The sequence below is a fragment of the Diabrotica virgifera genome, chromosome 7 (genome assembly GCF_917563875.1).
Source record: "Diabrotica virgifera virgifera chromosome 7, PGI_DIABVI_V3a".
Lineage (NCBI taxonomy): Eukaryota > Metazoa > Arthropoda > Insecta > Coleoptera > Chrysomelidae > Diabrotica > Diabrotica virgifera.
In genome coordinates, this window is record NC_065449.1 from 222,798,346 (window position 1) to 222,942,524 (window position 144,179).

Consider the following 144,179-nt stretch of genomic DNA (forward strand, 5'->3'; position numbering starts at 1 on the left):
AGTTGGAAAATGCTATTCAAGTAGACAGAGAAGAAGTGGAAAAAAGAATCACGTCTAAGAGAAAGAAAATCAAGAAGGTCGCGAGAAGATTACAGGCCCCGAGAAACACAAGATTACAGAGATAGAAATCAAAATAGGAGAGACTATACAAGACGAGATTTTAATACCAGAAGGGAAAACGAAAATAGAGACAACGGAAGAGGAAATTATGAACAAAGAAATAGGCAAAGGGATGAGGACACGGGAAAAAAGGAAACAATTACTCTACAGGTGGGACTAAATAGATTAATACAAGAAGAAGGGATATATTCGTTAAATGAGATAAGGATAAACCAAGAAGACCTAGAGGAAAGAGAGAAAAGAAGAGCGGAAGTAGAAAATGACATATATTTTAAGAGAATAGACGGAAAGGAACTATATTTAGTGACACAGACATTGGCCGAAAAGATAATAAAGAAATTACATGAGGACAATGGGCATATCGGTAGCAGAAAAGTTTGGCTCGTTTTTAGGGAAAATTACATCAGCCGACAGGATTACCGCATTGCAAAGGAAATTACCCAGAAGTGCGATGTATGTCAAAAATATAAAAGTCGGAATTTCAAAAACGAAAATGTTGCCAAAAATATTGAAGCCCGAAACAAACTAGACATTGTAGCAATAGATATGTTAAGCGATCTAATTATGACCACTAAAAGGAACAAACATATTCTGGTAATGGTGGATGTGTTTTCAAAATACGTAAAATTATATAGTTGCCGCACCACAAAGGGGGAGGAAATATTAAGAAAAATCGACAATTTTATAGCCATAGTAGGAACACCAAAAAAGATTCTACTGGACAATGCAACGTATTTCCGAAATGATCGTTTCAAGGGACAACTTCGAGAACGAGGAATAGAGACAAATTTTGTCAGCATCAGGCATCCACAGAGTAATCCTTCGGAACGATTCATACAGGAAGTGACGAAATTTCTTCGCATTGCAACAGATGGTCAACATCGCCACTGGGACAGGAAAATGACGGAAATAGAAAGGTATCTAAATACAATTCCGAGCACAGTAACAAAAGAGACCCCAGAATACATCATGAAGGGTGTACTGCCGATAAGGCCATGGGAAGACCAAGAGCCAAAAGAATATCAACAGGTGATTGAAACCGTACAGAGAAGATTACGGCGAAGCAACGAAAAATATATCCAAAGACAGGAACAAAATAGAAAAAGAAGACCAGTGACTTTCCAAAAGGGTGAAAAAGTACTCGTGAGGGCATTACGAGTATCAAATCTTCCTGGTGGCATTTGCGCAAAGTTGATGCCTGTTTTCGAAGGCCCGTACATCGTGAATAATGAAAATGGGATAAATAGTTATGAGTTGAGGCACAGGAACTCGGAAAAGATCCGAGGAATTTATAATATTCACGATGTATACAAATATCACGAATAAAAGACAGAATTACATGAAGTAGATAGTAAGTTAGGGTATAAGACATAGATTAAAGTAATGAAATATACAGGGAGTTGGTTTTGCCTCGAGAAAATTTATTTAAAAATGCAGATAAATTTTATCGAATACAAGGCGGGGATTTGTTATATTTCTATTTGATATAAAAATTAAAATTTGATAATTATAAACAAAATTTACTGTAATATAAAATATTTTTAATTTTCTCAACCTCGGGCATATAAATTTAGAACAACCTGTATACAACAAATTGTTATATTTAATTTTAAGAAGTGATTAGAATAAGCGTACGAAACTCGGAACAATGTGCTTAGATAAACAAAGTGAATGACGCGTACCATTATCGTTCTTCTCGGAAGGTCGATCATTAGCCTATGCTAAATAAAACTCAGTGAAATAGATGATAGTTCATTATCGTTTTTCGCGGAAGGTTTCGATCATTAGCCTATGCTAAATAAGACTCATTTGAAAGAGAGAATAGGTCATTAAAATTTGTAAATAGTTAGAAAGTATTTTAGAATGGGAATTAAATATTTTCTTTTGAAATCCATTAAGCATATTTAGAAAGATTAAAAATTGGTTTTGAGGAATATTACGAATGAGAGTTGGTGGTGGAAGATTGATTTGTGAATCTGGAAGGGATATTTAGAAAGTAGGGGAATGGATGACAAAGTGAGATCAGAATGTTTTGAGCTGTCGAGAAGTGAAGTCGAGTAGTAGACGGTAGTGTACGGAGAGTGAGAAAGCCGGTATAGTTCCGTGAGTGTGGAGTATCTATCGTGGAACGAGAAGTAGGCCAGGTCGAGAGTAAAAGAACCTCCTTGAGCCAAGAGTGTCCCGGTAGCTGATAGCAGTTCCGAGAAAGGTAGAACACAGCATCACGACAGACGCAGGAACGAGAGCTATTCGAGCTAGTTTTTCAAAGGAGAACATTACTGGAAGCCAGGACGAGGTTTGATCGCAGCCAAGGATAGCAGGAAACGGGTCTTGTGTGAGGACATTTTCAGTTCACCAGGAAAAGGTCAGTCTCATTTGTTTGGACATGAATGTATGGGTTTTTCGTATTAAATTCCACATAAAAAATTGAATAACATAATCAATAATATCAGAAAAGCTTCATCAAACTTAAATATAGTTGTTCCTAATAACTCCTAATAGTTAAATGTTAATAAAAACTTTCAATTGAAAACCAAAAGGAAATAAGATTCCCATTTGTAAATGTTATGTTTAAGAATAATAAGAAATAGCAAATATTAAGCATTGATTGCGTTTTAAATAAAATAAAAAAATATTTTGATTATAATTGTAACCCATATGTGTATTTTTTTTACTCTTTTCTTTTCTATCCCGATTAGGAACCATTAAGAAATATTTAGAAGCCACGAAAGTAAGTAATTAATTTATAATTCGCCCTGAGATTAAAAACATATTGATATGTGATCTGGTTAATTAATTGGATTAATATTAATACATTGATTAAATTAAGTGACATATAAGAATATTATCTCATATCAATAATCAAGATCACATCAATACTTACTATTATTATAAAACATTTTATTCCCGAGGAAGGCAAATCCAAAGACACAAAAATTATAATAAATAATACATTTACTAAAAACACTAATATATTCTTTTAATGACTTATTTGCGCTGATACATACATAATTTGAAATATTAACAACGAACTACATACTGTCTGTCTGCGCATGCGCCAGGCAAGTATAAAATTTCACCCTCGATCGTAAAGAAGTATAACTTCAAAAAATTCCACCATGTGGTAGGTATGAAAAATAAAAGTATAAAGTGAGGTGAGATAGGAAGAAATAAATATAACAAATTAATATAGGCTTAGAAAAAATTGTAGAGTGATGTTTAAACACTTATCCCAATTTAAGAACGTCTGTTTGAAAATGTGACTATGAGGTCAGACATTACCTTAAGCAGTTTTCAAAATTAGAAGAAACATTTTGACAAGAGAAAGGGTTTCACTTGACAGAGTTCGTGAGTGGGGGCTTGAAACTTGAAATGAGAAACGACAGTGGGATGTCATTGTCATGAACCATAGAACGATGGAATAAGAATGTTCTATGCTGAATATAACAAGAATGTTGAGATATGCCTATAAATAACGAAAGTGGGCGCCAAACAATTTTTTAACGGGAAAAGAAGTTAAAACAAACAAAAGATTATTATTAAGGAATTAATAAAGAAAATACAATAAAATAATTATTTAAAAATATAATAGCAAAGATATGACGTTTGTAAGGTTCCAAGATATAAAGGCGGGTTCTCATTTGTTAGTTTCGCTGAGGCAGTCTGACTGATTCATTAATAATGAAAAATAAAAAGCGACGTTTACATTCACACGTTTCATGTTTTGTTACATTCAGTACACAGTTAATCTAAACATTTTATATCATGGTAACAAAAATTGTTAAAAAAATTGAGACCAGCTGTTCGCGAAGTTTGATTACAATAATTAGTAAATGGACTACAGAATATTCTCGTAAACGTCGTAGATGGTGGGTAGGTCCTGGATATTTTGAAGAAATATATAGAGTGCTAGTGAAGCTATATTGAAAGGATTAGCTTTGGAAGATTCTGATTCATATATAAACTACTTAAGAACGAAGACAAATTTCAAGAGATTCTGCTGTACAGTAAGGGATATTGCTCCAAAATTGCTCTCACAACTTGCCACACTGAACAAATCACGAAAATTTATGTTCTCGCCCTTCAGTTTCTATTCATTATGAGATCACGATCAGTCAAAAATGATAAAAAGTAGAACTGGTTTTCACTTTAACTGAAAGTAACAATATACTGATCATTTAAAATGAAAATGTGTTCTCATGTTCCTGATTTGTTCACTATCACAGAATCATCCTTTTTGGCGAGATGTCAATTTTCAGCGAGAATCCTTTTTGGCGACCGTATGTTTTGAACATTTGTGTCCGACCTATTTCTTTGCCGCTTTTTATATAATTTTTTCTTCTCTTTTATTTGTTCTTGTACTTCGTTTGACCACCACTAAGTTTCTTTATCCTCAAAATTCTTTCGTGTTGTTTTCCCAAGTAGATCAATAGCAGTATCTCTAATAATGCTGACCATCTTCCTATCAAATTTGTACAGGATTTATATTAGCATCAAAAGAAATAAGAGTAATATTTAATTTTTAAAGGTCTTACACAAACATTATCTACAAGTATTGTTTATAGTAAATAAATGGGTGACATTGATTTCGCAATGTAGGCCACTCGTTTCGAGAACACCCACGTCAGCGATTTGATATTATGAGTATTTCATGGCCACAACGGTGTCGTCAATCATAACAAAACAATTACGAGTTTATTTATAGATACGGAGAAAGTAAAGCAGATTATTCATTATTCATCATTCATTAATTAGACATCAATGTAGTTAGAATATAGACTTTGTCCACCAACTCGTTACTAGCGTATATAGTGATTAAATAAACATAGTATGAGTATTTAGTGTATTCCTGATATCCAACCCCTAGCGGAGGGACGTTCATCCCTTACTATAACCTATTTTATTTTAAATTGTATTATGGCTTCCTCTCATGTTCCAACACATTCTTTCTACTATTCTTGTCTTGAATAAACCTTCTTTCTCGTCTTTTAACATCCACCACTTGAGTTTTTGTTGTTCTTTCTATTTTAGTTTAGTTTCGCTTTCTACTTCAACATCCAGCACAAGCAACTTATGTTGTTGGCTTACCTTGCAGCAGTGGCGACGCGTGACTTTTTCTATAGTGTTACCAAAACCAGATGCAAAAAATATTATTTAAAAAAATGAAGATATTATTGCTAAATGTATATCGCACACCTAGTTCAATTGTGCCACAACTGCAAAAAATTCGAATTTGGGTTAAGGCTGTAAAATATTGCCTATATAATGGCCCATCTAATGCAATACAGCCTGAACTAAAATATTTTTTTGGATAAGTATAAAGTAAGTTACTTCGGTATTTCACTGTAGGGTTTTTGGAGGTTTTGAAAATGCAATACGGCCATAACTGGGAGATGTGGCGATAATATACACTGCCACAATACAACCGATGTAATTCAATACGTTCAATACGGCCACAACTGCAAAAATCAAGAGAGATGTGGCGATAATATACACTGACACAATACAACCGGTATAATTCAATACGGCCACAACTGCAAAAATCAATTGATTTTTTCATTATATTGCCGCCGTATCTCCTAAGTATTGTTTTATAAATGACTTTCTTCACAATGCAATATCGCCATAACTATCAAAACAATAATAACGTTTTATTTTTAATAAATTGTAATAAGATCCAGCCAATAAGTGTATAATTTACTACCTAAATTGTAATTTTGAAGCCAAACACTCTCAAAATAAATTATTTACAGGGCATAACGCATTTACTACAGAACGTTTTGCTTATTTCTCGAGAATATTGTGTTCTGCACTTGTGGCACTATTGAACTAGGTGTGCGATATATAGCTTCAATACTATCATTTTGTATATCGTTTGAAACTCTCGAAAAAACAGTTGATGTTTCTAGATGTTGGCAAAATTTTTGATCTTTTTTGGCAACTAATGTTAACAATTCCCTGTAATTGCCTCGATTGTCAGAGTCGTCGCCCTCAAAATGACCACAAAACGCTAATTCTTGTTTGGCCAAAAAACATACGGTATCTATTATAAATGTGCTAAGGATATACCTATCTATTTTTTTAACAGACTCATTATGTTTAGCAATATTTGCTTTAAAAGCTTGGTTAAGAGAACTTTCGATTCTTGTTTTGCCAAACTGAATCAAATTGGGTATACATCTTACATGTAGGTAACTGTGAAATTTCATGTCTCCTTTTTAAAACTCTGAAACTATTTACATCGTGAACCTGGTCCACCAATTTTTCTGTAGAAACCAGAAGACATGCCCAACAATACAGTCTATTTTTCTTGCAACAACATGACCAAGGATTTTCACTGTACCAACTAAATTTAAAATATCGAACTACTCTTTTTGATTACTTTTTTAAATTGTTTAAAATAGGTCTTTCATTTTCAATAATTTCATTTTTTTCTTCAAAATTATACAGGGAGAATTACTTTCCAAGTAGTTGATCGATTACGCAGCGACACTCATCCATCATGGTTAACTGCACGCATACTTTTTATAGGTACTGTAACCAAATTTAAATCTGGTAAAAGGACTACTGATATACACAGTGCGCTTTCGCCGTCGCTCCTTTAAAATTTTCAGATAGTAGCCGGTCCCGAGCGACAGCGCGGATATAACCATTAACCATTGTAACGACAAATGAGACTGGTAACAGAGTATAAGAAAGTGCAACTGAGTCACATAAACTCGCCAATATTTTCGTGTGTCTACGAGTAGTTGGCTATTTACTGAATTAGGTACTATTAACAAATAATATAATAATATATTTCTATTGGTAAAAATATTGGATCATGGATAATGTTGTAGAAGCATGTAACAAATACGGCCTAAAACTAAACTGTAAGAAGACAAAAATAATGATCATTAGTAAAAACACCAACATAAACGCCCAAATTATCGTAAACAATACACCCCTAGAGAGAGTACAGAAAATATGCTATCTCGGCTGCAACATTAAGGATACTTGGGATCACAGCTACGAAATAAATACTCGTATTGAAAAAGCCAGAAACTCTTTTAACAGTCTTAGGAAAATTCTGTGCAACTTGTCTTTAAGTATCAATATACGCATAAGAATTCTTAGATGTTACGTCTTTAGTGTCCTCCTCTACGGAGTTGAAAGCTGGAGCCTGACAGAAGATGCCATAAAACGGTTAGAGGCGTTTGAAATGTGGTGCTACCGACGTATGTTGAGGGTCTCATATATACACCACACAACTAATATAACTATTCTCCAGAGGCTCAGAAAAGACAAAGAAATAATTAACACCGTAACGAACAGAAAATTGACTTACTTCGGCCACATTATGCGTAATGAAAAATACCGACTTCTACAGTTGATTCTACAAGGCAAGATTGAGGACAGGAGAGGCCCTGGACGTAGACGTATATCCTGGCTAGCCAATCTTAGAAACTGGACTGGTCTAACGTCAACTGATCTATTTCGAGCTGCCGTAAATAGAATAAGATGGGTCAATGTGGTCGCCAACATCTCCAGAAGATAGGCACTTTAGAAGAAGAAAAATATTGGTAAATAGAATTATTCATCGTCATAAAATACTTATTTGTAAGATTTTTAACGGTTACCAATGATGGTAACAGTGGATACAGAGACGCTTCGCCAGTGCCTTGCAGTTCTTACATTCATGCACATCTTCTTTTCTTGTCATGAAATAATCTATTTGGGAGTGATTTTGTCCAATTTTGTAAGTAATAAGTTGAGTTTCACTGGTTTGAAAGAATGTGTTAACAATCGGCATATTCCTGAATGTAACATAATATCTACTTGGAAAATTGTACTGATCCGTCGCTGATAAACATTAGGTGGATGCAACTTTGTCTTTAACCCATTAGTGCATATAGTCCGTTTAAAAGGATCAGCATTTTAACCCCCACTATAATAAAACTGTGGGTCTAAGAGACCCTGCGGACATCTACAAATGCTTTGGGCAGTGCGTCTCAAGCGTTGGAGGCGTTAAAGTGTTCGTTTATTCGCTATTCTGAAAACTATCAACGATTTTGGATGCTGCTTTGTACTCCATGAGAAATGGTGGCTAAATATGCAATTTTGATAGACAGGCTATATTATTATTTGGTGTTTTTTGATAATTTTTGTTACTTCAGAGTGTCATTGACACAATTCATGCATTATTGTTTTTTTTATGAATAATTACCTTTTTTGTGACAAAGCGTTTTTGAAAAAATCCTATGCACATAAGTCAACGATCGCATTATTTTTAGATATCAGTTGTTGGAGTTGATCAGTGGCGACGCGTGACTTTTTCTAAAGTGTTACCAAAACCAGATGTAAAAAAATCCTATTTAAAAAAATATTTTGAACCTCCCAAGTATAAGTTTTTGTTTTCAATCCTGTGGGATAAAATTAAACAAATCACTATTCCCAAATTATATGTATGTAATTATGTATATGTAACAGGTATAACAATAAATAATAAACAAACTAAACATATTATTCTACCATAAAATTAACATAAAAAAATGAACAAGTAGGAAAAAGAACATATGTTGAAAACTATTGTTTATATTTTAATTCTTCCATTTTCAATAATATCATTTTTTTCTTTAAAATAATATATAAAAAAATATACAAGTAGAATGACTTTTCAAGTAGTTGATCAATTACGCAATACGTAGCAACACTCTTCCATGTTTAAATGCACGCACACTGTAATCTGTAATAGGTACTAAACATACTAAACCAACGTTTTACCAATCTTCGAAATGGTAACAATACTGATATGCACCGCGTGCCCGCGCGCCGTCTCTAGACCCGTCGGTCCTTCAAAATTTTCAGAGCTAGTCCCGAGCGATGGCGAGGTTTCTCCTGCGTTACAGTTACCAGTGCCAGTATTGGTAACGGCATATGATAACGTGTCATGGATTCACATATCTCGCCAATATTTTCGTGCGTCTAGTTGGGTATTTACTGAATTAGGTACTATAACAAGTGTTTCTGTTGATCTGTTGGTAAAAAATATAAATGGAATTATTTCATAGTAGTCATAAAATATTTATTTGCAAGATTTGTAACTGTTACCAATGGTAACAGTGGTTACATGGACGCTTCGCCACTGGAGTTGATAGAAGTTTACCATACTGATAAGGATGGTATAGAAAATATCTATATTAAGCCTCCTGCGGTAAATTTGCTAAAATCTGAGGAATACAGCGATGGGTACAACCAAGAATCTGGTGACATAATTCGTTTGACAAGAGGTATTTTGAACCAGCCTTACGAAATTCCATTTAAAAATGACTTTGATGACAATGTGGAAAATAATGCACACTTTCTGTTTCTCCGCATAATTTACCAAGACGAAATCTATACAGTGAGCACGTAAAGGTTGGAATAAATTCATTTTCTCGAGAATGGAGAATTTTGGAAAAAAGTTCCGAAAGAGGTTAACTTTTATTTTTAAATTATGACTTTTTGGCATATATATTGTACTAGTGACGTCACCCATTTGGGCGTGATGACGTCATCGATAATTTTTTTAAATGAGAATAGGGGTCGTGTGATAGCTCATTTCAAAGGTAATTCAATTCTCTATTCAGTAATATAAACATTAACATATTTATTTATACAGAGTGCGCAAAAAAAATTTTTTTAATTAAATTTATTGACATAAAAAGAAGAATATGCGTAATTTATTTAATTCAAAATACATTTTGCTGCTCTCAGAAAACAGAAAAATGTTTATTTGAAAAAAAAAACTCATTGCTTTTCGTTTAAATTAAATGCTCAAATTGTCAAGAGGCAGATGGGTGGCTGCTTTAATATTGAATTTGCAAAAAACAATATTTATTTTTCAAATAAACATTTTTTCCTGTTTTCTGATAGCCGGAAAATGTATTTTAAATTAAATAAATTACACAGATTCTTCTTTTATGACAATAAATTTAATTTAAAAAATTCTTTTTGGACACCCTGTATAAATAATTATGTTATTGTTTATATTATTGAATAGAGAATAGAATTACCTTTCAAATGAGCTATGACAGGACCCATATTCTCATTTAAAAAAATCATCGATGACGTCAACACGCCCAAATGGGTGACGTCACTAGTATAACATATATGCCAAAAAGTCGTAATTTAAAAATAAAAATCGACCAGTTTCGGGATTTTTTTCCAAAATTGTCCATTCTCGAGAAAATGAATTTATTCCAACCTTTACATGCTCACTGTATATACTGTGGCCTCTATACTCTATATACTGGAACCTCTATATACTGTGACGAAATTCTTTGAGCGAGTCTATAAGAATTTCTTTGCCTATAAGATTACAAAGAAAAAAATCCAATGCACCATCCAAAGCTAAAGGTAAGAAAGCACATAATTGGACAAACTTAAATTTGAATAACAATATAGATGTTGATTTCCAAACCATACCACCTTCCTATGAACCTCAGAATGCAGAGTATTCAGTGATTTTTCCTGCTTATCTTGTTACAAACAATCTTGGATAATATAGTTTCCCAAACAAATATTAATTTATGGCTTGCAAAAAAACCAAAATCTACATTTTTCTCTGGACGAGTTTTATCTTATCTTTGGTGCTATATTACTTAACGGATATGCAAAATATCCCAATAAACGTATGTTTTGTAATTCTTCTGATGATATTCCTATCATGCTAAAGAATTTTATGAGGCTAAATCGATTTGAACAACTCATAAGACATCAACATTTCAATGATAACCGTAACATTAAACAAACCGATAAGTTGTTCGAACTCAGGTCAATTATCGACACTTTGAATAAACACTTTTTAACGTATGGGCTCTTACATGAACATTTGTCCACATCCATATTCTTTTGTTCATATAGTCCTTTTAAACGGATTTGCTTTTTTTCAAAACTCTGAAAAAACTCACCCTTGGTAATATTTTTGTTTAATTATTTATAATGATGTGCTTATGGACTTTTTCGCAATTGAAACTTATTTTTCATTTTCTTCTCTCTATGCACTAATGGGTTAATTGTTAATTAAAAAAAAATACAGTCCCAATATTTCAAATGTTTACAAAGGCTTAATTTTAAATAAAAAAAGTCCGAATCTCAAGCACGATTGAGATGTTATCGATCCTCTTGGTATAAGCCCAATATATACATAGGGATGTATCTAAAATATATCGGCGACGGTGGTACGTGTTCAAGTTTCACTTCACTACTATCAAATGATGTGTTTGTTCAACGACAATCGGCATCCGTGTATCTCCTTCAGAAATGATAGCCCAACCTTTTGTTATCTCACCTGAGTAATGTTGATTTAAAACGTTCTTTGTTATTTTAGGATTAGGCCAGACGGTCCATGTTTAGAGATATCGATGAGAATAATATTTGAAAAAGGCAGTTTCATTTTTACTCCTTAAAATATGTTTAGAATTCTTGGCATATTTTGAAACGGTCGATGGGTCTTGATCCGTGTGGGTTGTTAGTATGAATGGTTGTAAGTTTACTTTTTCGGTACACTTGAAAACCAATCTCCTACAAAACAAACTAAACTTTTACAAATATGTGATATTTAGTTTTACTTTTGGAAGTGGTTTTCCGTTGGCATATGGCAACCAACGAGAAGAAACATTATTATTTTCATTAGAAAATAATTATTTTCAATAATTTTATGATTAACATGATACAGTGTGATGCTAAAGTATAGAATAATTTCAGTATTTCAGAAACAGATGACTTTCTAGAAAAATCTGAAAACACGTCAATTTTAAATTTTTAAGTGGCCATCAATATAGGTACACGATATTAGAGGAGAAATTAGCAATACTTAATTCGGATTTGGAAGTGGCTTGGGTACGAGAGAAGCCTTGTTCAGTAACTAAGTACTAATACAAAGATGCAGAGCTATTAAACAAAATATGTACGTATCTGCAATCGATTTTGAAAACCCTTTTTACAATAGAGAGTTTTTAGACCCTCTACTTTTTGACGTACGTTAACCGTAAAACGTTATACTTGCCATGCGCAGTGAGTAGTAAATAGGGGATAAGGTGTTTACTTAAAATAGTTTTTGAAACCTTTCCAAAACTTCGCACACAGATTAACGTTAATTGACATTTGGCAAACGTAACCTATAAAACGGCAGTTGTGAGCTATAACTTATTTTATCACCAACCGTCACTAAAGTCATTTATTATTGTACTCATTTGCCCTCATTTGCGGCAGTAAAGTAACACTTTATTGTACTGAAAGAAGAATTTTACTTTACCTGCCGCGATTATTAATCAAATTAATCGAGATTGAATGTAAAGTGGTCGATTGCAGTAATCGATTATTTATTTGAATGAACTTTTATTTACTTTATTTATTAAAAATATTGTACAAAATTTGCGATATTATTAATTAAATTTTTGTCACAAAGTGAAATTCTGTAGCATTTTGTAATTATATTCATATAAAAAATATTATCCGTAGAAAAAATATTTTTAGATATTCGAAAAGCTGGTATTTTACTTTACCGATTTATTAATTAGTCAATATTTCTAACTATCGATTAAAAATCGAAAGCGGCCATCTTCAAAAAGTTATCTGTCATCACTGTCATGAAATTATTATCACGTCTAAAATTTAAAAAGTTCTTTAATTGTAAATTGCAAATAAGTGTTAAAACCAATATCAAATTATGTTGGCGATAAAATTTTGTTTGCACCACGTCAGTAAATACTCTTTATCGAACTCGTCTGTTACTCGCCTCGCTAGCTACGCTCGCTCTTCTCGTAATATCAGACTCGTTCGATAAAGAGTCACTTTACTAATTTGCTACATAAGTAACTATTATTGAATTATTTGCCATAATGGAAGAAAATATTGAAAATGTATTAAGACGTTCACCAATAGATATAATATGGCATTTGGCAACCTTAGAAATACGTAATCCTTTAATAACGTGAACCTCATTTCTACCTAAATAAGGGGAAACCTTATCCGCTAATGAAGTAATACGTTATTTTTCTGTTAGTGCGCATGCGCAGAATAACGTATAACGTTTAACGTTGCTGAAATAAGAAGCTTAAAATCTCTCTAATGTCCAACACAGTGTTGCCAATCGCATTTCACTAGATTATCCGATGATTGCTCGAAAAATATCCGCTTTGTCACGAAAAGGTACGCTAGGTCAAAAATTATTCTGTTATTAAAATCAATGTTGCCAATGTTATTCTTTTAGTCTCCTTAACAACCATCAAATAACAAAATCCGTTGTTCGTACGCCAATCAGTTGATTGTAATCAATTATCATTATGATAATTAACATAACTGATTGATTAATTATTAATTATCAATTAACGTAACAATTATTAACATATTTGATTAATTAATCAATTAATCTCATAATTGTAATAAATTATGTTTTCAGCAACCCAATCAAAGTTGATACAGTAATTAAATATTTGATAATGATCAGTTGATTCCATTTCTGATTAGCGTTCGAACAACCGGCCCTTTAATCTACTGGATTCTCTATTTCACAGTAAAAAATTTTCGTTTATAGATGAAAATCTCGTATCCTAGCTGATTATTACCTAATTCATGTATGTAAACACTATTATACTTATTATTACATATTATATTATTCGTATTTTGTATTATCGTAAGTGTTAAATTCTAAATAAATAAATAAATCTAAATATTTCATTATTTGGATCGTTATATTAATTTATTATAATTATTTAAGTAAAAAAAAACACTTTTAAATATTATTTTATTAAAACGTAATAACTACCTAAAACTAGGTACTGGGAAAAATAAATAATAAATAAATCAATACAAAATAAACTACAGCTGCATTAATAGCATAGGCGCAAAATTTCTGGTCAATGCTTTTAAAATGCATTATTTTTTTCGAGTCCTGAGAAAGCTAATAAGTATTATTTAAAAATTTAAACGCAGAATGAAAGATTACATTATTACCGAGGGCCAATAGTCCCTGAAGATTTCTATAATTTTTATTCTAATATGTTACAGGGGTAAAAGGAAAAGAGAATATTAAGTGTGATCTTTAATTTCAAATATCTCATTCAAAAGACATTTTGTTTATTCTAAGGGACTTTCAGCCCTCGGTAATAATGTAATCTTTTATTCTGCGTTCAAATTTTTCAAAAATATTTATTAGTTTTCTCAGGATTCGAAAAAAATAAATACGTTTAAAGATTATTGGTCCGAAATTTTGCGCCTACGCTCTTTTAACAACTAAAGATTTATTACAACTAAAAAAATAGAGATGTATTTGATAAAAAAATAGAGATGTATTTGACAGTCTTGTAGTTATTAAGGTATCAAAGTTATTATCCATAATACCCGTGGTGCGTTCAACGTTAATGCCCGACTAACTAATTTTTATAGGCAAAAAATTTGAAGGATGTTTGAGTTAATTAGTAGATATCTAGATATTACTAGTTTCAAATAAGTAGATTTTTCTACAACCACTATTCCAAATGCATTTTTCTACACAATTTTATGTTAACAAACTTAATATTTTCTCACAGCATAACTGACAGTAGTGTGCAGAAAAGTGACGTTTCTATGCCGGAAAGGTCTTTTCTGCATAGTAGGTACCATTACATTCCTCAAAAAAATCATAAATATAATTAGGTAAGTATAACATGTTTTGATGAAATGGTTTTGTTTAAGATATTAGATTTGATAGAACTTTACAAAAAAGAACTAGATTTAACTACATCTCATGTCCGAGAAATCTGGAAACGTTTACTTAAGCACTGCACTACATAAAATGAAAATAAAACTAAATCGTGCGTGAATTAGCTTTCCTAAGTTTAAAGACTAAAAACTAAAAACTCATAAATAACATCGGAGGGCAGACGGTTTTTGAAATTTGAATTGGATTAGTATGCCTTAAGTGGATGCACTTGTGCATTTAAATTCTAAACAAAAGAATCGGCACATGTCCCTTTTGTCAAAAGATGAAAAGTATCGGATGTCACTAACATTCATCCAGTATAGGCTATTTATAAAAATTTGGGTGGAATCAAACAAAATTAATGTGTTGTTGGTGTTGGGAATATATGGATGAGAAAGTTTTAGTCGATGGTAGATACACTGAAAAATATCCGCAAATATCCGATTTGTTTAAAGATACGAAGAAGATACGACAACTCTCAAAAAGGTACGCAAATCGGATAATTATCAGCCGATTGGCAACACTGGTCCAACATAACGTAACGCTAGAGATATTGAGAATAATATAAAAAGGAAAAAATCCCTCTCATTGGCTGTAGACCATAATAAAAATTACTAAAGAAGTAAAAATCTTCCTTTGTCGATGGTACATAATTTATTTAAAATTTTTCTAAAATAGATCCAAGTTGGACTTAAAGTGGGTACAGCACTAGTATAATACAAATAAACGTTTTCGGACTAATCAGTCCATCATCAGGTTAAAGGTCCAGATCCAAAGTAGTTGAAACTAGCTACTGTGGTAGGTCGAATGACCTTACCAGTATAAAAAATTAGCCATTTCGGCTACATCGAGAGTGACAATAAGTCGATAGTACAAAAATAAAGTGTAATTAAACCATAATGGAGTCTTCATCTTGGCTTCAAAATAAATGGTTATGTATAAGACAGTAGGAAACGGACTGATTGAAATTTGACATTGAAAGACTATTAGCCGAAATAGCTAATTTTTTATAGTGGTAAGGTCATTCGACCTACCACAGTAGCTATTTCAACTACTTTGGATCTGGAGCTTTAACCTAATGATGGACTGATTAGCCCGAAAACGTTTGTTTGTATTGTACTAGTGATGTACCCACTTTAAGTCAATCTTGGATCTATTTTAGAAAATTTTTAAATAAATTATATACCATCTACAAAGGAAGATTTTTACTTCTTTAGTAATATTGCAAATAGCTGGACAGGACGATAAAGATTTACGAATAATTACAAATTTATACTGGCATCAAGTGGCAAGAATAAAAGTTAAACAAGCAAAGCCAGATGAAATAAATATATAAAAAAGAATGTGTGTGTACTTTGTACGCACGTAAGAAGATATTCTTCTATTATATAATAGGTAATTTAAACGAAGTAAATATACTTAAATTGTACTTATTTTATTTAAAAATCAAACTAACTTTCTTATCTACCACTTTCAAAAAAGAAGAATATCTTCAAAAATTATATAATAATATACTTACAATCATAAAATCTATAAAAAAAATAAAAAAATAATAACTTGCTTGGGGCTTGAACCCACTTCACGTCTACCGCGCCGTACGAAAGTTGACGCCCCTTCAAACTGCACCAAACTCTCGTATACGTAATGTGGGAATATACACAAACTAAACGTTTACACCATAAATTTATATGAATTTAATAAAATTATTAGTTTGATTTTTGTCGAAATAAAATATAAAAATATATAGTAAGAAAACGATATATGAGATGAAGATTTGTAGAAAGTTTGTTCGTAATAAGATTATGTAAATTAAAGCATTGCCTACTAATAGTTAACTACATTATTTTTTTTACATTTTCCAAATAGATAGGTATTGAAACTATTAGGTATTTCCAACTGAAACATTTAGAATTACGTACCTGCGGCTTTTCAAAACTATTTAAAACGTCACTATAATTATAAATTTGATTTTATTTCTGTCCACACATCAATAAAAACTAATATTATACAATATTTTTGTTTACCGATAACCTCCATATTGAACAATTATTGACAGATCATTTCAAAATTTCAACACCCAATTAGAGCCCGTATAACAACTAATACCATACTGTCGGTGTGCGCATGCGCGCGGATCAGTCAAATTTTACCCTCAATCGATTCACCGCTAAAGAAGAATATCTTCAAAAGAGAAGTGAGACAAGGATGTATACCTTCGACTTAACCTTTAACTTGTATTCCGAGGAAATATTTGAGGAAGCCTTAATGGATAGATCAGAAGGCATTATTTTAAAATGAAGTAACCGTGTAATTTAGATATGCCGACTATACCTTCATCATCAACATCCATTATTCTTCTGCGTCCAAAGTTGAATACATATAGTCCTCCCCTAATTTCTTGCAGTTTCTTGAGCTTCCTGCAGATAATTCACAGCGACTTGTCTGACGTCGTCTGCCCATCGTCTACGTCAGTGGTGCTCAGACTTATACTGCGTGGGATCTACCACATAAACTTCAAGCTTCCAACGATCGACTGATAGTAAAAAAAAACAATTTTGAAAATGAAACACTTTATTCCATATTTTTATTTGATAAAAAGTTGTAACTACAGAGAGTCAGTGGCGGCTGGTCCTAAGGGGCCACCGAGCCATGGCACTGGCTCTGAAAAATATACTTACAGGAAAACAGATTGAACAATAAAAATAATATTATTTTTACTATGCTTTTTTTAATATCAATGCATTATGTACATACATTATTTATCATTATGTAATTTAATATCAACGAAAAAACAAATAATTCCTGTGAGTTACTCTGCCCGAGCACCATTCCGTATGGCTCGAGATTTGACTTCAAAAGCATAGGAAAAGGTAGACGCGGTCAGCTTACAACGGACGCCGGGGCTTATGAGATTCCGAGCCAGACAAACTTTGGCTCGAGTGTGTTTTAGAATGTGACTTTTCTAGTGTTAGAATGGTTTTTGCTTATCTATTATAACGTTTTAGCGTTGATTTGAAATTTCTTCTAGCTCTTCAAATTTTGAAGGCTGTGCAAAGATTTTAAATAAATATATATTCAAAAAATTGCCGGATTTGTGGATGTGATAAAAAAAATGCATTTTTCTGTTTCGTGTGTGTTTTGTTTGGGAGCGATTCTACATGGGCAAGACATGGTATCATTGATTTAGTGCATATTTACGATAAAATAAATATTATGCCTTGCCTTATTTTCATAATTCTTTATCCATGCGATCATCTAATTACATATACATAAATATCAATTTTCAAGATACTGTGTCAAAAAACGAAAAAAAAAATCCTTTTTCATCCAGTACCCGGTAAATTTACGTATTAAGTTGTGTTAAGGGTAAATTTACCTATGGTAAATTTATCTATTTGTGCACCGCCTCTTTTAGTAATCACGAGCCGCCACTGCAGAGAGTCGTAATAAAAATCATGTTTTTCATCTTAATTTTATTTGGATGTTGATGCATGGCACTTCGTATCATCCACAAGTTTTTCATATGGGGAAATATTTATTTTTACTACCTTAATTTGGGGAAATGCAGACTGACACAAGTATGTTGATCCAAAAATGCTCTGAACTGCAGAGCTACTTGCCTCAAAGACGGATATTTGTCTGGCGATATAAAAGGCAAAAAGATTTCGTATTGGTCGCTCTGGATTGAAGATATATTATTATCAGTACCTCATTTTGGACGGAAATTAGCTGATTGAATCTAATTGAAAGTAATGGAGATTTCAGTGGCAATTTTTTTCATCTGTTCACAAGAAAATTGATTAGACATAAATATTACAATATATGTGTTCTTTAAAATCAGCGAAGCGTCTATCAAGCTCACTACTTACTGCTTGTAGCTCAGTCTCCTAATAATAAACATAATTCAAATGAGGGTTACTCTTTTTTTCAACTATGGAAAGTTGTTTAAATCCTTTCTGTTCATTTGATTAATCAATAATTTCAATTTGTCGATAAAAGAATATAGGTACTGTGCTCATCACATCGATAATAATTGTTTTATTTTTATCCTGTAGTTCCAAATTAAAGAGGTTCAAATGATTTGCTAAATCTGATACGAAAGCCAGATCACTGAGCCATTTTTTGGTTTTGAAGTAGATGAGTGTCGTTCCCTAGTTCTTCTAGAAAACAAATTATTTCGAAAAGTAACTCCTGGAACCCATCTAAAAATTTTCCACGGCTCAACCACCTCACATCTGTATACAAAAGTAAATCAGTGTGTTCCGCAGAGTTGCTAGCTTTCAATTGCGCTTTAAAAAAACGTCGTTGCAAACTTCGCGCCCTGATTGAATTCACAATTTTTGTTGTCATTTTCATGACGTCTTCCATATTTAAAATTTTGGAACACAAAACTTGCTGGTGAATGATGCAATGAAATGAAAAAACGATGGAAAGTCATCGTTAGCTCGACACAGTGCAACACATCCATTGTTAACGCCAGTCATGGATGGTGCACCATCTGTTGTAATACACACTAGTTTGTAAATCGGTAGCTCCTATTATTTTACAAAATTAAAAAACAAAACGTTGTATATATCTTCTCCGCAATTTTTCTCTTTCAGAGGCGTTGTTAACAATTCTTCTTTAGCAAACATATCAGAAAATACCATCCGAATAAAAATACACAACTAGGCGGTATCATTAATATCGGTTGAGTCGTCAAATTGCAAAGAAAAGTTCAATTCATAGTATCACTTTTAACTTTGCTTTCCAAATCTTTCCCATGATTTAGATACGTCTATAGAGCGTTTCACGTTAAGTATTGAACATTGCTGAGATAGCCGCATGATAGTAACCGTTGGACGTTACAACGGGACTTATTTGATAGCAGACATAATATCTTTTCCATTTGCATTTTTCCGTGAATCGCGATCGACTTCAAAAACTTTGGCGATCGACCGGTCGATCGCGATCGACTCTTTGAGCACCACTGGTCTGCGTGATCTACCTCTACTTCTTCTATTTGCTCGTGGTACGACACTTTTTTGGGTCATTGCCTGTCGTTCATTCCGGCCACAATTCCGGCTCGCCCAATTCCATTTCAACCATGCTACTCATTTTATGACATCTTTGACGCCTGTCCTCTTCTGATTCCCTCGTTTCTAACCCTGTATAATAATATGAGTCAGTCCAAGAAGTGACCAATTCATTCTTCTTTTACTCTGAGTTCGGTTGCTGTACTTACGTATGTATTATGATACATTATATTTTATAATTAGTGTGATAATAATATAACTGTACATATTTTCATACATTTTCATACATATAATCCGCCCTTTAATTATGATACGTTATATTTTATGATTAGCAGTGTGATTCGTATTTACAGATCTATTCTAATGAGAAAGTAAGAGTTACAATTTTTTTTTTTATTTAAATTAACGTGCATGTGACATCTATGGCCATTAGCACGAGTTACAGTTTACATGGTAATATTATAAATTACAAATTATAAATATGTAGTTAACATTAGTAGTAGTTAACATAAGTAAAAAAAGATCAGTTAACAATAATTATATTTTGTTTAACAGTTGATTCTTCTCGAGGAATTTGATAACCTTGTTGATTTGGTCTGTACTGTTGAGGACATCTTTGAAGTTAGGACTAATACCAAGCTGTTGGCGTTACGGGTATGTCCTATACGCAGTCTTCGTAAGATTGCCATGTTTTTCCGAGATAAACTAGGGCAGGTAAATAGGTTCACTGAGGGCTTAATTTTATGCAGCACTGAAGTAATTTTATTCCAGTGAATTTGCCAGGTGGATAGAGTGTGCTTCTTCAGTCTGGCTTGATCATTACAGATTTGTACATTAAGTATGGTATCCATCGATGATGCAGCTTTTTTGGCAAGGCAATCGGCTTTTTCGTTACCACTAATGCCAACATGGGATGGTACCCATAATAAAGTGACTTTTGTATTATTTTTAGAAAAGATCGGTATCATTGGTGTTGGAGGTACATGAATTATTGGATGAAAGGCTTGCAACTTCGTCAGCGTCTACGGGATTTAATGTGATCTTAAGCTTTTTAGATAATCTTGTAATTCGATTTTTAAGCGATCTATCAGATACAGCTTGATATATTTGCGTAAGGTCTTCTAAAAGAGACTTAATGTTGGTGGTAAAGTTATGAGCTTCTTTGAGAGGATCACTGCTACCAAAGGAATTTTCCAGGAAGGCAATAAGCTGTAATGCTGTCAAAGAAAATCTCTCTGGGTTAGCACTAATTAATTGTTCAATAGTTGATTGAGCAGAGCGAGTAATTTTACCAAGTTCTTTGTCATCAGTTTTTAATTTCTTTTTAGGAGCTATTTTAGGAGTTGCAAAGGCTGTGGGAGATTTATCATTTATAGGGTTTAAGTCTGGGGGGTTATCAGTAACCGATAAAGTGGGTGATTCGAGACTTGTGTCGGTAGAATAAGTTCTTTTGATGCAAGGATTTTAAGGTAAGGACACTGACATTAGAGACTGTTCATTTGGAATTATTAAGTCGTTATTAGTTGGATTGATTTCTTCTTTTGAGGAGGAGGAAGGACGAGACATAGTAGAAGGAGTTTCAAATGGGATTACGCTAGAAGTTGTATTTTGAGAAAGATTGGTAGATATTTCTTGAGGGTTAGAACAGGAGTCTGCAGTGTGTCCAGATTGTTTACATAAGAAACATTCAGGTTTATCCGAAGTGATAAAGATTCTATTATTGTTATTTTCATGCGATATTAAAATTGAGGTATTTAATTCAAAGTTTTCTTTATCCGGTATAATATAGATAGAGCGTCGAAACCTGAAAATGTGAGCGTATTCGTCCTCAGGTGAGCCGCATCGGATAAAAGAGATAGGAGAAGCAAGTTGTAATCGAAGTTCTTCTTTAAGTGCTTGCTCTATGAGTGAATTCGAGATCGAAGGGCTCACGTTGGACAGTAGTAGCCTCTTTGCAGGTGTAATAAGTCTGCGAATAGATACTGTTTGATTTCTAACAGTAATGGTCGGATAATTTTGCAGAAGATTATCCACTACGGATAAGGAAGAGAGATATATGCATATACGCTGGTTAGAAATTCGTGAAGCAAAGGTTATTTCTTTAGGGGTAACAATTTCGCCGATTGCCTTGATGTATTCAAATAGCACGACGTCAGGAAGAGCGTTCATAACGATGGCGAAACTTCTACTGGGACATGATATTGCTGTTGTAGGTTTTTTTGGTGTGATTTTTGTTACTGCGGCGAAGCTGGGTTGTACTGTTTGTGATGATGTTTGAGATGATGTTGATGCCATAATTTGATTTTAATATTCTGGATGCCAAAATATTAAATATGTATGGCCAGTAAGAACTGGCCTAATTTTTTGGTTGTCGATATTTGCTGTTAATTAAAAATCGCCTTACCAGTATTTTTGTTGGTAAACACAGCACATTAACTAACTAGTTTTTATATGATCGAGTTACAAATTAATCAATGGGTTATTAAATTAAGTTTTATTAAAACTTGATGTCATAAAACAAGACATTCGGGAACCATAAAGTATGTTCTCATAACCTTAGCTTCTCGATTCGATGATTTCGTTTATTATCAGTTTATATATCCTGCAAATCGTGAGACAGTCGATGATTTACTGAAATCAGGAAAATAACTTTACTCAACTGGCTGTAGAAATCGACCGATAAACAATTTAATGGTCCAGAAACTAATCTATGACCGATTACAAATCATTTGTTAATTAAACTAACCACTGGTAATTAATTGATTAGCTAGCCGAAATTGTTTCGCTTGCCATTGGTATTCAATCAGCAATTGTTAGAGAAGGGGATTACGGATTTTAATTAGGTACATTATTGAGGTCAATTACAAGAAATTGTCGAGTGGTTGATTGTATTAAGGACAAAACCTTGTTTTGTCCTTAATACAATTCCTTAGTAATTTAAAGCTGCTGGGCGTTAAAAATAGATTAGGAATCAAAAAAATCTATACAATATTGTAATCTGTTGAACAAAAATCAGTTTAAAGTTTCAAAAAAGTGTTTGTTGAATATAACATACCAATTTACAACTTACCTATATATCGATTTCAAACCGGCTTTTGATGGAGGAGATCGACAAAAGATGTTAAAGCAACTACCTATGTTAGGGACACCGGACACCTAATAAGTTATTTAAACTTATACGAATAATTTTGGAGGGTTCCAAAGCCATGGTAAGACAAGATTGAGATATGATAGAGGTATTTGATATTGAAAATGAAGTTAGACAAGGTGATGAACTTATCAAGAACACTTTTTGATCTAACTTTAAAAGCTGTTATTAGAAAATTGGATGTGAACGGGTGCATTAATACAAGATCCATATGCGCATCTAATATGCGCATATACGGATGATGTTGCCGTAATAAACGGCAGCAAAAGGGTATTAAGCCAAAAAGCTATAGAGCTGAAACGGGAAGCTGCTACGTTTGATCTATATACCATCATCATTCAATCTTCGCTTGTCCACTGCTGGACCATCTCCATCATAATTTTCCATCTATTTCAAACGCGTGACTCTTGCATCTAATTTCTATGACAACGTTTTAGATCATCATCTCAACGTGTTGGTGGACAACCTCTGCTTCAGTCGGCATCATCTCTTGGTTTTCATTCCAGTATCTACTTTGCCCATCTATTATCTGTCATTAGAGCCACGTGACCTGCCCAGTTCCATTTTATTGTTGCTACTCTCTATCTACTGCATCAGCCACTCCTGTTATTTATCGTAGCTGGCGCATGGCGGTTTGGCATCTTGTCTCGTAGTGAAACACCCAACATAGCACGCTTCATCGTCCTTTGAACCATACAGATCTTTTACACTGTTCTCCTTATCATTGTTAACGTTTCCGCACCGTAAGGCGACACTGGCAAAACACACTGATTAAATGCTTTTCTTTTAAGACATATTGGTATGTCAGACGATTTGAAGATATGCTTTAGCTTGCCGAAGGCTGTCCAAGTCAGTCTTATACGACGGAGTAGCTCTAAGGTTTGGTTATCTTTTCCTTTTCCTTTTGGTCTAGATATAAATGAAAGTAAAACAAATTATATGGAAACCCATAAGGAAAAATTTCCTGTAGCTGGCTGTATACCATTAATTACAAAAATTGAAGAAAAAATCTTCTGTGTAAAAGGTATATTTATTTAAAACCCCAAGTAAGGGCTACACTAAAAAACAGAACGTTTTCGATCTAAAGAGAGCATCATCAGTGTTCTAAGCAAGCTCTACATGCTAAGACACCAAAAATACATGGGTTAAAACCCTTAAAATGCCGACCAAAAGTCTTACATTGGCGTGTTATATATTAAACCCTGGCTATGAGTGAAATTTAAACAAGATATACCTCAAAGCATTATATGACTATATCACGAGCATATGTGTGGTTGAGTTGATTTCTCTGTCTTCTCTTGTTGAAGACAACCATACCTGCGAAAATGCCTCACTTTTCCCTACCCAGGCTCAATAATAAATGACAACAACAACACCAGTCAAGAAATACAAGCACGGATTCTTAGCGGTAATAAGTGCTTTTCTGCATACAAGGACTTAATGAAAAGTAAGTTACTGGATCGTGAGCTTAAGCTTCTTCTTCTTCTACGGCACTACAGCCCAAATTGAGCCTTGGCCTCCTTTATTTTTTGCATCCACCCTTGCCTGTCTGTGGCTGCTCTTCTCCATACACGGACTCCTAAAAGGGCTTGTGCGTCGCTGTTTACTGTGTCTTCCCAGCGCTTTCGTGGCTTCCCAACCGGTCTCTTTCCTTGCATTCTAGCATTCAGTGCTCGTTTTGGTAGCCTATCCTCTCCCATTCTTATCACATGTCCGGGCCATTGTAATCTTTGTATTCTAATAAAGTCTGACAGGGCCGTTTCCTTATAAAGTTGATAAAGCTCGTTGTTGTATCGACTTCTAAAGATTCCGTTTTCCCTCACAGGTCCTAGTATTCTCCTAAGTACTTTCCTTTCGAATGTGTCGAGTTTGTTTTTGGATGTTTCTTTCAGGACCCAGGCTTCACTGCCATAGCATGTTATTATGGGAGAGGGCAAAATAAGCTCTGTTTGCCTGCGTTTTTCTCTTCCGTATTTCTCCATCTTCTGATCCGTCGGCATATATTTCTACTCCCAGGTATGTAAACTTTTCATCCGTTTCAATGTCATCTTCTTGTGTAATGTTTTCTGGGACCATATTTCTTCTCGTCTGAGTCATTATTTTTGTTTTTTCTGTGTTAATTTCCAGACCTAGCCTTTTTGTTTGTGTTTTTAACTCTGCATATGTTTCCTGTGCTCCTGTTGATAATCTACTCATGATATTAATATTATCAGCATAAGCGGCCAGTTGAACCGTTCGGTTGGTCAGTAGATTTCCTCGACCAGTTTGCATTTGCCTAACCTCATACTCCAGTGCCAGGTTAAACAATGTTGGGGCCAGCCCATCTCCCTGCTTTAGTCCCTGCGAAATGTTGAAAAAGTCTGTCTGGTGGTTTTGTATTCGTACACATGCCTGAGTTTCATCAATTGTGGCTTTAATGAGTCTTATTCATTGTGACTCTTCGTCACTGGAATTCATTTCTATTCTACAATATTTAGAATTTTGACATTTAAAAATTCTAACTTCTTTCAAACCACAAAAACTGTCAAAACTTTTGTTGTAATTTATTGCTCACATGTCATCACCATGACAACGTGAAAGTTAAGGATATTTGATTATAATATGAAAGTTTGCCAAAATACAGTGCGAAAAAGTAAATCCCATTTATATACATTGTTACTTCACGCACACTTTAAACCCTTCACGCACTGCTATCTATAATGACAGTTTTCACAAACTAAAAACTTATACATAATATCAGATAAAGTAGATAAAAAATAACTATTTTGTTTTATTATTTCAGGCTGTAATAATTTTTTAAAGCAATTTTTGGTATATCAGTCACAAAAATCGACCAAAAACTTTTGTGACTTTTATCAACGCTCTGCTTAAAAAAGAAACTTCCCTAAATAATGCAGTTCCTAAATCCGACATTCCACTCCCATGAATATACCACACTAAATAAATAAATCATACATCGCATAATCCATAGAAAATGTGTCGCAGCAGTGAAATCATGGCTCGCCGCAGATAAATCTCTGTTCTTACTTAAGAGACCTTTCGCTTTTTCTGTTATCGATCTCCAAATGATAGGGCTAAGCACGTATAGAGGCCCCTCTTAATCTCTCATAGCCCAGATGTAGCAAGTCACTAGAACTTGAAAGAAACAGAAATGTATTATATTATTTTAATGGGTTTTGGTTTTGGTTGAGACGGCCCATATTGTCAGTTTACCAGAATTAACAGATTCTTGGCAATAAATAATGGTCCTGGTAATCCATACGAGTGATTTAAAATAAGTTGGAAACCATTTCGTTTCGGTTAATATAAATGATTTTGAAGATAAACTAATGTGTCTATTTTTCAAAAATAAGTACTATTAAACATTTTAAGAAAAGAAAGATACATAATATATCGTAGTTTGCCGTTTTTATTGTGAAATTGATTATAATAATGAATTTTTCACTACTATTTTGTTTAACTAGTACATTTTAAGACAAATCGTTATCATAAAAGTAAAAGTTGGTAGAATAAAAATAATTATCATCGTTAAAGATATAATGATTTCTAAAACCTAAAGGAGAGACTAAACATGACATATAGTCACAAATACTTAAAGCATCTATTATGGTCTACCACGACCACGCACAGTTAGGGGTCGACAAGACAAGAATTCTTGTCTTGACAACTTCTTGTCTTGTCTTGACAAAAAATCAAGAAATTTAAAAAACTCTTGTTTTGACGTTTCCTTGATATCCTATATCTTGTCTTGACTCAAGAAATTTCAAGATCTTGAATTTTCTTGATTACCCGGTCCGGTGATTCCCCGGCGACCTTTTTTATTGCGTTGCGTGCTTACACGGAATCCACTGCCACTTGGGGGAGTCCCCGATCTGCATTTGTTTCCTGACGATCGCAAAATTAATGTGTAGTTGCATGCTTAAAATAAGCATTTTGTATGTCTAGCACATATTCTAAACTTAGCTGTTCAGGATTTGATAAAAATTTTTGAACCAAATCGAAATAGTTTAGACATCGAAAGGGATTTTGATTATTTGGAGGATGAGATCGAAGTAGAAAATCATATAAGTGATACTGCTTTAGATTTAAACTCTGCTGTAGGTAAAATTAAATACCTTGTCAAAAAAGATCAAAAACTCAGGGCAAATGCAACTTAAACTTAAGAGTGTAAAAAATGCTTTAACTATATTTTGCGACAACATCGAAAATCTAAATAATTGCAAAATATTAGGATAAAGAATGGGTTCTGATCAGTAAATTTTGTCAGTATCTGAGAAGCTTTAAAACACTTTCTTCAATACTCGAAAGGGAAATATATCGCACACTCCCATTGGTGGTAATTGGAGTAAACTTACTGTTAGACAAAGTAGAAATATTGGGCTCATGAACTTGATGATAAAATTAATAGAGACGCTACCGATGAGCAATAATTTACCGCATTCAAGCTACGAGAGATAAAATACTGAAACACTATAGTTTTTATTTTGGATCCTTGGCATAAAGTAGAGGCATTTTCCATCTTATCTAGGGAAAGCTTCTACAATCAGAGGCACTACAAAAATTTGAAGAAATATTTAAAGCCAACTACTTTAGATTCCAAATTAGAGATGCATCAAGTCAAACTAGTTTGATTTTACTCAATAAACTTGACTTGACTTGAAAATCAAACTTTTTGTATAAAAAAGTTTGACTTGACTTGATTTCGATATCTTTAGGTTTGACTTGAATTCAAACATCTTCAAACAGTTTGAATATTACGAAACGTGTTTATTTGTTCAGTGGCGGATCAACGGGGGGGGAGTAATGGGTGGGGGAGGGGTAGGGGAAATCCCCCAATCCCAACAAGGTCCAAAAAATTTTTTTTGACAAATTTCAATAAACAGAAATGTATTGGCTGATATGATATTTAAACCGCAGACAGACAAATAAAACCCAATAAGCGCGCCAGTTAGGATAATAATTATTAAGAAAGCTTTTTATAGTATGATACAATTGATCCAAATAATGGCATAAACCAGACATCCAAAGTGAAAGTTATCATCCAACACCAAATTGTTCTATATGGTCCACATAATGTTCAGAAAAAAGTCACACCATTTTGAGCATAGGGTTTGAAGGGAAGAGGGGGGAGAAATCGGTAAATTCGTAGTTTTTTACGTTTTTCGTCAATATTTTTAAAACTATGCGATTTAGCATGAGCAACCTTTTATACAAAAATGTTCTACATTCAATTTGAAATAAAAAAGGCCCATTGCATAATCCTTCTAAAATGAACGGTTCCAAAGTTACGGAGGTAGTATAGTATAACTGGTCAAAAAAAGGCCTAACCCAAACATCCAAAGAAAGAGTCTTCCTCCAACACCAAATTGTTCTATATGGTCCACATATTGTGCAGTAAAAAGTTACACCATTTTGAGCGTCCGGGTTGGAGGGGAGATTGGGGAGAAATTGGTAAATTAGTATTTTTTTTACGTTTTTCGTCAATATTTCTAAAACTATACTTTAGCGTAAACAATGTTCTATACAAAATTGTTCTACATAAAATTTAAAACAAAAAAGGTCCTATATATAATTGTTATATAATCAACACTTCCAATTTGGGCAATTGATGATGATTTTGGGTGGTGAGGTTGACGTTTCTTCGAGGGCTTATCACTAACATGCCACTGAAATAGCAAATTTTATTTACAAAACACAATCCTGTTAAAGAAAATTTCTTTCATCAGTAATAATATTATAAATTTCCCAAAAAATATAAAAAGTATCGAAAACTTCCACTTTTCACCCTCCGTAACTCTGGAACCGTTGATTTTATAACAAAAATATGTATAGGACCTTTTTGTTTTAAATTTTATGTGGAATCCTTTAGAAACCGCATAGTTTTAGAAATATTGACGAAAAACGTAAAAATCTCCGAATTTACCGATTTCTTCCCCCTCTCCCCCTCAAACCCGACGCTGAAAATGGTGTGTGTGACTTTTTTCTTAACATTATGTGGACTGTTCCACAATTAAAATTTCCATCGTTCCAGTGTTCCCGTACATCTAAGTTTGTCCAACTAGGCACCGTTAAGCTATTAACAAATTTTCGGCTTGCTATTAATCAACTTTTTTTGGTACGCAGGATCCAGGTCTAATAACCCAATGGTTAGTTTTGAATTTTAGAAATTCCAACAAATATACAGCAATACGTTTGTATTGTATTTTCGAGTGAACTAGCAGATTGGTATGTACCAGATGTTTTTCTAACTGGCCCTTAAATGCCTTTTTTAATAAAAGAAAGTCATAAAAATTCCAAATCATTTTATTTTGAGCTGTCCATTGAGACACATGTTACTGTGCTTGACTGCTAAATACAAATTTTAAGATTTTTTTACTTGAATACTATTTTGTCCTATTGTAACATGAGCGGAGGTGAGGGGGCAATATAATACAATCCAAGGGTTCTATGTAAAATATAAACGAAAGTTGAAAAGGTGGAAGATTGTGATTCGGTAGTTTTTTTTATTTAAGTTAAAAAACAATGTTACGTAATAGTGATGTAACGAATATTCGTATTCGCATTCGGGAATATCCGCATCTTTTTGCATATTCGCATTCGCAAAATTTGTGCCAATGTTTTGCGAATATGAATATCAGAGAAGAGAAATAATAATTTGAAAATAAAGTTAGATTAATAAAATTAAAATCTATTCTCTTTCTCATCTTTTTTATTAAAAAAAGGTAACTTAACCTTGTATAATCAGATTATCAGCCTTCACGTTGTTTTATTATTTGGCATAATGTAATAAAGCTTAAGGTTCAGATTGATTTACACTAAATATCAATTAACTTCTCATTACAAATTTAGAAAACATTTCAAAAATAAAAACAAATTAAAAAAACTGAGCATTCGCATCCGCATTCGCGAATGTCGTTATTAGATATTCGCATTCGCATTCGTATTCGCGAATGTTCAAAAAATGACATTTGTTACATCACTATTACGTAATGCGCTGTTCGAACCATCCTACCCCCTCCCCGTGTAACGCGCCGTAACGTTTTACATGAGCCCCCCCCCCCAACTTGCGTTACGTAATACTTGAACCTGAACGCTCCCAAAGTAGATTAAATTACACTTTGTATGATAAAAAACTATCCAACGAATTCTTTGTTTTAATCTAGTAACACTCAGATATAAAAAAGTTATATGGATAAAACGAAACTTGCCAGCAAGCAGTTTAAGCATTCAGGAATCATTTTCAAGAAATTTAAATTTACGACCCTATTTTGATTATAATCGCTTCCTGTATTAAGGGGAGGGTATGGTTTGAAATCAACATATCAAGCACATTTTTGTGAATTTTTTTCGAAGCTATGGTAGAATTATTTTATTTTTAAATTAAATAAACATATTAAGTACAATTCAAAGAATATTTAAGAAAAAATTCAATCCAAAATATTGAAAAATAAGCCATTGGCGACAAATTTTGGCAGGCAGCTCAAAAAAATGGATTTTGCGGTGGACATCAGAACTCATCACTGGATCATACGAAACAAAAAGTTCAAAAAGATTTAATTAGCTTATGAGTTTCGCGAGGTAACAACGTCGAGTTTTTTTATTTTTAATGATTTTTGAATTTTTGGTATCACTCAGAAATCAAAAATACGAAATTTTTGATAAAAATTTTGTGAAAACCAACAGCTTTAATATTGTTGAACAAAAAATAAGCACAAAGCGAAAAATATCTCGACGTTGTTACCTCACGAAATGTCTAAAGAAAATCTGTGCAAAATTTCAGGTAGATCGGTCGAGTAGTTTTTCAGTTAAAATGTCCACCGCATTTGAAAAAGCAGTTTTGAGAAAAATACGTTTAAAGTTTTGACAACTGCATCTTCATCTTCTTATTTGCCTGCCAAATCGTAAAGTGATGAACACTGAAATATGTTTTTTGAATTGCGGAGTAATCTACAAAAGAGAAAGCGAACAGTTGTTTAACGTTTCTCACTACGCTCAAGCGTGCTGGCGCAAAGCCGCGGCAACGCGAGTCGAAGGTAGCGATATTCAACACCCTGTATCTCTGGTAATTTTACTCCGATTATTTTGAACTTTTCAGAGAGTATTCTTGAAAGTCTGCACTTTTATTTGAAATAAAAAAAATAAATATTTCAAACCATACCCCCCCCCCCCTTAAGTTACTTTTATGTGGCACTCATTGTATTATTAATTTTCTTATCTTAACTGGCAACTAACATGTCAATCTCGACAAAAAAGTATATCTACTAAATAAATTATTTTTCAAACTCTTTCAAACTAGTTTGACAAACAGTTTGAATTTTCAAACCTGTACGATTGACCAGTTTGACTTGACTTGAAATATTTGTTAGACGGATTGACTTGAGTTTGACTTGAAATTAAGTCAAACTCAAGTCAAGTTCAAACATCCAAGTCAAACTTGTGCAACTCTATTCCAAATAAATCCCAGAATGATCTACAGAATCCAATACCAGAGTCAGCACTTAGTCTGAAAAAAAGAAGATAACGAATTTGATGTAGATATTACTAACCTATTTAAGAAAGCTGATCACTTATAATCTTGGAAGTATGAAATTGAAAAATACATAAATGAGCCTAGGTCAGAAGATTCTGAGAATATACTTGATTGGTGGAGAAGACACGAAAATATCTACCCATCATTATCGAAAATGGCCAAGGATTTTCTCGTAACCTGCCTTAATTCATGGCTTAATATCAATTCCGATTTAAAAATGTGCTAAATTTAATATTTAAAATAAAATAGAGTTTGTAATTTTATTTTCAATAGGATTAGGTAATTCATGTCATTTATTATTATTTTTAATTTACATTTTTGTAAATCTTTTTAGCAAAAAAAGTGTTCAATAAATTAAAATATGTTATGTTGTGTTAAAATAATGTTATCTTTTTCACAAATAAATACGTTTTAGAGTTTTCATTATTAGTCAACATATTTCAAGATTTCTTGTTTTCTTGACAAGAAATCTTGGTATTGACAAACAATTTCTTGTCTTGTCTTGAAATCTAAAATTACTTCTTTTCTTGATCTTGTCTTGAAATCAAGACAAGATCAAGACAAGATCTTGAAATTTTCAAGAAGTTGGCGACCCCTACGCACAGTTTCAAAATCGAAGGCAAAAGCGAGATGCAGTTTTAAAAAAATATGAGATATTGCCACATAAGTGCAATAGTTTATCTAACAGCTCCCAAAGACTGCACTGAAATTAACTCGACATAAGACGCTGGCCTATGTTTTGTCCACCGACTTCGAATATGAATCAGCTACGCAGGCCTCTGACGGGCAAAGTAAAGTTTGGACTGTAAAAGAGGAATAAGATGAAGACCCATTGGACCAGTTTGTAAATCCGATGAAAAATATTGAATACAAGAAACTGGGACACGTAAAAAGTTCATGTAAGTACTCCAAGCTCTAAGGGACCGTTCAAGTATTACGTAACGCAGGTAGGGGGGGGTTAAAAATCTTCAAAAATTGCGTTACGCAATAGTTAAACTCCCATAAGAGTGCGTTACGTAGTGGGGGGGGGGGGTTAAAAATCTTCAAAAATCGCGTTACGTAATACTTGAACGTTCCCTAAGTACAACACAAATCGAGAAACTCACCACTAGTTCTCCCTGGGATGAACCGTACCTTTTGTGGAGAAGATTGCCGATCTACAGAGGAAATTACGATGATAGTACACCATAACCTGCTGTCGTCATTTGAAGAAGACCACGACGTAGATGCAGAAGTGAAAGTCCAAATCCAATAAGTACTCGACCTCACATTTGAGGAATTCATTAGGGTAAATAGAGGTACCAGTAAAGGAAGATATAAGGTTTGTTCTAGCATCAGTTTCAAACGGTTTGAAACCATCAGCGAATAGTGGACCAGCGCGAGTAGAGGGGATAGCATTGGTGACTGTATTATGTTCTCTCACTGACCAACTGTTTGCTGGCGGTTTCTGACTAGTTTGACTGTTTGCTAGAACAAACCTATTGTGATAGCCCTGAAAGAAAAGAAGAGTTACTCACTTCCAGATGACTACTCGCTGGCGCATACCATCCCGGCCAGTATTAAGGACGCACAATGATTAACATCCATCTTTTGAAGGAAATTTGGTTGAGTTGTAGAACTTCAGTGCCAACTACTAAATTCTGGAAAAGCGTTGAAACTCCAAAATGTATTATGATTTTTCTATCTGATAATAAAAGACACTGTCCATGACCAACTCACCTACCAAGGTACCAAGGTAGATAGATCAAAGGCAAAATGAAAATTAAATTAAATTTTTTTTAAATAACGCGGGCACATAAATTTGATACACCTTGTATATGGATCTGTAAATATTTATTAGAATTTAGTTTGGATGTAAGTGGATTTCTTTTTTAATGAGCTTTCCGATGAACCATTAAAGACTTTTGTGAATAATTAAAGTGAAAAGGACGATGTATTTAGGTTTAAAATGGAAAAAGATTGTTTACTACGGGAACTATAGAATCCACAGGTAGATGTAATTATCATTTTCTAGAAAAGTGGTTTAAAAGAAAGTTTGGAATTTTAATATCTTTGTTTCACCCCGAGTAAATGTTGTAGAGTTCCCCGAAAGTAATTAAGATGGTCGGAATAATTTTGAAAATGACTGTTTTGTTTGTCTAATGGAAAAGAGAAATGTTTCTGATTCTTGGCAATTTAGAAGGGGAAAAGTGGTTTGAATGTTGAGTGAATTTGAAAAAGAAGGCAGTATGTTATTGGCATCGCTGAGGAGCAGTTGGACGTTTTCGTGGATAAGTAGTTAGCAAGTACCAGTGGTTGTTGATAGTGGAGAATAGTGCTGAAAAGTGGAACGAGAGACAGATCAAATTGAGACGAAATACCTCTTTGGTTCTGTATTATTGTGAGAAGGAGAGCAGAGAATTTTTGGAGTTTGTGTGAATCGAGTACTGGTCAAAAGAGGCTTTGGTTCGTTGGAGAATTGGTGCTGGTATGCTGATAGTTTTGAAGCTGCAGAACGGAGAGGGCTTTGATGAGTAGCCTTTAACATAGTCAACGAGGGAGAGCTGTTTTGGGTCACGAGAAGACATCAGAGTGAGTGAAGCAAAAGGTCAGTCAACTTATGTGAAAGATATTTTTATGTTCGGAAACTAAAATTTGAGTAAAAAGCATATGAATTAAAATTCCAATATTTCAAAAAGTAAATAGGAAGTATAGCTAATCTTGCAAATACATAAATTGGTTTTGTTTATGTTGTTTTACCAAAGTCATCGGGAACAAACCGATAAATTGTTTTTTTTTAACTAGAATAAATTTAAGTGGTAAAAATTTCATTCGGACATCTGTGTCCACAGGTTTTAGATTTGATAGATTTTTAGAGTATTGATTTTGATAAATAAAAGACAATTCTGTATGTTTATTTTATATTTTTGCTTTATTTCTTTTTCCTATTTTACCCCGATTAGGATCAACTAAGAGATACTGAAACCACGAGAGAAGATAAGTATAACGTAAGATAATTTAGACATTTTTTAATATTATAAAAAGGCGCCCTGAGATTTTTTATTCATTTTTTATGTATGATTTGCGACAATTAAATAATTAATCAAATAAATAATAATTAATATAAAATTAATAAGAAGCAGATCATAACACTATATATAAACATTACCTCAATTGAAAGAACACGCTGAAGTCCAACGTGTAAAAATTAGCTACGCCAAAGGTAGAAGGCCGCCAATTGAATTGGAGGGTTTTCAGAAATATGGTGTATGGAATCTTTAGAGACTACAAGATTATTAAGTCAAGGTACTAGTCTGTTGCAATCCGCATGGTTACCGCTGCGGATCAGTAACCGTTCCTGGCCACGTTTGTACAACTGGGAGTTGTAAAAGAGGGTCCAATTGCCGAGGCCAGCATCCAGATTCAGTCTCGCAAGGTTACAGGAAGAAGCATATCTTAAGAAGGGGACCATGTTAAGCCAGCTCTTGATATGACTTTAACCGAATTTATTAGGCGATTCTAATAAATAAATACAATAAAATTGTACAGTTAAATCAATAAACGTTATAAATCGTAGTGTTAGTGATAAAAGACTTTAAATAAATTAGAATAATCTTACAATAATTCAGGCATCTTTCTCCAAATTGTATAAATTATATTAGGATAGTACTACTTTCATTTATGTACTAGCTAATTTTTTCTATTTCCTGTCATCACTTTCATAAGGTTTTTAAGTAGGGATTTTTTGTCGTGTGGCTAACGACTCTTCCTTTAACTATCATTATATTTTAGAGTTATATTCATCATCATCAACATCATCCAGCCTTCTGCATCCAAAGTTGAACATAGGCCTCCTTTAATTTCTTCCAGTTCTGTCGGTCTTGGGGTTCCTGCAACCAATTCCCAGCAACTCTATTGACGTCCACTGTCCATCGTGTAGGTTGTCTGCCTCTACTTTTTCTGTCTGTTCCAATTGTTTGAAAGCATGTTTAAGAACTGTTGTTGTCTCCCTTTCCTGTCTAATTCCTCTTTTGATTTTTATAGATTTGGTATATTTGTATAGTCGGACGGTCATGGTTGCATTATTTTATATGTTTGCTATTAGTTTGGAGTTGGTACCGATAATTTATATGAATTTCGTCAAACGCTCTAATTATGTAGTTGGTTTACCTTATTTCCGTATATATATCAGGCATCAATTCCAATCTTTAGTTGACTAATTTTTGCCTGAATCTTCTAGTGGTTTTTTTCTGGGAAGTGGTTGTGGGAAGTCTTCTACTACCCATAATATTTCATCTCTGTTGGTGATGGTATTTCCATCTCTATCCATTAATTTCGTCATTTTTTGCCATTTGGTAATTTTCTCCTTAGAAGTTTCGTAATCTTCAATTTTTTGTTGAATTTGTTCATTTTTATATTTTCTGTTGTCCGTCCTATGATTCAGTGAATTTCTACTCTACGAGCTCCCTAGTGGGAAAGCTTTGGGGTAGTTCTGATTTCATTCATTATATATGGATTTTGGGCTGCTGAATCCGAATATGAGGTTTTCGGACAAAATTTTTTGTCGGAACACTGAAAAAATCGCGAAAAGAGCGAAAAATTTCAGCTTTTTTTTTCGCTTTTTTGCTCAAATCTCGAAAACTCGAAAACTTGTAACTTTTAGTAAATGGTCTGTTAACAGAAATTAAAGTACTTAAAATTATCTACAAATATCACTATTTACTTTTTTTTCAGACGAACCGTTCGGTCTAAAGTGCTAGTTGAGAATTGTCAATTTTTAACGGTTTTGGCAAAACCCACTTTTTACATTCCAAAACTTTTGTTTTTATTAGAATGCTGTCGTTTGATAAATTTCTCCTAGTTATCTGTACAAATAATAAATGTTAGGTCATAATATGAATATGGTATGTCTCCTCTCACAGCTTTCATGAATATATTCCATCCTAAAATACCGAGAATGTCTCTGCTTTTCCCTTAGAGCCACAGAAGATCAGGCACAGATGGAGTCACAGTTTCAGTTGGTGTGAACATTCCCTTCGGATCTTGATTTCTGATAAACCTTGAGGTTTTATCCTTTCAAAATGTGTTAGTTGAACAGCTCTCTGATTTCCATAAACCTCAGGTGCGTGTTTATTTTTTAGCCGAGGAATGAATTTGTTAGGAGCTATTGCATGTTTTGGTGCAATACAAGAAATGCCACCCATGACGTAAAAAGTGTGGTATCCGTCGATTTTATGTACATTAGCCCTTTCTGTCTCAACGCAGCATATATATGTCATAAAGTGGGTCTGTATTCCCAGCCGCGGTATATATACGTCCAAGGTGTTATGGTCTCAATTTACCAAAGCCGAAAATATGCGTTGCTTATAAAATTTTAGACTCGTTTGTGTCCCAATGCCGTAAAAATATGTCCGAAAATGTTAGATTATTCTTCCCAAAGCCTTAAAATGTTGGCACCTAAGACAGGTCATGCGGATCCATTGCCGTATATATTGGTGCACATATTTTAGATATAATATGCTATATTGTAGCACTGGTGGCAACGCTTATAGGTAGCTGCTAGAAGGTGAAGCGTTTGTAGCCACAGAAAAGACCAGAAAAAAAGAAGCGAATCGAGATACATGTGTGTATAGCACACAAAAGAAAACTTTCAATGTCAATTTACATTACATTATTTTTTTTAAGTTAGTTACATTTTTTCAAGTTGATTTTGCTCTCTGATGATTATTTTTGAAAAGAAAACTTTTAAGTTGGTTAAGAAAACCAACATTAAAACCATCATTAAAAACATGTTTTGGTCATTTATTTGTTTATTTATATGCGACGTATATATTTAAGGCAATTAGACTCTAAGCATGAAAAAAGCTTTGGGATTGAGGCCTGGCATAGAACGGGTTAAAATCAGCGTTTTCGTACACCTGTTGTGTAAAGCACGGCTTATCAATTTTCTGCGGATCGCCTGCGATGGCTGACACTTCCAGATAAGCAACGCGCTTGCTCAAAGTCTTGTAGCGGCAGTAAGGCCCAGATAGTTGGTCTCACCATTCCTTGCAGGGTTGGCAGTTTTCTCTACAAAAAGTACGGCTCAAGAAAATAGGTTGATGTAGTTTCCTCTTTGGGGATTTGTTCATCTTATACAGAAGCTGTTCGTCTGGAAGTGTCAACATTCGCAGGCGATCCGCAGAAAAGTGACCTGCCGTGCTTTACAAAGCAGGTGTACGATAACGCTGATTTTAACGTACATACAATCGACGAATATCACACTTTTCACGTCGTATGTGGCATTTCTTGTATTACACCAAAACATGCAGTAGCTCCTAAGCAATCCATTCCTCGGATAAAAAAAAAAACCCGCGCCTGAGGTTTATGGAAGTCAGGGAGCTGTTCAAATAATTCATTTTGAAAGGAAAAAACCTCAAGGTTTATCAGAAATCAAAATAACAAATCCAAAGGAAATGTTCACACCAACTGAAACTGTGCCTGATCTTCTGTGGCTCTAAGGAAAAAGCAGAGACATTCCCGGCCTCTTAGGACGGAATGGATTCATGGGAGCTGTCACAAGAGACATACCATACCTATGAACTAACATTTATTATTTGTACAGAAAACTAGGAAAAATTTATCAAAAAAATGACAGCATTCTAATAAAAAATAAAGTTTGGGAATGTAAAAAGTGGGTTTTGCCGAGACCGCTTGCAAAATGCAAATGCAAATGCGAAAAGTTTATTTTGTCAAAAACAGAATATTACAAACAACAGAAAATAAATAACAGTTTTAGACTAGAAAGGATCTTCTCAACTTGTGCTTTAGACCGAACGGTTCGTCTGAAAAAAAAAGTAAATAGTAAAAAGTAAAAGTAAATTTTAAGTACTTTAATTTTTGTTAACAGGCCATTTACTAAAAGTTAATAGTTTTCTAGATTTGAGTAAAAAAGCGGAAAAAAGCTGAAATTTTCGCTTTTTTCTCAATGTTCCGGCAAAAAATTTTGTCCGCAAACCTCATATTCGGATTCAGCAGCCCAAAATCCATATATAATAAAAGAAATCAGAACTACCCCAAAACTTTCCTAGTCAAAACACAATTTTATTGAATCACTAATAGATTTTTTTTATTTTATTTATCTCTCTAAGTTGATGGTGTTCTTTACTTCTTAAAAATTATACTATTGGTAAAATATTTTATTACACACGTAACTTCATTTCATCTTCATCGTCCATACCTGACACTTTATTATTCAATCACTTGGAAATAAATACCATCATAAAAACGTTCGAGATGAATATTTTCAAAGAACAATAATCAATTATTTCTACCACTATGCCCATTTCCAACAGCAACAAATAGTAGATTCCTGAAGTGCGTGTGGCTAGGAAAAACTTGCCTAATCCTTATTCAACCTCGCGGAATGTTAGCAATAGTCGCCTTAATGGTAATGGGGGATTCATTTTCAAGACGTTCAAAAGTGTATTTAGCGCTGTATATAGGCGATTCAATGTTAATTTCGTGATATTGTTTTATATGAACCTAAAAATGAATGAATGGTGTGGTATTCCTGCGTTTCTATACTTATTATGTACAATCTATTGAACGGCGGTGCTTTCAATAGCGTACTTTATATCAGTATGCCTATTATTTCTATTGGAATGCATATTGTTGTAAGCAAAAATATTCATTATTCCTGTATGTAGACGGTATTTATGGCTCTGTGTTGTTTACTTTAGATTTTAATACACATTGGAGGACGAACAAAAAAAGCTCACATCGCGATGAAAAGTGTTAATGCATGTTCTATAAACGACCAGGGAAGTCACAATTTTTCCAAGACACTCTTTAGTACAGAACATTAATTAAAATATATGAACATTTTCAATTTCTTTGCAACACGAAAATGCAGCAGATGCATAATCTTATTCTTCACGTGCCATATCAGAATTATACGACGTTGGCGATCACCATTGCGAAGGCTTCTCGATCTTCTGCAATATGAAATAATTGTCCAGCATTTGGTATCTGAGTCCATCCTCAAATGTTTTTTAACCAAGAAACTTGTTTTCTTCCTACACCTCTACGGCCCTCTATTTTGCCTTTAAGGATCAGTTGTAATATTTTATATCGACTTCCCCTCACTATATGTCCCAGATAAGACATTTTTCGATGTTTAACAGTCTTTAGTAGTTCTCTATCTTTGTTGACCCTCCTTAGTACTTCTTCATTAGTTTTCCTTGCTGTCCAAGGTATCTTCAGCATTCGTCTATGAATACACATTTCTAATGCGTCAATTCTGTTCATGATCGATACTTTTAGCGTCCATACTTCTGCACTATACAAAAGTACGGACCAAACGTAGTACTTGACCATTATTTGTCTTAGTTCTAAACTGAAATGATTATTGCAAAGAAATGATTTCATTTTCATAAAAGTAGTTTTAGTCATTGCTATTCTACGTTTTATTTCTATGTCTGGATCTAGTTGGTCTGTTATCATAGTTCCCAAATATGTCATTTTGTGTACTTTCTCAACTTGGCCTCCGTTTAATTGAAGCTTTGCATCGGGATGTGGGTCACGACTAAACACTAAAAATTTGGTTTTGTTTGAGTTTATTTTAATGCCCATTTCCTCTCCTACCTCGTGACTACGATCAAGCAGAATTTGGAGACCTTCAATATTATCTGACAGAATTACTGTATCGTCTGCATATCTTATCACATTAAGTAGTTCTCCGTTGATTTTTATTCCATATAGCTGTCTCTCAAGTGCCTTTTTAAATAACTGGTCCGAGTAAACATTAAACAATGTTGGTGACAAAATGCAGCCTTGTCTGACTCCTCGTTGTATGGAGATTTCATCGGTGTAGTTATCTCCAATTTTGACCGTAGCAGTTTGATTTCAGTACAAATTTTTAATGACACGAATATCTTTGTCATCTATTCCGATATTTTTTAGTATTTGCATTAATTTTACATGCTGTACTTTATCGAATGCCTTTTCAAAGTCCACGAAACATGCAAATACATCTTTTCTTTGATCACGGCATTTTTGTAATAGGATGTTAAGCGCAAAAAGTGCCTCCCTGGTACCCATAGCATTTCTAAAGCCCAATTGGGCATCTTCGAGATTTTCTTCGCATTTGCATCTAATTCTGTTGTGAAGTATTCTTAGGAAAATCTTAAGAGTGTGGCTCATTAGGCTAATTAATCGATATTCTGAGCATTTTCCCGCATTGTGTTTTTTAGGTATTGCGACAAAGAAGGATTTGAGCCAATCTGTGGGAATCACTCAGGTGTTATATATTGAGTTAAAAAGTCTTACTACTACTTTTATGTTATCATCCTCTATTAGTTTCAGCAACTCGGTTGGTGTATCATCTGGACCACAAGCTTTTCTAATTTTAGCACTATTTATAGCGTGTTCTACTTCGCATTTCATAATTTCTGGGCCGTCAGTACAGTTTTGGTAGAATTCGGCAATATTATTCCTGTCATCTTCAAACAACTCTAATATATACAGTTGCCATTCTTTTCTTATTTCGTGCTCATTTACAATAATTTTGTTATTATTGCCAACGAGCACAGAGATAACTCGATTTTTAAATATGTTACTTATTTCTTTTAGTTTTTTGTGCAGATTAAATAAGTCGTGTCTAGATATCACATCCTCCATTTCGTCGCACCTTTCTCTCAGCCATTTTTCTTTGGCTAATTTGATCTCCATTTTTATTCTTCTCTGCAGGTGTCTATATTCTGTTTCATTAGATTTGATCAGTCGTCGTTGTTCCATCAATTTCAAGATGTCGTCTGTCATCCATTTATTTTTCTTGATTAAGTTTTTTCTATGATCATTGTTTGTGGAGATTTCGTTAACTTGATTTTTAAATTCACTCCATAGTTCTTCTGGATCTTCTAGTTGTTCTCCGATGTTTTTTATTCTATTGTTAAATTCTTTTTTAATGTTAAGTTTTATGTTTATACCGTCAAAGTTAAGTACATTGGTTTTTGGTTTTTGTCGCTGAATTTGTTTTAACCTTAGTTTAATATCTGCTACAAGTAGTTGATGATCAGATCCAATATCTGCCCCAGGAAATGTAGTGATTTTTTTTGACGGCATTTTGGAAACGCTCATTTACAAGTATATAGTCTATTTGATTTCTTGAAGACTCAGGGTTACTGCCAACATCAAATGGGACTTTCCAAGTGTATAGTCGTCGCTTGGGTAGTTTCTACCAGGTGTTTGTAATGATCATATCGTTTTCTTTACAAAATTAATACAATCTCTGTCCTCGATCGTTAGGTTGTCCAAGACCATAAGGACCTACAGTCTGACCTCGTCGACCTTCATGATGCATCAGATGCATAATGCTCTGGTAAATCGGAGAGTGCAGGAAAAGTCTATACCGGTTTCGGAGGTCTTTTCCCCCTCATCAGTAGTCACATATCCTTTTGTCTCCGATTTCCCCAGGCATCACATTTTGGGCCTTTCCGTATTGCAAAGAAAGAAATGTCACGGATGAACTAGAGCCATCTACCGAAAAACAAAGTAGGTTATCAATCGAAGTAGCACAGAAATCGACAATAAATATCGTTCCCATACCACCAGATTGACAACAGGTGGAATATTTTCTTTGAGATTTTTCTTTTGAGATTTTCAAAATTTATAAATCATACAGGATGCCGAGGAAATTAAGATGAGAGAATTTTAAATAATTCAGAAATCATCTGCTCAGCGTGGTAAAAGTTCCAAAAAGAAAGATTTCTTAATACTCCTACAAAAGAGTAAATGAATTATAAAATGTATGAACATTTTCAATTTCTTTGCAACACGAAAATGCAGCAGCTGCATAATGCTCTGGTTAAATCGGAGAGTGCAGGAAGAGGCTATACCGGTTTCGGAGGTCTTTTCCCCCTCATAAGTAGTCCCATATCCTCTTCTCTCCGATTTCCCCAGGCATCACACTTTGGGCCTTTCCGTATTGCAAAGGCTCTAGTTCATCCGTGACATTTTTTTCTTTCAAAAATATACGTCAAATAGTTTTAAAATGCTGGGCAAAAAGAGTTTTTAAATTTAACTGTAACTCAGTAAGGAACCACATTTTATTTAAGTGTTTTAGGTTAAATCTTTGTATTTTGTGCTAAGGTTTCTCCAATTACTATATGGACAAATATTAATGAAACACCCTGTATAGGCACCTTTCAGTGTGTCACAGTTTTTCGAGTGACCGAAAAATAGGTACGTCCGTGATTAAAATCATTTATAACATTTATTCTAGTTGTTGATAGATGGGGCTATAATCGAACAAAAAATTATGTATGTATTTTCTATACGACTATAATCTGTACTCTTTACAATTTATAAAACTATATAAATCAAAGAACATATATATAATATCGGTTTACAACGTTCTTCGACGTCTTCCGATTTCCAATCTCCATCTCGTTCTGTCATTCCATAGATCGTCCTCGAGTTCTCTGTCCCTGATTTCTCTATCAACTCCTTCTCTCCAACTTCTTCTAGGTCTTCCTGGTCTGCGCCTTCCTCTTGGTTGCCATTCGAGGATTTGTCTTGGTATTCTATTCTCCGGCATTATCCTTACGTGTCCGTACCAGCTGAGTTGTTTCGTCCTGATGTCGTCAACAATAGTATGTGTAACCCCCATGATTTCTCGGACTCTCTCGTTTGTTATTCTGTCGCGTCTAGATATTCCCGCTGAACGGCGCCAGAAGTCCATTTCTGTTGCTCTAAGAATTTTCTCTGTTCTGTCTTTTAGGGGCCAAACTTCGCATCCATATGTTGTGATGCTTTTTATTATAGTGTTATATATTCTTTTTTTATTCTCCTTAGAAATATTTTTATCCCACAGTACGCTGTTTAGTAAGGATATGCCTTTCCTTCCCTGTATATTTCGTTCCTTAATAGCTGCATCTAATTTTCCGTCTTGAGTTATCTTTACTCCCAGGTATTTGTAGTCTTCACATAATTTTATTTCTTGATTTTCCTCTACTCGGAAGCTATGTTGGTCTCCTCCGATACTCATGTATTCAGTTTTTTCCATATTCACTTCTAGGCCCCACTCTGTAAACTCTTCTAATAGTTTTCGCATCATGTAACTAAGATCTTCAGAGTCCTGTGCGATGATCATCTGGTCATCCGCAAAGCACAGCGTGTACAAAGTTGAGTCCGTTAGTGGTATGCCCATATTCGTACATTTTTTCTTCCATTTGTTGAGTGCTGCTTCGAGGTATATTTTGAATAGTGTTGGTGAGATACAGCATCCTTGCCTTAGTCCTTTAGTTACTGTGAATCCAGGTGTTATGAGATTTCCCGTTTTAATTCTTGTTGTTTGTTGGTAGTACAACGTTTTTACGGCTTCAACCAATTCTATATTTACATTTGTTTTCTCCAGTGCCTCCCATAATTTAACCAGCGGGACACTATCATACGCTTTTCTAAGGTCTACAAACATCAGATGGACTTCTTGGCCACGAGCAACTTTCTTTTCAATTATCTGAGTAATGAAGAAAACATGATCTATTGTAGATCGACCTGCGCGAAAATCAGCCTGTTCTTCGGCTTCCATATTTTGGTATTCTTCTTCTATTCGATTTTTAATAAGTTTTCCATATATTCTGCTGATACTACTAGTGACTGCAATTCCTCTATAGTTTTCAGGTTTTGATTTATCTCCCTTTTTGTGGATAGTGCTCAGATGTGACTCTTTCCATTCTTTAGGTATTTCATGGTTATTCAAGCATTCCTGGAAAAGTTGTCTTAGCCGCTTAATTTAAACTATAGGTCCATATTTGATGAGTTCCGGAGCTATATTTCCTGGGCCCGGTGATTTGCCATTCTTCATCTGTTTACATATGGTTTCAACTTCTTTCTCATTTACTCTGATTGGTGATCCTATCAACCTGACGCTTTGTATACCGTTGGATTGTATCTGTTTGAAGGGCTCTCTTGTCTCTGTTAGTAAATCTTCAAAGTATCTTTCCCAAGTTTGTGGTGATATGGACTGAATAATGTCTTTCTTTCTGTCGTTTCTTAAATTTTTTAATAGTTTCCAACTTTCTGAACTTTGGCTTCCACCTATGTATGTATTTAGCATGGTACACTTTTTTGTCCAGAGTTCGTTTTTGACATATTTTTCTCCTGACCCTCGCTTGCATTCTTTTATAATGTATTCTGTCTTCCACGTTTTTTGTGTTCAGATATTTCAGATATCAAAGAACATACCTTTTTAAAAATGAAATAAACACAATTGATTTGTTTTTATACCAAATTACGATTACGATTCTGACATCTGTCATAAAGATCTGATGAACGTCCTGATTATATTCCCAATCCTTTTCAAGCATTGTACATGGAACTGCAGTATCATTATTTCTTGTATAAAAGACTTGAGTTTGGTTTTAGCCGGACGAGGTGAAAGGAAGCGGTTCATCATTGACTACAATAGGTAAATGATAAGTTGCGTCTAAAAAGTAATTATCCGTGAATTTATCCTTTTGAAAAGTCCAGATGCCAGATACCTGAAAGACTGGTTCTGCTTTGTGCATTGTAGCAGTATGCACGTATGCTTTATTAAATATCTGGGCTATATCGTATTGAGTTACTGTCTCTGCTGTTATCTGGTTTCTGATAAAACCACGAAATAATTTCACCTTCAAGAACGTGCAATATTCAAATTGAAACGTAGACTAATGCCTTTAGATACCTTGTCGGCTAATGATGCGCAACGCGCACCATTAGACGACCTTTCACTTCACCACATAACACGAAATTGGATAAAAACAGACAAGAATCGGGCAAAACTAACTATCATCATCATCATCAACCCGTACGCGTCCACTGCTGGACATAGGTCTCCCTCAGCTCTTTCCATTCATCTCTATTTTGTGCGGCTTGCATCCAGTTACCGACAACATGTTTCAAATTATCGGCCCATCTGGTTAGTGGGCGTCCTCTGCTCCGTAGTGCTTCTTTTCGCGGCCTCCACTCGACAATACGTTTTGTCCACCGGTTGACTGGCAATCTGGCGACGTGTCCTGCTCAATTCCACTTAAGCGATGCGATTTTTTCGACAGCGTCTGTTGTTTTTGTTCTACGGCGTATTTCTTCGTTTGGGATTCGGTCTCTCAGGGAGACACCCAACATCTGGCGCTCCATAACCCTCTGAGTTACGCGAATCTTGTTCACTACCTTTTTTGTTAGTGTTAATGTTTCGGCTCCATAAGTGAGTACAGGCAACACACATTGGTCAAAGATTTTCCTTTTGAGGCATATGGGCAAGTCCGATTTAAATACAAAGTTAAGTTTACCAAACGCTGCCCAGGCTAATCCTATGCGACGTGGGAGTTCGCACGTCTGGTTATCTCGTCCCAACCGAATTTCATGTCCCAAGTACTTATAAGATGCAGTCTGCTCAATATCCATTCCATCAACAACAATATTACGATTTAGCACCAGATTAGTCATTATTTGCGTCTTGTTGATGTTAATCTTTAGTCCGACCTCTAAGGAAGCGTAATATAATTTGTTCAACATTATTATTGCATCATCCATACGATCGGCTATAAGGACGATGTCATCTGCGAATCTCAAATGACTGAGCTTCTCTCCATTTATGTTGATACCATATTCGTTTAGATCTGCCTTCTTAAATGTGTGTTCTAAAAGGGTTGTGAACAGCTTTGGTGAGATGGTGTCTCCCTGCCGTACTCCTCGCTGTATACAGAATGTATTTGTTTGTTGTTCAGACAGTCTTACGCTAGCCGTTGCCGTTTGGTAGATATATTTGATCATGTTAATGTAGCGATGGTCTATTCGGCATTCTGTTAATGCTTTTAACATTTTCTGCTGGCTTATGGTATCGAATGCTTTCTCGTAGTCCACGAATATCAGTGCCAATGGTTTGTTGTATTCCGCAGACTTCTCTATTAGGTTTTTTATTACCAGTAAGTGGTCGTTAGTGCTATATCCAGATCTAAATCCAGCTTGTTCTCTAGGTTGATAGAAGTCTAATTTAGCCTCCAGTCTTTTGTAAAAATTTTGTTTCTCAAACTAACTATGTATAAGTACCAGTATCTAAAATGATAAATATATAACGTGTATATGTACTTTTTAAAATATATTTCTATCAAGAAAAAAACTTAGCGCTTATTTTCTCAGACATATAAACAATAGCTAACCACGCGAAAGCATGTAAACCAGCGTTTCCCAATCGGTGGGTCGTGACCCACTAGTGGGTCGCGGACAGATTTCAGGTGGTTCGCGGCGTGGCTCTTACAGTAGCTGAGTGGCTTATAGAGAACAGAATGGCGTATCATCATAGGTGAGGGATGGGTCGCGAATATGAAAAAACATCAGAAAGTGGGTCGCCAGACATAAAAGGTTGGGAACCACTGATGTAAACGTTAACTGCCGACCGGTAAAGTATCTTCCGGCGTTCGTTTGTGTGAGATATATCTGGAAGTTGCTAATAGATGGTTCGACGATATAGTTTTTGCCATTTGCGCACGATGCGCACCATTAGAGGACTCACCCTTACTCGCTTAACCAGGTTTTTAGAGGCTGTAAGCAGAATACAAATAGCCATGATGATCGCCAACCTTCGAAAGAAGACGGCACCCTACTAAGAAGAAGATGCCTTCTTTAAAATAGAAGGATCAATAATTTACCACACTTGATAAAAAAGGTTTATTTTACCATAAATATAGCAGAGTTAACTGATAAAAAATTCACTACACACAAACGAGAAATTACTAAATAAATATCATTGTTATAGTTATTATTGATTGCCAATTATGACATTGTATGGATCGCCCCAATTCGTATAATCTGACCAATTGCATAACATTTTAATTTTAAAAATTAATTTCGATATGTTTTATATCTGACATTTATAATGTGTACGGTTTGTGTATACAAAGGTTTTGTTAGATTTTATTTTAAATATGCATTTAACCGAAAAGTTTTCCGTGTCAAAATTCTAACAAACATTTTTACTGGATTCATGTCATATTACAAATCCAGCAGGCCTTGGAAATGCACGAGATTAATTAAAAAGAGTTTATATAATAATTTTTGTTTCCATTCAATTATAAACCTGTATTAAAATATGCCGTGGGTTGCATTTATATCGGAAATTACAATATTACAAAAATACTTTTGTTCGGTTTTAATTATATTTTATAAATAAAAGATATTTATTTTGAAATATTTCAAATACAGGTAAAATGTTGTTTTTTTGCGTAAATATTCAACAATGGTCGACCAATTGATTCCATAACGCAAATCTCTTTATCTCTTTCTCTCTCTATCTCTAATCTCTGTGAATATAAAACTTCTTGTAGAATATTTGGGTGAAGTCGAGTTCGCTAGAAGGGTACGAATTGGCTCCCGCATGAATGCGGGTAGGCTCTCATATAATCGCGGAAACATTAGACATTGTTGCAAAATCGTGTAATATTTATACTGCTTAGGAAATTTACATAGTGATATAGACTTTTTATAGGAAAATTATACTTCTAGACAAATACTTTTAGAGTTTGTTTTAGTTCAACATTGGCATATGTGGCAATTTTAACACAAATTATCGGTGTCGGCCGGTATGCGCTCGACCGTTTTGCGCTCTTACCTGAAATCGGCCGGTTTGCGCTCTACGCTCTAATAGCCGAAAGTTAAGTTAGGACCGAAGGGTTAGGTCTTCCTCCTTTCCCATAGATATTTCTAGGAAGGTACCTGTTTCTAACATAAAGAGAAAATTTGAAAGAAGTGACAACGCTGGGTGATATTTTCGACATGTTTAGGTAAAATAAATTTTGTCTATGGGAGCCAATTCGGACTCTACCTTTTTTAGTTCAGGTAAAATTCTTACCATTGGGAGTGAACTCGACCCCGTCCGAATATTCGCCTTTACTTTTTCAGGCTAGTAATGTGGCTCTATACTCTACAGCCGTTGTGGGTATCTGAAGTATCATAATCTTCTATAGCTACACAACAACTCAGAAATATTACAACACATAATCGTAAAGGACCCCACAGAAACCTTATGGGAAATGACTGTCTGTCAAATGCTTTAAAACTTTGGGTTCTGACAGTCCTTGATGTATAGAACAAAAGATTCAATGGGGGTGTAGCTCCAGAAAATCATGTTTTTAAGATATAAGCCACTGAAGTTATAGGTACAGTGTAGTGATGTTGAAAAAGTAACTATTCGTTACAAAGTACTCGTTACTTGCGAATACCGAAAGTAACGATTACTATTCAGAGAAACAAATCGTTACTTTGATTACTCTGATTACTTCGTACCAATCGTTGATTACTTTGATTACTCTGATTACTTTGATTACTCTGATTACTTTGATTACTCTGATTACTTTGATTACTTTGATTACTCTGATTACTTTGATTACTCTGATTATTTCGATTACCCTGATTACTTTGATTACTCTGATTACTCTTATTACTTTGATTACTCTAATTACTTTGATTACTCTGATTACTTTGATTACTCTGATTACTCTGATTACTTTGATTACTCTGATTACTTTGATTACTCTGATTACTTCGTTACTTCGTACCAATCGTTGAATACTTTGAATACTGTGATTACTCTGATTACTCCGTTTACTTTGATTACTCTGATTACTTCGTTACTTCATACCAATCGTATCAGATCGAGTATCGACAGAGCGAGTATCTACTTTGATTACTCTGATTACTTCGTTACTTCGTACCAATCGTATCAGAAGAGTGAGTAACGATTATTGTATCTACAACCATTACACTTGATTACTTTCATACTTTCTAGACTGACCGTAAAAATGTGGAAATGATAATGTTTTTACAGTATGTTCAATGATCAACAACTTTAATTTTGTATGCGTTGCATTGGTTTTATTAGAATTAGACCAGGGCATTTATCACTAAAAGCACCAGAATAAATTGATTTTTAAATAGAGCACCTAGAGACTTGCGACTTTTTGCGTTGTGTTCAGCATGAACTCAAGAAAAAGGTTACAATAGGAAAATGGGTAGGAATTAGAAATGCATAAGTGCATTTGAAAATGTATAAAATGCATCCAAAAGTGCATAAACATGTCAAAATCAGTATACGGTCAGATTTTGTTATTCGGGGGGTTTTTGGGGTCACTGAACATGGAATATGCAATCAGAACTGACCTCCGAAGTACCTCTGGTATCCAGGGTTATTCAAAGGTACGTCATCTAGAGTTTAGAGGGTTTTTGTCACTTAATTGATGCAAACAGATTACTCGAGGGTTTTTACGATCTTCTTTAAATGCCACCATCTCCGCTGCGGAGGTCGGCAATCATCATAGCTATTCGTATTTTAGAGACGGTTGCTCTGAAAAGTTCATTTGATGTACATCCTTACCACTTTCTCAGGTTGCGCAGCCATGATATTCTGCGTCTCCCTATGCTTCTCTTTCCTTGAATATTTCCCTCCATAAACAATTTAAGCAAGCTGTATCTCTCTCCACGTGACATATGTCCGAGATATTCCAATTTTCTTATTTTGATGGTATTTAGGATTTCCATCCCTTTATTCATCTTTCTCAGAACCTCTTTGTTTGTGACGTGTTCTGTCCACGATATTTTCAGAATTCTTCTGTACACCAACAGCTCGAATGATTCTAGTTTCTTCATTGATGCAGCATTCAAGGTCCAAGCTTCCATTCCATAAAGCAAAGTCGAGAAAACGTAGCACCTAGCCAAAGTAACTCTTAGCTCCAACTTCAAATCTCTTGTGCAGAGCACTTTTCGCATTTTGTTAAAATTTGCTCTAGCCTTTTCTATTCTGATTTTGATTTCCTGTAAGTAATCTCCTGTGGAGTTGATCATTGTTCCAAGGTATGCATATTGGTCGACTCGTTCGATATTGGATCCGTTTATGAAGAGATTTTCGTTATTTCTTTGAGTTTTCGATATTCTCATAAACTTTATCTTCTTGACATTTATTGTTAACCCGTATTCTTGTCCAAACTCCGATATTCTGGTCACTAGCCTCTGAAAATCCCCAATATTTTCAGCTAAGATGACAGTGTCATTCGCATATCTAATGTTGTTAATGGGAACACCGTTTACCTTTATTCCAGCTGTTGCACCCTCAAGAGCTTACTTCAAGATCTCTTCCGAGTAGGTATTAAAAAGAATTGGCGACAACATGCATCCCTGTCTCACTCCACGTCTGATTTCAATTTCCTCTGACAGCTGATCGTTAACACGTACTTTTGCTCAATGCTTATAGTATAAATTCGATATAATCCTGAGGTCATTTGTGGTCTATGTTCTTTGATTCCAGGACATGCATTAATTGTTAATGTCGTACTTTGTCAAATAATTTATTATAGTCAATAAAACACGCATATATATCTTGATTGACGTCCAGGCACCTTTGTATAAGTATGTTAAGTGAAAAAAGAGCTTCACGAGTTCCCAGGCCTTTGCGAAACCCAAATTGCGTATCATTAATGTATGTATATGTCCAGTTTATGATATATTTATAAACAGAAACATATATTCATAAACATATAAACAAGTGTACATGTACAACTATACGCTTTCAGTCGAAAGTACTACGGACCATAACAAATGCATCTTCTTGGTTTATATCAAACAGGGAAGTCCGAGACGATCCCAAGTAGGCACAGTTAAGGAAATAGTAAGTGAATACAGCAGCCGCTATTTGGTGAAATTGAAAAACCACCCAAACAATCTTGCACTAATCCTGATAGATAATAGTGAGCACTGAATAGAATAGAATATGATAGAATAGAAATATGCTTTATTGTCTTGAAAAAATTTAACAATTTTATAGACAAAGCTTACAAGAATCATAAATAAAAACAATAACAAATACAATAACAAATACAATTTACTAAAATTATACAAATCGTCAATATAAATACAACATAATAAAGTCAAATAAAAATCAGTAACAATCTATTGCAAAATTAAAAAAAAATTGCAAATTGCGTAATCTACCTTAAGAAATTTAATAAGTTATTTAATAAGTTATGCTGCTGCATATGACACTCAAATATAGATTAAGATTCTACTTATACATAACAATACTGTAATTTCTTAGTTATTGGTTAAGAAACTCTGCTATTGAATAATATGGTCTTTCAGATAAATAGGCTTTAGTCATTTTACGGAACTTGGGGAAAGATGTTGCAGATTTAAGTTGTAGAGGGAGATGCTTGTATAGTTTTTTTGCAGAATATAATATAGATTTCTTTATTAACTCACTGGACGGGATCGGTAAATAGATGTCAAAAGTAGAATTTCTGGTGGAATAGTCATGTCTAGGTCTTTCTGGAAAAACATGTAGATGTTTACGAATTAAGCAAACAGTTTCTAAAATATATAAAGAAGGTAATGTTAGAATTCTGTGATCTTTGAAGTAGCTTCTGCAATGTGTTGTTCTTCTGAGGCCAAACAGATATCTGATTGCTCTTTTTTGCAATTTAAAAATAACATCGGATTGGGCAGCTGTACCAAAACCCCAAAAAGGCAGACCATATCGAAGATGGGACTCGAACAATGAAAAGTATGTTATTTTGGAAGAGGCTAAATCCATTTCCTTAGAGACAGATCTTATTGCAAAGCAAGCTGAGGATAGTTTCTTGCTTAACACATCGATATGAAGGGACCATTTAAGGTTGCTATCTAAAAAAATACCAAGAAACTTTACAGAATCAACGATACTGATCTGGCTGTTATGAAGAGGTAAGGGTTGAAGAGTTCCTTTATAGGGTAATGCTACTGTTTTATCTACGTTAAAAGAGAGTAAATTAGAATCTGACCAGGATTTTATTGTGAGTAGATCAGAAGTTATAGTAGCATGAAGAGTTGCGATATTTGAGTTGCTCCAAGTGATACTGGTATCGTCAGCAAAAAGAAAAACTTTTCCATCGATTTTTAAACTAGTGATGTCATTAATAAAGATAAGGAAAAGTAGAGGACCCAATACTGAACCTTGCGGTACCCCACATACAACATTTTTGAGACTAGAGTCTGTATCATTTGCTCTAACCAGTTGTTTCCTATTTTCCAAGTAAGATTGAAACCAGTTCAAAGAAATACCTCGAATTCCATAGAAATCTAGTTTTTTTATCAAAATGTCGTGATTTACACAATCAAAAGCTTTGGCATAATCACAAAAAACAGTGGCAGTGTGGAGATTATTGTTTAATGCTTGATAAACCTCATGTGGTACAGAAAACATGGCATCGGTGGCAACAGACTCGGAAACTGAAGAGCCACAAACCATTGGAGCTACCATATAGGTTCTTAGGTTCTAAGCGAAGTACTTAGTGTTAAAGGCACATTTCAATAATCTAAGAGACTATTGGAGTTATTGTTATCACTGGATAACAAATCCAAATTTATAGATAGATACATCCTTTTGTACAAACAAAAAAACATGTTTATAATTTTTATGTATGGATTCACTCACCATAGATAAAACCCTTATTCACCACCAACCCTTCTTCTATACCTCTATGTACGTTTAATTTAAAAATATTTACCTTATTCTGACTTCTCCAAAAATTAATAAATAAACGTCTATGAGGCAGTTAACGTGTTAAAATAGTTTAGTACCGAGAAATTGCGAGTCGTAAAGTTCCACGAACTTCCTTGACACGTTCTTGTGTTGAGTTAAATATCTACTTTTATTTATGGTTACGCATTAACAAAAGTGGTTTTTGAAAATTCAAAAGCCCCTCATAAATTTCTATTACAACATATGGACTTACAACTGAGCGACAGGTCTAGTTGTGCCCGTTACAAAGGAAGTTGAAGTACTTTTTTGAATTAGTGTAGTGTGTGTGATAAAGTTATTTGTCTTGTCTTGTCAATTGTGTATTATTCCGAATTTCGAGAAAAGTTGTAACGAATGAGCCATATGTCCCGTATTATGGGAACCATATGTGTGCTTTTTGACCATCGAAATACAATGGACAAACGGATAAAGGATTATTTTTTAATTTTCCACACTTGAGATAGTAGATTGAAAAAATCTACTAATTTAATAGTTGTAAAAATATATTTTTACTTCTTGTATTTCGATGGAGACTTTCTAATGTAACAAGTTCTTCTGTTACACAATTTTTTTAATTCAAAAACAATCAACAATTGAGCAGTGTTAGTTATATTGTTACTTTAATTAAGTAAGTGCCAATGAAAAGTACTTAAATTGTGAACAATTTTCTTTTAATTTAAGAAACATTGTTGTTGTAATAAACATTGATATAATTTCAATACATTGAACTGCTCTGCGTACAGACAATTTAAAATCTTCAAATTTTTAAAATTGTTTTGGTCAAATTGCGTTAAGGGGATGGGTACGAACTTTCGGTTTCAATGCTATTTAAATGGGATTCATTTTTTTCGAATCCTGAGAAAACTAATAAGTATTTTTGAAAAATTAAAACGCAGAATGAAATATTACGTTATTACCGAAGGCGAAGGTCCCTGTAAACTTCTATAATGTTTATTTTAATAAGTTACAGGGGCGAAAAAAAAAGGAGAAAATTTGGTGTGATTTTTAATTTCAAATATCTCACCCAAAAGAAACTTTATATTCATTCTAAGGGACTTTCGGCTCTCGGCAATAAAGTAATCTTTCATTCTGCGTTTAAATTTTTCAAAAATAGGTACTTATTAGTTTTCTCAAGATTCGAAAAAAATTATTATATTTAAAATACATTGAAAATTTTGGCAGGCGTCAAAATTTTGCATTTTGTTCCTTTCCCCTTGATAGATTTTTTAATGAACTACCCTTCCGTAAATGGTTTGTTATGTTAAGCAATCTATTTTGAAATATTAAGGACTTTTTGATTACTTAATGCTGAATTGTGTTCTTTACATTTTTTAAAAGCGCTTTGTTGTCCGTCTAATGAGTTTTGTAAAGAGCCAATTTTATTTTGTCTGAATTGAGATTCAAATTTATCACATTCAATTTTGTGTTTCATGTAGTGGTGAGGCAAACGTAATTTCTTTGAATAGGTACTCTTATAGATTCTTTGCAAATTAAGCATAGTGCTTTAATAAAATTATATAAAGAAATATTTTTTTAAAAATGAATAACCATTTTCAATTAAATATTTTTTTCTTTATTAATTAACTTTTCATTAAATTCACACTTTTTCTCATTAATTTTTTTTTCTGTGGCATTTTATTTATTTTTTCTATGATAAGACCTGAATTATTTTACCAAATTAAAAATAACTTGTATTACGTATCTACTCATTAAGTATCTACTGTCGTTGTAGTGAAATACACCTTCCCATTATTCTGTTAGCCCGCATTGTTGCCATCGGCCACATTTCGGCATGACACTAAGTTTTTTGATTTTTTCTAAAATTATATTGGTGCTTTGGCGGGCCTTCAAAAAGGCGCAAAGGGCCGCATGCGGCCCGCGGGCCAAAGTTGCCGACCCCTGCATACTGTATCGTATTGTATTATTCTTATTATTGTATGTTATTGTATTATATTGAATTGTATTATTGTATTTTATTGTATTGTATTATATGTATTATTTTATTTTATTGTTTTTATTTTTGTATTATAAATAGCTTAAATAAAAATAAAAAACTTAAAATATGTTTACATTTGTTAGAAAACCTAATTTAATTTAAAACTTGTTTATCTACAATTATTTGATATAGAATTTATTCTGTTAAAAATTATAAAAAGCAAAATGTGCCCGATATAATTTTGTACAGACATTAATTAATTAAAAATCAAAAATGACGTTTTTTAATAAATTCTACTAAAATTTTTTCGGCCCGGTAAGATATTATTGTATATTTTCTGGATAATTTGAAACAAAAAAGGTATTTTGTAATTTTTCTTTTAAATTGATCGTTTTCGAGCTATAAACAATTTAAAACTGAAAAAAAACCACAAATGACGATTTTCAAGACCCAAAAACACAAGTAAAATATATTATTGTTGTAATCATCAAGTATCTAAATTCAAATTACTTAAACTTTTTTCTATCGGGTCTCAATTTTTGGCAAGATTTATTCTAAAATATTTTTTTAATTGTTACGAACCTGCAAAACTGCATTAATAACTAAAAAACAAAGTTTTTAAATGAAATAAGCCCAAAATCCTTTCGAGAACTGATAGAAGAAGGTTTGAATTCAATTTAGGTACTTCGTAATTTCAAAAATGTTATTTTTTAACTATGTTTTTAGCCTTAAAAATTGCCATTTTCCTTTTTTTTGGTTTTAATTTGTGTTTAACTCGAAAATTATCAACAAGAGAAAAATTACAAAACACCTTTTTTGTTTCGAATGATTCAAAAATTCTAAAAATTCTAAAATTCTAATAAATACCTACACGGGCCGAAAAAATTTAATAAGAATTTATAAACAAAGTCATTTTTTAATTATTAGATAACTAAGTAGTCTGGTCAAAATTATATCAGGCGCCCCTATTGTTATTTGTAATTTTTAAAATCATAAATTACATATCAAATTTATGAAAATAAAAGGCAAATATCGAGCAACTAGGTGATATCTGCCTTTTATTTCCATAAATTTCATTTATTCGAGCATTCAATCATCTCCTATTTTACATATAATCATTTTATCCATTAAACAGATCGGTGAAGGTCATTGTTATATCTGAATACCTATACAAAATACCTACCTACTGAGAAATACGATTCTCGATATGATTACCGGTACTCAAATACAAAAGTAACAAAAGTAATCATAGTAATCAAATCATTTTTATCCCTTAAACAGATCGGTGAAGGTCGTTGTTATATCGGAATACCTATAAAACATACCTACCTACCGAGAAATACGATTCTCGATATGATTACCGGTACTCAAATACAAAAGTAATCAAAGTAACGAATAGTGTAAATGATTACTTGTTATATGGGAATACCTATACAAAATACCTACCTACTGAGAAATACGATTCTCGATATGATTACCGGTACTCAAATACAAAAGTAACGAAAGTAATCATAGTAATCAAAGTAACGAATACTGTAAATGATTACTTGTTATATCCGAATACCTGTACAAAATACCTACCTACCTACCTACCTCCTGAGAAATACGATTCTCGATATGATTACCGGTACTCAAATACAAAAGTAATCATAGTAATCAAAGTAACGAATACTGTAAATGATTACTTATTACATCCGAATACCTATAAAAAATACCTATCTACCGAGAAATACGCTTCTCGGTACGATTACCGGTACTCAAATACAAAAGTAACGAAAGTAATCATAGTAATCAAAGTAACGAATACTGTAAATGATTACTTGTTATATCCGAATATCTACACAAAATATCTATCTACCGAAAAATACTCAATACAAAAGTAATCAAAGTAATCAAAGTAACGAATACTTGAAATGATTACTTTATTCAAAAGTAACGATTTGTATTGATTACTCGAAAGTAACTATAATCAACATCACTTACAGTGAGGACGTTTGAGTTGGAATAAATTCATTTTCTCCAGAATGGGCGACTCTGGAGATAAATTACGGATCAGGTCGATTTTTATTATTAAATTATAATTTTTGGCATATTTATATATGTTACTAATGACGTTATCTATCTGGGCGTGATGACGCAATCGATGATTTTTTTAAATAAGAATAGAGGTCGTGTGATAGGTCGCTTGAAAAGTTATTCATTTATCTAGTCATTAATATAAACATTCTTCTTCTTTGGGTGCCTCTCCTATCGGAGATTGGATATCAATATGGCGATTCTAATTTTATTTACTGCTGTTTTGAACAATTCTTTAGTGCTACAGCCAAACCACTCTCTCAAATTTCTCATCCAGGACATTCTTCTACGGCCTGGATTTCTTCGTCCTTGGATTTTTCCTTGCATTATATTTTGTAGGAATGTGTACTTTTGTCCCCTCATCAGGTGGCCTAAGTATTCAAATTTTCTCTTTTTTATATTCAGTAGAACTTCTGGCTTGTTATTTATTCTGCGTATTACTTCTTTATTTGTAATTTTGTCCACCCAACTTATTCTTAGTATACGGCGGTAGCACCAAATCTCAAAGCTTTCAAGATTTTTAATATTCCTCTGTATAAGAGTCCATGACTCAACACCGTAGAGCAAAGTACTGAATACATAGCATTTTAACATTCTAGTTCGTAGATGAATACTAATATCACGATTACAAAATAATTTTTTCATTTTTATAAAAGTAGACCTGGCAATTTCAATACGTCTTTTTATCTCGTGATTTTGGTCACCTGTTTCATTGATAAGGGTTCCCAAGTACAGTTGAACCCGCTTATTAGAATACCTCCTAAAGGAATATCCCGGTTTAAGGAATAGAAATTTGAGGTCCCAAAACGTTTATAGTAGCAACCAATGATCGGTTATTAGAATATTCCGGTTATAGGAATACTTTTACTTGGCACAAATGTTATTCGTTTACTTTTTCAAGTTGGGTACCGTTTATTGTGATAATAGTGTCATTTATTGGATTCTTACTGAAGGTCATATATTTGGTTTTTTTGACGTTCATCCTTATCCCGTAGTTATTACATATCTCATTCATACTTTCAACTAAATGTTGTAGATCTTCCGCTGTTCTTGCCATTATCACAGTATCGTCAGCATATCGAATGTTATTGATAACTTCTCCATTGACTATTATCCCTTCGTTTGCATATGAGAGAGCTTCTTGGCATATTTGTTCGCTGTAGATATTAAACAAGAGCGGTGACAATATACAACCCTGTCGTACCCCTCTACGTATTTCTATTTCGTCCGATGTTTGGTCTTCTATTTTTATATTAGCTCGCTGATTCCAGTACAGATTTAATATTATTTGTATGTCTCTGGTGTCAATGTTCTTACTCTCCAGGATTTGATATAAACATTAACATAATTCAAAAATAAATAACCATTTTCAATTTCGTTGCAAAACGGAAATACAGCCGCATCATATTCTAGTCTAATCAGAAAGTGCAGCAAGCACCTCTACCGGTTTCGAAACTTATTAGTCTCTCATCAGGAGGCACATAAGCTGCTCTCTCTGATCCAACCAAAACAAATCCCGGCGTGCAGTCACGGATTGCAACGAATGAAATGGCATAGATGCCCTAGCGGCAACTGCTGGCAAAAGACTAAGTTTTCAATCCAATGGCATATAAAACAACATAATGTTATTCTACATTCCACCAGACTGAAAACAATTGGAACCTTCTCTGGTTACACCTCCGAGGCTTCTACAATTTGCAAGCCATAAGCTAGGGCATCTATGCCATTTCATTCGTTGCAATCCGTGACTGCACGCCGGGGTTTGTTTTGGTTGGATCAGAGAGAGCAGCATATGTGCCTCCTGATAAGAGTTACTCTGATTGGAGTACGAAGGGAACCATTCTCGTTGGAACTTTACCGCGCTGAGCAGATGGGCCGTGAATTAAAAATTGTAAAATTCCCTAATCTTCCTTAGTCTCAGCATCCGTTATGGCTTGCAAATTGTAGAAGCCTCGGAGGTGTAACCAGAGAAGGTTCCTATTGTTTTCAGTCTGGTGGGATGTAGAATAACATTATGTTGTTTTATAAATGCCATTCGATTGAAATCTAAGTCTTTTTTATTAACATAATTATTTATACAGGGTGCCCAAAAATTTTTTTTTAATTAAATTAATTGAGACAAAAAGAAGAATGTATATAATTTATTTAATTCGAAATATATTTTACTCTTTTCCAAAAAGAGGAAAAAATGTTTATTTGATAAATATATATTGTTTTTCGCTTAAATTCAATACTAAAGCTGCCATCCACCTGCCTTAGCAGTTTGAATATTTAATTTAAGCGAAAAGCAATGTTTATTTTTCAAATTAACGTTTTTTCTATTTTCTGACAGCAGTAAAATGTATTTCGAATTAAATAAATTATATACATTCTTCTTTTTGTCTCAATTAATTTAATTCAAAAACATTTTTGGGCACTCTGTATAAATAATTATGTTAATGTTTATACTAGTTGATAGAGAATTTAATAATCTTTCAAATGGGCTATCACACGACAACTTTTCTTATTTAAAAAAATCATCGAATCCGTCATCACGCCCATATGGATGACGTCACTAGTACGACATAATGCCAAAAAATTATAATTTAGAAATAAAAATCGACCTAATTCATAATTAATCTCCCTTGTCGCCCATTCTCGAGAAAATGAATTTATTCCAACTCAAACGTGCCCACTGTACCTATAACTTCAGAGGCTTATATCTTAAAACCATGATTTTTTGAGCTACGTGCCCATTGAGCCTTTTGGTCTATACATCAAGGACTATCAGAATCCAAAGTTTCAAAGTATTTGACAGAGAGCCATTTCCCATAAGGTTTCTGCTGGGTCCTTTGAAATTGTATCCACCTTTAGCTACTTGGGAGTAACAATAGGGAAAACAGGAAATAAGAGAACAGAAGAAAGAATTCTGAAAGGCAAAAAAACATATGAAATAATAGAAATCTGCTAAGAAGCAGCAAGAGAACAAAGAAGAATCTATATGAGACTTTAATAAGACCTGTTGTTATATATGGGATGGAAACAACGACGATTAACAAGAAAAAAGAGGATAGTCTTCTGAAATTTAAAAGAAAATGTAACAAGAGACGGAGAAATAAGAATGAACACAAATGCCGAAATTGAAGAAGAATTATTAAAGAGAGAAACTATAGTCAGATAAATCAAATCTCTTAGCTTAGAATATAATATTTAGGACGTACACAGAGACGCCCGCAGTCAGACGTGTTGAGCAGAATAAATCAGGGGTGTAAAATCAAAGTCGGAAATCTCCAATTTTCATAATTTTGGGAAACCGCGAAAATCTGTAGAAAATAACAAAATGAAATTAAAACAATAAAACTGATAAATTTGGCTTGTGATCGGATGTCCAGAAAGAGGGGCTTAAGAAATTATTTCTTTTCCTTTTTTTTTAATATTTTGGTTTGGAGATTGCCGTTTTTGTTTGCAATGCTTGGAGGTTGACAGATATGAAAATGATCTATAAGGATATTGCCACTTTTAAAACTAATAAAACATCAGTGTGCCTTCTACTTATCGAAGAAAAATATATTTTGATGTTGAACAATATTATAAGTTAGGGGTTTGGTTCACTGATACTAATGTAGTCTAGTAAAATAAAATTACACTACATGTAAATCAAAATGTAAATTCGTACAGGTTGAAACAAATTTTATATCAAAGTTTAGGTGGGTACAAAAGATATTTTCAAGAAAGTATCCAAATCATACAAGGGGAACATTGTTTAAATAATTAAAAAGGGGTCATTTTTGCAAAAAACTTACTTTTTTAACTGCTGAGGTCATTCAATTACTAATGAAGGTGTCTAGGATTATTTTCTGCAAAGTTGAAGGGAAATTTTTCATATAAGACTTACAAAATTAAATTTGACCCCCTATTTATTTAAATAATTATACATAAATCTTTAAAAACAAATTTGCAAAAAAATATTTTTAGCGTTTTAAATAAGCACTATAAAATATCTTATTTTACAGAAAAAGTTGTGCTATGTTATCAGTATTAAACAAAAAAAAATGGTCCGAAAATATTTAATATTTTTTGAGATATTAAATTTGTTTATTAAATGTTACTCTATTCTCAATTGCAAAAACGCGGTTGTTGCCAAAGAATTATTCACCTGTATTAAATCTTATTATTTTTGTTTTTTTGTATATTTTCGATAAACGTATTGATAAATTCAAATTTCAATTAAACTTCCCCCTAAAATGGCATTTGAAAATTATTCAAATTTGTTTATAATTTGTTTTTTTAATAACGTCGCGGGGATTAAACATTTTGAAACACCGTTTCGATAATTGGATTCCTGGGAAATTTTCACTAATTAACAAATTTTATTGTCTTTTTTTCCTCTTCTTTTTTTTCTTGGAGTTCTATTACAACGGGCCCTTTTAGGGTTAAGTTTTATTAAGAATATCGTATCTCTAAGTTGTAGATTCTAGACCTAAAAATATTAAGATTGGTCTAAAATCACTTAAATAAAATGTGGCTACTTACTGAGTTACAGGGTGTTTTATTTAAGAATTTAAAAATTATTTTTACCAATTACTTTCAAACTATTTGACGTATCCTTAACATACTTGGCAGAAAGAAGTGTAGGTACTATACAGTCTACTAAATTGTGATAAACAAAAGTTTCTAGCTACTACCAGAGGCATACGACAGGGGATAGTTAATCGTTGACCCTTCCCAAATTCTACGCCACTGAGGGAATTACTATTTTAGCGAAATTTTTCGATTCTCTAATACTTTCTATGTAAATAATATACTCTTTACAGGTAACGATTAAGTCATTAGTTTTCGAGATATTGGATGTTAAAAATGAAATGGCATAGTTATTTTGATTCATTCATTCATTCATTTTAAACTTCCAATATCTCTCAAACTGATGACTTTATCGATACCAATAAAGTTATTTACATACAAAGTATTGGAGAATCGAAAAATTTCGCTAAAATAGTAATTCACTCAGTGGCGTAGAACTTGGGAAGAGTCAATCATTCACTATCCCCTGTCGTACACCTCTGGCACTAGCTAGAAACGTTTATTAATCACAATTTAGTAGGGTGTATAATAGCTACACTTTCTGCCAAGTATGATAAGGATACGTCAAATAGTTTTAAAGTACTTGGTAAAAATAATTTTTAAATATTTAAATAAAACACCCTGTAACTCAGTAAGTAGCCACATTTTATTTAAGAGATTTTAGTTAAATCTTAATATTTTTAGGTCTAGAATCTACAACTCAGAGATTTGACATTGCTAATAAAATTTAACCCTAAAAGGGCCCGTAGTAATATAACTCCAAGAAAAAAAAAGAAGAAGGAAAAACGACAAAAAAATTTTGATAATTAGTAGAAAATTCCCAGGAACCCAATTATCGAAACGGTATTTCAAAATACTTAATCCCCGCGACGTTACTAAAAAACAATTTATAAACAAATTTGAATAATTTTCAAATGCCATTTTTGGGGGGAGTTTAATTGAAATTTGAATTTATCAATACATTTATCGAAAATATACATAAAAATAAAAATAATGAGATGTTAAGCAGGTGAATATTTCTTTGGAAACAACCGCGTTCTTGCAATTGAAAATATAGTAACATTTAATAAACAAATTCAATATCTCAAAAAATATTAAATATTTTTTGACCAATTTTTTTTTGCTTAATACTGGTAACATAGTGCAGCTTAGTCTGTAAAAAAGGATATTTTATAGTGCTTATTTAAAACGCTAAAAATATTTTTTTGCAAATTTGTTTTTAAAGTTTTATATACAATTATTTAAATAAATAGGAGGTCAAATTTAATTTAGTAAGCCTTATGTAAAACATTTTCTCTTCAAATTCGTAGAAAAAAATCCCATAGACCTTCATCGATAAGTAGATTACCTCAGCAGTTAAAAAAGTATTTTTTTTGCAGAAATGACCCCTTTTTAATTATTTAAACAATGATCCCCTTGTATGATTTGGATACTTTCTTGAAAATGTCTTTTGTACCCACCTAAACTTTGATATAAAATTTGTTTTAACCTGTACGAATTTACATTTTGACTTTTTTTTGTTTTATTAGGCTAATGACCAGACCAGTGAAATTAAGAGGCGAATAGAAATAGCGAGACAATATTATCAAAATTAAAAAGTTCCTATGCTGCCGGGACATAAATTTGAAATTAAGAACGAGAATGTTAAGGTGCTATATTTTGTCCGAACTGTTGTACGGCATGGAAGCTTGGACATTGAAATAGATGAATAACAAAAACATTGAGTCATTCGAGATGGGCACCACTTTGGCCCAGTTGTAGAGAAAGACCTAGAAGACGATGGCTGGATGATGTAGAAGAATAGATTCAGGACAGCAGCAAAGATACACAGCAAGATATAGATGATAGAGGACTAATCCACCTTGCACAAGAATAGAATTTTGAACGCTATGGCGTTAGCTAAAATCCCTACTGATTGCAATGCTTAATCAATGAATGAATTCGCGGTGTGCAAGTACTTGGAAAGGGAAACGAGAAACGACCGTGCGCGAGTCGCGGAGAAATATTGCATCTATCTTAAATAATTCATATTGTCAATTGAAATTGTCAAATTGACGTATATTTCATACCTTCTGTCATTGACGCAGAAAAATTATATATTGCTCCACAATATTGATATGATATGCAATTATTATATAAAGGTAAATTTAATTTATTGTATTTTGCTTGCAGTACTGCATTTTAATAACTGATTTTATTTACTACATACAATTGTTTACGTTTGCTAAACATAACCTGCAACTTATTTTTTCTTCTTGTTATTTTTTTGGACTATGGTCTTGACAATTATCCAGCAACCAGGACTAATATAATTGGCCAATATAATTAAAAGTGCGAATAAAAGTACAGAGCGTAGAAATAGAGGTCGCTTTGCCGAACTTGCACGGTCCCAATAGCTAAAATTTTCTAATTGAAGAGTGAAAATTCGAACGGCTAAAGTGCCATTTCTGAGCTATTGACACAGAAATGTTTCAAGGTCACCGCTTGTCGTTCTAAAAAAGAAATCCGACGGAACGTAGCACGGCAGGCTTTGTGGAAAAGAAAAATTTAACCGAAAAAGATAAAAACTAAAGGCGGGATTTAATGCAACGGTAAATAGCGAAGTTTTTCTCAAAATCTGTTATTGATGATTATTAAGCTAATACCTAAATATCTAAACCTAATTTATGGCATCTGTACCCTATTTTTATTTTCCTAAGGAGCGTCGCGCTTTTTCCTGTGAATTGTCGGTTCATGATAGTATTAACTTCTGGATGACGACAATGTCTCACAACTAACAAACATTTATAACTATATATACGAGACTGGCATGATGCCACAGATATGGTTAGAGTCTACATTTATTCCACTCCCAAAAAAGCCTAATACATCATCATGTAAAGACTTTAGACTAATTAGTCTCATGAGCCACTCTCTCAAGCTACTTCTTAAGATAATTCTTAATAGAATCAAGCAGAAATGTAAAGAGACAATGGGAAACAAACAATTCGGTTTCAGAGAAGGATTGGGAACAAGGGAAGCTTTGTTCTCAATGTTAACATTACTTCAAAGATCATGGGAAGTACAGAAACCAATTTACGTCTGCTTTATAGATTTTGAGAAGGCGTTTGATAGAGTTCAACATAATAGGTTGTTTGAATATCTAGAAATGATTGGAATAGACGATAAAGATCTGAGACTTTTACAACATCTATATTGGAATCAAGAAGCTTCTATTCTGGTAGACGGCAAAGAAACAGACAAAATTTGCATTCAAGCAAGATCATTCAAGATCGCAGACGACACCGCGATCATGGCTGAAAATATCGAAGATCTTCAATTCCTTATAGATCGAGTCACTAGAGAATGCTCCAATAACGGACTTAACATAAATGCAACAAAGACAAAGTTACTTGTGGTTAGTAAACAACACGTCGGCCCTATGCAACTAATTGTCAATGATGAATCAAAAACAAAAGTTAACCATTTTAAATACCTAGGATGTTGGATAAACGAGATACTAAATCCGGATGAAGAAATTAAAACTCGTATAGAAATTGCAAGAGGAGCATTTATGAAACTTAGATCTATTCTGAGCAACTCTCAGCTGAACTTACAACTAAGAATCAAGTTCCTAAAATGTTATGTGTATCCTGTATTACTATATGGATGTGAAACCTGGATCATGAAGGTTAACATGATGAACAAATTAGAAGCCTTTGAGATGTGGTCGTATCGTAGAATGCTCAGAATATCTTGGGTTCAACGCATTTCAAACAGAGAAGTCTTAAACAGAGTAGGTCAAGGCGAAGGTGACTTAATGAAGATGATAAAAAAGAGAAAACATGAATATCTGGGGCATATAATGAGAGGTAGCAGATACAGGATGCTGCAGTTAATACTCAATGGAAAGATCGACGGAAAAAGAGGAATTGGTCGAAAGAAATATTCATGGCTCCGAAACCTTCCTCAATGGACTGGCTTATCAGCAGATCAATTGTTACATGCCGCACAAGATCGAGAACGATATCGGCAAATTGTTATGGAAGCTACCTACGCCTAAAAATTTGGGCACGGTACTTAAAGAAGAAGAAGATAGTATTAAAAGAAAAACCGATAACCTTATGCAATAACAAAACTGATTGGGATCTATTCCGGGATAAAATTGAAAAAAAAGCTAAACCTAGCTATATCCTTAAAGAATACAAAAGAACTCGAAGATGCGGTGGAGTACTTCACAACACTGGTCCAAGGGGCTGCATGGGAATCAACTCCTACCACAACACCAAAGCAAAAACAAGTAAACTGCCCCTTAAATGTCAGAGATATGATTAACAAAAAGAGAAGACTAAGAAACACCTGGCAAAGAACAAGGCACCCAGATGATAGACGAAGATACAATCGAGCTGCAAGGCAACTAAAAGAAACACTTAGAAGACTTAAAAATAAATCATTCACAGAATATCTACAAAACCTATCACCCTCAGCCGATACCAACTATAGTCTCTGGAAAGCCACAAAACACCTAAAACAGCCACGAGATCAAATCCCACAATTAGAAAATTTGATGATACCTGGGCCAAAACAGATGGAGAAAAGGTAGAAGTTTTCGGTAGATATTTGGAGGAAGTATTTCAACCGTTACCACCTGCAAACGGAATTAATGACGATGAAATATATGCATTCCTTGAGGAAAACGAGCAACAAATGGAGCCTATTAAAAACTTCACATTACAAGAAATTTACGACGTTATAAAAAATCACCTAGACCCCAAGAAGGCACCTGGCTATGACCTGGTTACCGGCCAAATATTAAAAGAACTTCCTAGAAAAGCGGTCGTTATGTTGACGCAACTCTTCAACGCAGTTCTAAGACTGAAGTACTTCCCTGCACAATGGAAGGTAGCAGAAATCATATTAATTCATAAATAGGGAAAACAGCCAAATGAACCTAGCTCCTATCGACCAATCAGTTTACTACCAGTCTTGTCAAAAATAATGTAAAAGTTACTGATGAAGACTCTGATGGAAACTGTCGCAGCAAAAAGCTTAATCCCAGACTATCAATTTGGGTTTCGTCAGAAACACTCGACAGTAGAACAAGTGCATCGTGTTGTTAACACAATCATCAAAGCATTCGAAGATAAAAGTTACTGTGAATCAGCTTTTTTGGATGTGAGCAAAGCCTTTGACAAGGTGTGGCATGAGGGACTCCTTTACAAATTAAAAAAGCAGCTACCAACAACAATATATTTGATTCTAAAATCCTACTTAGAAGAACGATACTTCAGAGTCAGATACGAAAATGAAGTAACTAAACTACGTATCATCAAATCAGGAGTCCCACAAGGGAGTGTCATACGCCCAGTCTTATACCTACTCTTCACGGCTGATCTGCCATGTACTGATGACACAGTTACCTCTACGTTTGCTGATGACACAGCCATATTAGCAGTAAACAGAAATCCTGAAGTAGCAGCGACAACACTACAAACCAGTCCCAACAATATAGCAGCGTGGGCAAGGAAATGGCGAATTACAATAAATGAAAGTAAATCTGCACACATAACATTCACAAAATGCCATGGTGAAACGCCAAGCATCACATTCAACAATGAACGAATACCTAAAACAGACAGCGTAAAATATTTGAGGATACACCTGGACAAACATCTAACCTGGCGTACCCACATATGGAAAAAAAGAAAGCAGCTGGATACTAAATGGAAAAAGCTGTACTGGCTCCTTGGCAGAAAATCACAATTATCATTGCGGAACAAATTACTAGCTTACAATACCGTTCTCAAACCAGTATGGACCTATGGAATCCAGTTATGGGGAACAGCATCTAAATCGAACATTGCTATCATCGAGAGATTCCAGTCAAAAGCCCTGCGCAGTATAGTAGATGCTCCTTGGTTCTTAACAAACCGAGACATTTATAATGATCTAGAGATGCCAACGGTTACTGCAGTGACTAAACAGCTTAGCACAAACTACCTAAGACGTTTAGAGCAACATCCAAACACACTGGCAATTAATCTGCTTGACAACTGTGAAGAAACCCGAAGGCTGAAAATAAGAACACCCTTGGATCTACCATTCCAACAGCAATAATTGTACATATGAAATTAATTTTAAATTGTGATAGTTTTATTTTATTTTTTAATAGCAATGTAATAATGTAAAGTTACAAATTTTTATTGTTTTTAACATAAATGTAAGAATGTAAAAGTGCATACAGAGAGTGGATCATTGGACAAACTCTCTCTCACGACATTGTACCAATCAACATGTATGCTTATTGTTATTGTATGATGTAACAGATTGCAAAATAAGCATTAAACAAAAAAAAAATGATACGGTTCAAAGGAATTTCAACATACAGGTACTAAAGCGTACCCCTTTCGATGGAGCTAATGTTCCGTGGTAATTTTACTATCTAGTGATCTTTTAGATTTTTTATGTGAACAAGTCAAATTCGAGCTCAATGGTAGCTGAGCATGAAACATTGGATATTTTAAACATCTATGTTTAAATTCACATCTTATTTCTATGTTCCTATGACGGATTAATTGTAAATTGTTTTTACCCAAATATTTTTTACTTTGGTGGTTAGCATGTTAGATTCAAGTGAGTATAATCTAAACCTTTTAAAATCGTAGTCAAAATTTTAAATACTTTGCACTATTTTATCAGGTTATACATATTTTAGGCAAACACTGATGATGATCGGTCAACCGATTGAAAACTAGTTCTGTTCTGTGATGTAAAAATGTAATTTTCATGACACCATTACAATAATTGTCTTATTACATGTAACCATATTATTTATATTCTTAAACTTTTTTCTTATTTTACTCTCCTAAGTATATTTAAAGTAGACGTATTGTTTTACTTAAGGATCTATAAATAATTTATGAACATCTGCTGATGTCGCCACATTTAATGTTTTACAATTTAGCTCTAAAAGTCAGACTTCCATCTCGAGTCATTTGAAATTTTTCCACAGTGTTAGAACGATAACAATTCATCTAAGTACATTCCAGAAAATTGTTATTGTTATAGTCAACCGGAGTTTTATTCGATTCCCAATTGCAGGATCAAAATTCAATTGGTGCTAGGAAGAAACTTTAGTGGGCAATAAGATTATAGAGTAATTTTAGAGACATACTGTGATGGTTTCAATATGGTAGCGATAGTTTTAGAGTTTAGATTATATCTAAACGGTCGCAGGTTTTTACACATATTCTTTTTATTTTATTGTTGAATAAAGTAGTTGATTATAAACACTGTTAAATTAAAATATGGTAAGTATATTAATGTCCACGAGCAGTGCCGGATTAAGAATCCTGAGGCCCCTAGAAGAAACCCAAGCTATGAGGCCACTTAAGAAACCTAGGTTTCTCCGTTTGTAATAATTTTATTTTAGAAAATGTCCGTTCGCCTGTTGCGAAATAACCCAAAATGACTGTGAAGCAGGAATAAATTGTTTTCCCTGCAAGTTTGAAGCTTGACTGTAAAATATTTGAACTGTTCTAGTTCATTTTCAAGTTCACATTCAATATTATCAGGATAGTTTTCATGTAGTTTTGAAGCACACTCCTTTATTTGAGTATCACTCAATTTTGGAAAAACACAAAAGACCAAATACTGAGTTCATTGACCCGTACACTGTCAACCGACGACTCAGCTCAGTAATTAGGGTATAGTAGAGAATATTCAGAATATTGTAGGTCGCAGGCCCTCTGCTCGTAATAAGCAAAATGATCTTTTTGGAATTTTAAGAACTCCAAAAGTGAATTTAGCAGTTGAACTGCAGTTTAGTTTGAAGTTCAATCTCTTCTCTCTTGAATGATTTACTGACAGCGTTGATGCGTTCTAAAATTGTTACCCAAAACTCATTCATTATGAATGTTTCTTTTTTTGACATTTCTTTCAACAATACTTAGCCTCTTAAACTAAACTTAGCCTCTTGAACTGTTTCAGCTTGCTGATTAATGTCTTCAGCAAAAGTATGAAGAGCAGATTTGAAAGCGTAGATTGTATAAAAATCTTGTAATGCCTTCAAAATTTCTTTTTGACGCTGAAACACTTCCATCAAGGTTTTTACATTCTGAAGACCTTTCCCAATCCAAAATGTCCTTACTTCTTTAGTTACTGTATTCCGTAATCCTATGCCGTTTTCCGAATTTAGGACCCAATTTATCTTTAACTTCAATTTCTAACTTAGTTTCGGTTTCTGGTTCTTTAACTTCTTGAACTGGAATAGAACTGTCGTTACATGTTTTTTCATCTTCTTCAGTTAGGGAAGCTATGTTTCCCTCAGTTATTTCTATTCCATCACGTGCATTTTCATTGGTTGCTGCTTCACTAGCTATGGATTTCCGTGTGAAACTGAGTTTTGCTTCTGTTTTGGATTTTGATTAGGTATCTTTTCTTTCTCCTGATTTTTCTTGTTTCCATTATTAGCGATGATCATCAAAGGGCATTCATTAGCGATGTATTCCCACAGCATATCCTTTCTATGTAAACAAAAGTATGCATTGTAATGTAGTCTTTATACGTCCACCATAACTTTTATGGTATTGCGCGATATTTGAATCTTTCAACATTTTTTCGTTTTGGTCCCCGCGAGACCCCCTTTGGAGCCGAGGCCTATAGGCAATTGCCTACTTTGCCTAATGGTTAATCCGGCACTGTCCACGAGGAAATAGTTTTCCTGTAGTTGGCTGTATACCATATATTACAAAAACGATAAAATCCTTTATAAAAGGTACAAATATATTTGTTAAAATCCCTAAAAAGGGCTACATCACAGAACATAACTAGTTTTCGATCGGATGACTGATCATCATCAGTGTTTACGTGAATCTAACATGCTGACTACCAAAATAAAAAATATGTGGGTAAAAACCCTTTACAATTGATCCGTCATAGGAACATGGATGAGAGATGTGAAATTAAACATGGAGGTTTAAAATATCCAATGTTGGAAAAGTTACAATATATGTAAAATTTTATATACTGCAATTCATTGGGTACAACAAACTGTTCCCAAAATTAATTAATTTGAGGCAAATTCTGCCTCAAATGGACGGGATATCTGTTGTCTCAAAAGAGTCGAAACGTAGTTTTGAAACACCATGAAACAAGAGAGAATGTCAAACTTCAAATGTCAATAGAAAAAAACTTTTAAAATCTCCCTAAAGCAATAATAAATTTTACAATGACGTTATAACCCATTTTGCTACTTAGAAACAACATAGACTAAATAGACCTAATTTATAAACAGGTTTGGGTTCTAAATTTATAGGGAAAAACAAAAAAAAATAAAAAAATAAAAAAAAACAAAAACCAAAAATCTCCTATGAAATTGAAGCCTTTTAATTAGATGGCATACCTATCTGAGGAGACAAAACCTTGCCGACCATGTCCCTAAAGCCACGAACCGCCACTGTTATACAGAGCTTCTACTATTCCAAACCCATTACGAAAGCCAAACTCTCTATCAATTTGTATTGGTTGTGTTCTTGTATACATGAAAAGATCTTCAATGTTTATAGTTCACACTTGTTTTATTTTAATTAGCTTACTAATGCCTGGTTGCACAAACAGATCTTAAGCTTAAGACGTGGCTTATTCCCAGCTTACTAAACATATACATTGCACAATTGAGTCTTGGTTCAATTTTCAGCTTGCCAAAATGGATTCCCACGTGGATTGCATCTTAAACTTCGTCTGAATTAAGACGTGCTTAGATAAGAATGAACAATTATGAGGCAACGTAAGTGAGACTTAAAGCAGCTCAATCTATGAGCTGAGCTAGGCTAAGCTGGGGCTTAAGATTTGTTGGTGCAACCAGGCATAATAGGTTTATTGCTTTTATCAATTAATCGGTTGGGTATATTTGTTAGTGATTTTCCAGATAATCCTTTACCTTTTTTATGTAAATTATAATAATCATCGAAGAGTCTGAGATGCAGAATCCACCAAAAATGGTAAATAGTTATTTAAATCTGAGACTATTCGTGTTGAAAGTTCTTTCTGGTACATCCTTAATCTGCGACTTTTTCAATTAATAAGACCACAGACGACGAATATAGAAAACGAAAAGGAAACGATCACATTCCGCTTTCATTCGTCTAGGAAAAAAGGAGAGAAGAGGAACTTTCAGTACTCAAATCCGAGTAAAGATAGAAAAATAATAAATGATAGTTTTGCTTGTTTTCGATTCAGAGGGATGCACACCCGCTGGACAGGCTGTTTCTACCATTGCAGGCGTCATCAGCAGCGTTCGTTAGCATGCACTCATCTGAATCGAAAAATAGCCGGACCATCTATTTAAAGGGAATCTGAAAGATAATTCAAAATCCCCATTAGGACGCGATACAGCGACATCTCTTAACAAATTGAAGAGTCTCAGATGCAGAATCCACCATGTTTTTTCAATCATGTTTTTTCTGCGATTATTCCTCCACTTCGATCCAAGTATGCGTCATCCACTTTTCTTTAGCCTTTTTTATTTTGTTCTTTTTTTTTTTATTTTTTTCAGTATTTAACGATATGTAATAACAGTTTAATTAGAATTCCATACATTCCGGCTCTGTGCTTCTGTGCTTCTGTTAAAAATCCGATATCAAGAATAACATGGAAGAGAACGGACGTATTCAATGGCATTGTCCCAAATGGGTCTAAAGTGCCGACTTAGATTAAAATGTCAATTGAAACAAACGGTTGCTTTACCGGTTGCGTCGTCTTTTTATATTCGGTCTGTTCCAGACATATACATTGTTACATGAAAGTTAAAGGATAAAGGTAGAAAGGATAAAGGTTGCTCTCGTACCTATGCGAATTCCAATTGGAGAAATTCGAACAATTTCGGATCTACTTCAGTCTCATCTTAGGAAAAGGGTATCAATGATTGATGCTAATGATGACAGTTTACGATGAGGGTTTGAGAGACACGAGTTACTGTTGGAGGTTTTATTAGAATGAAATGTTTTTTTATCTCCTTTTAATACATGTAGAATTTATTGGTGGCTTCTAATGATACTTATTATTTACGGTGAAATACACTGCGCTACAAAAATAATTCTAAAATTAAATTTTTTTCATGGGGTCTTATTTTTAATTATATTTAACTAAGCAAATTAATAGATAATTCATAATGTTTCAGAAAAAAACCTTATTGGTTTCAACTACATCCGTAGGGCAACGGTTTATGCCCTTGATGGTAAATAACCCTCAACTTCTAAATGATGATATGCATTTGTAATGAGCTGCCAGTTGTTAACAAACAGACTTTAGTATACATTTTTTTTCTTCATGTACCATGTCCAAATTTCACAACTTTGGTTACCATCAAAGCTACAGTGGCACCTCGATAAGTCGGCCCCTGATAACCCGGAAGTACGGCTAACCCGGACCGATTTTCATCAGACAATCATTTCAACAATAAAAATGTATGTAATATATTATTTGAGTGACAATGTGTATTTGTGTAATTTGAACTGTACGATAGTAAAAATGACTCATGGCACATGGAACGACGTTCATTCTCTCGGATTATGAAACAACAGGCACCTGTATTACTTTATTTATTTCAAACTGTCTTAGCATTGTTTAAAAAAAACTTAGAGACTATTAAAAAAAAATTAAGCAATGTCTCAACTGTTCTTAAATAACATAACATCGTTCCGATTGTGACCGTATTGTGTGTAGTACAGTTGTATTGTTCGCTTCCGTTCTGTAATCATGCTTCAGATATATTTGTGTTTGCGTGTTTTTTGTCTACGTAATGGCAACAAAACGTAAAAATGTTGTAGTGACAATGGAAAAGAGACAAGAGGCATTAGGTAGGATTTATAAAGGCGAATTTTTAAAAACAATTGCAGCATCATATGGTGTCGGTCAGTGGCGGCTACTCAGGGCCGGCAGGGTCGGCAGTGGCGACCCACACATTTATGGACACATTATAGATTTTTTTAAATATATAAGTTAATCAGACTTGATGATATTCGTTTCTGTGAAATAAAAAAAATATCTGTGAGATAATACAGACTAAATTTTATTCATTGTTTTTAAAAGAATTCTAACGATCTGATACGTTAAGTGATCCCTGTGCACTGTGCGTAAGAGACTTTTCAAATTAAGGATCCTAGCCAGCCATACACCCGACTGCGATTGTGCCGCAAACGATCTGCAAACGGCAACAAAACACGTACTTGGACGTTGAGATTTAATTTGGACGTTGAGAGGTGACTCATATTTGTTTGCAGAAATTGCTTGAAAATAACTCATATAATAATATTTGAGTTATCCTCCCACTAAAAAGGTCCGGAACATTGTTTAAATAATCAAAATGTCAAAAAATAAAGGAAAAATTCGAGTTTCTTCTTCATTTTTTGATTATAACTTTAAAAGTATTCATTTTCGAGAAAAGTTGCACTGACATAAAAGTTGCGTAATTAAATTTTCTACAATCAAGGATTAGCTAAAAATTTTAAAAATTGTCACCCTTTTTGCAAAATAGCAATAAATGCGAAAAAATCATAAAAAACAAGTATTCGTATTTTACGTTTTTCAACCGTTTATGCTACACCTAAGACCTTCATAATTTTACCCAGAAAAACTATATCATATAGTAAAAAAATACTGTGAAGTTCATTAAGATCGGTTCAACATATTTTGCAATATAAAGTTTGCAATCCAGCTTTCGCAAAAAAATTAATTTTTTCAAAATGTTGCAGAACTGAAAATAAAGCAGACAGCAAGTTGAATTTATTTTTACGTATAGAAGAATACTGTACCTTTCTTCTATATGTAAAAAAATTCAACTTGCTATCTGCTTTATTGTCAGTACTGCAACATTTTGAAAAAATTAATTTTTTTTGCAAAAGCTAGATTGCAAAATTTATTTTGCAAAATGTTTTGAATCGATCTTAATGAAATTTACAGTATTGTTTTATTATATTATAAAGGTTTTCTGGTTAAAATATAAAGGACATAAGTGTTAGCATAAATGGTTGAAAAACGTAAAATGCGAATACTTATTTTTTATGTTTTTTTCGCAATTATTGCTGTATTGCAACAAGAATGACACTTTTTAAAATTTTTAACAAATCCTATATTGTAGGAAATTTAGTTACCCAACTTTTCTCAGAAGTGAATACTTTGAAAGTTAAAATCAAAAAACGAAGAAAAAAATCGAAGTTTTTCTTAATTTTTTGACATTTTGATTATTTAAACAATGTTCCGGACCTTTTTGAGCGGAAGGATAACTCAATTATTATTTACAAGGAATTTTCAAAATATCTATTAGACAAGTTCATTAAAAATTATATCCATCATTTTTTATTCAAATAAAATAAGAAAATGGATTAACAGTTTTATATGCTGATCTAAATATTTTCGGAAGGTTAGACTAGAGTTAATTTATAAACAGGTTTACAAAAAAAAACAAAAAAAAAATAAAAAAAAAATAAAAAAAAAACAAAAACCAAAAATCTTTTATGAAATTGAAGCCTTTTAATTAGATGGCATACCTATCTGAGGAGAAAAAACCTTGCCGACCCTGTCCCTAAAGCCACGAGCCGCCACTGGTGTCGGTACATCTACAGTATCGGATTGGAAGAAAAATAGAACTAAACTCAAAGAATTTTGTTTTAAAATGATAACAAAACACAGTTTGGACAATCGGTGCAAAGATAAGAAAGCTAAAAATGAGACTCTCGACGACGCTTTGTATGTGTGGTTTTGTGAGGAACGGGAACGTGGTTTATCAGTGTGTTGACCAATTATTCAAGAAACAGCACTCAAGCTGAATAAAATGTTGCCTCATTGTGAACCAAATTTCACTGCGAGTCAAGATTGGCTGCATAGATGGATAAAACGTCATGGAATACGCCAACTGTCTATCGCTGCTAAGTGTATTTTATTAATTTTTACCATATTCTCCGGCTAACCCGGATTTTTGATAACCCTCATCGGTCGCGGTCCCGATTAATCCGACTTATCGAGGTTCCACTGTATCTTAATTTTATTCACTGCCACTCGTTCTTCAACCATGAAGTTCTTCTACGTCCTGGACTGCGTTTTCCTGCTGTTTTCCCCTGCATAATATTTTGTAGCAACCTATATTTGGAACCTCTAATTACATGCCCGAAATACTTCAGCTTTCTCTTCTTGGTGACTTTTAGAATCTCAATAATCTTGCTGAGACGTTCTAGTATTGTGGAGTTTTGAATCTTCTCCACCCAAGAAACTTTAAAATTCTTCTATAGCACCATATTTTGAAATCTTCAGGCGGTTTAGATTGGTTTTATTCACAATCTTATACTCGATACCATAAAGTAAGACCAAGAACACGTAGCAGCGAAGTAGGCGGATTTTCAATGCCAATTTTAGGTATTTATTACATAATACCTTGGACATAATGGACATTCTTCTAAAAACGGCTCTGGCCTGCTCTATTCTGGATCTAGTTTCACCGTGACTCTCCGCATTACAATTTAACTGATACCCAAGGTAGAAAATTTGATCAACTTGCTTAAGTAATAATTACGTATAGACGGTTTTATATTCTGTTGTTTACTTATTACGAGTATTTTGGTTTTCCGTATGTTCAGATCCAGACCTGCTTCCTTACATCTCTCTTATGGCCTTGACGGCAACCCTTATCTTCTATTTGATGATTTGAATTTGTACTTATGTTTCGTGAACCTTAAGAAGGCGTTCGACAGGGTCAAATTAAAGGACGTTATCCATTTATTGTACGCAAGAGAAGGTAACTCTAGGAATAATTAAAACGATCGAAAATATCTACCAGAACAACACAATAAAAGTAAAAGTAGATGAATAACTAACTGACCCAATTGAAGCTGGCAATGGGATAAAACAGGGAGATTCCCTGAGTCCTCTGTTGTTTTACCTGATCATGGACGAAATAATAAAAAAAGTAAGAACAAAAAAGGATACCAAATGGGAGAAAAACAACTTAAAATAATCTGCTATGCAGACGACGCAATACTAATCTCTCAAAGTGAAGATGATTTACAACGTATGCTGTACGAATTTAGTATAACCGCTAGAAAATTTAACATGTTAATTTCCCCAAAAAAGACTATAAATGCATGGTTATAACAGCAGATCTGATAAGGTGTAAATTAGAGCTGGAGGGTCAAATAGTAGAACAAGTCATGGAGTTTAAATATCTAGGCATCACACTATGCAGCTACGGAAAGCTCGAAACAGAAGTGGAAGATCAGGTGAATAAAGCAAACAGAGCCGCAGGTTGCCTGAATGAAACAATATGGAGAAATAAAAACATCGGAAAAGAAGTGAAAGGCAGAATTAATTAATAAAACAGTCATCAGACCAATAACGACATACGCGACAGAAACACGACCAGATACAGAGAGGACAAAAAGAATGCTAGAAACAGCAGAGATAAAAACATAGCAAAAAAATCGATGGTAAGACGCTGTGGGATAGAGCTAGAAGTGCAAATATACGAAGGAGATGCAAGGTGGACAACATTAATAACTGGGTGAAAAGCAGACGAGTAGAATGGAACGACCACATAAGTCGAATAACAACAAATAGAGTAGTAAGAACGGCAAGAGACGGTTCCCCAATAGGAAGACGATCAGTGGGAAGACCACGAAAAAGATGGAATGACAACTTACTGGAGGCACACTGAAAAACAGACAGAGTAATGTCTATATAAAAAGAAGAAGAAGAAGCATTTGTAGTGCGCTGCCAGTTGTAAACACATAGACTTTTAGTAGTATGTACAATAAATAAATAATTTTTCCACCTACCTCTACCGAAAGTATACTTTTCCTGACCTGATTGTAGGAAGCAAAGTCGTACTTTTCCTTCCTAGGGAGGAAAAGTAAAAGTGGCGTCATGGTATGTCATTGATGAAATAACTTATTGACACCCTATACCAGGGGTCACCAATTAGTTTCCCTGAGGGTCCGTTTCGAAAACCTACGACACTTCCGGGGTCCGGATTTATGCTGCCTCTGTCTGACTGTTCTAATTCGGTTTCTTTGTGGATTATTGTTAAAAAATATCCACTATACACAAGTCAGAAGGGTGCCGGGCGAAATTTTTGGGCAGAAATTGTTTAATATTTTTTTAACAAATTCAAAACATCACCTTTTTTGCCCGCGAAAATATGTTTTTAGCTTTTTTGGGTCATCTTAAATAAAAAAGATCTGTCATTTGATTAAAACTTAAGAGTTTTCAAGAATCGCAAATGCATATTATTTTCGCATTTTTCAGATTTTAAATCGCTTATAACTCGAAAACTACCAACTTTTCAGAAATATTACAAGAGACCTTTATTGTTTATAATTACCCAAGAAACCTAAAAAGACATTTTTCGAGGCAAAAAAGTAATTTTGAATTTCCTTAAAAAATTGTTTCATCCGGCACCCTTCTGATTTGTTTAAACAGAACTGATTTTTGAACAGGAATCCGCAAAGAAATCGAGTCAGAAACATTTTTCATACGAATGTGGCCTCACACATGGACTAACATGGAAAGGAAAACTAATAATATCTGATTGTTTTTTGGTTACTGTATACTTTTCTGTTAGTTTTCCTGGTATAATAAATAAAATATAAATTCATTGTGTATTGTTTTGATGTTATTATCAGTATATTTTAAAAACAGCAGTATTGTAAATTATTGTTACTGAGAATATTTTAAAAATTAAAAATTTATATTTTGAACGCTAATGAAGTTTTTATTTTGTAGAAAGGAAACTGAGGACTTTAAAAGATATAATCATAGTACAAAATGCTAATTAACATGTTATCTTTTCTAGATGTTTGTTGCGAACTTATTAAATCTGAAAATTATTTTAATTAAATGCACATCTGAAAAGTACTCATACTTAACATATTATAGTAGACAGGAAATGAATATAAAAAAATGCACATGAAAATTTTATATTACAGCTTACTTAATTTCAAAATTAATTATTAGTAAGTATAACAATAAGAGGGAAAACTCTTTACAAAATTAAAATATCAGAGAGAAAAATGACATTTTTTTATGTACGACCTCTCTGAAGTTCGGAGTGAGTTTAGTGCAACCATTGATTATAGACACGGATTATAGATCCGTGTCTATAATCAATGGTGCAACTGAGTCTCATTAGGGAGTTGAGATATTCATCTGTTAAGTGAGATCTCTACCGATTTTTAACAAAGTTCATTCTTGATAAAGCGACTTCGCACACATAAGTTGAGCCAATCGTAGTACACAATTTCATGGCCAAATATTTTCAAAATTGCCAAAGTCAAACTCGCTTATTGGAATAACCTTGGTGCCAAGCAAAAGTATTCCTATAACCGGGATATTCTAATAACCGATCATTAGTTGCTAGTAAAAACGTTTCGGGACATCAAATTGCTATTCCTTAAACCGGGATATTTCTTTAACAGGTATTCTAATAAGCGGGTTCTACTCTACTAGGTATATTCTGAATTTATTGACTATCCGCACAAAACTAGCTCACGGTCCGGATGCAAACCGCGGTCCGCTAATTGGTGACCCCTGCCCTATACAATATTCTATTATCTATTAGGAAAAGTAGCACTTTCTTCCCTTGTTATACAAATAGCTATTTCATCTCATGACTATCAAACACATTGTAGCAATTACCAAAAACAACTACAGGAAATATTTTATAAAAAACAAAATAAATGGCAGCCTTTTAACCTATCACCGAATAAATATGTAACAATTTCCATTCCAAACAGTAAAAATAAAACAATAATAAAACCTCCCGTCCTTTATATCTTCCCACGCGGCAAATGTGTACTGTTAAATCTAATTCGTTTCACAAAATTGCACACAAAAAGTACTGCAAGGGATTTAAAAACTATAATCTCAAGTTCTAACAAGCACGATTTAATCCAGGGCTTTGCAATATTGTCCGCTGGGGCCTCGGAATATTTTTATAAGAAGGCCTCATTCGAAACGGGGCTCAGCATATTGTACAGGGCTTATCCCTTGCAATATTGTGTATTCGGTTTTTTTGGGCTCGGTTTCGGCGAAATGAGCATCAACCAGGTAAGTTGACATTCTAAAATCGACATTCTTTGTTGCATACAGGATTGTGTTACAATGTAAATATTTGGATGATTGTATGCAGTGATATGAGTAAGTGAGAACTGTCACCTGGCAATTGTGTCCGGGGGTACTTGCGTGAATTTAAAGTGTAGACACGTGGTTCGGGTCCTCTAAAAGTTTTTTTATGTAGTAGGAAATATTATACTTTTGGATGTACTGTAGAAATTGTATTGGAACGCAATGTTGAAAGAACTGTATTGGAAAAATTAGAAAGTATGAAAACTTAAAGAGTAGGGATGGGAAAAACCTACCGGTTTAAACCTAAAACCGGTTTTTTTATTTCGCAATAACCGGTTTTACCGGTTGTTTTTTTGTCCCTGTTATAACCGGTTTTTTCTTTTTAAAGTAAAAACCGGTTATTAGGTTTTTACGGTGATTAGGATTAGGTTAGGTATTATTTTGGATCCCAATCATAATTATTATTCTCAAGTAATTATTCCAAACAAAACCATAATTTAAATTTTATTTTATTTTATAAAATATAGAAGCAAACTGAAGTGCAATATCACATCAGCCAGAAACAATTATTAAGTTTTATTATATTTCCTTGAAAAGGTATTTGTAATCATAATATTTACATAAGAAGTGATCTGGTTGAATTAGACGCAATCATCATCTATTTTTCACACTTAGGTAACTCTTGACATTGAAAGTGGGTGAATGACTTTTCTGATTACCAAAAATAATCCTCTGACTATGAATATCGAATTACTGATTAAGAATACGAATCTCCAAGAATTTCGCTACGTTTTCAAAACGATACACTCATACAGGAAGTATTAAATGAGTTAAAATGTACCTATTCTACAAATATACAAACGTGTTAAAAGTAACACATGTTCTTTCGATAGTACTAATTTTGATCATATTGATATCAAGTCGAATGGAGTATCGCAAACTAAAGTGTATTGTAAATGTAACTTTGTAACCTATTTTATTAACCCTAGAATACGGGACCGTTTTTGACAAACGTAAATAGGTGACTATCGTAAATTTTAGTACTGCTACTATATTTTCTACTTTGAATTTTTTATTCAGTGTATAGAAAACAATTAAGATTCTTAGAATAAAAATAAAAACATAAAATTATGAAACAAACATAATTTGGGTATTTTTAGGAACATAGGGTACAAATATCTCCTCGGTGTTCTCCGCAAATTGGCTTCTTGCACTCGTTTCAATAGTTGGTGGTCATGCGCCTTTTTTTGCCTGGACAGTAGAAACAAGTCTTCCTCATCTTTTTCTGGGCCATATTCGCATTATCTCCTTTAGTTATGTTGAGGATTTCAGCTATATCTTGGCGAATATTTCGACGTAAACTTGCGGGGTTGTATCTGTTTATCGCCATGACTATGACTGCTATCGGAGCCATAGGATTCAGTTTCTAAATTGTCCTCTTCCCAGTCACTATCACTATCTTCAAACGGATCTGGATCACTCTCTTCCCCGTTCATAATATGTGCCGTTTCCTCCTCCAGTTGTTTTGCGGACAAAAACTTTGTGTTTGACATTCTAATAAAAAAAGCTCAAATATTAGATAGTATATTATGTAATAAGAATGAAAAAACAATTTACCTTAATTTTTTGTTAATAAAACACTTAAAATCAAAATACAAACAATAATAGCCAGCTGATTTATTATATGACATAAACACCGGACTTTCGTAAAATTTACGAAACAAGCGACGAAAAATGGTCGTAGAATTGGAAATTATAACAACCGTCTGCTAAATTAGCAAGCTCCATACTAATGCGGAAGGTACTCAATTGGGGAAATCCTCAAAATAAACGAGAGTGGACAAAAATGCCCAATGTATTATGAGCGTCGTAAATTTTACGAATGACCCGTATTCTAGGGTTAAAAAAACCGAAAACCGGTTTTTCCAAAAACAGGTTATTTTGGCCGGTTATAACCGCCAGGTTAAACCGTAAGCAAATAAAACCCGTATAACCGAAAACCGGTGTTTTGTCAAAGACCGCCATCCCTATTAAAGAGGCTACAATACGCGGTACTATTACTTACCTGTTTTTAAATAATCTGCTACGATTATTTAACGATGTTATCGTTCCTGTGGACGCTCAGCAGCACTTTATGCTGCAAGTAAAAAAGCTTAGAAAGAACCATACTTATCCTTAATGATCTTCTTCTTTAAGTACCATCTCCGCGACGAAGGTCGGCAATTATCACAGTTATTTGGATTTTAGAGACGGCTGCTCTGAAAAGTTCATTTGATGTACATCTGTACCATTCTTTGAGGCTGCGCAGCTACGATATTCTCTTGTGTCTCCCTATGCTTCGTTTTGGAGCAAGTTGTATCTCTCTCCTGTGTAAAGAGAAATGAGAGGCCTACATGAAGTATAAAACATCAAACACTCTAGAATTCAGAGACACCTATAGAAGAATACGAAATGAAACAAAGCAATTGGTAAGAAGAACAAAACTGAACACTGGGAACAGTTTATAAAAAGGATGGAAAGCGACTTCTACGGAATACAAAAGCAAATATGGAAATTTATAAGAAACCAACGGAAAAAATGGCAGAATTAAAGGAATACAATAACATACCAGCAAACGAATGGGAAAGATACTTGGCGGAACTGTTTAAAGGAAAGGAAAATAATAATCAAAACAATAACCTACCTGAACTAAGACACGAAATAAAAATCAGTTTTCAGGAAGTAGTGATAGCCATAAATTTAGTCAAAAATAGAAAGTTACCAGGACCAGACGGAATAACCAACGAGCTTCTAAAATACGGAGGAGAAAGTATAACCCTAGAGATGACAAAACCTATACAAAAACTAATATTGCACTGCAAGATACCAGACGCATGGAAAAAAAAGTATGATGATACCAATGTTCAAGAAAGGAGACAAAGAAGACCCCAAAAATTATAGAGGTATAAATCTACTTAACACTGCACTTAAGCCAACCAAAGAAGTCCTAACCAACAAAATTAATAAACTAACAACTTTATCATATGAACAACAAGGATTTAGATCCGGAAGATCCCGCATAGACGCCGTATTTGTACTGAGACAAATCACAGAAAAGACCATTGAGAACAATAAACCAGCATATCTTTGTTTTATGGACCTGACAAAGGCTTTCGATCGCATCCAAGTCGAAAACGTCTTATATTTACTGTATGGAAGAAACATACCAATTAATATTATACATACCATCGAAAACATCTACTTTCATAATCGAATACAGGCAAAGATAAATGGAAAACTAATACAGTTTATACTAGTACAAAGCGTAGTCAGACACGGTAACTCATTAAGCCCACTGCCCTTTAATATAATAATGGACGAAATAATAGAAGCAGTACGTAAAGGTCATTGTTACAGAATGGGGAAAAAAGAAATCCAAATATTATGTTATGCAGACGAGGCCGCATTAATCGCCGATACAGAAGGCGATCTCCAAAGATTAACAGACATCTTCAATACAACGGCCAAGAAATACAATATGATAATATCAGCAGAAAAAGCAAAAGGTATGACAACATCTAAATACCCACTACGATGTAAAATCGAAATTGATGAGAAAATAATAAAGCAAGAAGCCAGGTTTAGATATCTGGGAATAGATATAACCAGTTACGAAGATGTTGAAGAGAAAGTACGACAACAAAGCTTAAAAGCAAGTAAAGCGGCGGGATCTCTTAATGACACAATCTGGAAGAACAAACACCTAAGACAAGACACGAAAGCAAGAATCTATAAAGCAGAAATTAGATCTATATTAACACACACGGCGGAGACAAGACCTGACACATCTAAAATACTCCGACGAATATCAGGGAAAAGTCTGTTGGATAGGGAGAGAAGCGAAAACATAAGAAGTTCATGCAATATAGAAGACATAAATGGATGGGTGACAAAACAGAAACAGGAGTTGAATGAACACATTAGTAGAATGGCAGAGCTTAGGATAGTACGAATAGCACGAGATAAGTCACCAAATGGACGAAGAAGTATTGGCAGACCAAGAAAAAGATGGTGCGATAACTTAAACAATTTAGGAGGCTAATATTGAAGAAGAAACCTTTAAAGCCTACATTCAAGAAGGAAGCAGAAGAGGAAGACCCACAACTCGAATGATTCTAGTTTTTTCATTAATACGGCATTCCATAAATCAAAGTCGAGAAAACGTAGCATCTAGCCAACTTAACTCTTAGCTCCAACTACAAATCTCTTGTACAGAGCACTTTTCTCATTTTTAAAAAATTTACTCTAGCCTTTTCTATTCTGATTTTGATTTCCTGGAAGTAAGCACCTGTGGAGTTGATCATTCTTCCAATATATGCTTATTGGTCGACTTGTCCGACATTGGATCCGTTTATGAAAAGATTCTCGTTATTTCGTTGAGTTTTCGATATTTTCATAAACTTTCTCTCCTTGTCGTTCATAGTTAGACCAAATTCTTGCCAAACTCCGCTATTCTGGTCACCAGAATAGCAGATATATCGATCTTATCCTCAATAGAAAGTTCTAAATAATCGCAAACCTGTAATAGTTAAACTTCATAAACCCCTGGTTAAAAACTTACATTAATTATCGAATGGGATGAATGTAACAGTTTTGGCCACACGGGCGATTTTTTACGACGGGATAATTTACGACGCCCATTGGTTTGACTACCTCCTCCACCAATTTTGGATGAAATGATTTCATCTAAAATTGGTGAAGGAGGTAGTCAAACCAATGGGCGCCGTAAAAAATCGCCCGTGTGGCCAAATCGGCTTGTTTTTTTGGTGCCACCATAGTATTCATTCTACCGTCGCGTTTCTGCTATAGGTTGCGGTCTACCTGTGCGTCTAAACAACACTATTTAATTTTTCAGATGGATTTGCGCACATTAATGAAAGCCAACAAACCGTTTACAGGCTTAATAGTAATATAGATTGGGTATTTTTTAAAATTCGTTATCATCATTTAATCTTCGTTTGTCCACAGCTGGACATAGATCTCCCCCATAATTTTCCATCTGTTTCGATCTTGTGCCTCTTGCATCCAATTCCTATGAAAACGTTTTATATCATCAATCCAACTTGTTGGTGGACGACTTCTGCTACGGTAGACATCATCTTTTGGTCTCAATTCCAGTAACCGCTTTGTCCATCTGTTATCTGTCATTCGAGTCACGTGACCTGCCCAGTTCCATTTCAGTGTTGCTATTCACTGTACTGCATCAGCCACTCATGAGATTTGACGGTTTGGGATCTTGCCTCGTAGTGAAATGCCCAACATATCACGCTCCATCGACCTTTGAGACACGGACCTTTTTAACTGTTCTCCTTGTCATGGTCAACGTTTCCGCTCCGTAAGTTAACACTGGCAAGACACACTGATCAGGGGCGTGCGGTCCATGGAAGCAAGGAAAGCATTGCTTCCCTTGGTTTCCGTAGGTAATACCGTACCAACTGAGTAACTGAGTTTATTTAAAAAAAATTGAACAAATACATAAACAGGATTTTAAGTTGCATACGAGAATATTTTTTAATTATGTAATACAAGCAGTAAGTAATAAGAAAAACAAACGTATTTTACTCTATTTTTGTCATACAGTAAATAACAAAGCAATGAAATACTCGTAAGCAGCGCTGCATGCTGCATAATATGCATATCTAGCTTTCGTTCCGTACGCGGATCCATATGCCATGATCGTATTTCTACGTTGGTATTCGGAGTCATGTGTCATGTCGGCAGATAATCTGATTTCAAATTTGCTTCTCCTCAGCCTATGTAAAAATCACCGGGGTATCACACAGAGTGGCGAGTTCAAATTTCGGGCATATCTATATGGCTTATAAGCAATTTTGTCAACTGCATACAAGGAGCTGTTTTCGTAAATTTAAATGGGATTCACCAGCATTTGACAATGACAGGCTTCGTTGACTGATTTTGTGGAATTATGAAGATTGATTTTATTTAATTATTTAAAATATATATAGAATTATTTAAACAAATATATTATAAATATATTATTGTGCTTTCAATTTATCAATCAAAAGCAAAATGAAAATTGAATTAAATTTTTTTTTAAATAACGCGGGCACATAAATTTGATACACCCTGTATATTGAGCTGTAGATATTTCTTAGAATGTAGTTTGGATGTAAGTAGATTTCTCTTTTAATGAGCTTTCCGATGAACCATTAAAGACTTTTGTGAATAATTAAAGTGAAAATAACGATGTATTTAGATTTAAAATGGAAAAAGATTGTTTAGGGTATAAGTAATTATAAATTTCTCGAAATTGATAATTGAAAAGAAAGTTTGAATTTTAATATCTTTATTTCAACACGAGTATAATGTTGGAGAGTTTCTCCGAAAGTAATTAGGATTGTCGGAATAATTTTGAAAATGACTGTTTTGTTTGTCGAATGGAAAAGTCGAGGTTTCTGATGCTTGGCAATGTGGAAGGGGAAAAGTAGTTAGAATGATTGAGGAGTTTGAAAAAGAAGTCATTATGTTTTTGGCATCGCTAAGGAGAGGTTCGACGTTTTCGTGGATAGATAGTTAGCAGATACCAGTGGCTGTTTGATAGTGGAGAATAGTGTTGAAAAGTGGAACGAGAGACAGATCAAATTGAGACGAAATACCTCTTTGATTCTGTATTATTGTGAGAAGGAGAGCAGATAATTTTTGGAGTTTTGTTTGAATCGAGTACGTATCAAAAGAGACCCGGCTTGTTGGAGAATTGGTGCTGGTATGCTGATAGTTTTGAAGCTGGAGAACGGAGAGGGCTTTGATGAGGGCTTTGAACATAGTCAACGAGGGAGAGCTGTTTTGGGTCACGAGAAGACATCAGAGTGAGTGAAGCAAAAGGTCAGTCAATTTATGTGAAAGAGATTTTTATGTTCGGAAACTAAATTTTTGAGTAAAAAGCATATGAATTAAAATTCCAATATTTCAAAAAGTAAATAGTAAATATAGGTAATCTTGCGAATACATAAATTTGTTTTTGTTTAGGTTGTTTACCAAAGTCATCGGGAACAAACCGATAAATTGTTTTTTTTTTAACTATAATAAATTTAAGTGGTAAAAATTTCATTCGGACATCTGTGTCCACAGGTTTTTAGATTCGATAGATTTCAGAGTATTGATTTTGATAAATAAAAGACAATTCCGTATTTTTATTTTAATATTTTGCTTTATTTCTTTTCCCTATTTTATCCCGATTAGGATCAACTCAGAGATACTGAACCCACGTGAGAAGATAAGTATAACGTGAGATAATTTGGATTTTTTTTAATAGTATAAAAAGGCACCCTGAGATTTTTTATTCAATTTTTATGTATGATTTGCGACAATTAAATAATTAATCAAATAAATAATAATTAATATAAAATTAATAAGAAGCAGATCTTAACAATATATATGTATTAGGGTTTTGGAGAATGACGAAAATGTAAACAGTGGGATACAGAAACCATAAATAGCTCGACAGGATTTTTGGAGTTTTTTTAACTTTGGTTTTTCAGAAATATTTACATTCTCAGATAATTTATTTAACAAGATTGGTTTCTGTGTAAGAAAATTAGCGAATTTAAAGATGTTATGAACAAAAAGAGAGAGATGACTTTGAAAAATGCTGGAATAATATGATGGCAAGACGTTTTGAGCCTAAAAAGAAACGCATACGCACTGATAATGTTGGAGATGTCCAATCGTGCTACCGCCGACTATACTAACAGATTTTAGATCAAATATGCCAACGAATGGAAAATAGGTTTAAGAATTTTGATGACCGGGACTTTCGTTTAGGTAGAAGAATTGATTTATGTACATTATAAATAGTTGTTTTTACAATTTTTTTATAAATTGCTTCCCCTGTTTCAAATTTCATCGCACGCCCCTGACACTGATTAAATGTTTTTCTTTTAAGAAATATTGGTATGTCAGACAAATTGAAAATATGGTTTAGCTTGCCGAAGGTTGCCTAAGTCAGTGTGATACGACAGAGAAGCTCAACGGTTTGGTTATCTTTTCCAGAGCGAATCTCATGATTTAAGTATTTATAGGCCACTACCTGTTTTATCATGAATATCTCTTCTCCGACTACTAGTGATGAGCAAAACAAGAACAAGACCAAGGCCAGGCTAGTCTTGGGCTTGGTCTTGTTCTTGCAAGCTTGGTCTTGGTCTTGGTCTTGCAGCTAAAAGGCAGTCATGGTCTTGTCTTGGTCTTGCACTAGCCGGTCTTGTTCTTGGTCTTGGTCTTGCTGCAAGTGTCTTGCTGGTCTTGCTTTTTTGGTAGTAATAATTTGAACCAAACAATTTCGAATAAAATGTACATTGAAATAAATAAAGATGTGAAGTATGAAACTATATTTTTTGCTTTAAAATTTTAACAGAATGTAGAATGTAGTTTCAAACGGATACCAATTTTAACATTATACATTCACCTAATGACCTAATTATTTCTCTCTATATAAAGAGATTAGAGTATATTTTTATAATGGCAATGTTTATCAGTAGGAAAAACCTGCATTTACAACCCTTGTTGCAATTGCCGGCCCTCGGTTGTGTCACGTTGTGTTTTGCATGCTGTCGATACCTGCTGCCTGCCTTCAGACCACGTCTTGAGTCTGGATTATTGTTTATTGTATTTTAATAAAACGTTAAAGAAAAAGAGCTTCTTAAAGGTGCCACAAATGGTCGGGGACCTTCAATTCACGGATTTTACGAAAACGGATAAACGGTTTATAGTTGTTAACAGATAATGATCTGCTCCTTTCACTCGAACACTGTAGTATTTATCCTACGGGGGTCAAATTTAAGAACATAAATTAAATTTTTTTAAGAGAACACAAAAATCAAATATTTTTTACTCTATTTAATCATTATTTAATATAATTAACTTTTTTATAAACTAACTAAAATATACTTTTTAGTAAATACGTACATATTTACCATACCTATTTATAGACCTAATACTATAACATAATAACTAAACCTAATGGGGAGTTATAAACGCTTAATTCTGTAATTTGTTATCTTGCAGTTCTTTAATTTTATTTAAACTACATTGCTCACGTAACACGAGTTATTCGCATCTTTTATTTTCACATATTTTTGGATTGAATACCCATTATGACATTTAAAAAGTTGAAAATATTCGGATGTGGGTAGTAAAAACTAGAATTTAAAACACACTGAAATGATGCGCATGCATTTCAAGTGCGGCAAATACTATTTGTAGTACTGGCCCTTTCTGAGGAAAACCTAGATTCTTCCAAATAGTTTTCAACTATGAAATCAGTAAAATTCTTTACGCGTTTGTCATCCGGGATTTTCACAAATAATTCAACTTCCAACTTTCGTTGATTGTAAAAAATTAATCCAAAAAATAATTTTAAAAATTTCCCAGTATCGTAATTTTTGTCATTATATTCAGAAACTGAACCTAAGCTTTGGATTTTGCGATACCAAGCTTGACACATTACAATCGACAACCAGTTATTTTTTATTCAGGCCACAATGCTTTCACAGCATTGTGAATCCCTTTTCAAAATCTATTATGATATTTTTTGTATTAATTTTAAATTTACCGACCTACATTTTTCCTCGATTATGCGAAAAGAATTGAAATAAGTGTCAGTATTTTTATTAGACAAAAAAGCGAAAACTTCTGGTACATAAAAACCGTTTTTAATTGCATTTTTTTTAATGGATTACCCTATCTATAATTACATTTTTTTGTCTTACAAGTAATTCCAATTGTCCTTGAACTGTTGCCGTTTGAAAACTTGCCTTCTGGACACTTTGAAGGTTGAGAAAATGCAAACCGTTTGACTTAATCAAAACGACTTAAAAATATAACCAAAATATTATGTATTTTAAAAATTCGATATAATGTCAGTATATATTACTGAACTAAAAAAATAAAGTTAAATACATAATAAAAACCAATTTTTCTCGAAAAAGTGCAAGAGTCTTGCAGGTTGGTCTTGGTCTTGCGTGGTCTTGCAAGGTTCGGTCTTGGTCTTGGTCTTGTTCTTTCAAGCTTGGTCTTGGTCTTGGTCTTGTAACCAAAAGGCGGTCTTGGTCTTGGTCTTGGTCAGACCAAGACCAAGACCGCAAGACCAAGACCAGTCTCGCTCATCACTACCGACTACAAGATTTGTCATCATCTGTGTTTTATATATATTTATTTTCAATCCCCCTTCTAGCGAGGAAAGGTAGAGCTGATTTAAAAGTTCTTTGGTCTCAACTATCCTATCCGCTATAAGAACAATATCATCTACAAACCTTCTGGCGTTTGAAAAAACTCCAACATTAATTTTATATCCTATCCCCAAAAAGATACCTAAATTTCTGATATATTTTGTGAAGATTATTTATCTTTAAAAATATATCCTAAGCCGCTCCTGTTTGAAATCTTTTAAATTGTTACGCAACATTGAGAAAGTACCTATTTCCCCTTAGAATAACGTATTAGACTGGTCCCAAATTTGCTGATGTTGCGACGATAGGGACGAATTTTGCTTACAAGTACGCAGCAGGTTCGCAGCGGTGAAGGATTTTGCCGCGCGGAGAAGCAGTTCCATGTTACCCTTTTAGCTGGTAACAGGTCAGCCAGCAGTGGAGCTCCGGAGACCGCTACCTACCGGCTTAAAATTGTCTTGTGTCGCTATGTTGGATCCAGTGGATGGTTATCCTTTGTTCTATAACCATTGAAGAACACCCGTGCAAAGTTTCACCCAATAATGTTGGATTTGAAAGGTGAAAATCGCAGTGCAAATAGCGTGCCGCTGTTGTACCTAGCCGGTATGGTAGTGTGTGGTCTGTTTTTTGTCTGAAGTCCCGATGAGATGTTTGGTCTCAATAGTCCCGTTCCTGTTTTGTCCTGTCCCATTTTAGAAGCCTGTTTTCGTCATAAGAAGCTTGCTGCCCCCCCCCCCCGTGTTGGATGGAAAGTTTGGTTAAGTAGTGCTGTGGCGTATGTGACAATGAAAAGGTACTGTATTTTTCTTGTTTTTAAATAAAAAAGGTCAATAAGTTCCAAGTAAATATTAAAGTTTGTATTGGTAGAATTTTAAATATTCTATACAAATATTTTGCTTTCAAAACGGATTAGTTTTGTAATGTTTTCTCAAAAGCATAAAAATAAAGTTTGAGGTTAAAAATAAATATTTTGAAAATGTACCTATTTTTATTTTCTATAACCCTTTGGAAAATTATTAACTAGATTTCTAATGCAACTGAAATTGAGTTTTAGAGTAAAGGAAAAAGAATATGGCAAATAAGCCAAGAAAGATGATAAAGGTAGCTCAGTTTGACCCAAAAGAGAAATCTCAGATGATGTCCCCCCATTTGGTATCCGTAAGTACCGTAATGTGTGCAGTAAGTACCCATTATATGAATTTGAGAATTTGTTCCAAACGGCGTCATATTTTAAATAGTAGGAAAGTCCTAGACTCAGCTCTCCGAACAACTAACTGATGCGCCGTTCGCAATGAAGTTTTGAGTGTCTGCTTCTTCCTCTTAAGCCATATTTTGACCCCCAGTATCTTTGTAGTTAGTATTGTCCCTGTCCCCATCTGAGCAGACATGAAAACGCTTCAACCTCAGGTGGCTAAGATTTTCTTAGCTTTTCTAGAGAAATTCGTTATGTTCGGCGATAAAAGAATAGGTAACTGCAGCATTTTTCTTTGGGACGTAAGAAACTAAGGTTTTAGTTTCCATAAAAACAAATATGGTTGGAAAGTTTTTCTGATATTTTGCTGGAAGTAGCTGAAATGCTCTTGAAATATAAGGTTTAGTTTCTGCAGTTATAACGAGTTAAACGCAGAAAAATGTCATTTAATTTTTTTTTATTTTTAGGGTAAAATTGCGATTTTAACAATGTTTCCCAGATAAAATTCAAAATAAACCTCATTCTCGTTTTCAACACAATCAGAAACATAAAGTATGACCAACATTAGCCATTCACCACACCGTGGTCAGTACCTGGTCATTTTAGTGGTGCGTGCCGCTTGTCTATGTACGGTAACTAAAATAATGAATTTATTCTATTTGGCTTTTACACATTCTATATTTTGCTGCTATTATAATTACAAAAACTACATAAACACTCTGCCTCAGAACATATACTTCAACTTACTACAGAAAGAAAAAACGTTCATTGTTATTTATCGTGAAAATGTCAAAAAGATAAACTTGGAAGATTGGCGCAATTAATGTCTCATCGGGAAAGCTTCACAACCAGTCAACTTTCATCAATCTAGAGGGTTAAATTCCACTTTCCCTTTTGACTACCTGTCATATCAATTCAACCCTTAGAAAAGTAACAATAGATAGAAAAGTATCTGTCTTTAAAGTCGATGTCTCTTCCTTTTTGTTTTCGATATACTTTTCAGAAAAGGATTTTATATGGACAGCATCGTTAAACCAATTTATTTTCATTCAGGCGATATTGTTTCAGAATGTGACAAGCAAGTCATATGTTATAACAAAATATTACATACAGTATGGTGCAAATGAAAGGAATAAATTCGTCATTTCGTACGCCGGCGACTATAAGGAAAAATACTCAAACAGGTCGATTTTTCATTTTAAATTATGATTTTTTCACATATATACCATACTAAACTATTATAAATGAGCAGTGGAGCAACGTACAGGAAATAAAGTGTCGCATAGGAAAGGCAAGAACGGTTTTTAATAAAATGAGCGCCATCTTCAAAAGCCACAACATATCCCTAAATACGAAAATGAGACATTGGAGATGTTATGTTTTCTCTATATTGTTGTACGGAGCGGAGGCATGGACGCTTACAGAGGCCACTATTAAAAAATTTTAAGCGTTTGACATGTGACTCTATAGAAGAATGCTGAGAATATCCTGGACAACAAGGATCACGAACAAGCAAGTTCTAGAAAGAATGAAGAAGGAATCGGAGATTGTGTTTACCATCAAACGCATAAAACTGCAGTATCTGGGACAGGTTATGAGAAATTAGCACCGTTACTCCCTGCTGCAGTCCATATTGCAAGGTAAAGTCAAAGGTAAGCGAGGACCCGGTAGAAGGAGAATATCATGGCTGCGGAATTTGAGAACATGGTTTAAGAAAACTTTAACGGAACTGTTTCGAGCCGCAGCGAGCAAGGTTATGGTTGCCAATATGATTTCCAAAATCCGAAACGGATAGGAACCAGAAGAAAAAGAAATATCATACCAGTGACGTCATCCATCTAGGCGTGAAGACCTAATCGACAATTTTTATAAATGAGAATAGCGGTCGTGTGCTAGCTCATTTGAAATTACGTTCAATTCTCTATTAAGTAAAATTAACATAATTATTTATATACGGTGCCCAGAAAAAATTTTTAATAAATTAATTGACACGAAAAGAAGAAGAGAATTACCGAAAGCTTCAAAGCCAGTCAAGTTTCATCAATCTAGATGGTTAAATTCCACTTTTCCTTTTGACTACCTGTCATATCAATTCAACCCTTAGAAAAGTAACAATAGATAGAAAAGTACAGTCGGAAAAATTAAAGAATACCCATGAACGATCACATCAATCACTTATTTTGTATTTGCTGTCTTTTTCTATAAATAACAAACGTTTGTTATAAACAAAGACAGCAAATACAAAATAAGTGATTGATGTGATCGTTCATGGGTATTCTTTCATTTTTCCTACTGTATCTGTCTTTAAAATCGATGTCTCTTCCTTTTTGTTTTCGATATACTTTTTAGAAAAGGATTTTATATTGACAGCATCGTTAAACCAATTTATATTCAGGCGATAATGTTTCAGAATGTGACAATATGTGATTTTAGGTATTACATACAGTTTGATCCAAACGAAAGGAATAAATTAGTTAGTTCGTAAGGCGTTAACTACAACTATTTTTAAATTATGATTTTTTGGCATATACGTCATACTAGTGACTCGTCCATCAGGTTGTGATGACATAATCGGTGATATTTTAATATAAAATAATAAAAAAATGTCAGGGGGGCAACTCCCTTATAACTTATGGGTATGAAAAATAGATTCCAACCTATTCTCAGTCCTACAGGAGATATGTGTAAAATTTTATAAAAATCTGTCAATCGTTTCGGAGGAGTATGACAACTAACACTGCTAAAGGAGAATTTTATATTTATAGAAGTAGCTGTGAATCAAATAAAAAAAGTGGCTAACTTTGACCGCAATTAACCTAGGCGAAAATTTTGTTTTCGAAAATTCTTGTAAAAATACCAGAATTTCAAATACCAAAGTAGATTTCGTCTACAGTCAATATTAATAAAGGTTTTATCTAAAATCATTTATAAGCCAAAAATGACTCTACATTAGTAAAATGTTTTCGGAATGGTAAAACTGACTTTTTACTGATTTTTTTAAACACGTTGAAAATATAAGTATTATTCTTTCATGTGGATTCCACATAATTGCTATATCGATATTATTTTCTGAGCAATAATATTGCAATAAAACTCTGTGGGATAAACAAATTGAATAAAACGTAAACTAATTGACGAATCGTCTTGAAATTTTTTGTATATTATATGGACTGTTCGACTCTACTTTTCATGCAATATATCAAATTCTTAAGTTCATTTTAGCAAAAGTGTGATTTTCAAAATTTTAGTCTTAATTTGCAATTCCCGACGAAACAAGTTATGATAGGACCAAAATTCAAAAACCGCCACTTTAAACCTTTGCTCACCTACTAAGAGATAAATACTCTATATAAAATATTCAATTGCCCTTTTTTTACCTGTAGCGACTTAGACGAAAAAACTGCAACTTTTGACCCTTATTTTTTAATAACTAAAATTCTTGTCCGAACTGTGACGGGCATTTTTGTATTTATAATATATTAGGTATGTAATGTATATACAGTCCCTGGCCATATTATTATGAACACCTATGAACTTTTATAAAAATCAACTATTCCACTAAGGACATTTTGTTTAATAAAAATCATTTCTAAATTTAATTTTGTTATGTACTGTTAATGTTATTCATTAACTATAATATATTTATTAATAAACAGCAATAAAATATTTCAAAATATTCCATATTTTTATATTTTTTGATATTTTGTTGAATTCCTGACCTTAATCCCATAGAAAAAATTTGGGAGCTTTTAAAACGAGAAATTTCCAGTGAAAAGGTCACCAAAATAGTTATTTATGAAAGAGTTCGTGAAGTATGCTTTTTGAGAAAGCACGCGAACTTTAGAGCACGAGCGACAACGGAGCGAGTGCTATAGTTCGCGTAAGTTCGCAAAAAGTACTTCACGCACAGTTTCATACAATATTTTATCTACGATAAACAAATGAAAAACTGTAACTCTTCGTCACTAGAATTCATTTCTATTCTACAATTTTTAGAACTTTTTAAAATTCTGACTATGTACTTTCAAACCACAAAACTGTCGAAACTTTTGTGGTAATTCATTGATCATATTGTCATCACCATTACAACGCGAAAGTTAAGGATTGTCACCATGACAACGCCAAAAGTAAAAACAGTGCGAAAAAGTAAGTCTCATTTAAAATACATTGTTACTTCACGCACGCTTTAATTCCTTCACGCACTGCTATCTATGACAGTTTTTACAAACTAAAAACTTATACATAATATGACATAGAGTAGATAAATCTTATTTTAATTGAAGAACAACTAATATATCATTGGAATCACAATGACAAATTGAAGCAAAGTAAAAACTGCATTTAAAGTATTTCAAGACGGATACTAGCAGTAATCAAAGTTAAAGGAGGTTCAACAAAATTTTAAAAAATAAATAAATATGTGATATTTTCAATTGTTTTATTGCTGTTTATTATTATATATAGCAATAATACAATTGAAAATATCCCATATTTTTATATTTTTAAGATTTTGTTGAGCCCCCTTTAACTTTGTTTACCACTAGTACTCGTCTACTTGGCATACTTTGACTGCAGTTAAATTAACTTCGGACTGGGACGTTTCGCCGTCGAGCCACTTCGCCGTCGGCCGTTTCGCCGTCGCCATCCCGGCATTGGTTAAGTTTAGAAGAACGTGATAACTAGACTTAGGCAAATATGCAAATTGCATATAATGCATAAAAAATGCAAAAATGTCAAAGCTTTGCATATTTTTATAAAAGTGAGCATAAACTGCATATAATTTGAAAATTTGGTGTTAACCATATATTTTTATATTCAAACTTACAGATAGCATGAAAATGCCAATATTTAATTTTGTTTTATAATCACTTGGTATTCAAATTCTTGGCATAGTAACTAATAAAAGACAGCGACTTATAGTTTTATTCTGGAATTAAGGGTTTGTGTTTGCCAGTTTATGTCTCTAGGTAAAAATTTTTATTTTGACGGTCAGTTTCACTTGGTTTCATTTTTGTTGTAAAATTGGGGCGTAAACAACGTGTATTTCTAATTATGAATAATTATTGTCCTTTGAAAATGCCGAAAATAAACAATGTTTTAACTTGGATAAAACCTTACAAAGAGCTATCTACGGATATGGATAAAGTTTATTGCTCACGTTGTGGCAAAACCTTAAGTACATACTTATTATTTTTTATTTTATTTTAAAAATTTACACGGTGGTACAAACAAAGATTTTAAAATTGGAGATTATGTTTAAGAAAAGCACCGACACAAGGCTAGTTCGCAATAAATCGATGTATTTTTTTTTCAAGAATTTTTTAAACTTCTTGCGATAAAAAATAGGATACCTATTTAAAATTCAAATCATTCAGTAGTCTACTGAAAGGTCGCTAACATTTTTTTTCTAACAACAGCATAGTTTGCTTTAATTTTGCCAAAAACAAAAACATATCATATATTGGACTTAATTAATTAAGTGCTTTTAATTTATGCTCAAAGTATTTTTTCTTTAAAAGTAAACAGAAAAGACCAAGAGCCTCTTGTAAATATTTGGGGGTTCTTCCTTCTTGCACAGTCATTTCTTGACATTTTCAAGATTACTACACCGATTTTTATTTGATTTAATTTAAATATTTTAATTTTTATGCAAAAACGGTTCATTTTTAGATTATTTCTGCAATCTTAGATTTTAAAAATGGGTACAACTATAGAATATTTATATTCTTTTTTAGATTTTATCTGAAAAAAAATTTCAAATAGATCAGCATGCCAGAACCGCGAAACATTTAGCTAAAAAAGTAAAAACCACATCCGGTGAAAAATATCAACCTTCAGTGTCCAAGTGCTTTCAGTCAAGTTCCAAAAAACAAACCGAACAAGAAACTTTTAACGAAGACTTGTGTCGTGCATTAGTATCTTCTAATATACCTCTTTCAAAATTATCTAATGAAAACTTTAGTTCTTTTTTAAAAAAATATTGCAAACAAAACATTCCCAGTGAACGAACTCTAAAGAGAAATAATGTCAATTTGTTATACTCCTCAGTTATCCACAACATAAAAGCCTAAATAGGTAATAATTACTTTTACATATGTGTGGACGAGACCACTGACTCGTCAGGAAGATACATTGTGCACTTAGTGATTGGTGTACTTAGCAATGAAACCTTTCCAAAATCGTATTTAATTTCCTGTAAGCAAGTGGAAAAAACCAACGCTTTAACAATATCACGGTTTCTACAAGAAGCATTAGCAAACTTTTTTCTTCCTGCTGCTGTGCCTAATGATAAATTATTGCTTATTTTATCTGATGCCGCACCATACGTGGTGAAAGCAGGACAAAATTTAAAAATATTTTATCCAAACTTAATATATGTCACTTGTTTCGCGCATGGAATAAACAGAGTTGCGGAGGAAGTAAGAAAAAAATTTCCACTAGTTAACAGTTTAGTAGCGAGCGTCAAAAAGGTATTCCTGAAATCACCTGTAAGAATACAATGTTACAGAGATATGCTTCCTGCTGTTCCACTGCAACCGTAACCCATTTTAACACGTTGGGGAACATGGTTGGAAGCAGCTAATTTCTATGCTGATCATTTTGTTGATTAAAAAAAAAATAATTAACCTTTTAACCGATGATCGGGATGGTAGTTGCCAGTCTTTACTGGAAGCTAAGCATGCCTTCCAAAATAACATCCTCCAACAGCAACTGTCATTCATAAAATCAAATTATAGTTTTGTCCAGATAACTATAACTCAATTAGAATCCTCCAAATTATCATTGTTAGAGAGTACAGTTTTAATAAAAGAGTTTGAGTCATTGTGTCAAAACGTTAAAGGTACTATTGGAAAGGAAATTTTTCAAAAATTTAAAGTAACCATGGAAAAATAGTGGTTACCAGGTTCTTTCTGTAGTGGTTCAAGTACTAGCTGGGACATTTTCCGAACCACTTAATTTAGAACCCTCTATTATAGTAAATTTGAAAAATGCCGCAGTGGCATCAGTTGATGTCGAAAGAAGTTTTTCTATTTACAAATATATGTATTCAGATAGAAGCCATAAGTTTTTATTAGAAAATTTTGAACATCATTTGCTAATCTATTGTTACCACAATTATTCAAAATAATATTTATATGTTAAAATAATTGTATATGTTATGTATTTATAATATTGTAAGTATTTTTGTAAATAAAAAAATATTGTAAATATTTTTTATTACATGCATATTTTCTAGATAAATATGCATATTTTGCATAAAATGCTGCATATTTTTGCATAAAATACTGCATATTTATGCGCATATTTCATACTTCTTTATTTGCATATTTGCCTAAGTCTAGTGATAACATTCTAACTTTTTTTATACTAAATGTCGCAAGAACGTGATAACATACTAACTTTTTTTATACGAAATGTCAGTGTAAATAAAATGCTGATGTTGCTAGTACAACCAAGTTATATTTTCGTATTCAACTATACATTGTTTTCGTTTGAAAAATAAAATATTTACAGTATTAAAAATATTTACCAAGTTACATTTCATAATTATGGGCAAGTCCTCTAAGATATTCTAAAATATCTCCATCGGCATCGAAATGGCGACGGCGAAATGGCTCGATGGCGAAACGGCGACGGCGAAATGGCTCGACGGCGAAACTGCGACGGCGAAATGGCGACGGCGAAACGGCGACGGCGAAATGTCCTAGACCCAATTAACTTTGCTTCAATTTGTCATTGTGGTTCCAATGATATATTAGTTCTTCAATCAAAACAATTTTGTTTGTGAACTTTTCATTGAAAATTTACCGTTTAAAAAGCTCCCAAATATTTTTCATGTGATTAAGATCAGGAATTACAAAAAATATTAAAAAATATATAAATATGTAATATTTTCAAATATTTTATTGCTGTTTATTATTAAATTATAGTTCATGTATATCATTAACAGTACATATCAAAATTAAATTTAAAAATAGTTTTTAAACACAATGTACTTAGTGGAATATTTGATTTTTATAAATATTCATAGGTAGTCACAATAATATGGCCAGGGTCTGTATGTACTACCCAAAAACCCAATTTCAACCTGGCTGGTCAAGTGTCCCGAAAAAAACCTTATTTCTCTGGACTATAAGTTTCTGCTGATGACCTGAATTCGTGCCTTCTAAAATTTGCAAGGCAAACGAACGATGAATGAAACAGACTAGGGGGAATCTAAGATTGCATTCCACAACTCTTCAATTCAGCTAGGTAAAATTCCTTTGAATTTAGGGTCCTTGTACTTAGATAGGAGTAAAACTAAAGTAAAATGAAAGACCGGCAATACGTCATTCCGTATTAGAGGCAACCACCATCACCTTATGTTCTTTTCACCAAATACATTAGACGATAATACATACAACTCTTGACATTTCCCATTAATTTTGTGGAAGCAAACAAAATAACGCCATCTAGTGGTATGGGTTTTATCCACAAACTATGCATTTAAAAGAAAGGTATTTTATAGGATTAAATCAAAAACCCAATTTAGTTGTGAGCTATTTTCTTTAATTTTATATTCTTACTTTTTAATTTACATAATTTTTCCTTTTTACTATCGTTAATTTTATTTTATTAAAAGATCAGAATATTTATCTATAAAAGATTTGACAATTTGCAGGAAGGTACATACATTTTGGAGAGTTTCTTGTAAGTAACAATTTAATTTTAAATTATATTTAACCTTTTCAACACTCTCTTGTATATAATTTTAAAAATACCTTTTAAATATATCATTAATTTTATCTGAAGCTCCCTTTATAAGTTACACCTAAATTTCACACTATCAGGTGTATCCTTAGCCCTAATAATAGAAAATAAATTTCCTATACAGTCTGGGGTTAGCCTTCTTGTAAAAAGAAATTGCAGCTAAACGCCCTCTCATCGGAGTGAATGGAGGCAAAGTAATAATATACTTTTTACTCAATTTTGTTGCCATCCTACGTATTTGCTGAGAATCCATTTTACCGAACCTATTTTATAAGACATTTTGTGTAAAAATACAAACACAATTTACCATGATTAGCTAATTAATTATTCAAAAATTACCAAAATTAGATTTGTATGTTTACATTGAGAAAACGTAGTTCAACTCTTGCCGACAGAGGCGCTAGTGGCAACGTGCTTCCAGTTTTCTGTGGGAGTTGGATGTATTATCATCTAATGTATTTGGTTCCACTCATTTTATTAATAAAGTATACTAATAGCAATTTTTTCTAAGATATTCAGTTTTCATCAAAAGATACGCCGCACCATATTTATTATCCGTTTTATTATTTGTACATTAAAATAGTGCTCATAGTTACTCGCTCGAAAGAATTCTCTGTCCAGAGAATTCCTCACATATTCCTTTTATTTTCGTCCCATTAAATCTTTAGCTATGAGTAAAAAAATATGTCAACAAGAATATAATTGAAGGGCAGGATTCACGGTTATAAAAAAGATAAAAAGAGAAACGGGAGAGACACAGTCGTGGATGATGGATACGTCTCGTTTGTCTTGAATATTTCTGGTATAATTTCTAAAACTATTATCTTCATAGGCGTTCCACCTGTTCGTAGGTACGTTTTTCGTAAAGAAAATTTAAGTAGACAGTATAATCTAACTAAGTACAATTTTCGCGAGTTTTTCAAGTCAGTATTTGGTGTTCTACTATCGAATCGTCAATTTTATTTTTTATTTTTTTTTATACCGAAACGTTTAGTTGGTAAATTAGCGCCTTTGAAAAACTTTATAGCTAATGGAACTGCATTAAAAACAATCGAAAAAAAATATTGAATGTAAGTAGCATTAAAACTTTTAATAATCAATGCTTTGGTTACATTTACAAGAATAAAAAACCGCTAAACGCCGTAGAATGAGTGGCGCATACAATATTCCAGCTACAAAAGAGCTGATATGGAAATTACGTGGCGTGAAAATGTATTTTCATTTTGATGGAAAATTAAATTCTAGTTTTATTTTGAAAGATCTTTTCCAGCTCAACAGTTTGGTTATCTTTTCCTATGCGAATCGCATGACCTAGGTATTTATAGGCCTGGTCTATGGATCTTTTTCCTATGCATATAATATGTCATATTCGATGACTACAAGATTTGTCATCATCTGGGTTTTAGATAAAATTATTTTTAATCCCCCTTCTAGCGAGTAAAGGTAGAGCTGATTTAAAAGTTTTTTGGCCTCTTCTATCCTATCAGCTATTACTACAATATCATCTGCAAACCTCAGATGGCCAAGCTTTTCTCCGTTTACGTTTATGCCCTTCTCGGTCAGTTTTGCTCTTTTTTTCATATATCATCAAGCGTAGTGAACTGTTTCGGTGATATGGCGTCCCTCTGACGTATTCCACGTTGTATAGGGAATTTCTGGGTTTCCAGTCCACTTTAACACTAGCTGTTGCATTTTGGTATACTTATATTTATATATCGATAGTCAATTCGGCAGTCTGTCAAGGCATCCAACATTTTTTGTTGATTTATGATATCCAAGGCCTTTTCATATTCCATAAATATTAAAGCTAGTGGTTTATTATATTCAGTGCATTTTTCTATAAGATATTGTATTACCGGTAGGTGATCGTTTGTTCCATAGCCTTTTCTAAAACCCGCCTGTTCAATGGGCTGATAAAATTCCAATTTAAGTCGTTTCGTAATTTTTTTTAAATAGTTTATAAAAATGGGAAGTAGATTTATGGGCCTGTAATTTCTGAGGTCGGTAGCATCACCTATTTTATGAAGTATGATATTTTCTGCGTTCTGCCGCTGAGTTGGTATTATTGCTTCTTGCAGACATCTAGTGAATAGTTTGGCAAGGACCCGCCATAATATTTTTTCAGCCACTTTCAAGGCATCTGCCACTACTTCATCGCCTCCGGGGCTATTTCATGAAAACAACATGAATTAAATCTGGGAACTTAGGAGTATATTCCTATAAAAATATTTTGGTTACTCCACTGTCTTCTATAATTCGTCTGAGCCATGGCATTATCTGTTTTCCGAACCGCAACATCGGATTTTTTTCGCGACTTGTTTCTCAAGATCCGTTGAAATTGCCGAGATGTCAGGCTAAATGTTTAGTAAATTAAACGTTTTTTGCTCAAACATAACCATTTTTGTCGGTGGATTTTAGTAATTTTTATTGGCTATTATGCTGAGATGCCCCAATGATCATAAATATTTCGCTTTGATTTTATTAATTGATTTACTTCTGTGAACCGAAATCGAGAGGACAATGGGATGGAGATCTGACGGTCGCTGCTAAGATTGACAGGATATATTAAAAGTTGATTAAAATATGATCTCAGCTGGTTGCCTGTCTATTATACTCTTATTATATTTTAATGAACTGTGGTAGCTGGAATAGTTGATAATTTACAACTTTGTTTTTTAATCATTCGTTGAAAACTTCTGTCCCAATTTTGATTTTAATTTATGCCAACTTTATGGTAGGGGAGCAAAGTATGTTAAATTTGCAGTCACTCGAGAGTTATGGGGACCTATTAGTTTGTGATTATTAGGTCCTAAAACCAAAAAAAGTTAAGTAAAATTTTCCATTTTAGTGGGGACTTTTCATTTTTTAATTTAATTTTCCATTTCCAAAAATCGTTTTTTCCGATTATAACGCCATCTATCCATAATTCGAAAAAATGTCTCGACTAAAAGTTGTTTATTTTTACGTAAAGAATCCAAATCTGCAATAAAAATTTGGGGGCTCCATTTAAGATTTTAAAGTAACCCCTTACACCTCTTCGTGGGGGTCATGTTTGTAGGGTCGGAAAACTAAAGCACATAAGTCAAAAACCATAGATTTTTAGAAATCGAATAAAACTGTATAAAAAAATAATTCAATATTTCTTAAAAACATTTATTGCATTTTATGAGAGTGTGTATAACATCCATACTTGTAGCTAAGTATGACTCTATAAAAAAGTAGGGAAAATTGTTTTTCCTGACTTATGTTAAAAAGAACACAAGTATATATGACTTATGTCTAACAGCACAACTAAGAATTTCAGTTTGTTACAACACAATATTTTCTTCCATCAATCCATATTAGCTACATTTTCCATACTAGGCAAATCTATATAAACTTTATGGAAAACATGAATTTGGTATTATTGTTAGTAGAGAAACTAAGTCATCTATTTGTCTTTTGATATAGTTAAAGGCAATAGTGATATAACTGGAATGTTATTAGGTATAAAGGATGGGTGCGGCCCAAAAGATTAACTGTCATCAACACGCTTAACTTCACGCGCAACTTTGATATATCCAAAAAGCATAGGCCCCAAGTTGGATACGACCTATCATATTCACAGCAACTCGGATACATAATATTAAGAAAAATAAATATTTAGAATATTATAGAAATTGAATCAATGATGTATCAAAGTTGCGCGTGAAGTTAGGCTTGTTGATGATAGTTGAGATTTTGGGGGCGACCCATAAAGGAAGCCCTCCGTCTTAAATGTATCTTGTGAAAATTTGATTCCATTTGTAAGGTGTCTTTGTAAGATACCATTCCAAATTCCGTATCATAGCGGAGCCACCTTTTGTTCAACCATTTAAACTGCTTTCCATCTACATCTTTATTTCTTAATACCAAGGTAAAAGTCCAAAAATCCAAAAAGTCAGTATTTCCACAACTTGAAATTTGTTACTGCTGGCCTAATAAGTTGACTCCAGTCATGAGGAAGATATATTTGGATTTCTGTTTTCTTTTTTCTTTCTATTATTCCATGAACTGTTTAACTTCTAAATGGATATGTTCGGGAACCATAAATTGATGGTTGATTCTCTCTACTGTAAGTTATGTACAGCCCACGTAAACATAGAACCCACGTGGGAATTTCTATTCTGACCTCCACAGGTATCAGAGTAAAATATTACACTTCTTGTGTTATTAGGTAAGTTTGTTTGAAGATGATTAAAGAGAAAAGATGCAATCTGATTCGCTCCTCGAGCAGTAGTAGATTTATACCAAACATATCATAAAGCTCCTCTAGTCTTATTGTCATGTACGGTCAAATCGAACGTCCACAATTGACGTTTATAAAAAGCTACATAAGAAGTCAATGATGGAGTCGGTAAAAACTGTTATAAATCACATGTATTGTATGCACTTGTACGGTACTATCATTTTGATACATCTGTGTGTCGTTTTTTTTTTAGATTCGTAAGCTTGATCTGGTTTGATCTGGTCTGAAGGAGGTTTGATAGACAAATAGTTGATATATTTTGGTGATGGTTAGGAGGGAAGACAAATACTTCTTTGATGTACTCTTTTGGTGTTGTGACTTTCTTACGACGGAAGAGACAAGATATGTTTTTTATTTTCTTCCTTTTGTCCTCGGATATTTTATGTTAGGTACAGTTGTTCCACGCATATCATTAATTTTTGTACCATCTACTGAAGACCGTTTCTTCATTGCCACCCCCTACAAATAGAAATAAATCTATTACAACAAAATATTTATACGTCTTTATATACCCATTACCCAATACTCATTGAATATCGCTTCTCTCTTAGACATGTTTTAAATAGGTACCTAAAGTTAAATATCTGTATATTCTTAAACAAGAAGGACGATAACGTCAAGTACTTGATGTACCTAACAAATTAAGTCATGCTTATAAATCAGCAAAACTGAATATATCAGTTGTACTTTTTCACATAAGTCAACTTATGTTCTTTATAACGTCTATAGATTTATAGTAATTGAAAGGTTGAAAATGTACGCTACTTAAAATCAATGTGAAATAAACATGTATGACGTATGTGCTTGAGTCAGTCGGTGGAGAAAAAATATATGGACATGTGCATGTACAAAAAGAAAAATCGGTTTTTTTGACTTATGTGCTTTAGTCTGCCGGCCCTAGGTTTAGTACCTTTCGATAGATTTTTGAAAAATATTGAAGACGTATTTTTTAGTTTTTCGATCTGACGTTCACTTCGCGTTCACTTCTGACGAAATATTCGATATTTTTTTGTGAAAATTTTTGACTCACCCATTTCCTAACGACCCGCTCAAATCGTCAGAAATATACACTCTTTTGCATGTACTGATCTTATCTTATCTTAATCTGCCAATTTCGACTATGTTTAAGGATAGATTTTTTTTTCGGGCCTCCCTTAACGAACTTCCCTGTATTAAGAGTCAAGAGTCAATATATGGTAGAGGGAGATCTGCAGGGTACCAGGTTTCTCCCCATATGATAATCTGATGTGCTCGAGTAACTGCAAAGATCCCCGTTTGGGCTCCCCTACTATTACTTCTTGTTTTACTCAGAAAAATAAAAATAATCCGGGAAAAATAAATTAATTAAAATTTTCCATAAAAAAGATATTGAATTTTATTATTATGTAGTAACAAATAAATATTATTCATTAGTGTATATTATTTATATAAATATATAATAATACTTAATACTCCCCTACCATTACTTCTTGTTTTACTCAGAAAAATAAAAATAATCCGGGAAAAATAAATTAATTAAAATTTTCCATAAAAAAGATATTGAATTTTATTATTATGTAGTAACAAATAATTATTATTCATTAGTGTCTATTATTTATATAAATATATAATAATACTTATAAATTTATAATTATTAATTATTTAATTATTTTATTTAATTTTATATTTTTTTTGTGAACAAAATAACTCATTTCCTTAGTGAAGCTAAGTAACTAATAAGTATACATAATAGTTATTTATGTACCAAGTCAGTAAATTGACTCTTTATCAAACGAGTCTGTTATTACGGGCAGAGGGAGCGAAGCGAGCGAGGCGAGTAACAGACGAGTTCGATAAAGAGTCTTTACTAACGTGGTACACACAAAATTTTATCGCCAATCATAAAAAACATTAACACTTACTTAACACTTACTTAATTACATCCTTTTAATGAAAAAAGAATGTGTGTACTTTTGTACGCACGTAAGAAGTTATACTTCTATTATTATGATTTCAACGAAATAAATATGTTTTAAACAATTGTATCGTCTTTTTATTTAAATAATATAGGTACTAATTTTATCACTTAAAGTAAAATACCAAATATTAAAAATACCGTTAATAGTTACGTCATTGTTTATGAAGTGTAGCCTCCCGCAGCGAAGTTGCTTTTCCCGTGATGAATAGCAGAAAATCTAAATAAATATATTTGCTAACAAATTATCAGTACCTACATATCTATCACCGTCTTATACAGGGTGCGCCAAACCTCTGGTTTTCTTTGATTGCGGCTAAACTATGAGATATACAAAAAAATGTTTATAACAAAACTAATGTGTATCAAAGAGGTCTATAATTTAAAATTATTTTCAAATATACAGGGTGAGCCAGAACGACGGTATGAACCAAAGTTTTATTTTTTTTAAATGGAACACTCTGTATATTAAATCATTTTTGAATATATTATTTAAAAATATGAAAAATTTGTATAAGGTCTTATAGGCCTGAAGTTAATAATTTTCGAAATATTTACATTTTTATTGAGAAAAATGGTAATATTTATAGGGTTGTGGATTATGTTTCCAAGGAAATAAAAATTTAGGTAATAGGTCAAAGTTTTTAAAATATAGTGTTATTTTTAAATAATTTAATATTTTTTACTTTTAGCCCTAAAATATACAGTGTGATCACTATTTGCAAATACAAAATTTTCTCATTTTTTTTAAATGGGACACCCTGTATATTAGTTTTGCGTTTTGTAGTAAATATTACAAACCTTTCTTTTGGTATAAGGTTGTATGTACCTAGCATGTTTAGTTTTGTAGATATTTTAAAAAAACTATAGATTTTACGATTTTGCGGATTTTTTATTTAAAAATTTTTTTGCAAAAAAAAATAATTATAATCTGGTTTTAGAAACATACACTAAAATATAAAATATGAAAATAAAAACGTAATTAAAGATTAAAATAAATCGTATGCTAGTACAATTCAATTGAATTTAATAACTTTAAATTATTTTACAAAAAATATTTTACCATATTAATGAATGCATAAATTAGTTACTAAATTAAATAAACAACCAAATTTTAAATCAACCGTAGTAATTCTTCTACCGCAGCAACTTTCCTGCATCAAATTAATTGTTAGTTACCTATATTGTATTTACGAGTAAGATCAGTTAATAACTTTTTAATTTACCTACATCTTGAGAACGTATAAAGTATGCTTTGAAACAAATGAACGTTATGGAAGTATATTAAGAAGTAAATTGTATCTATGTACCTACTCGTGTCACAAAAGCTGGTAATAATTTCTAATGGTTTCGCCCAAAACAAATGTCATATCCAAAAATTTTTCGGTTAAAAAATTAAAATTTAAAATATAAAAATTTTTACAAAAATTTCAACTACAAAAGTATTACCAGCTTTTGTGACACCAGTAAATACTATTTATATTAATAAATAATTTGGCTGATACATTTAACATTCATTTGTTTCAAAGCATACTTTATAATAATTTTTATATTCTCAAGATGTATGTAAGTAAATTTAAAAGGTAAATTAAAAGTTTAACTAAATACAATTTAACTAACAATTAATTTGGTACAGGAAAGTTGCTGTAGTAGAAAAATTACTACGGTTGATTTAAAATTTGGTTGTTTATTTAATTTAGTAACTAATTTATGCATTCATTAATATGGTAAAATATTTTTTGTAAAATAATTTAAAGCTATTAAATTCAATTGAATTGTACTAGCATACGATTTATTTTAATCTTTAATTACGTTTTTATTTTCATATTTTATATTTTAGTGTATGTTTCTAAAACCAGATTATAATTATTTTTTTTGCAAAAATTTTTTTAAACAAAAAATCCGCAAAAACGTAAAATCTATAGTTTTTTTAAAATATCTACAAAACGAAACATGCTAGGTACATACAACCTTATACCAAAAGAAAGGTTGTAATGTTTACTACAAAATGCAAAACTAATATATAGGGTGTCCCATTTAAAAAAAAATGAGAAAATTTTGTATTTGCAAATAGTGATCACACTGTATATTTTATGGCTAAAAGTAAAAAATATTAAATTATTTAAAAATAACATTATATTTTAAAAACTTTGACCTATCACCTAAATTTTTATTTCCTTGGAAACATAATCCACAACCCTATAAATATTACCACTTTTTTCAATAAAAATGTAAATATTTCGAAAATTCCTAACTTTAGGCCTATAAGACCTTATACAAATTTTTCATATTTTTAAATAATATATTCAAAAATGATTTAATATACAGGGTATTCCATTTAAAAAAATACAACTTTAGTTCATACCGTCGTTCTGACTCACCCTGTATAATCAAAAATAATTTTAGAATATAGACCTCTTTGATACACATTAGTTTTGTTATAAACATTTTTTTGTATATCTCATAGTTTAGCCGTAATCAAAGAAAACCAAAGGTTTGGCGCACCCTGTATATTATAATCGAATTAACAAAAACACCATTTCATTCAATATTCGCATTATTTACACGAAATAAAAATTTCGTATGACAGTAATGACAGAAGGCTCTTGCCGGTTTCGATGTTTAATCGATAGTTGCTAGGTATCAATATTGAATACCTAATTAATAAATCTGTAAAGTTTTGATTTATCAACAGGAAAAACCTCGTTTCCTCGTGGATTCTTTGATTTATGTTTTATAAATATAATTGCAAAATACGACAGAATTTCATTTTCTGACATAAATTTAATTAATAATAACGTAAATTTTGTACAATATTTTTAAGAATTAAAGTAAATAAATTTTAAGTTTACTCAAATAGATAATCGATTACTGCCATCGACCACTTACATTCAATCTCAGTTAATTTGATTAATCGCAGCAGGTAAAGTAAAATTATTCTTTCAGTACAATAAAGTGTTACTTAACTGCCGGAAATAGCGGCAAATAAGTACAATAATAAATCACTACAGTGACGGTTGGCGATAAATAATATTTTTGAACTATTTAAACAAATTAAATAACTTCTTATAATTAACTATTTGACCGATCTCTTTAAAATTTAGCACAAACAACTGATTAACTGGCACAATTTTTTGAGGCTATGTTACATGTAGTTTTGAAAAAATGCAAAAAACAAAGTTATTAACAATTATAAATTACTGCAAAAATAAGGATTGTTCAGGGAAACTATCAAAATTAAAGATTTTTATGATCTACAACTACAACATCTATTTCTCACTGATTAATAAATAAGTAAAGCAAAATTAGCTGCATATATCTTCCAAGAATTGTCATTAGCTACGCCTGATCTGAATCTAGGTCGAGTTTCACCAATCTGTTCACCGGATGGAACATTTTTAGACAAATACGATTTTCTTTCGACTCGCTTTGTAGCAGGTTCTCACCAGCGCGCTTTAGAGTAGTGAGAAAGGTTTAATAACTGTTCCCATTCTCTTTTACAAGTACTTTTTCATATAAGTATTCCGCGATTCAAAAAGATGTTTCGGTGTGCATCACTTTACGATTTGACAGACAAAAAAGAAATTGAAAATAAAAGTTAACAAAACCTTGAATGCATTTTTTCCAGACCGGTTTTATTTCAAAGGCAGTGGCCATTATAACTCAAAAACTACTTGACTGATCCACATGAAATTTTGTGTAGGTATATTTACTTTAGGCATTTGGTGAGGTAAAGTTGTTAAGATATTTTTTGTTTTATGCCTATTTTTGTTTAACAAAAGTAAATATGTTGATTTTCAGCCTTTTTTGCAAAGAAATCTCGTTGTTTTTACTTCACAAAAGTGGTACCAAAAAGTCACAAATCGTTAAAATTAAAACTACAAAGTTACCTTGAGAAACTTATAAGCTAATAAAATTTTTTGAATTTTTTTTCACATGATCCAATGATGAGTTCTGATGTGCACCGCAAAATCTATTGTTTTTGAAGGGTTTTTACAAAAAAGGGCCACTGTTAGCTTATTCTTCAATATTTTTCCTAGAAATTGTTCTTATCCTATAAATTGTATTTACTGAATATTCTTAATAAAATTATTCTTCCATAATATACATATTATACTAAGTGCGGCTACAGATGAAATTTGCTAATCATTTTAGGCACTAAAAGATCCTATAACTTAAATAATAGAACCTAAAAGAAAACGAATGAAACTGTGCCGTCACTTTTTAGTGGCACATGCGTTGACAGTGGCGCATCAAACTTTCCATTTATGGACGGGATAAATAAATTAAAAGGTACCCTAAAAATCAATTTTCTAATTTTTTTAAGTTCTATATGATTAAAAAATAAGACTCAGCGTAATTTTAACCGACCATCCCCTTCCTTCTTCCCCCACCATCAAGAACTTCATTTTTCTTTTTTATTTTTTTTAGGTGGGATACAATCAATTTTAAAATTTTAAAAAATTCATAGGCATGGTTGACGCTTTTACAAAACATGTCTATTTTTTATAGATCCGTAGGTTGAGTGTACATAACCTCAAAAAATAAAAAAAAATGAAATTTTTTAGAAAAAACCGTATAATTTTTTTTTGAGGGGGCTGGAGGTCTAATTTTTTTTATATCATGTGTATTTTATCAATCACTATGTTTTTAATTTTTTTAAAATTTTTCCGTAAGATTGGCCACATTCAAAAATAAAAAAAAACTGTTTATGGGGGTTTTTGTGGATTTTCCCTAGTTTATAGACTTCAAAATAGATCAAATCAATGTTGAGTCATTTAGAACATTTAAAAATGGGAGAAACACGTTCAAGTCCCCAAAAACCCCTTAAAAAATCAGTTTTTTGGATTTTTGAAGGAGCGGATCTTTCGAAAAAATCTGAAAAAAATTAAAAACAGTCATGAAGAGAAGTATCCATATTTCTCAAATGTGGTCTCGAGGTAACAAAGTAGAAAAACATAGTGTTTGATAAAATACATACAATATATAAAAAAAAATACACCACCAACCATCTCCAAAAAAAAGTTTTACGCTTTATTCAAAAAAATTCTTTTTTTTAAATATTTGAGGCTATGTACACTTAACATACGGATCTCTAAAAAAAGAATGTGTGTGTACTTTGTACGCACGTAAGAAGTTATACTTCTATTATATGATTTTAACGAAATTAATATACTTTAATCAGTTTATTTATATTTTATTTAAATATTAAACAAATTTTAATACTTCTACTTCTCAAAATTTTTTATTAAACCAGTGCCAAAAATTAAAATAATAAATAAAACACACACAAACAAACACATTGAGAAATGCCACAAATGATTTCTAAACAATGTAGGAAAAAATTTTAACTAAATATGCATTTTCTGAAAAAAAAATTACATATATAATAAATAAACTTACAATCATAAAATGTATAAAAAAAAATAAAAAAATAAAAGTTTCCATTGGGGTTCGAACCCGCTTATCAGCGCAGTTAGTATTGAAATTCATCCACCTTAAACTTTTACCCACGGAGACCATGTGTCATCACGTGCGAAGATCAACTAACTACATAAACGCATTAAACTTTTAACGGTTCTGAATTTAACCAAATTATTTTGATTTTGAATTGAAATAATTTTTAATTGAATGAAATTGAAAGAAAATACAACAAAACATGAGTAAGAAAACAATATATTAGGTGAATATTGATAGAAATTTTGATGGTAATCAAATTATGTAAATCAAAGCATTACATACTATTTTACGTACATTTGCATTATTACGTAACCGTCGCTTTTAAAAACTATTAAGTCCAAAAATTTATACAAAAACTATTTAAAAAGGCAGTATAACTATTAACTAACTTTTGTCTGCTGTTTCTCTTTTCACAAATTTTATAACACAACAGCCATAATTACAAAAATAGGCCACATCAAACCACAGCTGTGCTACATCCGACATATTGGATAATTTTTGACATGTCATTTGAACACCCAATCAGAGCAAAGGTATAACGCGCGTGCGTCCGGCACTAAGGATTTTGATGTAAAATTCACTCCCATCGCGCCTAAAGAAGTATAACTTCAAAAATAGACATGTTTTGTAAAAGCATCAACCACGCCTATGAATTTTTTGAAGTTTTAAATTTGATTGATCCCACCTAAAAAAAAAAAATAAAAACCAAAAATAAAATTTTTGATGGTGGGGGAGGGACAATGGGGTGGTGGGTTAAAATTACGAGTCTTATTTTTTAATCACAGAACTTAAAAAATGAAAAAATTGAATTCTGGGAGTGATGGAGGGTACCTTTTAATTTATTTATCCCGTCCATTAGTGGAAAGTTTGATGCGCCACCATCGACGCATGTGTCACTAAAAAGTGACGGCACAGTGTTTATACGTTTTCTTTTAGGTTCTACTATTTAAGTTATATGATCTTATCGTGCCTAAAATCATTAGCAAATTTCACCTATATCGGCTCCTAGTCTAATACTTAAAAAAATTGACAAAATGTGCTTGAAATGTTGATTTTATACCCTACGATATTAAGGATAGATATGACAACTCATGCAAGTCGTACCTATTTGCCTATGCATGACATTTAATAAAAACATGTTTCATCGGGTAAACAGATAAGTGAGGGTCAACCTATGTAGATTCGGATACCATACTATTATACACCTTTTAGAATCTTTAAATAACTGTATGAAATATTTTAGCTTAATTTTCGTTAACAATAAAACACTAAAAACGTCTGTTTTCTACACCTCCACAAAATTTATTACAACTATGTGACTACAGCTGTTTCGGCAAAGTGCATTTCTCAAGTGATTTAGTTTACTATGTGTTTGCATTCTAAGGTCTTTAACTGAAGAGGTTCAGGAGTGGGGAGCTGTGTGTCTCGAGTTGGTCATTCCAAAGTATATATGTATTTTTCAATTTATTAATTTCCATAGATTCTAATAAGGAATATAGCTTATTTTGAATATGAAGAATTTGAAACTGTTCATTAAAAAAATGATTATGGTCTAGAAAGTGAAGTGCGTATGTAGAATCTGCTTTTCTGTTGTTCAAAGCCCTGTTGTGTTCTGCTGTCCATTTGTCAAAGGTTCTGCCAGTTTGACCCATGTAAGCGAACCTTTGACGAACAGATAGCAGAACACAAAAGGGATTTTAACAACAGAAAAACAGATTCTACATACGCACTTCACCTTCTAGACCATAATCATTCTTTTATTGAACAGTTTCAATTTCTTCATATTCAAAATAAAGGCCTTAAACTATTTTAATTAGAATCTATGGAAATTAATAAATTGAAAAATACAGATATAATTCTGAATGACCAACTCGAGACAAACAGTTCCCCACTCCACAACCTCTCCAGTTAAAGACTTTAAAATGCAAACACATAGTAAAATAAATCACTTGAAACAGCTGTAGTCACATAGTTATAATAAATTTTGTGGAAGTATAGAAAAAAAAAACGTTATCAGTGTTTTATTGTTAGATAAAATGAACTTCCATCACGTAACGGTCGGATAAAAAATAAAATAATAATAAAAATAATGGATGGATAGATCAATTATTTTTCTTTGACTGATGTAAGTCTCAATTCTAAACAAATAGCAAATAAAATCATACATCGATAGATAAAAGCAGAATATATCTATATCTAAAAATACACATTTATTTATGTTGTTTTGCAGAACCTTTTGTCATTGCTCATATTTTTATTCTCTTGCTTTACGCAAATAACATACTCAATAAGTGTATGTACTAAATCGACTTTTGTTGATATGTAGCATGAAATTAAATTTCGGACGAACTTTTAAAGCTTTTCCAGGGCTTTCATCGAATGAACTCTTCTAAATTGGAAAAATTCCACAAACATATTGGTGGCTGATATCGGTAGGCTTTTTATGAAATTAGGTTAGTCTAATTACCCTTTTACGTGGAAAAATACCATTATTTGTTGGTTTTCGACTTGTTTCCGAATGAATATTAATAAGCAAAAATAGCTTAGAACCTATTTTAGATCCTACATTAAGAGAATGTTTCGAATTTGTAGTAAAGTCTAATGAATTATAGAACATCGTTATTAAAAGTTTTCTTTATAAAGTGCGTGCCAAAAATGTTCTGACTAATGTTACTTATTGCAAAACTAAGGTCTCTGGGATACATTGAATAACTTGTAAACTGATTGATGGATCGATCTGAAATTTTGAGAGTGTTATAAGGACCACAATACAGAATTTTAGGCGGAATAATAAAAATATCAAGGTTGATTTTTAAAGAAGAAAAGAAAGCACACACTTATTTAGACCAAAATTGACGATATGCAAAGACAAGAACAGAGAACTACAAACAGGCAAACATTTATAATGAGATAGAAAGAATACTTAGAAGTAAACGTAATTGCCGACAATGAAAATGATAGAAACGAGAAAATTTATTATACGGGGGAGCAGCACATTGAAAATCCGAATTATAATAAAGTGGTTCAAAGAATAAAGAAACTAAAAAACACTAAGGGTCGATTTCTCATATCTGCGTTAAAGCAAGCGTCCACGGGTCCGCATCGTACGCATCGGACGCATCGTACGCATCGGATTAATTTTTCATACTGCGTCCACTGTATCGGCAGCGATCGGATTGCCGATGCCACTACCTGCTAGGGTAAAAAAATTACTAAGGTAGACTTTAAAATTTGTTGTTTATTTATATATTGGTTGTTTATTAATTGGTTGTTTATTTAATTTAATAATTAATTTATGCATATTAACTACATTTATTGGTATGATATTTTAATGTATCTGTTTAGTAATAAAAATCCACAAAACCGTAAAATGTTGAACGAAATATCTACAAAACGAAACATGCTTGGTACATACAACCTGATATTAAAAGAAAGCCTGTAACATTTACTACAAAATGCAATACTAATATACAATATACAGGGTGTACCATTTAAAACAATGAAAAAAGTGTATTGGCAAATAGTGATCACATTGTATTTTATATTGATGTCAAAAACCTAAAATTGATACCTATGTCAAAAATATTAAATTATTTAAAAATGACACTATAATGATAAAACTCTTATATGTCATTTTAAATATTTCAGCTTATACACCAATTCTCTCGGTAGACCGCAAGCTATAGCATAAACACGACGGTAGACCGCATAGTATCACCCATTTTCTAACTAATTATACATTTTGATATAAAGGAATACACAAAGCTGTTACAATTTGGTTTAAATGGAAAATAGTAACTACATCAGTAAAAGTTTCTTTAAAGATTAATTAAAGTTGCATTTCTGAAATCGGTAAAATACTTTCTGTGTTTTTAAACAGTTTGGCCAAACTGTACTTGTAACACACTTTGAATGAGTAATAATTTTAAAATGAGTAATATTTATGATATTTTAATCTCCATAATCAACTTATCCTGGGCTGTAATATTTTTACTTGAATATCTATCTATCTAATCAGCCCTAAACATCCATCCTTGGATATAGGCCTCCTCTTCCTTCTTCCATGCCTCTCTATCTTGGGCAATTTGCATCCATTTTGACCCAGTGTGTTTCTTCAGGTCATCTGACCATCGCATCTGTGGCCTTCCGCTTTTTCGTTTGTGGTTCCATGGTCTCCAATGTATTACCATCTTAGTCCATCTTTCATCCTTCTGCCGTAGGGTGTGTCCGGCGAACTTCCATTTAAGCTTTGCTACTTGGGTAGAGACGTCTTTCACTTTTGTTTTGTTACGGATCCATTCGTTTCTTTTCCTGTCTGATAATTTAATGTTCAGCATTTGTCTTTCCATGGCTCTTTCTGTCTTTGCTATTTTTTCCATATTCTCTTTTGTAAACGTCCATGTCTGAGAGCCATAATATTAAAACAGGGAGTATACATTGATTGAAGACTTTTGTTTTTAGGTATTGCGGGTATTTTCTGTTCTTTAGAATATAAGACAGTTTTCCGAATGATGCCAAGGCCAACCTTATTCTTCTCTTTATTTCTTCGGTCTGATTTTCTTTATTTAATCTAGTGATTTGTCCTAGATATATATATATTCTTTTACTTGTTCTATTCTTGTTTGTGCCACTGTAATTACTAGTTCTTCTTGTTGATTGGTCATGGTTTTTGTTTTACTGTATTTCATCTTCAGTCCTATCTTTGTCGATTCTCTATCTAGTTCTTCCATCATTCTTTGTAATTCTTCACTTCTTTCTGCTATTAATACAATATCATCAGCATATCGTAAGTGATTCAGATATTGCCCGTTTATGTTTATACCCAAATATACCGTTTATACCTGAATATACCTATATATAAAATAAAAATTAAAACTGAGTTTACTTGTTTCATTACGAAGAAGATCATCTTCAAATGCAAATTAGCCGTAGATTAGCTCCCACTGGGCCAAGCTAAATTCCGAACAGAGTGCGTGGGGTGCGTCCAATGGTCGGCATTTCGAATGATTCATCGGCACGCATCGCAAAAGTTGCCTCTCGAATCAACCCTTCGGCATTACCGATGATGCGATCCATACGATGCGGATCAGTGGACGCAGGTACATAAGTTTTTGTACAAGGCAAACTTAAATCCGTTGCGTACGATGCGTGCGATGCGTACGATGCGGGTCTGTGGACGCTTGCCTTTAGGGAAAGCGTCCACAGACCCGCATCGTACGCATCGGACGCATCGTACGCAACGGATTTTAGGTTGCCTTGTACAGAAACTTATGTAACCGCGTCCACTGATCCGCATCGTACGGATCGCATTATCGATTGTCAAACTAAAATCCGTTGCGTACGATGCGTACGATGCGGGTCTGTGGACGCTTGCCTTTTTTTAATCTATGGTTCAATTGACTGCGGTTCATCCTTGAACTTCGGTTTTGTTTGAAAATGCAATTCTTATTGTCAGTTCACGTTCTACAGCTCTCGAGAAATGCCAATAGACGGCAAAAGGTAAAAAACTGTCGCCATTTTGTATGACCTTTTTAATGCTCTTTCTGAATAAAGTTAAATTTAAGTATTTGTTGTCAAACAGTCATTTTAATGTTTATGAACAAATATGATAAAAACAAAAGTAATGTTATCGTTTATCGTTATGATTAATATAATATAATAGGTTATATTAATATTATGACAGCGTTTCACGTCACGTTGCAATATTACAACGCATGCGTAATCCTTGAAGAATCCTATAGGAAGAAGAAGAGTATCATGGTTGAAGAATTTAAGGGATTGGTTTAAATGCAGTTCTATAGAACATTTCAGAGCAGCGGTAGATAGAGTAAAGATATTAATGATGATATTCAGCCTCCGATTAGAAGACGGCACTTAAAGAAGAAGAAGATTTGCGAAAAGTCAAAGGCTGTCAAGGCTGGGGCATGTCCAGAGGCAAGAAGATGCAAAACTGCAAAGAAAATATTACAATGGAAGCCTGTATGAAGCCGGAAAGAGGAAAGCCCAGAACAAGATGATTGGCTGACGTGGAAGATGACCTGAAAACCATGAATATAAGATAATGGATGAGAAGGGCACAAGAGAGATCTGAATGGAAAGACAAAGCCAGAAAAGCAAAGATCCATCAAGGGTTATTATGCCAAAAGAAGAAGAAGAAGATGATGATAATTTTTAAAAATAGATATAAACAATTAACAAAATAATTTTATAACTTTGAGCAATCACGATTTTGAAACTTTTTTTATGCTTTGAAAGTTAAAGTTTTACCTCAAATATTAAGCTTTTGAATAGTGAGCAAAAAATAAAAAATGGGATTTTTTACAATAAATTGTTAATAATTAAAAAGAGACGACAAGATATCTGCATAAAACGTAACGTATAGGTTTTAATTATATAGGCATATTGAAAAAAAACATTATATATGCTTCTTTTCATGAGCATTTTTCAGTGCGTCACAAATGGTAGAAAAAAAGGTAAGTCCGTGATAATATACATTTTCGTGACATGACATTTTAGTTAAATCTGACAGTTGTCACATTTTATTTGCAATTTGGCATAAAAGCAAATCAATTATTGTGTTTATTGCATTTAAAAAATGGTATTTTCTTTGATTTGTATAGTCTTATAAATTGTTCAGATTATATTCGTAGATATATTATATAATTCGCAAATTATTTTATTTTCGATTATAGCGCCATCTATTGACAACTAGAATAAATGTTATAAATGTCACCAACGAAATGTAATCACCGACGTGCGTTTTTATTTGTCACATACAATTTAATACGTTAGAAAGAAATCGAAAAACTGTGACGCACTGAAAGATCCTCATGAGAAAAAGCATACCTGGATTTGTTACAGTCCCGAGACAAACCTTATTACTCCGAGCTTTATGTGTATTATTTTTTAATAACAATTTGTTCATTAAAATGTTTTGTGTATTTTGGGTCATTATATAAACCTTGAATGGCAAATTCGCTTCTACAAATTGCAGTGAAATTGTTCGAAAATGATGAATGATGATGCAAATGTTCCACAAACTTTGGCCATTTGTGGAGTTAAAATTATATTTAAGTTGTGTTCTAGTCATTACCGGAGCACAAATGTTTTCTTTGCTACCGATAATATTACCAATAAACACACTATTTCATACAGAATGCACAAAGGAAAAGTCAGAGTAGCGATTGGTGAAATATCTGACGGTATAGTATTGGTAAAATAAAGGAAGCAGAGTCAAATATTGTAAGCTATGACCACTTTGATTAGCCATTGGTCAATATATTAAATGTTAATACAAACAACCTTAATTTTATCAAAATTTTAGACCGGCATATTGATTAAAACTTTCTTATTTTAAATTGAATGCTCTATACATAATTACATATTTTGACAGAATTGCTCTTGACAATTCTCTCAACACCAGGTCATTCTACTTTACACCGAGTATTTTAAAATAAACTACCAATTTTATTTTGTAAAAATCACGAACATTTAGTTCGGAACAATTTTTCACCGAAATAAATATTCAAGAGACAAAAAAGCTATTTTATTTTATTATAAAGGTAACACATGCAAGATCTAGAGGAAATAGAAGCACAGTTGAATTAGAGAACGATTTTGAAACTGTAAAACCTTTCACATATCTGGGAATCTGGGAGTTGCATTAAGTAGGTACTAATGGAACCTAAGAACCAGAAATTTAGAGAGTATTAAAGAAAACAATGCTTATTTTTCTTTCACCCATGAGTTCAGCTTCAAGAGCACCCACCGGATATCGAAAATAAAGGTCTACTAAACAATTATCAGACCAATAGTAAGTTATGAATGCGAGATATGGACTATGACAAAAAACACAAAAAGAAAGCAGAAAGTCTTTGAACTAAAAGTCTTAAGAAAGATTTTGGATCTACTGTGGAACCTCGATAAGTCGGATTAATCAGGACCGCAGCCGATCCGGGTTATCGAAAATCCGAGTTAGCCGGAGAATATGGTAAAAATTAATAAAATACATATAAATAGTAAACAAATACGCAATATAATTGCAAAAACATTAAACACATATGCACAGTACATCTAATTATGTACAGGTGTATACAGGGTGAGGCAGATAAAGGGCCTATTAGAAATATCTCGAGAACTAAAGGTAGGAAAATCATGAAAATTGTTATACAGGGGTTTTGAGGTGTGAACTATTTAACGAAAATATTTTGGTCTCTTTGCTACTTCCGGTTATACCGGAAGTTGATTGTAACTTAGTTTTTTTAAATGGGTATATTTTTACATTTTTGGATTCTCCTCTTTTTGGATTCTTTAAATATGAGGTTTTGTAATATTATACAGGGTAGGTTAAAAGAGAATTACGTTTTCTTATTAATTTCGTAGCAATATTCACACCCTGTAGGCTTGTAATAGTTTGTAACTTAGTTTTTTTAAATGGGTATATTTTTACATTTTTGGATTCTCCTCTTTTTGGATTCTTTAAATATAAGGTTTTGTAATATTATACAGGGTAGGTTAAAAGATAATTACGTTTTCTTATTAATTTCGTAGCAATATTCACACCCTGTAAGCTTGTAGTAGTTTGACATAATAAATTCTATTTATGTTCAAATGATTTTTAATATAGTCTTCTATTGTTAACAATTATTAGTATAGCTAAATTTTTCGTTTTAGTATACAGGGTTGGTCGAAACACGGAATGAGTATTTTCTGAGTTTTCTTAAATGGAACACCCTGTATTTTAGTATTGTAATGAAGTGTTGTTTTATGGTACATTTTAATTACTTAAGCACTCCCTATACCTAACTGCTTTAATTTGTGAGTTATTGGTGATTCAAGCAAAACATTAATTGCAACACAAAATATGTGAAATTGTATTAGGTTGGCCGTGAAAATATTCAATCACAAATAATTTTTTGGAAATAAATAAATATTAATCTAGACTGATACTTAAAATTGCCAATAATGGTTGAACTGTCAAAATACCATCGAAGTTAAGATTGTTGGTGCGATTAACAATTAAGCACAAATTAAAGCAGTTAGGTATAGGGAATGCTTAAGAAATAAAAAAGTACCATGAAATATCATTTCATTACAATACTAAAATATAGGGTGTTCCATTTAAGAAAACTCAGAAAATACTCATTCCGAGTTTAGACCCACCCTGTATACTAAAATTAAAAATTTAGCTATACTAATAATTGCTAACAAAAGTACACTATATTGAAAATCATTTGAATATAAATAGAGTTTATTATGTCAAACTGCTACAATCCTACAGGGTGTGGATATTGCTATGAAATTAATAAGAAAACGTAATTATCTTTTAACCTACCCTGTATAATGTTACAAAACATTATATTTTAAGAAAGAAGAAATCGAGGAGAATCCAAAAATGTCAAAATATACAGGGTGTCCCATTTAAAAAACGAAGTTATAAGCAACTTCCGGTATAACCGGAAGTACCAAGTAGATGAAAATATTTTCATTAAATAGATCAGTCTTCAAAACCCCATTATTCTAATTTTCATAATTCAGTTACCTTTAGTTCTCGAGATATTTCTAATAGGCCCTTTATCTGCCTCACCCTATATAGCAGGAGTGGGCAAACTTTTTTTTGTAAGGGCCACAAAATATTTTTGGTCTATTACCGAGGGCCGCAATATTTTTGTTACTTTAACATCATTGTTATGATAATAACATTTCGAATTTTTAACTTTTTACTAATTTTGTTTAAGGGGGGGGGGGGGGGCATGGTTTGAAATCAGCATTGAATTTCGTTTGAAATTATGGTAGACTTATTTTATTTTTAAATTAAATGAACATATTCAGTACAATTCAAGGATTATTAAAAAAAATTAAAGAACAAATATGGAAAAATAATGGAGCGTTCAAGTACTACGTAACGCGATTTTTGATGAACTTTGACCGCCCCTCCCCCTACGTAACGCACTGTAATGGGCGTTTAACTATTACGGAACACAATTTTTGAAGATTTTTGACCCCCCCTCCCTCCAACCTGCGTTACGTTAAACTTGAATGGTCCCTAAGCCAACGGTGGCAAATTTTTACAGGCAGCTCCAAAAAAATGGATTTTGCAGTATAACTCGTCAATGGATCAAATGAAACAAAAAAGTCAAAAATATTTTATTAGCTTATGAGTTATGATTTTTTCGAGGTAACGCTGTTGAGTTTTTTAGTTTTAACGATTTTTGAGTTTTTGATATCACTCAAAATACAAGTCAAAATAACGAAATTTTTGTAAAAAAGGGTGAAAATCAACATATTTATTATTGTTAACCAAAACATATCTTGACAGAGTTACCTCACGTAATGTTTAAAGAAAATCTATGAAAAATTTCAGGTGAATCTGCCAAGTAGGTAGTTTTTGAGGTACAAGGCCACCGCCTTTGAAAAAAGCAGTTTTGAAAAAAACGCGGTTGGTTTGACAACTTTTATTTCAATTTGTTTTTTGTCTGTCAAATCGTAAAGTGATGCACGCCGAAATATGTTTTTGAATCGCAGCGTAATTTACAAAAGAGACGGGAACAGCTGTTGAACGTTTCTCACTACGCTCAAACGCTAGGGATATTAATTATGCTTTACTTCCGGTAATTTTACTCCGGTCAAGCTGAAAATTTTAGAGAGTATTCTTGAAAATTATTTATTTATTTATTTGTGCACTTTCATTTAAAATAAAGTTTAAAATAAATATACAGTAGACTCGCGATTATCCGAGGTAACTGGGACCGTGACTACCTCGGATACGGAAAAACTCGGTTAACACTGACATTGGTTATATTGATAGAAAAACACGTGAATAATCGTAACTGTGAATATTTTAATGACAAAATTAATACAGGACTGTCTATAAAAGATAAAAACATTTACCTTATCAATAATACTGTTTAAAAAAGTATTTGATTTTGCATAAGCTTTGCTCCTTCCTCTTTTTGATTTTGAGGCGGCGATGTTGCGGCATGGTTGAAAATTGTAACTCACCTGTTCTGACTTTTGCCTCGGTTAACCGAGGGGCTCGGATGACCGAGACTCGGATAATCGCTAGTCTACTGTAGTTATGTACTTTCATTTAAAATAATAAAAAAATCAAACATTTTTAATTTTTCAAACTGTACCCTTCTCCCTAAACAACATTCGCACTTAATTAAGCATGGTATTTTCCTCAAATATATGTGTATCTATATATTTATTAATTTATTTTTATTTTATCTATGAAACTATTTCTTTTTTCCCTAATATTGTTCTGAAGCTTTTCCTTGTGACATCTTATGCAATTCACTATTTTATTTGGGAATAAGCCACAATTTAAGTTTGAAATTAAATTTATTTGACGTTTAGATTGCCACTTCGGTAATCTTTATCAAAATACAAAACATTAATAAAGTAAGCATTTATTTAATTAGTTTAATTTATTAATGTTTTGCATTTTGATAACGATTTCCAAAGTGGAAATGGAAACGTCAAATAAATTTAATTTCAAACTTAAATTGTGGTTTATTCCCAAATAAAATAGTAAATTCTATTTTCACATTGCTATTAGTTACGTAAATATTTAAAGGGAAATTTCGTGCTTAAATAGATGCAAACACGCATCATACGTAATATGCAACACGCGTCATTTAAATCAAAATAAACAAAGTTATAAATTTGAAAAATCTTAGATTCCCTTCATTGTTTTTGTTTTCTTTGAATGAATTAAATAATATAAAAATATGCACGATGATTTAATCCTATTGAACGAATAATTAACAATATGAGTTATAATTGAAATGACGTTGGCGTTGACTACTTAAAAAACATTTTTGCACAATACCTTCTCATGGATTAAGCAGTGAAAAATAATAACTGATGTTCTAAAAATTTTTCATGGACGTACGCTTTAAGTTTTCTCAAAATTACAATATTTGCTCCTCTTAAATATGGTTCTCCGTCAGTTGTTACACTTACTAGGTGGTTACCGCGCTAATTTAAAATTTTCCAAACAGTTTCAGACTACTTCAAGAATATCGTTTCTATTTGTTGAAATTTCGTGGATTTCATTCAGGCAGCCGACAAAACTCTGCCGGAAACCCAAATAATTGCCCGCGTTATGTTGAAAATTTGCGGAAAAATCAATCGCTGCGAAAGTTATTTTATATTATATATTAGCTGTGATAATTGCTGCATTATCTATATTTATTTATTAATATTAGTAATAATTTAAAAAATCTTTAAATGAAAATATTTCATTTTTTTCCGCGGGCCGCAAAAAAATGTATAAGGGGCCGAATGCGGCCCGAGGGCCGCACTTTGCCCACCACTGCGATATAGTATTGTTTATTTCTTGGTAAAAAAACTCAGTCAAAGTGAAAAAATGTTTGTTTTGTCTGATGAAAATCGGTCCGGGTTAGCCGGACTTCCGGGTTATCGGAGGTCGACTTATCGGGGTTCCACTGTATTAATGAAATATGGAGATCCAGGTAGTACAATGAACTCTACCAACTGTTCAAAGAGATACCAGAATTCGTTTAACTTCAGAGACTTCAATTGGCAGGCCTTGTAGAGAGAACGAAGATCGAATCATTGTGATCGAAAAGAGACTTAAATAGCAAAATGCAGGTCGCAAGACTAAAAGGAAGGCCCAGAAAGATGTGAACGGATGAAATGAACTGACACCTATAATTTGCCTAATGTTTCTATTTCGGTAGGTGTGTTGCTGGAATTAATTGAAATGAATGTAATAAAACGAACGGTAAATATTTATTTATTTTCGTAACAAGAGGTATTTGCGCTTAGGTCTCTCTCGGAAAAGGGCCGAACGATTTGTGTGTGATTCGTTCACCCGCTGTGTCGTGACTAAAGAAGAAAGCCACAAACGATAATATGTTTGTGTTCCTTTCCTCTGACCAGATGAGCAATAAATCACTAGGTGTGGCGTATACTTTTGCAGTTTTAAGAAAACAATTTCGAATGCATTAAGTGAGTTGTTGACATAATGGTCTGATATGGTAATTAATTTATGAGGACTTCAGTTTGTTAAACTGACACTCCAAAAACATATGGTCAGGGGATGCATTCGTTTCGTAAAATCATGTCTTTCTTAGAATCTGTTTTGAGTATTAACGGTGACTTTATATGACCCATATTATTTCGTTTTGAGAAAAAAAATATTAAAATTAAAATTAGCAAAAATAGTAATTAAAGCGTATCGCTATATTTCATTAATGTGATACAGCTTTAGGAAGATTTTTTCACGTTAATAATTCTCGTTGTTTTTTAAATTACAACTGGTTTCCCGCGATCAGGTAGTAGAAGCAAGGTGATATATATATATATATATATATTGTTATATTTCTATGTGATATGAAAATTAAAATTTGATAATTATAAACAGAATTCAATTTAATATAAAATATTTTCAATTTTCTCAACCACGGGCATATAAATTTAGAACAACCTGTATACAACAAATTGTTATATTTAATTTTAAGAAGTGATTAAATAAGACTCAAGTGAAATCGTTAAAAGGTCATTAAAATTTGTATATAGTAGAAAGTAATTTTAGAATGGGAATTAACTATTTTCTTTGAAATCCATTAAGCATATTTAGAAAGTTTAAAAATTGGTTTTGAGGAATACTGCGAATGAGAGTTGGTGGTGGAAGTTTGATTTGTGAATCTGGAAGGGATATTTAGAAAGTAGGGGAATGAATGACAAATAGAGATCAGAATGTTTTGAGCTGTCGAGAAGTGAAGTCGAGTAGTAGACGGTAGTATACGGAGAGTGAGAAAGCCGGTGTAGTTCCGTGAGTGTGGAGTATCTATCGTAGAACGAGAGGTAGGCCAGGTTGAGAGTAAAAGAACCTCCTTGAGCCAAGAGTTCCCGGTAGCTGATTGCAGTTTCGAAAAAGGTAGAACACAGCATCACGACAGAAGCAGGAAACGAGAGCTATACGAGCTAGTTTCAGAGGAGAACATTACTGGAAGCCAGGACGAGGTTTTGATTGCAGCCAAGGATAGCAGGAAACGGGTCTTGTGTGAAGACATTCTCAGTGCACCAGAAAAAGGTCAGTCTCATTTGTTTGGACATGAATGTATGGGTTTTTCGTAGTAAATACCACATTTAAAATTGAAAAAACATAATCAATAATATCAGAAAAGCTTCATCAAACTTAAATAGAATTGTTGCTGATAAATCATAATAGTTAAATGTTAATAAAAACTTTCAATTTGGAAATCAAAAGGAAATAAGATTCCCATGTATAAATGTTATTTTTAAGAATAATAAGATATAGCAAATATTAAGCAGTGATTGCCATTTAAATAAAATAAACAATATTTTGATTACAATTGTAACCCATATGTGTTATTATTTTACTCTTTTCTTTCCTATCCCGATTAGGAACCATTAAGAAATACTTAGAAGCCACGTATGTAAGTAATTAATTTTATAAAAAGCCCTGAGATTGAAAACATATTGATATGTGATCTGGTAAATTAATTAGATTATTATTAATGCATTGATTAAATTAAATGACATATAAAAATATTATCTCATATCAATAATCAAGATCACAACAACTGGCGCCCAACGTGGGGCATTGTAAAGTATTTCTAGTGGCAAATTTGAAGGATAGAAAGAGTAAAGCCGGTATTTGAAAATTTATATGCCTGTGGTAAAAAGTGAGATACTTACATTTGATAACATAAAATTTTAGATCTCTTTAGGTACAAATTTTACATAACTGATTTAATATTTTATTTTTACGATATTACATTTGATATATTTATTGACAATTTATAATATTTGGGTGAGAAAAAGTCGTCTTGGTAACATACTAGTAAAATTTCATATTTGGCGGGGACAGTACTTCTTGAAAACAAATGTCTGTGACAAGAAGCCAAAGCAAAGACAACAAAAAACAAAAAGAACATTCAAATCAAGAGAATAATTCAGACCAAGAAGACATTTTAGACACGACAATCATGGCATCAGAACAGCAAGAATTATCAGGAATAGATAAAATATTACAAATGATGCAACTCCAGTCACAAAGAATGGAACAAAAACTGGATGAAAATCAACGTGAAACGAAACAAGCCATGGAAGAAACATCAAAGAAAATGGATGAATCACAACAAAAAATGGAACAAAAAATGGATGAAACACAACAAAAATTGGATCAAAAAATGGATGAAACACAACAAAAAATGAAACAAGCAATAGAAGAGAACAACAAGAAAATGGAGGAACGCATAGGAAAGTATGAAAAGGAAGTAAAAGGATGTTTGACAACAATGAAAAACGAGATGAAAGAACAAGAAATGAAAATTCAAAATAAAATGAAGGAGTTAACGAATTGCCAGAAAAAAGAAATGGAAAGTTTGGAAAACAAGTTGGAAAATGCTATTCAAGCAATCAGAGAAGAAATGGAAAGAAAGATTGCGGAAATCAATATTCAACAAAATGTAGGAGAAAGAAGAGAAATGGTTATACATAGCACAGATGACATGAAGATAAGGTTTGGCGGGGATGTAAGAATATTACACCCAGTGCCGTTCATAAATAGCCTGAAAAAGAAAATACAGCACATCGAAAATTTCGAAACAGCAAAAGAAACTATCAGAAACCATCTAAAATATGAAGCAAGCCTATGGTTCGATTGCAAAGAAGAAGAATTTGACAGTTGGCAACAATTTGAACAAAAATTTTTGAATTATTTCTGGGGAAAAGTCCAACAATTGGAAATTAACAAGGAATTGCAAAATGGGAAATACAATGATAGGATGGGTATATCAGAAAGGACATATGCATTACAAATTTACTATAACGCAAAACATTTACAATATAATTACTCATCGGAACAATTAGTCGAACTGATTGCAAGACATTTCGAAGAAACGCTGGAAGACCATATCACATTGCAAAACTACAAAGACATAGATAGTTTATGCCAATTCCTACAAATAAGAGAATCACGTTTAAGGGAAAGAAAATCAAGAAGGTCGCGAGAAGATTACAGGCCCCGAGAAACACAGGATTACAGAGATAGAAATCAAAATAGGAGGGACTAATTAGAGTAATACAAGAAGAAGGGGTATAAGACGTAGATTAAAGTAAGGAAATATACAGAGAGTTGGTTTTGCCTCGAGAAAATTTATTTAAAAATGCAGATAAATTTTATCGAATACAAGGCGGGGATTTGTTATATTTCTATGTGATATGAAAATTAAAATTTGATAATTATAAACAGAATTCAATTTAATATAAAATATTTTCAATTTTCTCAACCACGGGCATATAAATTTAGAACAACCTGTATACAACAAATTGTTATATTTAATTTTAAGAAGTGATTAAATAAGACTCAAGTGAAATCGTTAAAAGGTCATTAAAATTTGTATATAGTAGAAAGTAATTTTAGAATGGGAATTAACTATTTTCTTTGAAATCCATTAAGCATATTTAGAAAGTTTAAAAATTGGTTTTGAGGAATACTGCGAATGAGAGTTGGTGGTGGAAGTTTGATTTGTGAATCTGGAAGGGATATTTAGAAAGTAGGGGAATGAATGACAAATAGAGATCAGAATGTTTTGAGCTGTCGAGAAGTGAAGTCGAGTAGTAGACGGTAGTATACGGAGAGTGAGAAAGCCGGTGTAGTTCCGTGAGTGTGGAGTATCTATCGTAGAACGAGAGGTAGGCCAGGTTGAGAGTAAAAGAACCTCCTTGAGCCAAGAGTTCCCGGTAGCTGATTGCAGTTTCGAAAAAGGTAGAACACAGCATCACGACAGAAGCAGGAAACGAGAGCTATACGAGCTAGTTTCAGAGGAGAACATTACTGGAAGCCAGGACGAGGTTTTGATTGCAGCCAAGGATAGCAGGAAACGGGTCTTGTGTGAAGACATTCTCAGTGCACCAGAAAAAGGTCAGTCTCATTTGTTTGGACATGAATGTATGGGTTTTTCGTAGTAAATACCACATTTAAAATTGAAAAAACATAATCAATAATATCAGAAAAGCTTCATCAAACTTAAATAGAATTGTTGCTGATAAATCATAATAGTTAAATGTTAATAAAAACTTTCAATTTGGAAATCAAAAGGAAATAAGATTCCCATGTATAAATGTTATTTTTAAGAATAATAAGATATAGCAAATATTAAGCAGTGATTGCCATTTAAATAAAATAAACAATATTTTGATTACAATTGTAACCCATATGTGTTATTATTTTACTCTTTTCTTTCCTATCCCGATTAGGAACCATTAAGAAATACTTAGAAGCCACGTATGTAAGTAATTAATTTTATAAAAAGCCCTGAGATTGAAAACATATTGATATGTGATCTGGTAAATTAATTAGATTATTATTAATGCATTGATTAAATTAAATGACATATAAAAATATTATCTCATATCAATAATCAAGATCACAACAATATATATATATATATATATATATATATAACAAAGGAGCACTCGTAAGTGTAGGGTTTTATCGGTCAAGTGGGTGAAAAAAGAGACAAAGAATTCAGCTACTTCATCTATTTATTGAAGACGTTTCGTCTACTGCTCAGTAGACATCATCAGTTCATCTACAAAAAGAGTGGTATAAGAGACAACATCCAAAAGAGAGGTAAACAAGCACTAGCGTTACCTTAAAAAGACATGTAGCAAACGATAAGATGTACATAGTAAAAAAACCTTATCCATGAACCAACGTAATGTAAAAGTATATAACATTTAAGTGTATAGTTAATATTTAAAAAACTTTAGTACAGCCAAAGACAAGACCATGTGGTAACAGTCATATATAAAAAAAAACAAGTGAAAAAAAGCCGGCTTGCTTTTTTTGAAGTCAAGAATGAACCAAAAAAAAACCAGATTCACTTCCAAAAACTTAGTAGTATTTAAGCATACTTCATTTTAACTTTAGGTAACATCATTAAATGAGTAGAATGCTAATATGCAACTTTAAAAATTTAAGGTCAAATAGTTACCAGCAGGTCATCCTAGCCCAACCGACACACAAAAGAAAATGGAGTTTGAATTATCAGGTGTAAACTGACATCTCGCCAAGAGGCAGGCAACCTTTAAAAAATTATAACAAAGAGTGACTGACAACTGCAGTGCAGCGCGGTAAAATTTAAATTGATGTAATTGAAACAGTTATAAAAGTGTTTAAAAAGTGAAAGTAATATCAAGAAGTAATCAAGGGATGTACCTTATACCTCGTAGACAAGAATCACAGTTTATTTTAAACAAGTGAGGGCACTTCACACAATTATATGGAAAAGTGCCTACGTTAGTACTGGTAATCCAGTTAACTAACTAATATATAAGATAGTACAATAGTATAACTCCCATATATCGCAGCTCAAAAAGCAAGAAAAAAATATATGCAATAATTTAAGAAAATTTATAAATCAGTTTAGCAAATTGTAATTTATAATTAATATCAATAATGCAACATTTTATCCTATGGCAAAATTTTAAATTGTACATCTAATAAGTAAACTGTTATTATCAAAAAAAAAAAAAAAAAAGTGGGAAAAGCTTGAAAAAACCACCAAAAACTTTTTTACAATAAAATAATTTAAGTGAATAACATCGACTGATTCAGCAAGATCACTATTAAAGAAGTGGAAAAAGCCTGAAAACCACAAAACTTTTTTACAATATAATAATTTGAGTGTAATAATACCAACTAATTCTGCAAAATCAATGCATGGTATATTTGACTCAAGTTACTGATGTCAGTTCTCTTGTTAAGTACATTAGAGGTTTTTAATATGAAACACATCTCTAAGAACTGTCTTTTCGACAGGTTGCGTTCATTGCAAAGGATCTTGGCTTCATCAAAGTCCACCTTATGTTTTGTATCTATTGCATGTTGGGCTAAGGCACAAGTTGGTTTTTTCAAATTGATATCACTACGGTGTGAAATTAAACGTGATTTTAAAGCTCGCTTTGTCTGCCCTACATAACATGCGTCACATTCAGCACAAGGTATGTGGTAGACCACATTAACTTGTTCCAAAGGGGACAAGGGTGTTTTAGTCTTAGAGAACAAATTTCTGACTGTTCTTGCGTTCTTAATTGCAATCTTAACAGGAATATTATTATTTTTATATAGTTTAATAAGTTTATCAGTAACCTGAGGAAAATAAGGAAGTGAAGAAAACTGGGAAACAGGAGTCCCAAGATTAGTAGTAGGCAGAATTGTGATGTTAACAGTATTATTCGATATTGATCTAAGTTGGTCACCATTGGGTATGTCGTTCAGAGAAGAACCGTAGCTTTGGGAAAAAAGAAATTTATTGATAAGGGAGGAAGGGTAGGAATTATCTACCAATATACTTCTGAGTAGCAGAAGGGATTCCCTTCGATTAACCGGATGTGCCAACCTATGTAGCCTACAGCTTAAAGCTTTAATAAGATTTATTTTATATTTAAAAGGATGACAAGAATGGTAGTTGAGAAACCTATTAGAGGCCATTGGTTTCCTATACCAACTTGTACAAAGTGTGTTATCTCCACTTCTAGTGACACGCATGTCCAAGAAGGGGATACTATGGTTGTTGGGGTCCTCGAGTTCACATGTGAACTGCAAATGAGGATCAAACCCATTGAAGATGGACAAGGTGGCCTGAGTCTTGTCTGGTGGTAAGGCTAGTAATAGGTCGTCCACATAACGTTTAACAAAAGGAACCTGAAAATCTAAATAACCCAAACGGTCAGATACTAAATCATCCAAAACATAATTCACTAGGATGGGTGAAATCGAGGAACCCATTGGTGTCCCAAAAATTTGTAAATAAAATTTGTCGTTGAAGACCAAAAAATTAGTGTCAAACACTAATTGGAGCAATTCTGCAAACACTTCCCAGGAAACTGGAGAATTAGGTTGGATAATATTCCAATGATTTCTTAGTGAAGTAAGGACACTAGCTAGGGGGAGGTTAGTAAAAAGTGAAACTACATCAAAACTCACCAAAATATAACCATGTGGTAGCTTAAAGTCATTAATAAATTCACTAAATTGAAAAGAGTCAACAATGTTGTAATCATTATTGTAATTATAAGATTTTGACAAGATATCAGTCAAAAATTTTGCAATATGTATGTTGGGTGAATTAATTGAGGAAACAATAGGCCTCATGCTCAATGTGGGCTTGTGAATTTTGGGCAGACAATAAAATCTTGGAGCATAACCATCATAATTATGTAATGACTTAGCTAAAGTTTGATCTATGATCTTAATATTTTTTAAGTGAGAAATGAATTTATTAATTTTGTTAGAAAATTTTGAACAGGGATTTGCAGTAAGAGGTTGGTAGTACCTAACGTCATCTAACAATGATTGACTGAGGCTGATATATTGATCTTTATCCATAAGAACAGTGGCATTGCCTTTGTCACTGGTGAGAACGAGAAGATTAGGGTGGGTTTTTAAAAACGATACCGTTTCCCTATAAATCTTATCAATTTCAGATATGGATTGCCTAGGGCGGTTGGTATAATTCAACAGAATGTTATTAGAAGATGACCTTAGGGAAAGAAGATCAGCATTGTCTGCATGAGACAATATATTTTCTACATCTGCAAGGGTCCTACTAATTGAATAATCTTTGAAGGTAGGTTCCAGACCAAATTTAGGGCCCAAAGATAGTAGCTTTAGAATATTTTGAGGAACATCCACATTAGAGAGATTCTTTATCCAATTAGGATTAAATGGAATTTTGTGGAAGTCTGGTGCACCCAATTTATCAAGCTTACTCTGAAGATGTAAAATAGTTTTTTTATAAACGAAATTAAATTTCTTGTGTAAAGAGGTCTCAAACCTATCTAACAAAGATGCAGGTAAAGTGTGATCTAAGAAATCAGTGACATTATTTATTTGACCAAAAATGAATTTAATATCTGAATGAACCTTCGATATATGGAAATTCAGTAATCGTGCCCTCACCTGTCTATTAAGAGCCTGGCTCCTGCGTTGGAGTGTGTGATCGTGGGTTCCTGTGGTAGTAGTAAGTATGTTAGAAGTGGTATCTGTGATAAATCTTGGAATTTTCTTGGTTCTCCTGCACTCTAGAAGGAAAGTTCTTCTTGCTTCTTGATATTACTTTCACTTTTTAAACACTTTTATAACTGTTTCAATTACATCAATTTAAATTTTACCGCGCTGCACTGCAGTTGTCAGTCACTCTTTGTTATAATTTTTTAAAGGTTGCCTGCCTCTTGGCGAGATGTCAGTTTACACCTGATAATTCAAACTCCATTTTCTTTTGTGTGTCGGTTGGGCTAGGATGACCTGCTGGTAACTATTTGACCTTAAATTTTTAAAGTTGCATATTAGCATTCTACTCATTTAATGATGTTACCTAAAGTTAAAATGAAGTATGCTTAAATACTACTAAGTTTTTGGAAGTGAATCTGGTTTTTTCTTGGTTCATTCTTGACTTCAAAAAAAGCAAGCCGGCTTTTTTTCACTTGTTTTTTTTTATATATGACTGTTACCACATGGTCTTGTCTTTGGCTGTACTAAAGTTTTTTAAATATTAACTATACACTTAAATGTTATATACTTTTACATTACGTTGGTTCATGGATAAGGTTTTTTTACTATGTACATCTTATCGTTTGCTACATGTCTTTTTAAGGTAACGCTAGTGCTTGTTTACCTCTCTTTTGGATGTTGTCTCTTATACCACTCTTTTTGTAGATGAACTGATGATGTCTACTGAGCAGTAGACGAAACGTCTTCAATAAATAGATGAAGTAGCTGAATTCTTTGTCTCTTTTTTCACCCACTTGACCGATAAAACCCTACACTTACGAGTGCTCCTTTGTTATATTGGAATTGACGGTCGTACTCCTTTATGATGTCTTCTGTTACAGAGGGTTTTTACGCTAATACCAGGCGCATCCATGGGGAACTACCAGTGAAAAAGCTCAAGAGATGGACCAATTTGACCGAAAAACTAGCTACAGCTGAAGCAAGAAGAACTTTCCTTCTAGAGTGCAGGAGAACCAAGAAAATTCCAAGATTTATCACAGATACCACTTCTAACATACTTACTACTACCACAGGAACCCACGATCACACACTCCAACGCAGGAGCCAGGCTCTTAATAGACAGGTGAGGGCACGATTACTGAATTTCCATATATCGAAGGTTCATTCAGATATTAAATTCATTTTTGGTCAAATAAATAATGTCACTGATTTCTTAGATCACACTTTACCTGCATCTTTGTTAGATAGGTTTGAGACCTCTTTACACAAGAAATTTAATTTCGTTTATAAAAAAACTATTTTACATCTTCAGAGTAAGCTTGATAAATTGGGTGCACCAGACTTCCACAAAATTCCATTTAATCCTAATTGGATAAAGAATCTCTCTAATGTGGATGTTCCTCAAAATATTCTAAAGCTACTATCTTTGGGCCCTAAATTTGGTCTGGAACCTACCTTCAAAGATTATTCAATTAGTAGGACCCTTGCAGATGTAGAAAATATATTGTCTCATGCAGACAATGCTGATCTTCTTTCCCTAAGGTCATCTTCTAATAACATTCTGTTGAATTATACCAACCGCCCTAGGCAATCCATATCTGAAATTGATAAGATTTATAGGGAAACGGTATCGTTTTTAAAAACCCACCCTAATCTTCTCGTTCTCACCAGTGACAAAGGCAATGCCACTGTTCTTATGGATAAAGATCAATATATCAGCCTCAGTCAATCATTGTTAGATGACGTTAGGTACTACCAACCTCTTACTGCAAATCCCTGTTCAAAATTTTCTAACAAAATTAATAAATTCATTTCTCACTTAAAAAATATTAAGATCATAGATCAAACTTTAGCTAAGTCATTACATAATTATGATGGTTATGCTCCAAGATTTTATTGTCTGCCCAAAATTCACAAGCCCACATTGAGCATGAGGCCTATTGTTTCCTCAATTAATTCACCCAACATACATATTGCAAAATTTTTGACTGATATCTTGTCAAAATCTTATAATTACAATAATGATTACAACATTGTTGACTCTTTTCAATTTAGTGAATTTATTAATGACTTTAAGCTACCACATGGTTATATTTTGGTGAGTTTTGATGTAGTTTCACTTTTTACTAACCTCCCCCTAGCTAGTGTCCTTACTTCACTAAGAAATCATTGGAATATTATCCAACCTAATTCTCCAGTTTCCTGGGAAGTGTTTGCAGAATTGCTCCAATTAGTGTTTGACACTAATTTTTTGGTCTTCAACGACAAATTTTATTTACAAATTTTTGGGACACCAATGGGTTCCTCGATTTCACCCATCCTAGTGAATTATGTTTTGGATGATTTAGTATCTGACCGTTTGGGTTATTTAGATTTTCAGGTTCCTTTTGTTAAACGTTATGTGGACGACCTATTACTAGCCTTACCACCAGACAAGACTCAGGCCACCTTGTCCATCTTCAATGGGTTTGATCCTCATTTGCAGTTCACATGTGAACTCGAGGACCCCAACAACCATAGTATCCCCTTCTTGGACATGCGTGTCACTAGAAGTGGAGATAACACACTTTGTACAAGTTGGTATAGGAAACCAATGGCCTCTAATAGGTTTCTCAACTACCATTCTTGTCATCCTTTTAAATATAAAATAAATCTTATTAAAGCTTTAAGCTGTAGGCTACATAGGTTGGCACATCCGGTTAATCGAAGGGAATCCCTTCTGCTACTCAGAAGTATATTGGTAGATAATTCCTACCCTTCCTCCCTTATCAATAAATTTCTTTTTTCCCAAAGCTACGGTTCTTCTCTGAACGACATACCCAATGGTGACCAACTTAGATCAATATCGAATAATACTGTTAACATCACAATTCTGCCTACTACTAATCTTGGGACTCCTGTTTCCCAGTTTTCTTCACTTCCTTATTTTCCTCAGGTTACTGATAAACTTATTAAACTATATAAAAATAATAATATTCCTGTTAAGATTGCAATTAAGAACGCAAGAACAGTCAGAAATTTGTTCTCTAAGACTAAAACACCCTTGTCCCCTTTGGAACAAGTTAATGTGGTCTACCACATACCTTGTGCTGAATGTGACGCATGTTATGTAGGGCAGACAAAGCGAGCTTTAAAATCACGTTTAATTTCACACCGTAGTGATATCAATTTGAAAAAACCAACTTGTGCCTTAGCCCAACATGCAATAGATACAAAACATAAGGTGGACTTTGATGAAGCCAAGATCCTTTGCAATGAACGCAACCTGTCGAAAAGACAGTTCTTAGAGATGTGTTTCATATTAAAAACCTCTAATGTACTTAACAAGAGAACTGACATCAGTAACTTGAGTCAAATATACCATGCATTGATTTTGCAGAATTAGTTGGTATTATTACACTCAAATTATTATATTGTAAAAAAGTTTTGTGGTTTTCAGGCTTTTTCCACTTCTTTAATAGTGATCTTGCTGAATCAGTCGATGTTATTCACTTAAATTATTTTATTGTAAAAAAGTTTTTGGTGGTTTTTTCAAGCTTTTCCCACTTTTTTTTTTTTTTTTTTGATAATAACAGTTTACTTATTAGATGTACAATTTAAAATTTTGCCATAGGATAAAATGTTGCATTATTGATATTAATTATAAATTACAATTTGCTAAACTGATTTATAAATTTTCTTAAATTATTGCATATATTTTTTTCTTGCTTTTTGAGCTGCGATATATGGGAGTTATACTATTGTACTATCTTATATATTAGTTAGTTAACTGGATTACCAGTACTAACGTAGGCACTTTTCCATATAATTGTGTGAAGTGCCCTCACTTGTTTAAAATAAACTGTGATTCTTGTCTACGAGGTATAAGGTACATCCCTTGATTACTTCTTGATATTACTTTCACTTTTTAAACACTTTTATAACTGTTTCAATTACATCAATTTAAATTTTACCGCGCTGCACTGCAGTTGTCAGTCACTCTTTGTTATAATTTTTTAAAGGTTGCCTGCCTCTTGGCGAGATGTCAGTTTACACCTGATAATTCAAACTCCATTTTCTTTTGTGTGTCGGTTGGGCTAGGATGACCTGCTGGTAACTATTTGACCTTAAATTTTTAAAGTTGCATATTAGCATTCTACTCATTTAATGATGTTACCTAAAGTTAAAATGAAGTATGCTTAAATACTACTAAGTTTTTGGAAGTGAATCTGGTTTTTTCTTGGTTCATTCTTGACTTCAAAAAAAGCAAGCCGGCTTTTTTTCACTTGTTTTTTTTTATATATGACTGTTACCACATGGTCTTGTCTTTGGCTGTACTAAAGTTTTTTAAATATTAACTATACACTTAAATGTTATATACTTTTACATTACGTTGGTTCATGGATAAGGTTTTTTTACTATGTACATCTTATCGTTTGCTACATGTCTTTTTAAGGTAACGCTAGTGCTTGTTTACCTCTCTTTTGGATGTTGTCTCTTATACCACTCTTTTTGTAGATGAACTGATGATGTCTACTGAGCAGTAGACGAAACGTCTTCAATAAATAGATGAAGTAGCTGAATTCTTTGTCTCTTTTTTCACCCACTTGACCGATAAAACCCTACACTTACGAGTGCTCCTTTGTTATATTGGAATTGACGGTCGTACTCCTTTATGATATATATATATATATATATATATATATATATATATATATATATATATATATATATATATATATATATATATATATATATATATATATATGCACAGATATCAAAGTGAGGTCCTGACATTACGCGCACTTAGTGAGGACCGGTAGAAAACGTAGACATAATCGTTTCAACTCTTCATAGTGACCTTGACAAGTAAATAGCAATTAAAAAATGACGAGTATACACAAAAAAAATTACGTATATGTGCCCCGTATTGTTCAAGTATATTGCCACCCAAGTGAGGCCATTATACGCAGCTATTAAAGTGAGACTGTATATGCTTTTTCGTTATGCGCACAAAGTGAGGACAACTTTACGTGTATATTTCCTTACAGCTCATCAAGTGAGGACCATACAGTGTTGTCGATAAATATGAGATTAATCGTTTCTACTGCCTTTTTCTGTATAACACAGTAAGAATTATTATTGTTTCGATGTTTCAGTCACTTGTAGTTATAAGAAGATGTGGACTCTTTGTTCTTGCTCGTACTGTTTGTTAATTTTATAACATTTTAGTACCTCAGCATTAAATCACGGTAGCCTTATCGGAGACTAGCGTTAATAAAGAAATAGTTTTATATTTTTTAATAATTTACGTTAAAGATGGATAGGAAAGCAAGAATTTTGAAAATAGCGTTAGTTGAGAACAATAATAATCAAAATGGAGGACACAGTGATAGTTCAGTTATGTGAAATTTATATTGAACTTAACATATAAATATAAAAGCCCGACTTTTGATCTAAGGGGAACACAGTTTTTACGGTACATACATATCTGTCATTTGTCAACCCCCTCCCTTCCATTTCCCCCACCCCTTATTTTTAAATAGGGAAGAGGGGCGTGTGCTAGCTCATTTGAAAGGATATTCAATTCTCTATCCAGTATTATTAACATTGACATAATTATCTATACAGAGTGTATTTTAGTATAGGTACTGTTGCCCCTGTCGATTTTCATTTTGAAATGAAAATTTTAGAACCTTAATTTTAGTATACAAGATGATTTACTTAATTTAATTAAACTTAATGTACCTTTTTTACTGACTTAATTTTACAGTTATTCCACTAGATGGCAAATACAGTGAATATTTGCATATGTTTTATTTCGAATAATCATTTTAAAATAGTTTTAGTTTTCTATTTTCTCTGAAAATTGTTGCAAGCTTCTTGTTCTTATACTTAAAATCATGTCACTACAAATTTATACGAGACTACATATTAAGAGTATAGAAAGTATTATAATATATGACATACATGCTTTTTTCCATTTATTGAAGATATTTCACCTTATCCTGAAACAATGCAATGTGACCAAGTGTCCTCAACTAAAAAAATATATCCCACTATTTTGATATTAAATGTATATTTTGTACTATAAACCGTATTGAAATAGATTGCAACATGTGTGCGTGGTTGGGATATTGACTGCGAAACCTAAGGCTTCATTCGCCTAATCATATTTACCTTTGATTCTTATAACAATAAATAAAATTGATTAACATTTTATATCAATATTATTAGTGTTTTTAAACAATATCAGTATGATATATCAGTATGATAAAGTCAAGATAAACAATACTATAACAGAAAGCTTTGAGGTCAAACAAGGACTGCGACAGGGTGATCCATTATCGCCTATAATGTTTAACATATTACTAGAAAAGGTTATACAGGAATCAAACATTAATAGAACAGGTCTGATCTACCACAAAAAACATCAGTGCTTGGCATTCGCAGACGATTTGGTAATCTTGGCTAGGAGCAAAATAGAACTTATAGAAACACTCATGAAACTCGAGGAGAGGGCAGCAACCAAAGGATTGTATATAAATGAAGCAAAAACAAAGTATATGGAATGGACAAATAAGCAATTCGTTCGGGGGCAATACATAACAATGACAACAGCGAAGGGAACACAGTATAAATTCGAAGAAGTTGAGAGATTTGAGTACTTAAGAACTGTCTTCACAAGAGATCCTAACTGTGAAGAAAAAATACAAAAGAGAATTATGTCGGACAACCACGCTATATTTGCTTTTAATGGGTTGTTAAGAAGTAAACATATATCACGAAGAGCAAAACTAAGAACTTACAAGACCGTAATAAGGCCGATAGTAACGTATGCTTCTGAAACATGGGTCACAACAAAAAACATCAAGAGTTGTTATTAGTTTGGGAGAGGAAAATGCTGCGCAAAATCTTCGGTGGGAAAAACTTAAATGGACAATGGGTAAGAAGAACAAATAAGGAACTAACTGAGCTCTATCAAGATCCTAACATACTAGCAGTAATTAAGGCGCAAAGACTTAGATGGTTGGGCCATGTGCAGAGGATGATTCCATCTAGAATTCCCAGAATGGTACTATCTAGTGCATTGGCAGGGAAAAGACGAAGAGGAAGACCGAGGTCACGATGGAGTAATGGAGCTAGAGAAGATATGAGAAGAATTAACTTAAGGAACTGGGAAACAAAAGCGACTGACAAAAGGGAGTGGAAAAGAATAGTACATCAAGCCATGGGCCTACTAGGCTCGTAGTGCTTACATATTATAATATCAGTTTTCTAATATTATCCAGTTCCATATCCAGTTCCGAATCCAGTGGTTATATTTCTTCCGTATTGTTTAGTTTCGCTTCCAGTGATTGTATTTTTTTTCTTGTTTTTTTTTTGAAATATTTATTTATTATTTTATTACTATATTTTTTTATTGTGCTCATAATAGATTGCAACATTGTCTACAGACATGAATGCAGTAACAATAAATAAAAAAATCGGAGATCCACACCCCGGATTTGAAATCGAAACCTCTGCTTTACGGATCCGAGATCCGAGGTCTACCCACTAGGTCACTAGGCTATCGCTCTTAGACAATATTTTTTCCTGAAACGGGGAACTTTTAAAGCCGGGTCTAGACTATGTAACAAAACATGCTAATAACAAAGTTGTATAACAAATTTGTTGTACAACTTTGTTATGTAACTTGTTAATAGCATGAGTATCCAGACTATATAACAAAAAACAAAACAACAACATGAGCATAAAGTTTGCAGCATTTTAGATGGATAGCTGGTGGGTTAGGTAGTATATAAAATTGCGTCATATAAGTATGGAGGATCTCTTCATAGCAACAGCAGCTTGTGTAATATTGTGGAGGCGACACCGGCGTGTTAAATTAATATTTTGGATGTGTCCTTCATTAGCAGCTCGAGCAAAATATAGGTAGTGGTACAGCTCTTTTAGCTGATCTGGAAAGAGATAACATAGACCCATCGACAGGAGACATTAAATGTGATGGCAGTTTTAAAAACTTCTTAAGAATAGAAAGTTCTGATTTTGAATTTCTTATAAATGAAATCGGCCATAAAATAGGCAGGAAAGACATTTCGAGATGCAATTCCAGTAAGAGAAAGATTAACAGTTATATTATTAGCAAAGTATATGAGGCGTTCTTTGCAAAAACCCCAGTTGTCCTTTTTTTTCGGAAATGGACTTATGGCTTCTATGGATTGAAGGACTAATTACCTACGTTCCTTGCGTAAGAAACTTGCATTAAAATTACAGTAGTTCAAAATATAAGCGACAAAAATATAGGCGATTCCGCCTAAACCCCATATGTCAAGCGCAATTCCCTTCAAAACCATAGTGGTTATTGGTGTTTTTGCGGGAAACTTTATCGCTTGGCTGTCAGAACCGTGGGCTGTCAGTAGGTTTTTATAGGTTAAATATCCTTCGAATAGTTGTGTTGCGTGATATTATAAGTAAACACCATTTTTCGTTCATTTTTTATTTTGGTTTATTACTATAAATATCGTTTTTCCTATAAATTAATGAAAAATTCCTGCAAAAACCCCATATGTCAAATGAATAAATGTCCTTCATAAATAAACAAAAGAAAAAAATAATGTTATTTATATTGTAAACTGTGTGTAATCATCAAAATAATAAATCACTAATTTGAGAATTTCCGTAAACTTAATAGTGTTCAATTAAATAACTTTTTTTTAAATATCTCCGATGTTGTAAAAAGTGACATATGGGGTTTTTGCAAAGAACGCCTCATATTTTTTAAACTTTTTACTCATTGTTTCAGAGAGGAAGTATAACATTTCTGTAGAATTTAATTCCTCAGTATTATCGTCTTCACCTGTTCATGATTGAGTGTCACTGTCTGTTTGAATTGGTGTAGCTGGAGAAGTAGCGGATGTAGGTGTAGTGGACGGAATAGAAAGGCTCAGATATATTGTATGATTGAGTGCCTGTTTGAGTAGCTGATGAAGGAGTCTGCATCTGTGTAGCGAATGAAGTGAATGTTACAGGTTTTATGTCTGAACACTCTGCTCTGTAGAGAATAGTATTTATGTCAAATTTAGAGTTGATTTGCACCGATTTGCTGTTAAGGTTCCGCGTACTGCTTTTCTTTTGTTGGCTTGAGTTATAGGCGTACGTGCATTGCATTAGTTTTAACTACAGTTTCTGTATCTATTTTCACTTCTATTTCAGTCTATTCATCGTGTTTTTTATTTGTTTTTTAAATCAATAAATGTAGCTCATCCCATAGCAATCCCATAATACTCGTTACTTACGAAATAGCTCAATTAAATGAGTAGTCAGTTCTTTCGACAATTTCATCGCGTAAATAACCCTACGTGAACAGAGCAAAGAAAAATCTAGCACAATCACTCCAGAATGAACAAGGCGATATGACTCCAACGGTTGCTGCTCGCGTAGGTACTATGCCAGAGAAATGTTTCAATAACATGTTTTTAGGTGTAGATCAGTCGCGGTGCGGTTTTATAACTTTCTTTGATGTTTACCGACATCTGTTGGATAACATAAAACATGCTATATAACCAGAAAAATGTTATACAACACTGTGTTTTAAAACTTGTTTATTTAAAATTTTGTAACAAGTTACAAAACTTTGTTATTTAACATGTTTTGTTACATAGTCTGGACCCGGCTTAACGGTAATTTCTTATAGGTAATACACTACAATTTCTGAATATTTTTTCTGAAATCTATCGAATGGTACCAAACACGACCCCCACGGAGGGGGGGGTTACTTTAAATTCTTAAATAGGAACCCCTATTTTTTTATTACAGATTTGGATTCTTTGCGTAAAAATAAGCAACTTTTATTCGAAACATTTTTTCTAATTATGGATAGGTGGCGCTATATCGGAGAAAACGGTTGTTGGAAATGGAAAATTAAATTAAAATATGGAAAGTCCCCACTAAAATGGAAAATTTTACTTAACTTTTTTGGTTTTAGAACCTAATAATCACAACCCAATAGGTCCCCTAAGCGCTCGAGTGACTGCACATTTAGCATACTTTGCTCCCCTACTATATATGTATTATAAATAATATGCGAAGTAATTATTAACCCAAACAACCATAATTCAACTTTTATTTACTAATAAAGAACTGGACGAAAGTGTCACATCAGCTTTTATGAAACACATGAATATTTACATAAAAAGGTAAGTGATCTGCTTGAAATCGATATTCCGAAAATCATCTAAAAATTGGTTATACTTGAGTACTTTGAGACTCTTGTATGAAATGTGAATACCGAAATACGATTAGGAATCTCCATTATGTAATTTTTAAATAATACATAATTCTTAGGAAATGAAAGGTATTATACAAATGTGTTAAAAAATACTACCTACTGAAATTTTTTGATGGCAATAAATGATGAATTGGTTTATCGAATTTATTTTTAAGGTGATACAGTAGCGATCAACAGGTAGCCAAAACGCGTTCCAAGATTGAGGCTGTAATTTTGAATATTTTTTCGAGATATTTGGCACACGTATTTGTAATATAATAAAGAATGGCGGTACAGAGCCCAATTTGAAAAATATATTAATATGTGGAAATTACTCTGTAAATAAATACAATATTAAAAAAACGAGTCTGTACCGCCATTAAGAAGAACAAAAAAATACACTTTCTTCAAATAAACTATTTTATCAGATGCCTAGATTTTGTGTCATTTTGGAACTACTAATGAAATAAAAAATTTTAGTAGTTCCAAAATGACACAAAATCTAGGCATCGGATAAAAAAGTTTATTTGAAGAAAATGTATTTTTTTGTTCTTCTTAGTGGCGGTACAGGCTCGTTTTTTTAATATTGTATTTAATTACAGAGTAATTTCCACATATTAATATATTTTTTAAATTGGGCTCTGTACCGCCATTCTTTATTATATTACGAATACGTGTGCCACATATCTCGAAAAAATATTCAAAATTACAGCCGCAATCTTGGAACGCGTTTTCGCTACCTGTTGATCGCTACTGTTTCCTCTTAAGTAAAATATGTCATTTGGATATTTTTTTAAACTCGATAGATCCTAGGGACATGTCGGTAGATCGGTAGGATCATCACTTTTGGGAGTTTTGCGAATATCCCAATTGACAACGCAATATACACCGACGCCGTCTACAACGAGCGACGAATCAGAGATGCCAGATTGGGGTACTTTCGCCCATTTTTAGGGTAATTTGAAAGCACATGGGAAAATTTTTATAGGTTGAATTGGTTGGGGAATTTTTCGGTAGGAAAATTGAGCAAACTGAATTGCAATATAAATGTATTGTTATGATCTGCTTTTTATTAATTATATATTAATTATTATTTATCTGATTAATTATTTAATTGTCGCAAATCATACATAAAAATGAATAAAAAATCTCAGGGTGCCTTTTTATACTATAAAAAAAATCTAAATTATCTCACGTTATACTTATCTTCTCTCGTGGGTTCAGTATCTCTTAGTTGATCCTAATCGGGATAAAATAGGGAAAAGAAATAAAGCAAAATATTAAAATAAACATACAGAATTGTCTTTTATTTGTCAAAATCAATACTCTAAACTCTATCAA